At 36.8% G+C, this 131,473-nt stretch overlaps 2 protein-coding genes across 2 annotated transcripts; both read right to left on the bottom strand.

Annotated features, from left to right (window-relative positions):
• Positions 1–23,577: 23,577 nt before the first annotated feature.
• Positions 23,578–43,547, bottom strand: LOC5577690 (protein takeout). The gene is made up of 6 exons (XM_001663422.2): positions 43,395–43,547; positions 28,618–28,868; positions 24,911–25,032; positions 24,324–24,579; positions 24,114–24,266; positions 23,578–24,048 (listed from the first exon to the last, which is right to left on the bottom strand). Exons 2-6 carry the CDS (start codon positions 28,706–28,708, stop codon positions 23,900–23,902), a joined length of 771 nt encoding a protein of 256 aa, XP_001663472.2. The 5' UTR covers positions 28,709–28,868; positions 43,395–43,547; the 3' UTR covers positions 23,578–23,899.
• Positions 43,548–66,200: 22,653 nt separating this feature from the next.
• Positions 66,201–113,683, bottom strand: LOC5577691. The gene is made up of 7 exons (XM_021850233.1): positions 113,490–113,683; positions 112,987–113,224; positions 87,901–88,013; positions 67,361–67,491; positions 67,157–67,290; positions 66,943–67,092; positions 66,201–66,884 (listed from the first exon to the last, which is right to left on the bottom strand). The coding sequence occupies exons 2-7, from the start codon at positions 113,045–113,047 to the stop codon at positions 66,733–66,735; spliced, it is 741 nt and encodes a 246-aa protein (XP_021705925.1). The 5' UTR covers positions 113,048–113,224; positions 113,490–113,683; the 3' UTR covers positions 66,201–66,732.
• Positions 113,684–131,473: the final 17,790 nt, after the last annotated feature.

Here is a 131,473-nt window from a genome sequence, read left to right as displayed (position 1 = left end):
AATGTCATTCAAATTTGCCAATAAATATCTAAGAACACCGAATTATTTTGTATGGAAAATCGAAAGAGTTACAAATGTGTTGTTTAATACTGTGGCAGTATGGAAAGATCTGCTAGGGGGTAGCATATAGAATGTCACACGCATCACACACAAACACAACACCTTCGCGTTGACTAACTGACGACTGGCTGGTTTGACTTGACGAGGAGCTGGCCGGTTGCACTCTTGGTAGACTAGGTGTCCGTCTCCGCACGGCGGTTGGTATCGTTTTCGCAAACGAAATCGAAAATATAAGTTGAACGAGAATTTAAAGAAAACGCAACTGTATGTTGTAATCTTTTGAACTTATGTACAACGGCAAGGGCAAAGTGGAAGTTCGAAAGACTTATGGAAGGAAGTAAGACGTTTAGGGAAAATTCGTGTACCGGTGGGGTTTGAACTTCACAGATCAAAGATAATTATTATTAACCATCCTTATTAGGATTTTTTTGCTTTAAACGAAAGGTATGAAATCCTGAACATTTTTTCAAATTTGCAAATCTCGACACAAGGGCACCTCTAAGATATTTCAGAAAAAAATCATTCACTTGTATTGTATGGTGGAATTTCGTAATTTTGATTTATATTCACAAGAATATCAAGTAAAGAACGTGTCGATTTCACCATTCCGGAATATTGCAAAATCGGTTCCGGTAGGACATTGTAAATATAGATATTGTCAGAATATTTTTTAAATCCCATCTTCCTCCATTGAGGTATTTCATCAGCCTGATGGTATCCTGCGCAGCTTAATATGCTGAAAGTGCTTGGGTTCGAACCTTAGTCGGTTCAGGAACGATTTTAGTCTAGGAACAAAATCAGGTTATATCCCAGTTGGGACGTTATACCAGGAATAAAAAGTATACCATCATCCGGAATCAAATAGACGCCACATTATTGACCAAATATAAATATGATTTTTTTGTTTTCCGGATATGTAAAACCGGTTCCAATGCTATCGGAACAATTCTATAATATTACACATAGATGTAATTCATCAAATTGGAATTCACTTTTTTTTTCTATCCCGAAGAAAACAGGCGTAAAATTGTCAAGCATTAAAAGCTTTGATCGGTACAGCATTCTTGAAATCCGTTAGAGCTTTAGGATTACCTCCAGGAATTCTTTCAAGAATTTCTACTAGCATAGGATAGAGTATTTCTCCAGGAATTCCATCCGGGTTTTCACAAGAAACAGCAATTCCAAAGGGCAATTTTTGTTCAATATTCTTTTGGAATCCAACAGTAATCCGGCTAGAGTCTAACCAGAGATTTCTTCAATGATTCCACCAGTAAATTTTAAATTATTTTCGCAGATTTATCCAAGATTGGTGAAGAAGGTGAAGAAGGTGCTGGAAATGCTTCGGAAAGCATAACCTTTGAAAATCATGAAGTTTAATGCCCATATTGATATGGTTCCAGATATGTTCCTAATTGATAACTTCCCCCAGGGCACCTGGAACCTTCTATAGAGTGGTCTATATATCTAATGGTTCTGAATATGCTGCTGGACACATTATTTTTAAGGTTGATGCTCACTTGGGTATAGTTCTGGTTAATATTTACATATTTGGAAATACACACATGACTGACCATGTTTTCCGGAACCATTTTACGGAAATGGTCATATTTCTGAAGATTTACAACCAATCATGATGCGTCCAGCGGCATTCAACTTCTTATTAGTTCTAGTTTCTAGGAAAATAGTAAACATCTATCCAACATTACACCGCACAAAAATACAAGCGACGGAAAAAATGACAATTAGACATGACCTCGGAAAATCCGGAACATCTCCGGTGTCCAGTGGCCAATATGCATGGCCAAGCAAGTTCCTGAAACTAGACCAAATTTGCCGTCGACTGCTTTCAGATGCATCCAATTTCATCCATTTTTCATAAAGTTATGAGCATTTGAATTTAGGCCAAATTTTGCCTATCTCAATCATTTTGCCTATCCCCTGTACCTTATCTCTTATCCAACATTTTTCATCACAGAAATCGTTTTGAATGGTTCGACACTGAAAGTGTAGACTTATTTTATTATCACGTTGTCTGTAGTGACTAATAGGTGACTGTTTGAACTAAGGCTGCATGGATCGCACCACTTACCAAGGTGAATCCTGATTCCCGAGCAGAAGAAAATAACTAATGAATACCAAATTGAGGTATTCCATACCAGATAATTTCCAATACTTACAACCTGAATGAGGTATGAATGAGCCCTGCATAAGAGGTAAAATACCTCAAATAATACCTTCTGCATATTCTACAAATACCAAGCTGATACTTAGATCAGGTATTGTAATACCTTAATAATACTTGATGGATTTTCATATAAAAGTGAAATTTTTCAATACTAGTTCAATACCTCCAGCAGTCCTCAATAGCTGTCGAATACCAAAATGAAGTATTTTTAATTGTTTTAAACATTTTTTTCAAATACCATTATAATACCAAAATGAGGTATTGATAACTGAACAATACTTAATTCTGGTATGATACCAAAATATGGTATGCATAAGTTATTGGCGAGTTATTCTTTCCTCCTCGGGTTATGTAGCTTTTGAACCCTCCCCACTAAAAAATTCCTCCCTGTGACAACCATGGAGATGCAGAGGTGATCTCGGTCTCTAGTAACAATGGATGTCACACTCATAATCTCACCTTTCCCCGATGACCGATGACCGATGGCCGGTGCCGTTATTGACTTTATAATGTTTGGAGTTCTCGAAAGTGTACATTGAAGATGGAAAGCTATTCCCAGGCTACATCTGTTGGTTCCTTGTGCAACATCGATTATTCTGGTCAATCACGGAGTAGCAACTACGAATTGTACCTACGGTCATCAATGCTTATGCTTATGCTTAATCGGAATCGCGAAATAATTCGATTATCGCATTTTACGCCGAACAAGTGTTCATCACTCGCCCACGCAGGAGCAAGCGACGCGATCAATAGAACAAACACTACTAATGATCCGTGGAGCTTTTTCATTTCACTACGCGAACAAGGCGCGACATGTTTGATCCTGCCCTCATTGCCCGTCCCCGAAGGAGCAAGCGTCAAGGTCGAAGAATCCAACACAACTCATTTGCGATCTCACCAAAGACTTCTGTAGAAATTCTAAAAAGGATTCCTTCTGGAATTCCAATAGAGATTTCTTTAAGTGGTCCACCAGAGATAACTCCTGTTTTTCACCAGATATATCTAGGATTCCTTTAGGAATTTCTCCGGAAAGTATTTTGTCAGGATTTTCTCAGATTATTCACCCTTGTATTCCTCAAGGGATGTTTCCGGAGATTTCTTAAGAATTTGCTTAAGAATTCCTCAAGTAATTTGCAAAAAAGTAACGTCCCTACTAGGACAGAGCCTGTTTCTCAGCTTAGTGTTCTTTTGAACACTTCCACAGTTATGAACTGAGAGCTTTCTTTGCCATTTGGCCATTTTTGCATCTGTCTATCGTGTGGTACGATGATATTACATGCACAGGGAAGACCAGCAGGAATCAAACCTATGACCCTCAGCTTGATCTTGCTAAATAGCTGTGCGTTCACCGCTACGACTCTCGAGCTTGATTTTTCAAGCTATTCCTCCTATAACCTCTAGCATTTCTTTCTTATATTTTTCTGGCAATTCTTTTTGGGATTCCTCCAAAACCTCCTCCGATAATTACTATAAGGATTTCAAAAATTCTTTCAGGGGTTCCATAATTTATTATTCCAAAAACACTTCTTGGGATTTTCGATGGGCATATTCCTTCAATTGCTACATGCATTTTTAGATATTCCTCAAGAGATTCGCCCAGAAATTCTGCAAGGATTGCCTCCAAAAAATACTCCAGTAAATTCCCTTTTGATTCCTTCTTAGACCTTTTACGAAGATGCTTCAAGGTATTTTACCAGGAATTCTTACAATTATTTCTCCTGAAATAATCCAAAATTTCTTGCCGCTATTCATCTAACAATTTCATTTGGGTTTCTTCCAGAATTGCACCCAGTTATTTTTCGAGAAATTCATACATGATTTTTTTGTGTGTTTCTCTACCTATGAGAACATTCGATTTTACAGAAAATACTCTTTAAATTATTTCAGTCATACTTGTAGGTATGTTTTCAGATATAACTCCAGAAGTTCCTTCAGAAGCTTGTTCATATATTTCACAGAAATAGTCTACAAAGAATTTATTGAAAGAATTCATGGAGCAATACACAATCAGGTATGAATTGCCTGTTGAGACTGGCCACATCTGGTACATTAAAGACCGGACTCGAAATAAATAAGACACACAAAAATGATCACCAAAAATTCATTTTAAATCGGATACTTCTCAAGCGTTTAAATTTTAAAGGATTAAATAATTATATATGAGCAATAATTTGGCATAATTTATTTATTGAATTTCCACTGCACCCCCCTCAGCAAGCTGAATGCTCGTACATTTCTCATAACACTGCTCATAAGATCTTGGGCGAGGCTTTGCCCATTTTTCTTCAAGAATTTGTCCCAGTTTTTCTTCAAAGCTTCGTCGGTTTTGAATGTTCTTCCGCTTTTCTTCAACTTCTTCTTCATTTTCGCCCAAAACTTTCACCCAAAGTGAAGGAAGAGCAGCAAGCGCTTCTGCAAGCATTCCTCTCGATAAATCTGCCCGTTTATCGTGCCGGTTGTAACGAACGTACCGTCCTCACTCGCAGATCGCCTGCCACAACAGGTACTTCTACGCGAATTTTTAAATCTTTCTTTTCCGGAACCTCTATGCGGGACGTCCCGACAAAAAACTCGAGGCCGGGGATTCGTTTGGTGTCCGCCTTGATGTATATCTCGTCGTCCATAACGAAACAGCCTGGCTTGATCAGCCACTCACGGTACAGCTTCCGCGCACGCAATTTGGCCACCGTGTTTGGCTTATCAGTCCGGTTTTACGCCTTCCTGACATTAAAAACACGTAGCCCAGCCCGCTTCATGATCTGCTGGACGAATCACATCGACGAATTGACTTTTTTGGCCACGTTTTGGAATGAAAGGTTCAGGTAATTCTTAAAATACTGCCTTATCTTCCGTGCCTTCTCTGGAAATTCTGTTTTCGGGTTTCGGCCGCTTCCAGCGCGCCGCTCGATGGTTTTCGTCTCCTGGATCTTCACAACGCGGAACACGGAGAAATGGTGGATTACAAGCCTTTTGCCGACCCATCTGTGCAACTGACCAGGATTATTGATCACCGTGCCCAAGATTTGCTGGCGTAGCCTTTTTCTTGTTTCGAATGCATCTTGAAAACTAATTGACAGAACGCGATAAAATTTTGCACACGTAAACATAACACTCTAAACTAGTATTACCCAAAATTTAATTATTTACGCGATAAAATTTATACTAAAAAAAAGTTTCGCATTTTTTTTTTTTCGATTCCAATCTTTATTCTTTCTCTGACTTTTCCAGTAGATTCTTCAAAGATTCTAACAGGAGTTCTTCTAAAAAACTCACAAAGGTATATTCTTGAGTTCTTAAAGAATGCCATGCGGTTACCCAATATTAATTCAATCTGGTCAGTTTTTAGCTAAAAACGACGTAAACTAATCATAAAAAATCGTTGTAGGATTTTTCGAACAAACCCTACGAGAATTCCTAAGACAACAACATTTCTCGTATTATTCCAGGCATTTTGATTTGATTTCTACGAGAATTCATCCACAGTTTCTCCCAAGGATTATTCCAAAAACATCTTCTTCGTGAATTATTCGAATAAATCTATTAAAAACTCTTCTAGGAATTTCCCAAAAAAATTGATCTGGGATTTCTCATGAATTTCTTCCAGACATTTCTCTCGGAATTTCTCTAGTATTTTATTTAGGATTACTATTCATAATTTTCCAAGATTGAGTGACAAAACGTCGAAAGACAAAATGCTGAATGCCAAAATGTCGAATGCCAAACTTGGAATGCCAAAATGTTGAATGGAAAAACATCGAACATCGCGATCGCATCGAAAACAAAAAAAAATCTCACAAAACGTTGACTTGTTCGATTAATAAGGAATACGAAGAAAATCGATACATATGTAATGTCAAATAAAAATACTTAACAATAATTTGAACTTTACATACAAAGGTATCGACCGTGATAATTATATTTTGAATTTGTTTATCGGCATATCGGTCTATTTTGCTCGAAGTAAGAGGGAGCATGGAGAAGAAAGCAATGAATACTAGATGGATAGGTACCGTAAGGGAACGGCGAGAGAAATTGGATTAGATGTTGAAGAGGGCATACCATATGAAACAGTATTACTTGAAACGTCACTTCCTTGTGGCTAACGTCCCCTATGGGAACGGCTTGGGTGTGTTTTGAGAATGACACTACCAAGACAGCCTTAGGCTGTATAATACAAGTTTCTTCCTGCCCCCTGTATGACTTACTTCGCCGGGCACTTATTTTCCCTATGGAAAACCTTCGTTCTTCTTCACTGAAGGATTTCATTCTAATCACACGTCGTAAAACTTCTATTATTCACAAAAATTTAAGAAATTTCCTCAACGACCGCGTATAATTGAGAATGTAAACAAAGTTCAATCCGTCGAACTGAGAAAAAAAAGCTTGTGCGCATCAATGTGTGCGCGATGCTCGGTATAGAAAAACGATTCCTTTGATTGTGTTGTTTTCACTATACTATGTTGTTCGGTCAAAAGGAATTGTGTTTACATGTTTGAGCTGGATTTAATGGCGAACAATGAATTTTATAGGAAATTAATATATTTCATTATGCTGCAGGAATGCAGGGAGATGCTCGTAGATCTATATATTCTAGAAAAACATGTTTTTGTGTTGTATTTTGACCACTCACTATATTACAGTGAGCCGTAAGTTGTGAGACGAATCTGGAAACTGATTGCGACAGAAATGAAAACGATACGACGAACTCAGACTAAAAAGACGATCAAGATTTATCAAAATCTTATTGTACAATGCGAAATCCGTTTTGGGAAAGAATTGTTTGGCATCGGTTTGTATCAACATCATTCACTGCAATACTGGGAAAACTGTAGGTTTTCACTGATCAAAGCTTAATACGATGGACACAATACACCCTAAGTAAATCTGAAATGAACAATTTTTGTTCATATTGAAAATACATGAAAAGCTATGATTTCGTGAAGTTTCTCTATGTATACAGGGAAACTAGCGAGTTTTTTTTTCAATTTTACCATTTTGTCAAATGTTTTCTAGCAAAGCAAAATTTATTTTTGCAATTCTGTTGTATATCAGCCTAATTTCAACAATAAATAGATCAACATAATGGCCTACCTTTCCTAACAGAAGAAACTGTGCTGAAAAGTGCTACTTTTCAGCACTTTTATCGGTATCAAAAAGTAGAAGTTTTCAGCTCTGTTTTGGGAGTTGTCAAATTGATATTTGGTTGCCTCTTCATTTTTAATTTTTTTAATTACTCTGAATATCTAAATAACCTAGTCAAGTAGGTTCGGGTTCTACATCCGTTTGAAGAACCAAATTGAGATGAATTCAGATCGTCCATCGTATATAGAGTGAGGAGCAAGTTGACTGTGATGGGTTCTGAGTTTAAATGGAATTGTCTTGTGAGCGTAGAGTTTGTTTGTTCACTCTCAAAAAAGACGATAGGTTTATGCGGTGGTTCGTGCAGACAATTCAGCACAAAATAATAATTTCGATATTGGGGGAAAATTGTATGCAGTGTCTTACCTGATCAGTAATTGGAAATGGAATCAACAATGGAAGTGTGAAATTATGTGACAATCATTCCACAGCTTAAGGAAAACTGAGCTGTTGTTCATGTGGATTTTCTTGAAAAATGTTTATGCTCCAACTACAATTCAACTATAAGTGCATTTTTCGTAATTGCAAAAAATATTGTATGCAACTCGTATCAAAACTCGATTTTATTAGCACGATTCGTATTTATCCAACTGGGCAAGCCTCGTTGGATAAATGTACGACTCGTGCTGGAAAAATCATCATATTGCAACTTATAGCATAAATAATTATTTCAACAAACACTCTTGTGGGACATCTTAGATACAATGCACTTTGACTCACTACATCGAAGGATTTTGATAAAACATTCATTGTTACTTAAGTTCCAACAAAACACTTAAATAGAGTCTGTGCTGGCTAGATAAGAATTGATTCTTTAGACTAAACAATTTCAATGTTTGAGATTATTTTATGAAACAAAATGTTCACAGGTAGCATTTAAAATACCCCAAGGTAAAACACAAAAATATAAAAATATTTATTTTTTGCAGCATTTCTCATGTAAAATAATTGAAGCCTTCCATCATCAGAATTAGAATCTCTAGCACTGCTGAGTAGTTCGCAACTTTCTTAAGTCGACATCCAACTTGCCATATTTTCTCGTCCCCAGATATTTAAGGACGTATACAGGGTAGCTCTCGACTGCTGGAGGAGTCTTGCCTATGAGCCACAGACTATTCACAAACGTATGTCTTAGACGAGCGGACGAGAAAAAGACAACCCCTTATACAATGTTACTAGTACTGTGCAACCCATGAAATTATGTGACTTTCTCTATGTTAACTTGTGTAAAGATAGCTCATCAAATTGTTCGTTCTAATAAAAGTTGAAGTTTTTTCAGCTTAACTTAATCTGTGTTTTTCCACAAATTATTTTATCCAGTTCCAATGAATACAACAGATTAAAATCATCAATATGTAGAACAATAATTGTGGAAGTTTCCAACCATCTCTGCGTCATCTACATACCTCCTGCAGTTCAGCAGTGCCGGCCATCGACGATCAGACAGGACTGGATAAAATTTAAATTTCTAAACATCCCGTCGCAGAAAACCACTCGCTATCGATTAATTCCTCTCGAGGATTGCAACCTTACATAAGCACAAACACTGATCGGGCAGCCCGGCATACAGTGGTTCAGATTCAAAAACTCATATGTAGCTTAAAATCTTATTTTCAATGTTTTACTCTTTAGTTATGGAAAAGTGTTTTGGGACAAGATTTCGGCATCAGTTGAATAGCATTCAGATTTGTTGGAATGAATTAAATTTGTTACACGTAAAAGTTGATGACTGGTCGAAAGTTCATGTCGGAATCCGAAATGTCCATTGGTGAAAATTGAATTTTAATTAATGTGAACCATCATTCTGTTCAAAATGACCTTATTAAAAAGTTTACTGATGGAGGAAAGCAAGCTTATTGGACGATATCTAGAAGCTCCTGCAAGATTTTTGTCCGGTTTAAAAATTGGTACAACCTTGGCATTTTTCCATTTGTCAGGAAAACATGCCAACTGAAAACATTTATTAGATATATCAACCAAGAATGATTTCCAGAGAGTATGGAAGCCAGACCTCAATTGAGGATGTTTTTTCATAATTGTTGTTTCTTAACTGAGACAAATGTTTTTATATCTGAATGTTTAAATATGATATTCGACTTCAAACTACGTTAGTAAACTGTGTTTTTGCCAACTTTTCAGAAACCGAACCTCTGGGCGGGCAGTTAGACGACCAAACGGGTCCGGAACTCGGTGAAGGTTAATGGCGGCACGATGCATGTTGCTGGTGTTGGCGATAATTAATGGCTAAATTGCATTACGGTGAATGTTTGCAAGAGATTAAACATAGTTCGTCATACGTACAAATCTAACCGTTAGAGTGTCATCGGTATCTGAGTCTGCGATCGGTATTTGGGATGATCTGTGTGAATCGTTTAATCGCTTGCGACGTGACATATCCAATACATGATCATTTACAAAGATGTTCTATAAGGCTGTTATTCTAGAAATGCTAAAAAGATTGAACCTTGATGTCAGCCAATTTATATGTAATATATATATTGAAAATCATCATAGAAATCTTCTAGAATGCTGAGAAGCAGCAGACCAGCTAATATTAAATGGCAGCAGAAGAGCAGGAACTCCCGTCATGGTCAAACGAGGTTATTTTGCTTTACAAATCAATTCTCACATATTCAAAATATAAGAACTGCAGCAACCATCTCCTGACGACACTAACCGGAGCACCATTATCATCCGCTCCATTGACCTTCACCGTAGGCATCCGATAAAACGTGCGATGACCTTTTCCGGTGATATCACACTAGCCTGAGTTCGTTTCACACCTAGCTGATTATAATCTGTGCGATTGATTGTCACCAAAAACGTGAAGTAGTCAGTCTAGAAGACTTCTAAGGTGTCCGGTTTACGCGAGGAATATCCCTATTATAAACGTGATACGTACGAAATGGTCACTTTATTCAAAATAGTTATGAGCCAGTATAATAATATGTAAAGCAGCAAAACTGTCTTATCAATAAGCATTTCTAGCTCGAAACGCAAATCACAAAGATGCTGCTTTTTTTAATTTAAAATAATTTTCAAAAACTATGTTTTGAAAAAGGAGTCATCAAACAAAATCACTACAAGCATAAGGACTGTTCATTTTATAAAGTGGACACCTTGTTTATGCTATATCTTTTTTATTTATTGATGAAATCGTAAACGGTTTTCTGTGTATCGTTCAACTATTATTCTACAATGTTATGAAAATACAGAAACTTACAAAATGCTTTCGGTCGAAGAACTAAATAGTTTTTGCAAAAACTCCTAAGAAAAACTGTTCGTCAAGTTTAAGCATTATTTTTCGCATGAAAAAAATCCTAAATTTAATGAACAAATTGTATGTTGGTATCCTTTACTATTCAACTTAAGGTAGAGCTTTTAAAAACATCAATAATATTCCATCAGTTCCTGACGCTGAGTCACTTTAGTGATCTATTCCTTATGGTCAAATTTGCTGATACACCATCTTTTTACTACCAGCAAAAAAGTAAAGTAATAAGCGTATTCAAAACTGGTTTAGATTACTAAGGAAACTATACATGTATAAAAAAAAAAGCAAAATCTTGAGTTTTAACCGCATTCTTGGGTACCAAATTTACTCTTTATGGTCGTTTTATTGAAAAATCCCATACTTTTAAAATTACATACGCATGTTTATCGATCTAGAGCAAACTGTAAGCGTTTTTCTCAAAATATTTTGATAGGTAGTCTCAGAATAACACATTCTGAAAATAATACATGCAAAATAAATTTGATTAAATTCAAGCAGTGTTCCCAATCTTGATGATTGTCATTGTGCTTTGAGTGGTCTTCTGAAAATAAATTATTTGGTTTTCTATTGTGCTTAAAATATGACGTGGGGACTAAATCAGCAACTCTATGAAGGCGTAAGTTATTTTTATTATAAATACTATATTATTACTTCCGTCTGGACGTACTTTAAACCTTAAAATTCTACTCATATCAGTTCCATTTAAATTTAAGATTTTTTTCTTTAAAAAAAATTGATAAAAAATGATTTTATGATATCTGCAAAATTGCTTCTCCAAAAATAACTTGATATTTTTAGCAAGCTTCTAATTGATGATGCTTTCTAAGTACAACCATTTTTTGAAAATAAAAAATATAAATTGTCGAATTTTCCTGCCGATTTTTAATAATCCTTGATTTTGATAACCTCCAAAAATCGACCGTTCTAAACGTTGTGCCTTCTTAGTGTGAAATCATATTATTTTGTTAACTTTTTTATTACCACAGCATTGTATAATATTAGTCGAACGATGTACAGAAAACCGATTTCGATTTCATTGATAAATTAAAAAGATATTGCATGTCCAAAGTGTCCACTTTATAAAATGCACAGTCCTTAGCAGAAAGCTAAGAAGTAATTTTTACAGTCACAATTCTCACTTTGATTACTTCAGGAATTTTGCAACACATTTTTTATAATATTCCATAGGATTTTCACTAAGAACTGTTCATTTCATAAACATCTCGTGCAAACTGTAGTTTTTTGATTTATCAATGAAATCACAATTGGTTTTATGTACATCGCTCAACTAATACTGTACACTGTATTGTGATAATAAAAAAGTCATCAAAACAATCAAATTTTGCATGATTAAGGAAAACTTCAAGGTTTATTTTTTAACGTTATCAAGATCACTGTTTACAAGACATTGGCTCAAAAACTCATCAATCAATATTATTTCCTAAAATCGGCATGGTCACCAAGAGCATCATCAATGAGATGTCTCCTAAAAATATTTACCAAAAACGATGTGAAGGAAAGCCGAAAATGTATGCAGGATGACAGTCGTGTCAGTCCTCTGGTTGCTACTCCGTTATTGCAAGAACAGCAATTCTTACACAGTAAACCAATAGACGCTACAGCACCAGAAGCATCCTCAATGTGTAAGTACTGGTGCTTCATTATTATAACGAACAATAACGGCGCCGGCTGCGTCCGAATGTAAGTCGATTTTGGGATGCGAGGAAAATTTTGACGTGTAACTTTTGTTACTTTAGTGAAGTCAATGAGTTTTCTGCACTTCCACAAGAAAGCACGATCCTCATTAAGTCGCTTGCTCTACAGATGCATGCATCAAACTCAACGAGTCAAACGTTACTTGGTGGAGTGTCTGCTTAATTGGTGAAACTGATTTAGCATTAGCTCACGAGAATATACGCCAGCTCCAGTTCTGTCTCCTAGTAGAGAGCCATCAGCGTAAAACACAATATTGTTTGATGTAAATCTCTCCAAATAGCCAAACGTCTACTCTTCCCAATTCATCATAATTGGGCACAATGAACAGTGTGTAGACCTTTGATTCACAGGATAATCCAGTACTGAATAAATAAGCAATATTACACAGCACTTTAGTAATAAGACTCCAACTTGGGGACATTCGCAAATAATCTTGATTTGAAAGGAGCAAAGCTTTGAAGTGCCTAAATCCCCCTCTTGTAGTCATCATAGGCCGCAAAAGAAAAGGTTTTTCAAAAGCCTCCATATACATTGTACTTTTCATGTTCGCATAGCCGACGCCTAGCCACTGTAGCTTTCAGTAATTTTTAGCTGTTGGAACAGCTGAAAACAAGTACTATACAAAAGAAATGTCAGCCAACATAATTTTCGACTTTGTAATAAGAATTGGAAAGCAGTGAGTTCAATCACAGCCATTGATTCGATAGGAGAAAATGCTAAGAAACCCATGCGTTTATAGCAATAGGTTTAATTCAGCACGAATCTGGCGACGAGTGTAAGTTTCAGTGAAAACAATAGTAATGTGTGTGGTATATGGTCGGTTGCAATCACGTGGTGAGTGAATAACCTATCCTCAATATAACGGAGAGCGAAGAACTAAGTGTTGTGGCGCAAACTGCAGTGAAAAGAGAAGCAGTAGGTGCCACGCACGAAGTCGTACGTGCATCTTGTTGATCTCCTTAAAAAGCACCTCGATCCAACCACGAGTAATGTCACGGAAAGGTTTCCAAATTTCGTCCACGTGAGCAAATGTCGTCACAGAGTGTTACCAAGTTTATAATTAGTCTCAAAGCTACTGCGCAGTCCTGCAAGTTAGGTGACTTTTTATCCGACGCGTTTGGAGATCAATTTGTCGCGGGAATTAAGAATCAAAGTTTATAGAAGAATCTACTTATGGAACCAGAGTTGACGTTCGAAAAGGGGTGTTCAATTGTCCGTTGCTGGAAGGCAGCGCTCAGCCAGAATAAGTAAATGTCGTCTCAATCAAACCACATGTAAAGTTATCGTGAAGGTGTTTTGTTTTTTATTCAAACGGCTGCACGATCCAGCTACCTGCTCGGCTCGTACTTAGATGTGCTATTCGTATGGCAAAGAAGGCCACGTGTCAACGTTGCAGCACGTTGAGTGAAGTCCAGTTCGTCGAAAAAGTCTTATGGAAAGCATCAACGTGTCGCAGAAATGGTAGAAGTAGTGAAAGTTCTTCGATTTAATCTTCTAAACGGAGTCTGAGAAGCCTACGTAATCGTCTTCAGTACCAAACGCTGTTCCAAAACCGAAGGATAATTGCAGGTTGTCGATCTCTCAACAAAGCAGATTCTCCAGAGCTCGTGACATTAGATTATCAAGGTTGTCGTGTGGATTTTTTTGACGTTGGATAACGTCTTACGGCAACATACTAGGGTACAATTTTGAAAAACGAAAAATCGTTGGCGTCACGAAAAGTGGTTAGATTTTGATTGTTAATAACTTACTAACGCCCGGATAGATTTTAAAGATTCTTGCATCAATCGATTGGAAATCTTTCAACGAATCAACTCCAACAATGAAAACTATTGATTTTCATGACTAAACTATTGAAAAATTTTGAAATATCGAAGTATGTCTTATTTTTCATTGAAAAGCACATTTTTCTTTCTGTTATAAGGTTTTGACGTTTTGGAGTTTACATGTACCGTTTCGGGTGAAATTGATAATTTTTCATGGTTTTTTTGTTTGTTTGTTTTCAATAATGTTGAAAATGCCAAACAACTGAATGCAGGGAAACAAGTACGACGGTCAGCCTCTTTGGCTCATGTGTCAAAATTTTCTAACAAATGTGTTTTTAGTGCTAAAAATCATCCCTTTAATAGAAAATCGGGGTGAAATTGACAACTTATCAATGTGATTATTGTTATTTCTTGAAACGACTCTGCGTAAAGAATATGAGCTCCCTGAATCCGAATAATGCAATATTTAAAGAAATAATTAACAGTTAATTTCAAGAATTGCAATGGAAACGCTTAAATGTAGGCAATTTCCTAAGGAAATCCCTGAAGTTTAATTATTTCAACCGTATGAGCTAATTGGTACGAGTTTAGAAGATGAAATCGGTGCGGAACTTCTTCTAGTATCAAAAGGAGATCATGCCAATCATCGTGACTGGCAACTTTAACATCGATTTGAGCAAAGAGGAGAACATGGAGTTCACGGACTTCTGGGAAAATTACCTCAACCTCAAACTGGCTTCGGAACCCACTAAAGCAACCAATCTTAGTGGATCATGCGTGGACTTAACGTTCAACCGGAATATTTGTGTGGGGAGCAAGAATTACCGCTCATGCTTCTTCTTCCATCGACCGATTCTATCGGTGTTCAAGTGTTAACCGAACCAACCAAATAATAACACACAATGTCCATAATAGGTCAGAATTGACATGCAACAAATAGTATGAAAATTGATTGGATTTTTATCAGTAGAAATCTTTCACAAGTTCGTGACAGTCTCAGGCCAGGAAATAGAAGAAGCTAACGTTATCCAACGTCAACTTGGCGGTTGTATCTCGGAAACAACCTCTTACTTTTTGTACTGTGGAGCCTGTCGAAGTGTAATATCCACTGATATGTATCGAACACATTTTCTTGATTGTAAGTTGATTCTCTTAGAAGCGCATTATGCACAAAGGGAACCGTTGGCATTCAAGTCTCTGCACCATCAGGAATTCAGGGTCAACAGGAGTTGTTTGTGATACCAACTAATCGTGCAATGCATCCGTTATAAGATCGTGATGGTATTGACCTTATTTTCCTTGATTGGAAGACGGCTTTCTCCATTAAGTTGGTTGATAAATCAGAACAATTCTTTGATACTGAGCTTAGAACAAAATTTCCAAACGTATATGGATTAAAGGGACAATAAAGATTAAAATACTCTAAATAATTTTGACCATTGTTCAAAACAGACTAGTGATAAAACTCACAAATAGCTGGAACCATATTATTGTCAAACTTCAGTGAATTTATTTCTTTTCTTCACAAGGTTTTAGTTTATGGTCTAAACTTCCAGAAAATTTATGGTTCAAAATATTATATCGGTGAAAATTTGAAAAAATCATGTTTGAAGAATTTCCAAGTCAGTGTAGGACGATCTACTTGATGGATATAATTTTCCTTCAGTATTGAGTATCAGACTTAAAACATAATTTTATAAAGGGCTCATGAGCCACTTGGCATTACGGAGCCGACTGTATTTCAAAATTATTTATAATTTCTTTATAACTTAGCAACGTATATTTTTTTTGTTCGTGTATCTGACGTTAACACTTAACTTAACTTAACAACTGCGTTAGGTAAGTGACGAGCTCGCTCAGAATAAAATTCCACTTTAATAATACACCCTAGTAATAAAAACCGGATAAGGCAGCAATTAGGTTATCTCTTATTTACCATTAAGGCAGCATTCTGTTAATGTGGTTGCATTCCTGGAAGAAGGCATCGAGCAAATTGTTGCAAAATCGAGCGCAAGCTTAAAGTGGCCAAGTTTATTCAATAGTTTTTTGGCATCTTTTTAACTTTCCTTGGGCTCTTAGGCTCTTAGTGCATTAAATATGTGTAGGAAAACGTGAATGATCTCTTGAAAGACTCCACTGTTGCGGAGTTTTTTCTATGTAAGCATGGATAGGAACGATCACTGCTTCAAGCATGGAATCGTATTACAACGCTTCATATTGAATATTGCAGCACCCGACAAAAATCACTCGAAAAAGAAAAAATCTACAGATAATAAGTCACAACTTAATCGTTAATTATCTCTGGAAATAGTCTTCCGTATTCTAGACAGATTTTTTTTGCACAAAAAAGCTTAAAAAACCCTTTAAATAGATGGTTCTAATCTACTCAAGTATTACGACGTTTCCACATTATTCACGTGTGTTTAGATGCTGTAAACTGACTCACGTTAAGCCATTTTATCATGACATGATGCATACATAACTTATGGGTTTTGAACACATTCTAAATTTTGCCAAACAATGTTTAAGTTGCACATGAACATGAACCTTAGCCACGAGATGCGTTGAATGTATAGAGATGCGGGACAATAATCAAATCTGGAAGATCAAGCCAGGTGCTCACACCTTGGAAAGTTTTTCTTGTTACAAAAGCTACAATTTGCCTAAATGACATATGAAATACGCATAATCGCAAAACTGTCCCAAGCGTCAATTCCATGAGAAACCTTGCGAGTCGTACTTAAAGTGCTCATAATGGTGTAAGAAGTTATTTGCAAATATGTCTATGCTTTCTCGTAGCTGCAAAAATGACTTATACGCCTTTATGCAAAAAAAATCATATTATTTTAGTTATTCAGTTTTAAATATAAAATTTGGATAAAATCTTGGGAACTATATTGAAAATATATGAACACTATATAAGAAATCACTCCGTTACTAGGAAAATAATAAACAAACAAACTTCATTTCGAGTTTCCAAATATTTTTGAATCACTTTAATCTGGTCTAGTAACCTTTGATAGTGTTAATATCGACATATGGAGCGAAAGATGAGTATCAAAATCAGCAGAAACACATCAAGATATGGAGATACAGGTTGTTCCGTTTCTATCAACACGATTGGCAATTTTCAGTTGACAAAAACGGAACCGTGACAAAAACGGAATAATTTTCTTAGACAAAATATTTTACAAATTTGAAATGAAAATTGCTGTTTTGTCAGGATAATACACATTTTCATCATATAAATGCACAGTATTGATGTTTAGGAGCATTTAGACTGTTCATTCTTATAGGTTCGTAATGAAAGTTAATTGCAGACTTTTATCAATCAATATGATTTTGTAATAAATCATTAATAGCTTTAGATTTATTGGTTAGAATCAATATAATAAAATAGCAAATGTAATATAGATTATTGAAATTATAATCGCATAAATGTCCTTTGCATCACAAAGTACGTCATATTTGAAAACATAACTACAAAAAAGTGGGGCAAGGTGATCATTGTTTTTTTTGTTACGAAAGATTAAACAACAAATAACTTTTTTTCTACTGTTCATCCTCATCCTTCTGTCCTGTACTCAGATTTGACGGACATTTTTTTTCATAACGGTCTGTCGGGGCACCGTCACTTCTTCATCTTCTTTATGGCATTACATCCCAACTGAGAAAGAGCCTTTCTCAGCTTAGTGTTCTTATAGAAACTTCCGCAGTTATCAATTATTTTGCAAAAGTACATTTATTGCATTTTTGGCCACATACGATTGATGATTAAATAAAGAGTTATGTTGCGAAAGTTTGAAATGAATATTTATGGTTTTCTGTGCTTTGAATTGCCAAATTTAACAGAAAAATGATTGTGGTGATCTTTCTTCTGAAATTATTACTACCAATTTCGACAAGAATGACTAATATTTAATACTAGTGGCCCGTCAAGCTTTTTTTTGCCATGCTGAAAAATAGCATCCAATCTCCCATACAAAACGAAAGATTAGTTTTCAGGTGTTTTTCCAGTTATTCCAGATAATTTTCCAAATCGTTTCCATCACTTAAACTTAAACGTCGGAACACTTGACCAATGCAACAGTGAAATAATCATGTAAGTCCTTCAGGCCGTTTTAAGGCATTGCGTGGCGTACAAATACCATTCCATTTTTATTTATATAGAAGTTCACTGCCCTTCTACGCCTACTTGTCCCATGTTCTATGTAAACCTTATAAACTGCGGGACAAATATGCGTAGTACGGCAATTCATCAAAAACACAAAAGTGTACAAACTCTAGAACATGTACACCAAATATGAACTTTTTGGTAAGAAACTCTTTTGTAAAGTTTTCTGAATAAGCGAATGGCTGTTGGTATAAGACTCCTAATTAACCTTTTAGTCTCCATTTGGAGAAGGGGTTTATGTCTGCTCAAAGATCAAGATTTCAGCAAATTTGGGATGGCAACAAAATCTTCTACAGATTGCTTAGTTTTGCTGGACCTCTTCCCCTAGCCCTTGAAACAGGATCTAATCAATTGCTGTTCAATATAATTTGTGCAATGATATCGAGTTGGAGAGATAGAAGATAATGTGCAAAATATGACATATTCGACAGTCTTATCAAAAATAAAATAAACTCGATTATGCCTCCTGCCGTTGCCCAAACATTATTGAGTTCATTCCCAAGCATATATGAGATCGTCCTTTGATCATGTAAGCGTTTATGGGATGAGGCAGGGGGATTTGAGATATCTTAAGTGCCATACAAATTATTTTTCATTTCCGTACAAAAATCATACCATAGGAGGAGGAGGCTATATATGTCTATCAAATGTACAAAGAAAATTCTTTTATGCCGTGTTATACAAGAAAAAGGTGAGGTCTCTGCAACTCTCTCAAATACGTTTTCAACTAATCACAAATTCCAGTTGTTGCTAGGACGTGGCCAGAGCAACTCTCTATTATTGAAGGATGGGCCAATCTTGTGCAACAGACCATGCTAAGTTTGAAAACTCCAATTGCATGCATCGTAGAGGCTCAATGTGAACATAGTGTCGAAAATTCAACTATGAGGCTATTAAAAATCATTTCAATTGCTTCAAAATAAGTATTTAGTTCATATTCTAAACATTTTGAAAATTTGAAAAAATCCATTTTTGTGTGTTGATAAAAACGGAATAATTTGTTGACGAAATCGGAACGTGACGAAATCGCAACGTGATAAAAACGGAACATACCTGTATCGAGATAAGGAGGATATCGAGATGTGGAGAGGGAAATCGTATGCAGAATGAAGCGACCGAAGCAATCATCGACATAGGGAGCTCAGTCAACCAGAAGTCGCATGAATATTCACGTAATAACTCGTTTATTCATAAAAACTACATCAATACCACAAAGCACGGAAGATAAAATCGTCAGATTGATGAGTTTCCTCGCATAATACGCTTTTTTATGAGTTCATTTGTACAATTTGTTTCGTACCGTAAACTCCTACAAAGTAATCAATCCGTATCAGCTTTCAAACCAACATTTGTTATCATAAGTTAAGTCGCATAAGATCATAGGCTAGTTAGGTAGAAAATTTACACTACATCACACCTCCACTTTTGTACGTAGAAGGCCTTTTCGCGACATCTTATAAGTGAAATTTTGCACATATAAAGCCTCCAGCTGATTTTGTTATACGTGGGGGAACCTGGTCCAATTCGGACCTAGTAACAGTTTTTTTGCCATATCTTTTCAGCACGATGAACTGCATGAAAAGTTCTATGTTTTCGTGGAAGCCTGATTCAGCGCGCACAGTTTTTGCTTAGAGAGTTTTGTGATAACTCCTACTAGGACATGCCTAGACACGTTTGAACAAAATTCTGGAGAAGGTCTGAATTGGACCAACCCTGTTCCAATTCGGACCCCCATGTTCTATTTCGGACCACCCTATATCTTATCGCTTTTGCTATGGTAGTAATAAAATATAACTCCGATTTATTTGATATCAGAGCTTAGTTTACTTCTTCTGTAACAGCAAATATAAAAAATAAACTCAATGTGTGACAAACTTCAATTTAATTCGAATCAGAACTAGCTCAAGTAAAATGTGAATTTAATTTAAAAAAATGGGTGAAATCCGAAGCTGGTTCAATATTGGGTATTGTCCACTCTCCTTAATTTGATTTTGAACTGCCATAGTGTATGGAAGATCGAAGTAAAGAACACAGCTTTTTTAAAATTTCAAGCTTAATGTTATTTTGACAAAACACATTCGAAAACGTAATTTTAACTTTGAGTGAAGAAAAATTTCAACACATTGAAAGTTTCCGTAAAAATATCGAGTTAAATAGGTGAACTTGTATGGAACACTGAAACAGATAGCATCGAGTTTCAGGACATCAAGTTGCAGAAGTCTGGACTTAGATATAGAGGTCAAACTACGCTATATTGAAGGGATTGCTCATTCTGTCAAGCTAGGGAACAAAAACACAGCATACCGAGTAAGGGAAAGTTGACTAGACTGTTCTTAGCACTCGGACACGTTTTTATATCGTACTGTCAATCTATTTTGGAAGCAGTTTGGCTGTAGTATTGATGGAGATGCTTTTCAAGTAGCTGATTTATTGATTCCTTTAGTTTTTGGTGATTTACCGTACTTCTTGAATATTTTCGAAGTATTTTTCTTGATCGCAACACAAACAAAGTCACCACCGATCAATATTACAACTTCTGTGATTGTCTTCCAAGACGAGAAGACTTTCACGGGGTGGAGCTCTTGAAATAGACTGAGTGCACGTTGAAAATCAAGAGGTCCGTATTAAACCACATCAAAAGGTCCGGATTGGACCAATACACATTTTGTGATATTCGAACTAGTCGAGCACAAACAGTGCATAGACATGTCAAAACCATATGGTCAGATGAAAGCTTAGGCTTTGGGGATTCCATTATAAAATAACACAGAAAGATTTGAGAATTATTGACGCTTACAGAATCTTGGAAATAATGCTAACAGACAGTACACTAGAGCACTTCAAAACAACAAACTAATTAAAAATCAAACGAAATATCTGAAAGGCGTCAAATTTACTGTGTTAGATACAAGCCGCAAGGTCTGTAGAAAACCGGTACACACGATCTCTACAGTAGCGCCAGTGTTGAGAAATGGTTGATGGTCCGAATTAGAACAGGGTCCGAATTGAACCAGGTTCCCCTACGTTTTGGTTGTTTGGGAGAAAAATCGAGATGTAGATCGAGATGTGGAGAGTCGACTGTACATATTTCATAAGTTTGATTTCATAACCAACTCAACGTACCGATTCATCATATTCAAAGTTGAAACAGATATTCTTATCCCATCAAATATACTTTACCAATCTCTAGCCATGTTTTCCTTTAAATTTTGATTGAATAGATTTTATTACTTGAAAAGAATGCTGAAAACATGCGACAAAATTCAGTGTTTTTGTTACTCTGACAACTATCACTTTCGACACTTCTTGTAGTAGTTTTGATGCTCATATAGCTTAGAAATACTCAGTTTAATGGTGGATGCTATCTGTAAACATTTCTGCATACTTATTATCGTCGAATGAAATAACTTTAAATTTCATTTTTGTCTATGAAGCAACGCGCTGTGTGAGATCGCTGTGAATTAAACCCCCTACAAATTACGTAACACTTCAAGGGAGATGCTACGTTTTAGTCACGCCATGATAGAAATATGAATCAGATAGAGAATTTCCATAAGCAAACGCATTACTCTATATACCAGAACAAGATGTCTAAGATTAGGCACCCCATGCTATCAAGGGTGCTATCTTTTACTACTCTACTAAAGATAGACCTTTGAAAAAATCAATAATATTCCACCATTCTCTGACACTAGGCCACTCTAGTGATTAATACTTAATGGCCAAACATGCTGATACACCATGCTTTTACTCCAAGTAAAAAAGTAAAGTAGAAAGTAAAAAAGTAAAGTAGTAAGTAAAGTGTTAAAATTTGGTTTAGTTCCCAATTTTGAAGATTGTCATTGTGCTCGAAAAGGTCTTCTGCAAATAAAGCACGTGCTTTTCTATTGTGCTTTAAATGTGACGTGGAGACTAAATAAGCAACTCTATGAAGGCGTAGTTTATTTTACACATTGATACTATATTAGTACTTCAATCAACACGTACTTTAAAACTAAAAATTCTACTTATAAAAATCCCATTAAATTTCAACCATTTTTCTCTAAGACAAATCGATGGGAAATTATTTCATGACATCTGGAAAAATGTTGCTTCAAAACTAACTTGATAATTTTCAGCAGGCTTTTGATTAATAATGTTTTCAAAGAACAAGCCTTTTTGAAAATAAAGAATATAGCTTGTCGAATTTTCTAGCAAATTTCTGATAATCATTGGTTTTGATAACCTCCAAAAATCGATTGTTCGAAACGCTGTGCCTTGTTAGTATGAAATTTAATTATTTTGGGGGCTTTATTATAATCACAACATTGTACAACATTATTCGAACGATGTACAGAAACCCGATTGCGATTTATAACTTTGAAAAATATCGCATGTACAAATTGTCCACCTAAAATATGAATAGTGCTTATCCATGCAATTGAAAATTGAAACGTGATTTTTTCAAGTTTTCATCGATAAAATATGTTGAGCCAATGTTTTTCTGAAAGTTGTACTGAAAACCTGCGAAGGAAAATTTTAGGTTCATTCAAGTTAGATAATAATATGGTTTCAGGTATGCGTGAAACTGTACTGTATGTAATAGATTGTTAAATTTGTTAAGCCAAGAGAGATTGGAATGCATATCTAGAAAACTATTATAGCAATAGACGAATTGACTATAGCACGAAGCTTTATCGATGGAACACTTCTGAAATTGTCAATGGCGCTTACGTTGACTATGCGAATATTGGCAGCGTAGTATCAACGTCATAATTCAAATCTCTTGCATTTTCAATGGACGGAGAGCACTTTTGAGTGTCGAAAGTATTACATATGTGCTTTGATGAAAAGGATTATTTATATACATGAAGTTTGAATTCCGTGAATAATTAAGCAAATAAATTGTCATACAAGCTGGAAAACTTGTTTGCAAGTTGTCGAAAATAGTCAAGCTTTGCATTTTTAACAGCTAATATCTCAGAAACTAGACGTGCTATGATATTTTTGGAAATAGCAATGGATTCAGTAACCCTTAATTAAGTAAATAGCAGTTTTTTGGTGCTTGAGACAAAAACGTGTTCCGCAGTGTAATCGAAGAGCAAAGCAGCCTGCTCACCACAAATGTTAAACAATATAAATTCCTTCCGAATTCAATCCACCTGCACCGATTTGACATTTCGGTTATCTTTCCATTAAGACTTCACTTTTTCAATGTGCGTACATTAAATTCAATGAGATATGAGACAGGAAGTAGGTGATATCAAAGAATACTCTGAACTGGTTCGACTGGAACTATGATCCCATATTTAATTACTCGCACAGTGGACGAAAAGTGCGTTCGCATTTTCATCTATCTTATACGGCGTTGTTTGCGTCCACTAAAATACAAACAGTGTTTGTCAAGTAAAGATGTGAAAACATGACAACGCACATTTTACTTCACAGTTGGACGCAACTCTACACACTTAATACTTAATGCAAAAATCTGAATGATTGATGAATCGAGATAAATAAACAAAAATAAACATAAATCCTAAACCTAATTTTGATGAGAGGTGAGTGAGTAAGTTTGAAATTCGCACCGCTGCCAGCTAGCGTTTCCTTCACTCGAGCCAGTACTCGAACGGTATTCTGTCGAACAGCCGCTGCATGAAGTCATGCAAATGCTCGGTCAGCTTTGATCGCAGCTGAGGCTTCATCTCTTTGAGCAGCTCTTGGGCGTTTGTATTGATGAAGAGATTCATTGCGGCGTCTGAAAAATAACAAGTGGTTAGAACCGGGCAGAAGAACCTCTTCAGGTCTCAGAAGAGCACTTACGAATGATTGCGTTCTGGTTGGAAACGTTCTCAACACCCATCTTGATGTCCTTGACGCTGAAGTCCATCTTGGTTTGGTCCACTGTGAGGTAGGTTAGCCCATCGTCACCTTGATAAGGTGATGCTTTGATGTAGATCTTCGATTTGACGCCATCTATCCAAACAGAAGCATGATTTAGAGTCAGTTAAAAACAGAAGCAATCGAAGTTACCATATTCTCCCCAGTAATCGCCGGCCCCGGAAGCCTGCAGCAGCAGAAGAACTCCGGAAGATTTGTACTGAGCTCTCGCCTTGATCTTCGGAATATCGATCGTCATCTGGAATTGGAGCGAGTCGATGTCGGATCGTACGTTGACGAACGTCAAATTGCTAACTCCAAAAGCTTCTATGTTCTTGAAGGTGGCTCTGTAACCATCGGGTCCACTGCCAAGGGCGATGCTGATCTCGTCCACTACCACTGGTTCGACCTATAAATAAACGCATACAATTCCTGAACTTTTACCTAAGTTCGAACACCTCACTGACCCACAAATGCCAAACAATTCATAATGAAGCACATGTTGCCTCATTGGTATTCACTTGTCGCTTTGAGCTCAAAACCCAACGAAGCACTTCTTCCCGGTTCGTGACGTGAATGGCCAACAAAGTCAAGTGTTACCGAGTGAGTTGATTCAGTCAGAAAGTGTGTCAAACCTTACACCCGAAAGAAGTGCTGAGTAATTATTATTCAACCAATTGAGTAGTGTTTTCCCATCCATCAGAAAAGTAATCAATAACGTTCAAGGAGCTCATACTCACGTCAACAATGCCGATCTCCGGAATGCCGCCATCCCGCAAATGGTGCGTCAGCTTATTTGCAGCAAATCGAAGACAGTCGTTCACTTGGGGATCATCTCGTTCGCAGCGGTGCATGTAGTAAGCTGAGGGAAGAGCATGAAAAAGTAAAAATCAATCATCAGAATGCCGCAAAGATTCGTGCTCGCCGAGGTGACAGGTTTATGGGTGCGTGTATCCGAAATCTAGACACCTTGTTCAGGAATGACTTCCACCAGCTGCTCGTGTTTAAAAGTCTGCAATAAAACTTGTCACGACAAGGTTAGCATGATTCTTCGCAGCCTCTCTCGAGCTATCGTTGCCCCTCCTGCTAATGCAGTTGATATCCGTAGATTGTAAGAAATTGGGGATGATCAATTTGAAGAGTATAAAAGCAACTTATCTCGCATCTGATTTATCTGTAGCCAATCTCAGTCTTAATCCTAATCTCAATCTCAATTCCCAATTCTCAATTCTCAATTCTCAATTCAAAATTCTCAATTCTCAATTCTCAATTTTCAATTTTTAATTTTCAATTTTCAATTCTCAATTCTCAATTCTTAATTTTCAATTTTCAATTCTAAATTCTCAATTCTCAATTCTCAATTCTCAATTCTCAATTCTCAATTCTCAATTCTCAATTCTCAATTCTCAATTCTCAATTCTCAATTCTCAATTCTCAATTCTCAATTCTCAATTCTCAATTCTCAATTCTCAATTCTCAATTCTCAATTCTCAATTCTCAATTCTCAATTCTCAATTTTCAATTCTCAATTCTCAATTCTCAATTCTCAATTCTCAATTCTCAATTCTCAATTCTCAATTCTCAATTTTCAATTCTCAATTCTCAATTCTCTATTCTCAATTCTCAATTCTCAACTCTCAATTCTCAATTCTCAATTCTCAATTCTCAATTCTCAATTCACAATTCACAATTCACAATTCTCAATTCTCAATTCTCAATTCTCAATTTTCAATTCTCAATTCTCAATTCTTAATTCTTAAAATCTCAGGAATCTCGGGAATCTTGGGAATCTCGGGAATCTCGGGAATTTTGGGAATCTCGTGAATCTCGGGAATTTCAGGAATCTCGGAAATCTCGGGAATTTCTGGAATCTCGAGAATCTAGAGAATCTCGGGAACCTCGGAAATTTTGGGAATCTTGGAAATATCGGCAATTTCAGGAATCTCGGGAATCTCGGAGTTTCGGGAATATCAGGAGTCTCAGGAATCTCGAAAATTCTGAATCTCTGCATGTTTTAATCCTTGAATCTCTGAATCTCTAAATCTCTGACTATCTGAAACTCTGAATCTCTGAATCTTTAAATATTTGAATATTTGATTATTTGAATCACTGTATCTCTGTATCTTTGAATATCTGAATATCTGAATTTTTTAATCTCTGAATTTCTGAATCTCTGAATATCTGATTCTCTGAATCTCCAAATCTCTGAATTTTTGAATCTCTGAATCTCTGAATCTCTGAATCTCTGGATCTCTGAATCTCTGAAATTATGAAATTCTGAAATTCTGAAAGTCTGAAACTCTTAATATCTAAATATCTGAATATTTTAATCTCTGAACTTCTGACTATCTGCAACTCGGAATCTCTGAATCTCTTAATCTCTGAATCTTATAATATTTGTGTTAGAGTTGTGTAGATTCCTTTGAGAAGTCCTTTGTCAATACCTGTGTATTGACTTTGTGAAGACTTTTGCGAATACTCCTATGATCTCTATGAAGAATCCTTTTGAGAATTCTGAAGCGACCACTGTTTTTACTTCTGTGAAGACTTTAGAAGTTTTCTGAAGACACTTCTGTCAATAGCTCTGAGATGACCTATATGAATATGCATTTGCGATAGTTGTGAAGTGTCCTGTGGACACCTCTGTAAAGACTTCTGTATTGACTTTTTGAAGACTTGACACCTTTGTGTAAACCTCCAAGAAGACCTATGTGAAGACTTCTGTATAGACTGAACGGAAAAGTTGCTTAACGACTGGATATTATAGCTGGTAAACAAGATGTTTTCGGCCGTTTCAGTCTTAGAGAGCAGCGAGAACAGTATTGCTTCACTAAGACTGAAACGGCCGAAAACATCTTGTTTACCATCTGTATAGACTGTTAGAAAGACTTTTGCGAGTACTTGTGTGAAAACTTATGAGAAGACCTCTGTGGAGAAATCTTTTGAGAATTCAGAAGAGAACACCGTTAAGCCTTCTGTAGAGAAAAAAAACTTCTGTAGAGGCTTTTTTCATAATAGATAGTTCTATAGATTCCTCTGCGATGACTTATGTTAAGACTTCTGTATTGGCTTTTGTGAAGACTTTTGCGAAAACTTCTAAAGACTTCTGAAGACAATTTAGTGAATAGCTCTGAGAAGACCTTTGGTAAGACTTTTACGACCGTTGTGAAATATCCTGTTGGACTTTTGAGAAGACTTTTGCGAATACTTCTGTGGAAACTTCCGAGGACACCTCTGTGGAGAAATATTTTGAGTATTTTGAAGAGAACACTGTTTAGATTTCGGTAGAGGCTTTCACAGAATACTTCTGTATTGACTTTTGCGATTACTTCTGTGAAAACTTGTGACGCGACCACTATGAAGAAGTCTTTTCACAATTCTGAAGCAACCACTGTTTTTATATCTGTGGAGGCTTCTAAAGTGTTCTGACGAAACTTCTGTCAATAACTCTGAGATGACCTTTATAAAGACTTTTGCGACCGTTGAGAAGTATCCTGTTGGTACCTTTGTGTAGACTTATGAGAAAACCTATGTGGAGATTTCTTTATGAACTGTTTGGAAGACTTTTGCCAGTACTTCTGTTGAAACTTTTGTGGAAACCTCTGTGGGGAAATCTTTTGAGTTTTTTTTTTAAGAAAACACTGTCAAGACTCCTGTTGGTAGACTGTTGCAGTTACATCATATTGAAGATGAAAATTAATTCACCAAATGTACATCCCCGTCAGATTCAAAAAACCTCCTTTCCGTGGAAACAATAGTAACAACGGTGCTGTCGCCAGCAAATACTATTATTGGGTCCGATTTCCCGCCCCACCATAACATAAATGCGCGGGCCACAAAAAATGCAACGGTGCTGGCAGCACCATCGGCGAAAAATCTCGTGCAAGAATGATCTTGGCGTCTGTAGTAGTGTAATATAGTAAGCAGCAGGTAAGATTGCAACAAATCTTCACGGAGAACCAGATTGGAAGGCATGCTGGGGCTTCAACGTGCAACCAACCTGTCACCAAGTACTGCTGCTGCTGCTGCTGATGATGATGATATTTTCTCTTACGGCAAACTTCAACCAACCACCCAACCCACCAATCATCCAATCCAATAAACCGAGTGGAAGTGTATCTCGTTGGGTACATAATGACACAGAACGCCTCATGATCAAATAATGCAATCACTCCGCAGCTAATGTGGAAGTTTCCCAGGCAGGGGTTCCCTACATAGAAAAACACGTTCCATTGGTTTACCATTTGTCTTAAAATTCCCGACCAGTAGTTTACAACAGAATTGTAACATATTATTGATGAACTTGAAGAGGCCCCGTTTGACACCCCCTGGTCTAATTAGAGAAGTGCAGCATATTAGATCTCGTTATCGTCCGGTGGTAATCAATGCAACAGCAGCAGCCTTAGCGAGGTTTGAGCTATCGACAGAACCACCGAGAGATACTTACGCACTTGTTGGGCCAGCGCCAGGTGCCATAGGCTCGCAAAGAGCGCAAGCACCGCGACTGGAAAGACAGGGGTCATCGAACGCACTCTCATTGCCAATCCTTGGCACTGTTCGGTGGCGATTGGTCACTCTTTCTTCTCCGCCGCTGGGCAGGTCGTCGTCGTCGCGTCGTCTCAAGTGCGGACTTAGATGAGCTGCGATGCGGTGATTAGCATTCGACTTCTCACCGGTATGGTCACGTAATTCGGTGGTCTGAAATTGTTTGAAAGGAATTAGATGTAGTATGAACGCACGAGAGAAAGGCATTAGATATTGTATTCCAAAAGGGTATTGCATAATTCCGTAATTGTGTCAATTAGACAGCCACTAGCATTTGAAAAAAGCATGCTTGTAATTCTCCATTTACAAACGCATACGTCAAAGAATATTGTTTTAAGATTCCCAAAACAATCTTCTCGCACAGTTATGGGCTTAGACTGACCGAAGTCAGTAATGATTCACAATATATCAAACCTTCTTCAGTGTAATAAGTTCGGCATATTCATTTACACATGCAACTTTTGCTTTTTTGGAAACCATGTTTACCTCTGCATTTCTACAAATGTGACTGGAAGATTTTTTTTTTGTGCAAGCAATTAAACCATGATAAACAAACATTCCCAATGATAACCGAACTAGTAAACAGCTCGGCAATTTACTATCAAAAAATTCAAAATTTTTACATTGGAGCCAATATACACAGACAAACAGAAGTAACATTCTCAATTATTTTAATCGCACAAAAGAATAGCGCCTACTTCTAATATTTGATAGTTGGCCGAGGGGTCACTCATGGCACTCGCATCGCTTTTCAAGTAACCAATGTGCAATACAGTAGTCCTATCTCTGTTGCAAACCTTAACCGAAGAAAGTGTAGTTTATGTAAAACTGTTTTTGAGATATAGTCGTTCAAAGTTTTCAAATTTCACGTACTTTTTTTTCACTCAAACCCATTCCCGCCAAGAACCCCCCCCCCTTTTTAGTTTTGTTATATTTTTAGGCAAAACTGAATTAAATGTTATTTTCAAAACAGCAGAAAAATCGATAATCGATTGAAATTCCATAAAGTAATTGCGATTTGAAATTTAGGGTCTAATTTACCCGCCGCGCAGACAGAGGGTTATGTGATTACATTTAGAACTTCTGAGAGGAGTTTCTTAAGAAAATTTACCAAGAATTTCGACAGAGTTCAAATACATATTTTTACTTTTTGGTAAGTTTTTTTTACCTTCTAAAACATCCATACCTTTTTATATACCTTCCAAAACATATTTATCTCAGAACTTACAGAGAATACGACTAAAAAATCCTTTAATAATACCTCTCAAGATTTTTTCATTGATTCGCGCAACTAGAACTCTTCCAAAAGTTGCAGAATGTTTTCGAATCAGGCATTGCATTTCATTCTATTTTTCGATCATCTGAGCATGATATGGATTGAACTGTGCGGTATCAATATAGAGCTCTGAGATCGATTTTGCATCAATATATTATGCTCAGATGAATGATCTCGAAAACAGCAACCCACGCGTTCGATTTATAAGGATTTTCTTTACGCAAACACACACACACATTTGACAAGGAACTGGTAGTGAAATGGTTAACCGTGAAATGCCCAACTTAAATCAAACTCATCAATCACAAATAAGGTTGGTAAACAATACTCATTGAAATGAGATCTCGTTTTTATTTTTATTATATTTGTTTGGGTTCTGAAGGAAAGTCGGAAGTAAAACTTTAGCTCACGTCACGTATATTGAATAACCGTGGCATATGCGATTTCGGAAAAATAATTCCAAAATGGTTTCTAGTGGCATCAATTTCAATGCGTCCACCCCATCTTTTGGTAAAACGAAATTTATATTTGATAGCCGTTTAGTTGAAATACTGTAAGCTACGAATCCTCGTTAACGTGGTTCGCCGCCTTACGTAGAATGCGCTATGCATGAGGAGATAAACAAGCTGTTCGTGGAACAAATGGTCATACAAATCATAGTAAATGATTTCCCTGATTACTGAACAGCTGAATACTTAGCCCAAGATATTTATGAAGGACTGATTCCTTCACTTTCCCTTAAGCCATAAACAACGTTTGCTAATAAGGTTAAACTAGATTTAAGGCCTAAGCGTTGGTGAAGAAAACGCTCATAAATGGACATTCATTATTCCAATGAAATCAATGAAAAGTATTGAAGATACATGAGTGTTCTGAAATGATAGGCAAGTTTCTTTTTAAAAAGTTTAGCTTTTTTTTGCGCAGGGCCACTGCATTAGTAGTTTGACAAATTTACGATATCTGAGTATGTAGCTAATGTTTACGATGCAGTTTGGGCTCACTAGAACTTACTTTAAATACGAAAATTCCGTACAATTTTCTACCAATCATGTACGCATCATTATTTACGTTTAAATAAGCTTCAAGGTGGAGATAAATCAAAGCCAAACTTCAAATTTTCAAGAGCATGGATCTAGAGAACCAAACATCCGTTTGAGCTGAAAACCTAATCGATTGGTCACCACCAGCTAGTGATCAATTGATTAGGTTTTCAGCTTAAACGGATATTTGGTTCTCCAGATCCGTGCTCTTGAAAATTTGAAGTTTGGCTTCGATTCATCTTCACCTTAAGCAATTAAAATTGTTTGAAAATGGCAGAATTATTGACAAAAATACAAACTCTTACACAATGATCTCAAAAACTGTTCTATTGGTTTTGAATAGTTTCCAGATTTTTTTGCCACGATTTTGCGAGTGCTCTTCAAATAATATAAGATTAGGTCTCTAATGACGCACTGATTTTGAATTTTGGTTGATCCAATACTGAGAAAATAAGCTATGTTTTTTTTTCAGTGTATTCTTCGAAAAGTGTCCAAACTTTAAATGAAAATTTTGTAAACAAAATTAAAAATGATTTTCATGTCAAATTACCCACGAAGTAAGCATAACTCATTGCCTTTTGAATGTGCTCTAGAGTCAGAAGTATACCAATTATAACTATCATTAGAATACACAAACAATGTTTGTCTAACTTCTTGATGTTTCTTTAACCTTTTGTGTTTATTGTGGAAGTTGATCCGCTGATCTGTTTAGAGAAAGTTATCAAATTCTTTCAAGACATTTGTTTTTCCATACAGTACTGACCCGATTTTGTCTGCCCCTGAATTTGTCTACCCCCGTTTTTGTCAGCCTATTTTTAGTTTATCAAAAAATTGTTCTCTTCATGTTTTACTACGTTTACATTAAAACTGATGTTGATGTTTGATGTCATGCACGCATGGGTGCTGCCAGATAGGGCAATGTCAATTCCTTTTACTACGGGAATTAGTGTTTGAATTCTTCAAACATTGTCTTCAGCGCTGGTATTTATACAGAAATAACATCTGATAGATTGAAAAACTTATGGAGTCCACCAAACAATCAGCGTTTTGAAAAACATTTTGCCAGAAATTATTCGAAGGTTTTTTTTAAATCTGTTAGGAAACTCAATCAGTTTCTGCAAACATATAGTCAGCAGAATATTATCATTGAGGTAATTAGAGAAAGCTCCTCGTTTTCCCCAGGAATTCCTCTCGGTATTTCATTTATATTCCTCTAGATATTTCTTGAACGTGTTTCTCCAATCATACCTGAAATTATTTTATAAATCGTTCCTGGAAGTACTTCGAAGTTCTTCAGAGATTCCTTAACAATATTTAGAGGTGTTTTGAAGATGCTTCTTAGAATTCTTCCATAAAAAAATAATATAACATGCCAAATCTTGGCTTCTATTAAACGAGCGAATTTCATGAGATCTCGAGTATAATAAAATTGTTCGTTACTTAGCAACCTGACAATTTGCTTGTTAAAAATGCTTAATATTGAAAAAATCGGGATGCACAAAGCAGTTCATGACAAAAAAAAACTAGGTGTGTAGGTTCATTCATGAATTTATCCGAGAATTCCTCTTAATACGATTTTAAAAATAAATCTATGGAATTCTGTTGAATCTCTTTTAAAAAAAATTCAAAGCATAATTTTATAAATTGTTCCAGAAAATTTCATGGTTTTCAGACCACAACGAATCGAATCTTCAGAATTTTTTCAATAGGTGAATCTCCAAGACTTTAAATAGACCCGTCACTCAACATTGAAACAAGACGCGTTTAACACTTCACTTTGCTTACTATAAAAAAGTAGGGTGGATATCTTGCATAGTTTTATGTTTCATGCAAAAAGGATGCAGAGGTAGTGTATAGTGATAATTTTGGCGTGAAATTGTGAATGAAGTGGTAAGAATCGATATTGTCAATATGAGGGAGGAGCCCCTGATAAAAACAAACCTGGCTACGCCCATGTCCATCGCCTTCTTAAAAGTCCATGTAACCATGTAACACGTCAAAATTTGAAAAACATGAACAAAATAAATGATCCGTTTTTTCCAGGTTCCCCATTTTGTCAGCCTAAAATTCATCGAGGGGCTGAAAAATCGGGTCCTCACTGTATCAGAAATGGGATAAAAATACGCGAAACTCCGACATCAATTGGTCGGCGTTTAGTCAGATTGGACCAAGTGTTTACAGGAAAACGTACCCAAAGCACACGAAATAATAAAATATTTGCATTGTTTGCTAGAACATTGAAGCTTATCGATTCGATGAATCATTCGTCTTTACAAAGCCGAAAAATCGTATAGTCCGGTTTGTCTGAAAACCAACCACCGCAATTTGCTGTTATCCAATTCTTTGCTTTCAAGTATGAGTATGAGCATTGATAACCTACAATCAGGGATGGGAAATGTACTGTAGCAAACATTTACCACCTCGACATTCACGACCATCAAAATCCAAAGCAAACCATGAGCGTTCAAAACAAAAAAATGTCATGGCTCTTCAAAACTGTAATCTTCTTCTTCCTAACGTTTTTTCAAACCCGAATGCGAAATGACTCGAGCACAGTGGTGACACGATTTTTCCGGTTTTCGGTGTTTTGCATTTTTGCTCGATAAAGGTTGCATGAAATTGAATTTGTTTATATGTATCGCAACGGAATGGTTGTGCTCTTGCTATTGACGCTAATAGATTTCTAAACACACGCGAAATATTAGCGATTGAATTATTTAACATTTTTTCAATCATTCACGTCGAGATGGCTGCCCGAAAACGATCATAGTGGAGAGACAAAAACGGTCAAGCAGTGTGTGAACCGTTGGCAGCGCCACGCCTGATGGTATTGATGATGCTGCTGCTTTGTGTTTTGGTTGACTGGCAGAATCGATGAACTGTTGTAAATAGTGGTCACAGCTCCCAAGCCTGCCTACAATTCGTAGTTGACCAGAACAATAGAAGCTGCACAGAGATTCAATGAATTAAGATTTACCCTCTTATATCCGTTTTTTTTTTCTATCTAAGTATCATATTTCGTTATCTAAAATCGATCTAAACACGTTTTGGCCAATGATTTTTATTCGCAAATTTATGTATTGTTTTTTGATTTTGAGTTTTTGCAGTACTTTTAAAGATATAAAATCTCTTATTTTTATCAAAAACATATTTTATTTTCCGTTTAACTAACGGAAAAATCGATTTGAAATTGTTTCAATTTCACCAGGCTCTTCTGTGATGTGTTGATTGTAGAAAAATATAAAATGTGAAAATTTCACATTACACGCTAAATTTGACTCAGGTATTTGGTGGCTTTGTAAATTGTATTATTTTAGAAACATATTTCAAAAATACAAAACTGTTTCAAAAGTCGTATAAAACTTTTCTAACATGCGTGCTATGGCCCAAAGGTTTAAGCCAAAAATAAAATCATTTTGATTTCCAAGTTAAGAAAAAGTACACCAACTTCCAAAAAATATCTTGTCTTAAGGTGTGGTTGGGTATTTAGGAATTATGGCTTATGATTAGCTAACCATTCTCAAGTATTGCAAATCAAGAGCTCAACAAAGTCAATAACGTCGCCGGCCACGTCCTCATAGTCGTCGGAGAAGAGAAATAATGTTAGTTAAACAACCATTGTTGCTAGAAACCTAGTAAACCTCTGAATCTCTACAATTGTCATGAAAAGCATATTTGATTATTGGTATAAGCGTATGATCTGGTAGTCTGCTACAAAAATCTTTAATTACACCCAAATTTAGTATTTCGACCCGCAGACGCTACTGTGAAAGTTTGAGCGAAATTCGTCAACAATAAGAAGGGCTTAACGAGCTTGAAGTTTGTATGGAGATTAGTAATTAAATGCGGGTTTTCCATACAAAATGCCCAAATTTGGAGCTCTGTATCTCAGCTTCTGGTAGTCCGAATTGATTGAAATTTGAGTAACGAACTACAAATAACCTGAAGTTCTGCCTATACAGAATTCATTGCAGACATTTTTCAAAGATTTTCAGAGTTTTTCCAAGATAAAAGTAAGTAATTACCAGATAATTTGTGTTACTTCTGGAAGTGAACAACTTTGCTGAACAAATGAACCATCCAAAACTAACCGTTCTTGAATTTTATTAAAATATCTGTTGGTTACTTACTTTTGTCTTTGAATTCTTTGGAAAATGACTGCAATGTAATGAATTTATAAAAGACAAAACTCAAGTTATTTGTAGTTTTTTACCCATTTCACCTTATTCGGACTACCAAACGCAGTGATGCAGATACCTGAACTTGTGCATTTTGTATGGGAAAATTATATTTAATTACTAACGATTGTAACTGACTGTAAATTGGCAAAACTATTCCTACTACATGTTCGGCCAGTGTGGCTGTTGTAGACAAAATTATTTCATTAGTGACTTGAAGATTCTCTTTTCAAAAGAGAATAGATTGCAATAAACTGGAAATATTTCCGCTAAGAAGCAAGAAAAATTACGCCGAAGAAAACTGATAATAGATTTTCTAGGGTGAAAACGGCTGCTCCGCATTTTTTTAATTTCTATTTTGTTAAAATTTTTTGAGCCCTACCATTTTTTTAAATATTATACCCGTGATTATTATTATGGCATGAAGGTGTCTTTGTTTAAGTTAGGGTGGTCTATAAACTTATTTTTTCTGTCCGTTTACTCAGGGGAATCATCGAATATCAGTTTTCCTAAGTGATACTTGTTTGTTTCGTAACGAAAAGACTTCCGGTTTGCTATAGTCACATATCTATTAATCATTAAGATCTTCAAGCCACTTATGAAAGAACTTCATCGACTACAGTGCACCTAATGATCAGTAATGTAGTTGGAGCAGTTATACTAAATGAACAAATTTGGGGGTGTAACTTAAAGTTTTTGGAAGAATGATCCATGAAAAGGAAATGTAGGGTAATAAACCAACTATTTTTTTTTTTTTTTTTTCAATTTTGAGGTTACCATCCCACACAAATTCGCAACGGTCATCAAATTCGACAATCAACCAAAGGCCTCATCCGGTCACATCGCATAAGTCCACATCACCACCAAAGTCCAACCACAGGCGGAGCCATGGCAGGTGCACCAAACGACAACGTAGCAAATTGACGTAGCAACAGATGGATCCCGGACGACGGAAGTATGCAGAGTATGCAAACTCGACTATAAACGTAGGTCAGCAAAGTAGGCGAAGTATACGTTTCACGATAGCATTAATTAGCTAATAAATACAATCTGTATCCATTCGTGGAAGTGTAAAGATAAATTCTTTTTAAAAACTGATCTTCGATAGCCCAATATTTACCTTACATTTTGAAGAATTCAGTTCGGTTAGTATCCGTTATATTCTCTTAATGAGCGGATTTTTTTTTGAGCTAACTATCGTCTTGTTTAACTCAAAATAGTACATTTAACAACTTCATTATTGAAAAAATAAGGGTAACTTTTAGAAATATGGTTCATAATAATACACTATATTATTATTTCAAACTTTTCCTCTTAAAACTGTCAATCGGAAATACTTATAATGTCCAATTAATAACTTACATTATGCAAACTATATGCAGAAATCCCCGGTGCCTTCATTATTATAATAAGTGGGATCCCAATTGGTGCGTTATGCAAAATTTGAGATTTTCAGCACACATTGGTTTCTTTGCCATACGCAACTTCAAGAGAGACTTCAACGCTTCAGAAGCAAGAAATCCCCGATTTCCTTTTTCATATTGTTTATGCAGTCAGCCAAGTTTATCGGCTGCAGAAACGTAGCTTAGCTCATTTGTAGGTGATCGAATATTGTACTCAAAATTAGCTTCTCTAGACGAAATTTTCGTCGCCCAGCGCCGTTTGGCTTCAACCGGTCAGTTTTTGTTGTAAAACCCGAATTTCCTATATTGCTCAGCTGGAGTCGAACTGCGTTCTCAATTAGTTGCAGAAGACTTGTTTTGGGTTTGCATAATTGCCCCCAAAGAGTGCACATTAGGGCGGTTCGAAACATAAAAATGTTTGAGAATCCAATCTTGCATAAGTTCCTTACCATCCTTACCATATAAATAGTGTTCTGTGAAATTTTTAGCTTTCTAGGTGGTGATTTAAAGGTGGCCCAAGGACAAGGTAGGGTTATATGTAAGGGTATGCGATATGGATTTTTTCCATGTCGATACGAAACGAAACGATACGCGGAATATCTTGCGCTGATAATGACGAAACGAAACGAAATTTAAAAATGTTTCGTGTAACTCGATACGAAATCAAATATCTCACGGAATTTTTCGAAACGAAACGAAATTTTTGAGTTTGTTTCGCGGAATACACGTTTAAGTTTTTTTTTTCTTGTCAAAAGCTGGAAATTTGACAAAAGGCTTAAAAAACGTATTTATAAATCCTCTACCATATGGAAACCTTAGTGTTGCTCAGCGGAATCCTTTGATGTTTTGGTAAAACTCTTGTTTGTTTGAAATCTTCTCAATAACTTTATAAGGTTTCATTTCTACATATCAGACATTCACACAAGGGAATGAGTGGGTTAAATGCAGGGTGGGTGTACGGCTGTCAACTACAAACAAAGCTCGCCTAACAATCATCTCTCTCGCGGGCCGACCCAAACAACACAGGACGAAAACGCGGGCCATGCCAGGCAGCAAATGCTGATGCTTTTCAACACTTAAACAGCGGAATGTCTAGCAGCGTTGTGAGCCACAAAGCATGAACGGTAAGCGCACCTCGTTGAGTAAACCCCCTTTAGTTAAATGTACTAAGAAGTGGATCGAAAAGCAATTACAAACATTTAACACAATCTCAAAAATATTGAGTGGAGCCCAAAATTAATTTAATTTTTAGAAATGCCTTACAATTTTGTGATGTGATGTTATACCAGTATATACCATAAAACATGGAATAATGATTTTCATTTCTTTTTGCTGTACTGTATGCTTTGTGGCTTGAATGAATGTGATTGGGGACACAAGTCGATAAGTGCCCATGAAAACAATAAACTGAGAAGCAGACTCTGTCGCAGTTGGAATATAACGCCAGAAAGAAGAAGAAGAATAAGTAGAACAGAGGAATCACTGGTATATTTGCTTTAGTCTTTACTGGAGTATTGAATTAAATTAAATTTTAAAGAATCCATCAACACATACCTAAGAAATCAATCAAGGTGAATTTAAAAGAACTGCAAGAGTAATAAATTCCAAGAGATATTGCGGCAGCAACTTAACCAGGATTGCCTGTTGGGGTTAATTTAGAAGTTCCTAATAAATTTTCTAGAAAAGCCTTGCATAACCTGTGAATTAATTCTTGGAGAGATCACTCTGGATGATCAAATCTGGATGAATGCAAACTTTTAGAGTAAACCTTGTAAAAATATGAATTTAAAAATGATCCTATTCCAAAATCTGTGAAGGAATTTCTGGACGATTTCTGGAAGAATTATGCATTGTTGATATTATCTCTTTTTCAGATTCTTTGTTTAAAATTGACTACAAAACCACATTTTCACTAAATTTTGAGCCTCGAGAGTATTTTGAAAAATATTTGATAATTTCGGAAAAAAAAGTTTTGAACCTGGACTACACAGCATAGAGGAACCGCAAATAAAATTGACAAGTTCACCCATTTTCGTTCAGACAATCCGTCTTTCAATGAGCTAAATTTAATGTTTGGCTTTTTTTTCTCGAGATTTAGATTTGCAAAATCGAAAAAAAAAATTGTTGCGCATTTCCATTGTGAAATATCCTAGGTACCCCAACAAATTTGAATCTAAATCCGGAACCAATTTTGATGATGCATGCAATGCATGAATGAAATTTATAACTGATTTGTGATTTTTCCTTTAAAAATTCATCAAAATCGATCGAAAGATGGCGAAACTAGAGAATTTTGAAACTTTGATGTTGGTATTGAAAAGGTTAAGACCTTTGCCGCAAGGGGCAATTGGCTTCCAATACTTGTGAAGATATATTATCAATATTAAACAATCCGAAAAAATCGCATATTTTTTTTAATTGGGGGTCGTGAGGAAATTATGTCACGATATAAGAGGAGAGAGGTACAGCGTGAATAAACCTAGATTCATTTTACGATATAACATATTGTACGCATCTTCCTTGTTTAAGGTGTTATGAATCGAAGGCATGCCTCAGAATTTCAAGAGCACAAATCTAACGAACCCGACAGCCAACGAGTAACCAATCGATAGAGTTTTCAGCTTGAATGGACGTCTGGTTCTTTAGATGTGTGCTCTTGAAGATTTGAGGTGTGGCTTTGGATCACCCAAATCAACGCGATTTTTTCGACGACAGCGACAAACAATCGCTGCTATTTCGCTGCTACATGTAGAGTTTTATGACACAACAACGAACTCGCGGCGATTCGTCGCCGTCGCGGAAAAAATCGCGTTGTTTTGGGAGAGCCTTTACTCATGTGGCGCGAATAATTGATGCGTTCTATTAGTTCTCTCTTCTATTCTCCTGCTGTTCTTATGCAAAGTTAAAAGTCACGTCACAGCGGGAAAGCAAGAGAGAGAACTAATGCGCGCCTCAATAATCTGCACCACCTGAGCAAATCCAGAACATCAGGGACTCACGCTCCGCAGCTTTTTTTGACATTTGTGTATAAACAATTTTTGAGATATATTAACGGATTTGCTCAAAAGGACACGCGATGTTCCCCGGAGGAAACGAACAACCGTGGTTTTGCTTTCTTCATTCTTATGGAAGATTGCGGTAGTTCATCAAACGCAGTTGTTCCTTTCCTGGGCTATTCGCCGCGAGGAATTTAGGGCAAATGGGCGTTTTTGAAAACTTTACAACAGCAGTGCAGTTTATCATATCCTGCGGACCAGTCAACACTACAGTCACCCCACAGTTATGGATAGCACACAGATATGGAGTAAAGTTGGATTAAACGGAGAATATCTCATCAAATAGAGTTGCAAATATGCAGAACCCATTTTACCTACGCGAACCATAAATCTATACAGCATCGTAATCAACAATAACATGCTTAAACACATTTGTTCCGTTCGTAGGAAATAAAATGTCATATTTCATACATATTGATTCATATCTGTGGGCCATTGAAACCCATATCACAGTTATGAATCTAACAAGGGAAGGTCACGATGGTGTTACACGGGGTTTTCAACCGGACTATTTTTGTAAGATTCTACATGTCGAAATATGAAAAACCACAAAGCCTTTCGGGTGATGGACCAGTGGGGTAGTCAGGAAGGGCTCTGAAAGGGGCAATTTTGTACGTATGTTATATTATTGAGCTAATTGGAAATTTGACAAAAATATTTATTTTAGTAATTATTGTGATGATAGTGAACAGAATTGACATTGATGTTTGTTTAAAATGAATTTTTTCCATGCCATAGGCGTAATCAGGATGGGTTCCTTGTTGGTATACTATTTCAATAAAACCAAATTTGTTTTGGTATCCATATTCCATGTTAGTTACGCCAATGGCATAAAAATACATTACAAACATACAATAATGACAATTTTGTTCATTACTATCGTTATAATTACTGAGATAAATCTTTTTGACAAATTTTCAATTGACTCAATAATATTATATTCGTACAAAATCGACCCTTTCTGAGCCCCTCCTGGCTACACCACTGGTCCATCACCCGAAAGGCTTTGGGGTTTTTCATATTTCGACATGTAGAATCTAAAAAAAATAGTCCGGTTGAAAACCCCGTGTAACACCATCGTGACCTTCCCTTGTAAGATAAGACGATTCCTAAAGAAACGCCAAAACGTATGCTTTCACTAGCACACCATTCGTTTGCCTCGCAGATAATTTGCTGTTATAGTGTTCTGATCCATGATTCGATTTGATCCATAATACAGACCAATTTTTGACTGTAGCTTGAACTAGAAGCGAGCGCTTTGCCTTTTTTTTTTTTGTTCGAAATTAAACTCGAATTTCGCGAAATTCCGTTTTATTCCGTTTGTTTTCAATTTTCCGTGGATATATTTTAACAATTTGGCGAAACGAAACGAAATAGAAAAATAAAAATTTCGCCTGTATGAGTTCCGTGGAATTCCGCGGAATTTCGTTTCGAAGCGTATTTGACGGAATCATTCGGTATTTCGCATACCCTTAGTTATATGCAAGGTACTGTGGAGAAATTTTTAGATATGTTCCAAATACGCTAGTACTGTAATGTAAGTACAAACTTATTATCCCATAGTAAAAACACATTCTTCAAACCATAATAAAGAAATTTACTAAAAAGAGAAATTCAATCCGATGGATAGCAGAAGAAATATTCATGAGTGTGTTTGCTATTATTTAGTTCAATATGGGATTATGGCCCTTCAAACGTGTACAAAAATCCCAGACAAAATTAGCTCAAAAGGGATTTCTTTCTTGAGCAACATCCTTCATTAAGGTTTGAATAATGATTTTTCAATATGGGATGATAAGTATCCACTAACATTACAGTACTAGCGTGTTTGAAACATTTCTCAAAATTTCTCCATAGTAATTTCCATAAAAACCAACATTGTCTTTGGATCATCTTTAAATCACCACCTACAAAGCTGAAAAATCTACAGAACACTATTTTTATGATACGGATGGTAAGGAGCACATGGGAGATTGGATTTTCAAGCATTTTTCAAATTTATATTGCCCTAGTGCACATGCATGTTTGATTTGTTTATCTGGACCCTCAGAAGCTGCTGAGAAAGTTTAAACAGAATTCATCAAGTTCAAGTGGGAAAGAGTCAACGAGCTTGAAGTTTGTTTTGAGAAAATTTATTTTCGATTACAGATGATCATGAATTGAGTATACTTCAATAAATTCTTCTCCATTGGACTGCAATATACTGGAAACATTTTAATTTAGAAACAAAAAAAAATGTACCTTCTCCAGGATGAAGCGGACAGCTCTTTAGAAAAAAGTTATTTTCTAACTTTCTATTTCATGGACTCTCATCTTTATTGATGTTGTAAGCTAACGGATTATACCAAGTTAAAACGAAGCTATTACAAAATTATTGTTTGGTGCTTTTGATAGCGTTAAAAAATGTATTGCTTGAAAGAACAATAGGAAAGCATTTTCCTCGTTAACCATAGTGGAACAGGTAGGTTGGTTTCTTAACTGTTTAAAATTAGTCCAATTGCATTTACTGAAAGTTACAATCTGTATCATGAATAATATTCAAAAGCGTTAGAATTACTTTAATTAAATTCCAACAATATCCTAACATTTTCATTTAAAGGAACAGTCTAATTTTCAAGAGTTCAATGAAAGCTCATCCTCAGAAATATCTGAAAACTATATAATATAATTGATATCGAAATCATCAACGTAATTCTATCTCTCTATCGCTTCATCTGATATCAACAACTCAAATGTTTATACAATTTATATTTCTCCGAACATTACATCATTTATCACTCTCACTTCCTAACTGCAAAAGTCATGCATCTACTGATGTTTGGCACTACACGTGTACGAATCTATTCAGGCGGCTTCAAGGAAGCCATCGCCCATTTCTTTCAATATTTCCACCAATCATTCCCCATCAATGGAATCGAATGCTTTCAGCAAACAACACACAACACAATCTGCCCGTTTCAAACCACCCATTTCTTCCTGATGGCTTCCAATCACGCCTCGATAGTGGTCCCGCTACTGCCTATCTATCTGCACACCACATTCACCGGTCAATTAGCACGCCTTCACTTTCCATTCCTGAGCGTGCCCACGAAGCTTCCTTTACCGCTCGCTGCATCTTCTTCTTTCTGGTTTTACGTCCCAACTGGGACAAAACCTGCTTTTTAGCTTAGAGTTCTTATGAGCACTTCCACAGAAGAAAGAAGTTCCACAGTTATTATATGAGAGCTTCCTTCGCCAATTGACCTTTTTTGCATGCGCATTTCATGTGGCAAGCACGAAGATACTCTATGGCCTGAGAAGTCGAGAAAATTTCCTTTGCGAAGAGATCCTCGACCGGTGGAATTCGAACCCACGATCAACAGCTTTACCGTTACGGCTATATTGGCCACCGAAACGGCCACGTTCCACATCACCATTATCAAACTGTCATGCCCTGTCAATAGTCAATCACTACTTGTGCAAAAAATCAATCACCACTTTTCACTTTTTTGATGATCCGTTGTAGACTTGTGCCGCCCCCCGTCGCCGCTGGAAATGATCAACGGACGGGAAGTCGAACCGCAATGCATCCAGCCAGCAGCCGTTATTAAAACGGTACATACACATTTTTTTTTTTTTGCAATCTGCTGTATCGCAAATTTATTCGCACTAGCACATCATTTTTTTTTTTCGTTCAAAGCTTCGAACAACAGATGGATGATGATTACCGGTTGATAGCACACTTACGTTTCCTGGAGTTGTTCTGGATGATAATTGCGTACGCCCGAAGGAATAACTTTAGTATTCAATAAAACTAATGGGACTTGGATTGGAGAGGATCGAACCGAACCGTAGCCGGGGTAGTTCACGAATGCCGAAGAAATGACCGGCTCGCAATGGATTTATAACTTTCTTCGACGACGGAAGATTCACCTACCGGGAGTTCGGCAGCGCGAAAGACTTTCTCGCGGTTACTGCGGTTCATTGGCTGAAACGGCGGATGAAGAAGAAGCTATGCCGTGATGGTTACCGTTTGTTTCGCTTACTCCTGAAGGTATGCTTCAGCGATGACTAGTGGATGCGTGGTAATTTGTCACGAACAGAAGTATGAATGCTTTCATACGCTTGGTTAGTACAGAATGCGAAGATCAAGCTTTCAGGCTCTGTTCCATTCGAATTCCTATATTCAATGGGAAAATGTGTTCATGAAGGTATTTACAAAGTTGACCGGCTTAATTGATTTTCGGATCGTTTTACGATGATGTATGGTGAAGAACGATGACTACTTTCTACATGAATAAAAATAGCAGTCCGGCCAAGTAGTTTGCAAAAGAAAAATATATGAATCGATTTCTCGATCACTGATCACCATGATTTACTTTGGCATGCCAAAAATAAGGGAATTGTATAAGAAATCCAGAAGATAATTTTATATATAATGTTCATGAATAAACTTATTTTCAATTTTAAAACTATATTTAGGGTCTGTCTCAATTGGGCTATTAAAATTAGTCCGAACTTAAATTTGACAGTTTGGAAATTATCCCTCCTCTGATTTCGATCTGTCAAAAATAAGTCTGCTTCCGAGTAGACTTATTTTTGACAGATCGCGAATTATTCGCTCGTTCGTGTTTGTTGTCTAGCTTTTTTGCTCCCGCTTCGGTGTTTATAAAACCGTATACGGTGTTACGATATAATCATCGGTCGGACCTTCCAGCTGGCTTCTGGATGTGATCGAAACTAAAACCACGACAAGTAAGTAAAGTACGGAAAAAGATTCTGGTCAGAATATGACTGTTTATAGCAGCGATTCTTCCTCTTACAGTAACGGCACAGCAAAGCAAGTTAGATTGCTGCTCGGTCGACACGGAAGCGGTGACGAAACGATAGGTACCAGATATTTTTTCCTGCTAAGTGTGCTCACCTCCTACCATGAACTCCGGTCTCAGAAATAATTTAATTCCGATTTTTTCAATTACAGCATGACGGCAAGGCGTCCAGTATGCTCTAAAATCAAGTTTGCCCTGGACGCAAGTCTGGACAGAATACCAGAGGTCCTAATGAAACCGAGTACGACACTACACTTTGACTCTTGGAGAATACGTCGTTATTGATCTCTGAAGTAAATCGAAGCATGAGATGCATGGTAACATCCATTCTGACTGAAATTACCGACTGTGGAAAAAGCCTGTGTGTTTTAAAATATGTAACAAATAAATAAATAATAAATAACGTCCTTCCAGGATGAAGACAACCTTTGTTGTAAATTAGTGTACATTTGCTAGGATGGAAGGAGCATACCAATTAAGAATTAACATCGTACTATGCTCACAGGGCTGACAGCGAGTCACTTTTTAGTGACTTAGTAAATTTTCAGACCTGGCCACTAAAAAGTCATTAGTAACTTTTCTCATTAAAAAAATGGTAACTAGTCACAATTTTCGTGGTATGATAATGAATAAACGATCATTTGGATCCGCTTCTTAAACTTTTTGTTATTCTAATGCAAACATTCTTTGCTAACTATCTGCTAGATTCAGGTGAATGTTGCGCAGACATTTTTGACATAATATCTGAAATTTATTTGTTGGGTTTTGTAAAAAAAGTTAAGTGTCATAATTTCTGACCGCCCTACTGAGCTTATTTAGTGGTAATAACTGATGGAATCAACGGAGAATAGCCCGAAGGGATTTTGAGATACTTTTTGAAGGAAACTCAACAAAAAGTAATTCATGAAAGAAGCCGTAAACTTCTCTGAAATTGAAACCAAAAAATATTAATCAAATTTGTCGGAAACTTGTTCAGGAATTATGTCTATTATAATAGTAGTTCACCGGAAAGTAAGTTCAGATATTTATTAAGAATTGGATTCAAGAATTTTACTAGAAATTTTAACAAATGTGTCAGACATTAATTAGCACAAGTAATTAAAGTTTCAATAAATCTTGGCATTCGCGAATATCGTTAATCAAATTTTTTTTTTGTTTAAATTTTTTAATATCGATTCCAATTTATAATGTGAACTACCTTTACTGTACAAAGAGCGCAGGCTACAAATACAGCTAAACCTCCATGAGTCGATGTTCCATTACTCGATATCGACTCATGGAACCATATGAAAAATCGAATTTCATGGTTACTATGATGGTCCCCTCAAACGGCTGTCCATAGCATTGCTGTTCCATGACTCGATATTTCCATGAGTCGATGGTCCCTTCAATATCGACTCATGGAGGGTTGACTGTATATACGAGATTAACACATACCAATGTCAATGTAATATATAAGACTATACTTAACACATATATGTATAATATATATATCTTTATTTCATACTAGTGGTCCCGGAAAACTTCGTCTTGCCATCAAGTAGGCTGTTGAAAAACGCTTCGGATCGTCCCATACAAAATGACAGTTCCGTGCACTCTCGTTTTCCCTACTTTTCCGGTAAATATCCTGGGATTTTTATACATGCAAACACGTCGGAACCCTTGAGGAACCAAACGGAGAAATTATCATTCAAATACGTTGACCCGTTCGTGAGCCATTTCGTGACATACAAACACCACTCCATTTTTATTTATATAGATGATCTTCAAAAAATAGGGAATAAATTGCCATCAAAATTATTGTGAAATAAGATGATCGGAATTTTTTTTACCAATAAGCAGTTTGATTAGGGGCTGTCCATAAACCACGTGATTATTTTTTACGGAAACCTCCCCTTCCCTCTCGTGGTTTATTGCACACCAGAATTTTAAAATTTATAAGTACCGTGGTCTTTGGTTATTCATAAAGCTTTTTTTTATGTAATACTCATTTTTGATTAGCCATTTGAAATGTTTTGTTTCTTAACTGCGCTGAATTGTGGTACTTCACGTTAGTTCGTTGTCCATAGGTTAAAATAGCTTACTAGAATCATTGATGCGTTGGAAAACAACAAATCTTTACCATCCCAAGAATTCTACGACCACGCAGTAGTGCAGTATAAAACGTGGAGAAATAGACCCGACCAACCAGTCTTCATAATTCTTTATAGATCTTTGACCAACGATGGCGATCGCTAACGGTTCAAAACGAATCTATATCGATCGCTATCGAAAATCACTGACTGGTTGACCGGGGAGATACACTAATTTTAACTCTATTCGTGGATAGCTCCACTTCACGGTCTTTTTTTTAGTTACATGGCATTCCGGAAACCTTTCTTAGCCGAGTGGTTAAAGCCCGCGGCTACAAAGCTTAGCCTGAAGGTGTCTGGGTTCGATTCCCGGTCGGCCCACGATAATTTCGTAACGGAAATTTGGCTTCCCTGGGCAAAAAGTATCATCGTACCTGCCACACGATATACGAATGCGAAAATGGCAAATTTGACAAAGAAAGCTCTCAGTTAATAACTGTGGAACTGCTCATTGAACACTAAGCGAAGAAGCAGGCCCTTTCCCAGTTGAGACGTAATACCAACAAGAAGAAGAAAAAGAAGACATTGTGGAAAATCTTTATGGATACGTGCAGGTTTTCTTGAATGCTAGATATATATTCATGTTTGCACAATATGCGTCCAGGATATCAGTCATAATTATTATCCAACAGTGGAGCAACAGCACTCACAAGAGAAGAAATTGAAGAATGAGAAACTCTTATTCGAATAACTTTTTTGATGGTATTTTGTGTTAACTCGCACTTAATGGGTTGATTTTTTTGAATAGGCAACGTTTGCGAATTGGACCACACAAAAATTAAATTTGACAGTTCATTGATTTATTGGAAGGGGACTAATTTCCGAACTGTCAAATTTAAGTGTGAATTAATTTTAATAGCCCAATTGAGACTGACCCTTAGTCGAATAAGTATTATCTGATATCATCAATAACAATACCACCGTATTCAGCAGTCCAAAACGCTTAGCTCTCGAAAGTGTTTTGAGCCAATGCCGAGAAAAAACTTTAAATCTCAAAGCCTGTTTTTTTATTTCTTGTTAAAAAAAATCAATCGACGTAAATTCAGTTTCATGCTTGAAAATTGTATTAAAGAATTTATGAACGTTTTGTATCCCTTTAATGATAATGGAAATGGAAGTTTCACTAGAAGTTTTAAAATAAATTCAATTACATACTAAAATTGTAAAATTTATATTTTAAAATTAAATTTTTAAATCGAGGTTGAATGCTCTTTTTATTTGAACCTTTAAAATTGATGCGATTTTAGCAGTTTGAAATGCTTACAAACAATCTGCTCTACGATCACTATTTGATTAAGTTATAATTAGTTCATCACTAATTATTGATGGCCTAGTTATACTACATTATGAAATTGGTGTCAAATTTCTCAACGAAAAGCAGTTTTTTCGACCATTTTTGGATTCAAAGATTGATATTTCCATATAACGTTAAACGCCAAACGCCTTATATATGTACTTCACGTTCCACATTCGAGTTTGTTTGAAATATACTTATTTATATTCTAAAAACAATTGGTTTATGATTTATTGATAAATATTTATAAATATAATTTTATACTAATTATTATCTTTAATCATTAATGGCGTTTGTCGTGCTTGTTTTGACTGACACCAATTTGTAGGTGATTTTTCCCACAAATTCTGTATTTAATTTAATAAAATCGAATTCACATTCGTCATTACTATTCTTCAATCAAGTTATAACTGCAATAATGTCAAACTGTAGTGTAGATTTTCATATTTTTTTCTAACTATTATCAAAGTTACCCGAATACTAAAACCGACTTCAGATTATATGAAAAAATATGGGTGCATTTTAAACAAGTCGTTATGCAATATTTTAACTGCCATTGATTACTAAGATACGACTACTTGTTTTAAAAATATAAAATAAAAATCCTGGCATCATAGTGCAGAACTATTCAGATTTTCTTTCAAAAAATTATCGAAGTTACTCCGTTTTACAAAGTACAGTACAGTCATCATATCCCCGGTCGTGACGGGTGTTCAATGAAAAACGAGAAAATTTTCAACTATTTCAACCTATTTTTCATTAAAAACATAATGTTTATTCTTCAACAAAAAAAAAAACGCAACGAATTTTGGAGAAGGGACTCTGGTCAGCCATGCGACGCAACTTAGTCCGTAGTTCCATCTTCCGAATACAATTCCGGATCCTTGTGGTCAACTTTTTCGTATTCTTGGATCAACTAAATGAGATCTATCCGCCTAAAACCTTATTAGTTCGGAGAACAATCACAAGATGGTGACCACTAGCGCCTAAAGTTTTATTTTTTTTATATCTCGGCCCAGTGATGAGATATAAAATTTGTCACGGTGCTGCCCTGACCGATATTATCAGAAAAAATATTCATCAAATCTGTGCTTACCAGTCGTTTTATATAGCTGAGCCACAGTCAAACAGACATCACACTCTCACCGATGTTCATCAACCATATTTTCAACGGCCGATTCAGATATATGGAAGGTGGCCAATCCACCACTCGCAGCGCTCGCATCGGTTTTGTTCTTGTTTGACGTTTACACACTACCGCCACCTGTTGGCCTATCGGCCAAAACCAGCAATTTTAGCATTGGGCGTACATTTGCTCGTGACTATGATTTTGATCGTGATTTGTTCTAAGTATTACGTCTGTATGTCCGTGGCTAATCTGCCAGGGCAAAACAAAAAAATAAATCATAGGGCCCGTTTTGAAGTAACGCTCTTTTGAATGTGTAAGTCCACTAATTCAAAGGAAATCTGAGATATTTGAACGAGTTTTCATTGGCCGTGTTTATCAAAATAAATGTAGTATTAAAACTTGAATAAAAAAAATTAAAAGTGGATGGAGTGCCGTGTACCTTTTAATTCCGCTCCTAAATGCTTATCTTTGACAGATACGCGTATTTCGACTAACACTTGCAGTCTTATTCAGTGTCAATTACTCGTATCCAGTATTAGTATATTATTGAAATGCATAAGTATCTATTTAATTTTGTTATAAAGTTGTTAAAAATGAACAAGAAAATATCTTAAAGGGAAATAAAACACACTATGTTATAATGTTGTTTAAATATGTTCTGTGTTAGGCTCCGTAACAAAGTTATATCATAATATGATATGCATATCATATTCTGATAAAATTTTATTATATTTTTGTTACAAGCCTCTAGTCGGGTTTCCTTTGAATTAGTGGACTCACCCATTCAAAAGGGCGTAACTTCAAAATGGGCCCTACGATTCTTTTTAAATTTTGCCCAGGCATGCAGCTTAGCTATAAAAAACGCCTGGTGAGCACAGATTCGATGGAGATTTCTTTTCTGGTAATAACGGTCAGGGGAGCACCGTGTTGGTGTCTTCGTCAAAAGAGTTCAGCTAAATGAGATTTATTCGCCTAGAAACATGATAGTTTGGAAAACACTCCTAAGGTGACGCTGGTAGGCAAACATATTTCTTGCCTATATCCAGAGTTGCTTAATATCAATCATATCAGCTGATGGCTGATGGTCTAAAACTATCAATATCACTTGCGAGCTATCAATATCACTTTGATTTGACAACCAACAGCAGTGATGCGACATCGCACTCTAGATCAAAATCACTGCAGAATGAGTGATCACGTGGTCATTATCCATGCTATTGATGTTTTTCAGTGACCAACACATAGTTTCAATCTATCCGCAACACTGTCGAAAATATCGTACTGATAAATTGCCATTTTATCTGCTCATTTTAAAGCTAAACTTAACCCATCAGTGATATCCATAGTCTATCGCCATCAATGCACTGGTGATGGAGTAGACAGCATGATGTTGATGTGATATGGAATGATCCGATTTGTATCGCAGTCGGCCTGTACAAATCAGCAAATTTTAAGCATTGATGGTGACATCGAGCAACTCTGCCTATATCTCAAACTGATTGGATGCAAAGTTGGTGTCTTCAACTAAGTCGGTCAGCTTATTCGCCCGAAAATTCTTAGGTCAGGAATCACTCTCAATATAGCGATATTGGAAAAAACATTTCTTTTGTTTAAATGTCAATCCAGTGGTTAGATACAAAGTTGATGTCTTCGACAAAGTTGAACAACTAAATGAGATTTATTCGCCTGAAACCTTAACAGTTCGGAAAACAGCAAAATAGCACTTGTTGGCAAACATTTCATTCGCTTTTATATCAGGCCAGTGATTGAGTCGAAAGAAATCTTTTTGCCTAAAATCGTTTTAGTTCGGAAATAGTCGGCAAATATTTTGCTCGCCTCTAATGTAGTCCAGTGATGAAAAATAAATATAATGTCTTCGATAAAGTTGATCAACTAAATGAGACAATTTCACAAAAAATAAAAGCTGGTCAATTATGTGCAAAACCGAGTGAATTCTGTTCATCGGTGGATAAGACGATATGCATCAGAGATACAGGAACTGTATCTTGATAGAACAGAATTTATCCGTAGAGACATTGTTGCGATCAAAGTAGAGGTGCCAACTATCCGTGGGAAAACGGAGGTATGTATTGCTTCTGCTTACTTTCCTGGAGATGTTGAAGATGTGCCTCCATGCTCTGTCGTTCATTTTGTCAACTACTGTAAGAAAATTAATGCCCAATTTATAATAGGGTGCGATGCAAATGCCCATCATACAATTTGGAGCAGCACCGATATTAATAAAAGAGGAGAAGATCTTTTAAACTACATGTCGTCTAACAACATAGACATATGTAATAGAGGTGATTCTCCTACTTTTGTAAACTCTATCCGACAAGAGGTTCTTGATCTCACGATCTGTAGCGACTTGTTATCGGAGAAGATTGTGAACTGGCATGTTTCTGATGATGAATCATTGTCAGATCATAAACAAATCCGGTTCGATTTTAAAGCTGGATCAGAAATAACAGAAAGCTATAGAAACCCGAAGAAAACCAATTGGGATCTCTATCGTTTTCATTTAACGAATAAGAATTCGTATAACGGTGAACAGTTCACGACTGTTTCACAACTGGAAAATGCCTCTGATGGGATCATTGACCAACTGGTCTCATCTTATCATGCTAGCTGTCCTATTCAACAAAGGTCATCTAACAGGGATGTGCCTTGGTGGAATGACAAGCTGGCAGGATTGAGGAAGAAATCCAGGCGGTTGTTCAATAGAGCAAAGATCACTTTAGATTGGGTTGAATACAAAAAAGCCCTAACAGAATACAACAGAGAACTAAGGCACGCCAAACGTAAGGACTGGAGACGGGTATGTGAAACCATCAACAACGCTCCTGCAGCTGCAAGGCTGCACAAAGTCCTTTCAAAAGACCATTCAAATGGTCTAGGTTGCCTTAAAAAAGAAAACGGCAGTTATACTGTCGACTCTTCTGAAACACTGGAAGTAATGATGAGAACTCATTTCCCTGAATCGATCCCATATTCGGATGAAGAACAGGTCTCAGATGAGGCAAGACATGTATGGTCGATAAATGCCTATCAGAAAGCTTGTGAAATCTTCACGCCTTCGAGGGTCGAATGGGCATTGAGCTCTTTTCAGCCTTTCAAATCTGCCGGGAAAGATGATATTTTCCCAGCCTTACTGCAACAAGGAAAAGAGACGCTTTGTCCGCTCTTAACCGAAATATTCAAAGCAAGTGTTGCGCTTTCATATATTCCAAAAGCGTGGCAAAAGGTTCGAGTTGTCTTCATTCCAAAAGCTGGAAGAAAGGATAAAACAACTCCCAAAGCCTTTAGACCTATAAGCCTTTCCTCTGTTCTTTTAAAGACAATGGAAAAAATAATTGATGACTTCATCAAGTCAACAAGTTTAATAGAAATGCCTCTTTGTAAATACCAATTTGCGTATCAATCAGGTAAATCTACCATTACGGCGCTGCAGTCGCTGGTAAATAAAATCGAGAAATCTCTTGAAGCCAAAGAAATAGCCGTGGTTGCTTTTCTCGATATTGAAGGAGCATTCGATAATGCATCCTATAGCTCTATGAGTTCAGCCATGGAAGCAAGGGGCTTGGATAAAAGTGTTATCGAATGGGTTATGACCATGCTCAAGGGTCGCACAATTTCTGCTGATCTAGGAGGTGCGCAAATATCTATAAGATCTACGAAGGGATGTCCTCAAGGAGGAGTGTTATCGCCCTTACTGTGGTCTCTTGTAGTAGACGAACTCCTCAGAAATTTAATAGATCAAGGTTTTGAGGTAATTGGATATGCCGACGATGTGGCCATCTTAGTTCGTGGAAAGTTTGATAACACGATTTCCGATCGGTTGCAAACTGCGTTAAACATTACTCTCAAATGGTGTAGGAAAGAGGGGTTAAACGTAAACCCTTCAAAAACTACTATCGTGCCTTTTACCAGAAGGAAAAAGGTAAAGCTTATACAGCCTTCTTTGAATGGAGTTCAAATTCAATTTTCGGAAGAAGTTAAACACCTTGGTGTTACTTTGGATAAGAAATTGAACTGGAACTCTCATCTGAGCAAGGTCATAAGTAAGGGTACTAATGCCCTATGGGTCTGCAATAAAGCCCTAGGAAAAACTTGGGGACTGCGACCTAATATGGTAAACTGGATTTATTCAGCAATAGTCCGACCAAAAATTAGTTATGCTTCACTGGTATGGTGGCCCAAGACAAATGAGGTAACCGCTCAGAAGAAGCTGGCTAAGTTGCAGAGACTTGCTTGTATATCAATGACAGGGGCAATGAAAAGTACACCATCGGTTGCCTTGGATGCCCTTCTTAATATACTGCCTTTGCATCAATTCATTAAACTGCAAGCTGCAAAAAATGCCTTGCAGTTTATTCGTTATAATAAAATACTAGATGGTGATTTGATTGGTCACATGAAAATCATCAAGGAATTCGATTTGAATTCAGATAACAAAACAATAGAAGATTGGATGACAACGAAGACCAACTATGATGTTCCCTTTAAAGTGGTTAAACCAAGCCGCTATACTTGGGATTCTGGTGGGCCAAGTTTACGTGCAGGTTCTATTGTGTTTTATACCGACGGGTCAAAGATGGGCGACAATACCGGAGCTGGAGTTTTCGGCCCTGGTATCAGCAAGGTAATCGCTATGGGGCGCAGTCCCACTGTGTTCCAAGCTGAAATACAAGCCATCATTGACTGTACAAATGTTTGTCTCAAAAGAAACTATAGGTTTGCAAAGATCTGTATTTTCTCAGACAGTCAAGCAGCTTTGAATGCTCTAAAGGCATTCACATGTAGATCAAAGTTAGTGTGGGAATGCATTCTTTCTTTGAAGCAATTGGCCAGTAGGAACGAAGTTACATTGTACTGGGTGCCCGGCCATTGTGGAATTGAGGGGAATGAAATCGCCGACAATCTAGCAAGACAGGGTGCAGCTTCGAGCTTTGTCGGCCCTGAACCGTTCTGTGGTATTCCTGAGTGCACTCTCAGGATGAAACTGAAAAATTGGGAAATGTCCATGGTAGAATCCAATTGGAACGCCACGGATACGTCCAAGCAAGCGAAAAGATTCATAAAACCCAGTCTAGCTAAAGCCCGGGCTATACTGAATCTTAATAAAGGAAATCTTAGGGTAATAACTGGCCTGATGACCGGTCACTGCCCAAGTAGGTATCATCTTAAAAATATAGGAAAAATACAATCCTCTGAGTGTCGTTTTTGTCAAGCTGAAGACGAAACTGCTGAGCATTTACTCTGCAACTGCGGAGCATTGCTTAATCAAAGAACGTTAACATTTGGAAAAGGGTTATTGGAGCCCTTGGAAATTTGGCAAGGTAGTCCTAATAGGGTAATAGACTTTATAAAACGAGTTGTGCCCAGTTGGGACAGTGTGACACATCAACCAATGTCTATCACATCTCAATTGTGAAAGGATATTTGATGAGCACCAAATAAAATATGGGTCATACCACAATATTCCTAAATAATGGAAGCAGTGGTTAAAAGGCTCTACAGATGAGGAAAAAAAAAAAAAAATCTTGATAGACGAATAATAGAGTAAAGTGGGGCAAAAGTTCGAGTGGGGCAAGAGTTTTTTTTAAGATTTCTAGCTCAATTCAAAACAAAACTTATAAATGTCATGGTGGTTCGAATTCTATTCAAGTCAGCGACTTTGACTCCAAATATCATAAAAAATGATTGATATTTAGAAAAGTTATGGCTATTTGTTGTTTTTCAACGTGAATATTGTAATTTTCGGTCAAACTTTCGTTGCATGGAATCAAATGAAGATAAAATCTATTTCAATATTTTATGCAAGGGCGTTTCTAGGCCTATCATAGGAATGCTTTGAGGAGTATAAGTTTTTGCATAAATGCTTGGAAACAATTGTTGGCCCATAGTGGGGCAAAAGTTCGAATCAGCGGGGCAAAAGTTCGACCCATGCATAAACTCACGGAAAAATTTGCAAATTGCCTAAAATCCACACATTATCTTCAAATTCAGCTAAATTTGCCTGATCGTGTGAAAAATGTTACCAACATTTAACATTTCAACTTAGTTTTGCGAAAAACTGCTTTTTTTTGATGAAAATTTAGTGTGTATTTTTCGGCAAACTTAAGTTTACGGTTAGTATAAAGTATGCCTGTCATGCCCCACTCTAGATTCGAACTTTTGCCCCACCGGTGGGGCAAAAGTTCGTTTAAGACAATCAATTTTGAAACTGTTATAACTGAAAATGGGTATATATTTTGACACAAGATTGTTCAGCAAAATTATAGCCAATATGTTGAAGGTTCACTGTATGGTATTTATTTTATTTCAGCTGCTATTGTTTTCCTGGAAACTTTGATTATACCACTAAGGTCGAACTTTTGTCCCACCTTACTCTATTGACTTCAAATATCCAAGTATGTAAAGCATGCAATAGTTGGAGTCCAATATTTGACTGTTATTGGGCTGACGGACAAACTTTTGATGGCACGGTAAATAGCTGGGCATGGCGTACCATTGGTACCTCGCGTACCTACAGGAATAAAATAGTCCCCATTGTGTGGTCATTAGCCTCTTGCCCAGCAATCCTATTCCTACCTCCTCGTGGTACTGGCCGGGGTACGAGTAACCTTAGGGAAGATCGGGTAATGAACCCCGGTGGGTGCTTTGGTCGCATGCTGACAGGGAAATGGGGGGTTTGCTTCTGTAAACCTGGAGCGTCTGTACTCCATAGTAGAAGCGGCTCACAACAGCGTCTGTTCCCCATGTCAGGGGCGGCTGATCATCGTCCGACTGCCAGAGAAGGATTCTAAACTAAACTGCGCACTATGGTCCTCCGACAGGGGAATAGTCCTCCGGAAATCTAGGGGGTTGGTGTCAGGCCCTGCAAGCCAACCGTAAAAACACATCAGCACAGGATCGTCAATGAGAGAATATGGACCGGAACAATCGGCAAAGACCACAGCGACGGAAATGGACTAGCGATTGGAAACTCGGTACGTGGAACTGCAAATCTCTCTACTTGATCGGAAGCACTCGCATACTCTCGCATACTATGGCCTCCACATGGAGCTGTGGTCAAAAAAGATTCACCCCCGCACCAAATGTACCATCTTCAAAACGCTCATAAGGCCGGTAGTCCTCTATGGGCATGAAACGTGGACAATGCTCGATAAGGGCCTGCAAGTTCTTGGAGTGTTCGAACGTCGGGTGCTTAGGACGATCTTTGGCAGTGTGCAGGAATACGGTGTGTGGCGGCGAGGGATGAACCACGAGCTCACACATCTCTACGGCGAATCCAGTATCCAGAAGTGGACAAAGCTGGAAGGATATGATAGGCAGGGGATGTTGCCACAATGCCGGACAGCAACCTTGTAAAGATGGTGTTCGCTTTGGATGGAAAGATACGGCCAAGGACTGAGTATTGTAAATGTTCCATTAGTGGAGGTACAAAGCATGATTCTACATCATATATTCCCTCAAAGTTCAAGTAGCGCAATGAATGTTTATATTATCGTTACAACGAAAAGTAACGAGCATTCACTTAATGAGAAAATTTATTTCATAGTAGTAACCATCGGCATGTCAGTGATAAATAATACCTCCACTATTGGTACACTGTTCCTTTAGTTGAGGTAAATTTTTAATTCGTGTTCCTATAGTTGCGGTATTCGTTGTTTTCTTATGGGATCCTCCATTATAAGAACACTTTACCGCAACTATTGGTACAAGTAAGAAAAGTTTAAGCAGTTTTGGTAATATTTCATCAATTTTGAAGCAATTTGAACAATGTTTTGAGTTATTTCGTGTTTCAATAAGCCAATACGTCGATTGGCGGTGTCGGATCTGCAGCTAATTCAAATAATACTCACAACTAATGCACCACTTACCCTACTGTGATGTGCAATTGTTGTTTCAGTGTTATCTGTTTGGATGTTAACTAAATAAATGAAATGATGATTGACACATTTCGATCCTTGTTATATGGTGAAGAAATTTTCTCATTTGCGTTTCAAACCTGCGACACGCGTTTTGTAGGATTTTTGAAGTCCTGCTCCTTTACTCCATCGGCCACAGAAGATGAATATTATTGCCGAGAAAAGATACCAATTTTAACCATGACTTTTCTCACTCAAATAAAATGAGATTGTGGCAGTGAGAAATTTTATATTTTGCTTTCTCTTACCAATACATGCAATACAAAGCACATGGTATATCTGTCAGAACACTTTATAGCATTGAAACATGTTCCTTTATGCGAATATAGAGCCAATGTAGTGCTTATTCAATACCTGTATGCATTAGGCTTAGAAGTATAAATGATGCAGTAAAAGGGTTGCTATGCATTAGAAGTGTTGTTATTAGGCCTGTAAGCGTTTGTAATGCTATTATAATGCCTGTATGCATCTATGAGACACATTCCACGCACATTTACGCCAATATTTAAAAATTGAAACTCTGAATAGAGTTTTCTCTTTGGAGATAAAGCAATACAGAACATGAAAAACAATATGTTGCATTGTATAAAAACATAAATTTGATTGAAAATACCGTTAAAACATACCTGAAAAGTTATATAAAGTTTATATAATTCATTCGTGAGAATTTGCTGGCGCGGTAAATGGCTGGGCATGGCGTACCATTGGTACCTCGCGTACCTGCAGGAATAAAATAGACCCCTTTGTACGGTCCTTAGCCTCTTGCCCAGCAACTCCTATCCCTACCTCCTCGTGGTACTGGCCGGGGTACTAGTAACCTTGGGAAAGATCGGGTAACCAACCCCCGGTGGGAACTTTGGTCGTATGCTGACAGGAAAGGGGGGGTTTGCTTTTGCAAACCTGGAGCGTCTGTACTCCACGTTAGGAGCGGCTCACAACAGCGTCTGTTCCCCAATGTCAGGGGCGGCTGATCATCGTCCGAGTGCCAGAGAAGGACTCTAAGCTAAACTGCGCAATATGGCCCTCCGAACATTTAGGGGGAATGGTCCTCCGAAAATCTAGGGGGTTGGTGTCAGGCCCTGCAAGCCAACCGTAAAAACATATCAGCACAGGAACGTCAATGAGAGAATACGGACCGGAACAATCGGCAAAGACCACAGCGACGAAAATGGACTAGCGATTGGAAACTCGGTACGTGAAACTGCAAATCTCTCAACTTCATTGGAAGTACTCGCATACTCTCCGATGTACTGAAGACCCGCGGTTTCGACATCGTATCGCTGCAGGAGGTGTGCTGGACAGGAGCATTGGTGCGAACGTTTAGAGGTAATCATACCATCTACCAGAGCTGCGGCAACACACGCGAGCTGGGAACAGCTTTCATAGTGATGGGTGATATGCAAAGGTGCGTGATCGGGTGGTGGCCGATCAATGAACGAATGTGCAAGTTAAGAATCAAAGGCCGATGCTTTAACTTCAGCATAATCAACGTGCATAGCCCTCACTCCGGAAGCACTGATGATGACAAGGACGCATTTTACGCGCAGCTCGAACGCGAGTACGACCGCTGGCCAAGCCACGACGTCAAGATCATCATAGGAGATTTGAACGCTCAGGTTGGCCAGGAGGAGGAGTTCAGACCGACGATTGGAAAGTTCAGCGCCCACCGGCTGACCAACGAGAACGGCCTACGACTGATAGATTTTGCCGCCTCCAAGAACATGGCCATTCGTAGCACCTATTTCCAACACAGCCTCCCGTATCGGTACACCTGGAGATCACCTCAGCAGACAGAATCGCAAATCGACCACGTTTTAATCGATGGACGGCACTTCTCCGACATAACCAACGTCAAAACCTATCGTGGCGCTAACATTAACTCCGACCACTACCTGGTGATGGTGAAACTGCGCCCAAAACTATCCGTCATCAATGATGTACGGTACCGACGCCCGCCCCGGTATAATCTCGAGCGGCTAAAACAACCGGATGTCGCCAATGCGTACGCGCAGCATCTTGAGGCAGCGTTTCCAGATGAGGACGAGCTCAATAGGGCCCCTCTTGCGGACTGCTGGAGGACAGTCAAAGCAGCCATTAACGACGCTGCCGAAAGCGTTGTCGGATATGTGGAACGGAGCTCAAGAAACGATTCCCAGAAAACCAGAAGTCGCATAACAGTTATCGAATAAAGTCGTTTAATTAAACAAATTTCATCACACCCGCACAACATGGTGGATGATATCGTTCGACCGATGAGTTTCCTCGCATAAAACGCTATTTTATGAGTTCATACGTACATTTCGTTTCGTCCCGTATACTCGTACAAAGTAAGTCGGATCAATCCGTAGCAGCTGTCAAATCACCTTTGTTATCATAAAATAAGTCGCATAAGAGTACAGACTAGTTCGCAATAAAATGTACACACTCGCATTGCATGTTATTTTTCATCATATAACATATGCACGTATATCGCCTCCACTTTTGTACGCATAAGGCCTTTTTGCAACATCTTATGCGTGAAACTTTGCGCATATAAACATCGCATAACACAAAAGGTGATTTCATTATGTGTACATTCTGGTTGTCTGGGATTGGTTCGACGAGGAGTGCCAGGAGGTTTTAGAGGAGAAGAATGCAGCGCGGGATGCAATGCTGCAGCATGGTACGCGGCAAAACGTGGAACGATACAGACTGAAGCGGAATCAGCAAACCCGCCTATTCCGGGACAAAAAGCGCCGCCTGGAAGAGGTGGAATGCCAAGAGATGGAGTTGCTGTACCGTTCTCAAGAAACGCGGAAGTTCTATCAGAGGCTCAACACATCCCGCAAAGGCTTCGTGCCGCGAGCTGAGATGTGCCGGGATAAGGATGGGAGCATCTTGAGGGACGGACGCGAGGTGATCGAAAGGTGGAAGCAGCACTACGATAAACACCTGAATGGCGCAGAGAACACAGGCACAGAAGGTCAGGACAGCGAAGCGATGGCTACGTCAGCCCAGCAGACAGCGGAAATCAACCAGCTCCTACGATGGGGGAAGTTAAGGATGCCATTCAACAGCTCAAGAACAACAAAGCCGCTGGCAAGGATGGTATCGGAGCCGAACTCATCAAGATGGGCCCGGACAGGTTGGCCGCTTGTCTGCATCGGCTGATAGTCAGAATCTGGGAAACGGAACAGCTACCGGAGGAGTGAAAGCAAGGCGTTATATGCCCTATCTACAAAAAGGGCGACAAACTGGAGTGTGAAAATTATCGTGCAATCACCATCCTAAACGCCGCCTATAAAGTGCTATCCCAGATTCTCTTCCGTCGTCTATCACCTATAGCAAACGAGTTCGTGGGAAGTTATCAAGCAGGTTTCATCGACGGCCGCTCGACAACGGACCAGATCTTTTCCGTGCGGCAAATCCTCCAGAAATCCTACGCACCATTTGTTCATCGATTTCAAGGCGGCATACGATAGTATCGACCGCATAGAGCTATGGAAAATCATGGACGAGAACAGCTTGCCCGGGAAGCTCACAAGATTGATCAGAGCAACGATGGACGGTGTGCAAAACTGCGTGAAGATCTCGGGCGAACACTCCAGTTCGTTCGAGTCTCGGCGGGGACTACGACAGGGCGACAGACTTTCGTGCCTGTTGTTCAATATTGCGCTTGAAGGTGTCATGCGGAGAGCCGGACTTAACAGTCGAGGCACGATTTTCACGAGATCCGGACAATTTGTTTGCTTCGCGGACGACATGGATATTATTGGGAGAAAATTTGAAACGGTGGCAGATTTGTTCACCCGCCTGAAACGCGAAGCAGCAAGAGTCGGGCTGATGGTGAATGCGTCGAAAACAAAGTACATGCTGGTTGGCGGAACTGAACGCGAGAGGACCCGCCTAGGAAGCAGTGTTACGATAGACAGGGATACCTTCGAGGTGGTGGACGAGTTCGTCTACCTCGGATCCTTGTTGACGGCTGACAACAATGTTAGTCGGGAAATACGAAGGCGCATCATCAGCGGAAGTCGTGCCTACTATGGGCTCCAGAAGAAACTGCGGTCAAGAAAGATTCACCCCCGCACCAAATGCACGATGTACAAAACGCTCATAAGACCGGTAGTCCTCTATGGGCATGAGGCGTGGACAATGCTCGAGGAGGGCCTGCAAGCTCTTGGGGTTTTCGAACGCCGAGTGCTAAGGACGATCTTCGGCGGCGTGCAGGAGAACGGCGTGTGGCGGCGAAGGATGAACCACGAGCTCGCTCAACTCTACGGCGAACCCAGTATCGTGAAGGTAGCTAAAGCTGGAAGGATACGCTGGGCAGGGCATGTTGCAAGAATGCCGGACAACAACCCTGTAAATATGGTGTTCGCCACGAATCCGGTCGGAACAAGAAGGCGTGGGGCGCAACGAGCTAGATGGATTGACCAGGTACACCAGGACCTGGAGAGCGTGGGTCACAGACGAGGATGGAGAAAAGCGGGCATGAACCGAGGGAATTGGCGAAATATTGTTGGCGATGCTTTATCAAGATAATTGATGTAAAGCCAAATAAGTAAGTAAGTAAGTCGTGAGAATTTGAGACATTTAACATTATTTTTATAAAAGCCCTGTATCATAGTTTATCAAGTGTAATATGTCTTATCCGTTAACTAGAAGGGTATTTAATGACATTATTTTGTGCGGGTTTAATTTTTTCAAACGAATTATTAGTTCTTTGAGAACGTATTTTTTCAAATAGTCACATTATTATTGTGTCGCGTTACGAAAACCGCCTAATTTTTGACATTGTAAAATAAATAGTTCTTATAGAACACTTATATTTTGGATTCTCTTCCTACTTATCAAGATACGTGTTTCCAGAAAAAAAATTGGAATCAGACCATTCTTCGAAAAGTTACACTAGGTGCAAAATTATGGTGTCGCGTTACGTTAATTTTAACCGTAAATTTTCAGGATGAAACTACAAATTTCAACATGCTCATTCTCAGCAATGCTACAAACGATTTTCGAAATTTTTGGCTTTTAGAAGAAGGAAATAGTTATACTGGTTTAGGGACAAAACGTCGAAAGACAAAATGTCGAAACCCAAAACGTCGAATGTCAAAACGTTGAATCCCAAAACGTCGAAAGGGACAAAACGTCGAAAGGACAAAACGTCGAAAGCAGTCATTTTTCTAGCGATTGTTATTGGCAACCGTTTCTAAGGAAAAAATGGTTGCGATGCGATCGGCGCGGCCTGAGAAAGCAAAACTTTACAATTTTCATCAAAGTAATCGTGGTAAGTAATTTTTCAGAAAAATGTTATTTCTGGCGAGTAAAGGGAAGCAGGGAAGCACTTTGAGAAGGAAACTGAAATGGAGGCCTGAGATGATGTTCGATAATGAAGATATGTTCAAGGAGGTAAGGTGACATTCTTATGGCTATACTTAATTGCTGAGGTAATGAGAAGGCAATTACAAGACAAAACAAGCCTGTTAAAGAATAAGACCGATTGAAGATGAAAAAGATGATAAGCTTTCTTTCGCCGCACCTTATGACTCGCTCTTTTTTCAACAAATCAGTAACATTAATTTCATCACTGAATGACTGAATTTTCGACATTTAGTGATTTCTTTATTTTTCAAAAAAATACTCATTCTTTTGTCGGATAAATACTATTGAATCGAATTATTGATTTGCTTTTCGGAAATAGATATATTTCATTAGGATATTCAGCACATTTTTATATGAACTTTTGAAATGACTTCTGTGCATCGATTTTTTTTGTATAGAGAATCTCAAAATGAGCACTTTAATCAGAGACACCAATAATTGTTTAATCGTTTCAAAAATTGAAAAAAAAAAATACTTAAACAATTCTGACAAGACTTGGCTATTTATTTTTTTACTTTCCTTTCTAAGACCATCAATAAATTATGGTATCTCGTAGATATCTTTGGAAAACAATGTATTTGCACTGATCCGATTTTTCCGGGGAAAAATTTCTTTTGACGACATTTTGTTTTAGTCAATATAAAAAAATATTGAAATGTGGGCTATACAATACCAAGAGCTTCTCTTAATAAATCATACAAATCGGTTGAGGTGTCTTCAAGAAATCTTAAATAAAAAAATATTAGTTTTTACTATTTTTCCATAACAGACTTCCATCAAATTATAGTTTCAAAAAGTGAATAACCAAACTGGAAAAAAATCTGTAGCCTGAGATTTAGGAAAATTTCGAAGACATTCGGGTCAGACATTCGGGTACTTTTGTTCTTTTCGACGTTGTGGCATTCAACGTTTTGTCCTTTCGACGTTTTGTCCCTCCGACATTTTAGCTTTCGACATTTTGGCATTCGACGTTTTGTCTTTCGATGTTTTGTCCTTTCGACGTTTTGTCCCTTCGACGTTTTGTCCTTTCAACATTTTGTCATTCGACGTTTTGGCATTCGACATTTTGTCTTTCGACGTTTTGTCACCCAACCAGTTTTCCTAGCTTTCAGCGTTGGTGCCACTCCGCTAAAACCCTCCCCGTTTTTGTGAGATGTAAGAATGTCGGTTTTTGTCTTGTCTATCACTAAAATCTTATCGAGTAGCTCTGGTTTTTGAATGAAATCGTTGGCTAGTGACCCAAATCTTATAAGACAGGTGCCGTTTAGTGCAGGTATAGTCTCTTACATGCTGTGGAATACTTGGCTTCGATGGTAAACAACGTGGTTGTCCAGCGAATAATCCGGAATATCCGATAAAAAGGGCAATTCACGAAAATAATCCAAGACATCTGCGTTTTTTTTTGCAAACTCATCAGAATTCCTTATTATAGAACGCAATAGATAATTTGAATTGTCCATGGACCTAGGTGGTCACAATAAGGTCATTTAGTGAAATTCATCCCAGATCACTGCGGTTTTTCCCAAACATATCAGAAATCAATTACTAAATAAAATGGATGATTGGATGATTGGTGGCAACTATAAAGCTCTTAAGAGAATCTGGAGCAATTGTAAAAATGGTCATCTCCTAAAAATCCACTTAGACGCAGATAGTTTTTTCTCATATATTCCGGATGTTTGGTCATGACGGTTGTCTATGTTGGCATTCATCATTTACGTTGTATAATAATGAACTCGATGAATTTTGCAATAAACTTCGGTGATCAAGATGGTCTTTTATTTCAATGCAAATTATACGTGAACTACAAATTTTGTATGTTCTATGTTTTGTTTTTTGATGAGTTTGAAAAAAAAAATCCACGGTGATCTTGGATGATTTTTACGACAAATTTTGCGGATCTTCCAAAGAGATATGTAGTGGTCTATGGGTAGTTACGATAAGATTATTTTATAAATTGATAATTTTTATGAATATTGCGGATTTTCCAGTGAACCAGGTTGTTTACCTCTGAAGCCAAGCAGTTGATTAGCTTTGTGCAAAAAAGAAAAAAAAACATGTTTACCTCTTGCAAAATGGGGAAGGTTTCAGAAGAATGGTGCCAACGCTTGAATCGGGTATAATTTTTTTGCTTTCAATGAAAGCTCAATCGGGATAATTGAAGTATTGAATTTTATGAGTTAAAATGTATTCACAGTTTCTCCTAATAATCTGATCTAATAACTCCTCTGTGCGGCAGAATTCCATGATATTCAGATCACAATTTTGAGACCATAAACGTTCTTTACAATTTTGCTAAAACATAATCCTCAAAATACTACATGGATACGTTGAAATATTATTGGCCAATTACACCCCTGGGCGGCAAAATTCTGTATACTTCAGACCACCATTAGTAAATTCTAAAAACCTACACACCTACTATGTCTAAATCGAGTGTACATCGGATATTTACATCATCTCCAAAAAAAGATCAATGGGACGGTTAAAAAATCAAACCCAAAAAAGAGAAAATACCCCACTGTACAGCAACACTACACATTTGTCGTCCCATCTTTAGGAAATTATTATGTTCTTCTAAAAATTCCTGAAACATTATTCTTAAAATACTTTATTAAACCTTTTAAATAATATTACCCATTTATCAGATCTATTAACTCCACTGTGTTATTGAATTTCGGCTAGTTCCGACAATCATAAACGTCCGCTTGTCGACTTTGCTGAAAGCCTAATTTTTAAAGAACATCGTTAAAAGGTTTACATTATATTTACAATCAAATTAAATCATTCTACCATGTGTCAAGGTTCAAGATTATTCGCTCCGCCATCCGAAGGCCGGTAAAGTGCTTTTCCTAAACTTTCTTAAAAAATCACAGAAATATCTAAATAATGTTGCATAGAATTTAGTCAAATTTATGTGGTGCCCCCAAGCGCTATCTACGCTTTTACTAAGCACGACATCTTCAAAAGGTTTCACAGAAACATTAAATTAATTTTAACCAGTGTCGGATGAAATTACTCTGCTGTGAGGCAGAATGTCGAATGTATTAAACAAATAACAATACTAGATATACATTTTTTCCGAAACCTGAAAGCAACATTACCGATTTTAGCAATAAAAATATTTTTTTTGCGTAACGTGACACCATTTGCAGAACACTGTTGGAAGATAAACGTAATGCGATGCTCATAAAATGAAACCAATGAAATTGTACAATTATTCAATATATCCTTCTAGTTTAAAGTCACACTCTGATTTAAATCAATACATAGAAGGATTGTCTAGAACAAACTCGGGTTCTAAAATTATAGCAGAGCAGATATAGGCGATTTTCAAAATGAATGTCACAACATCAAGTATATTTAATATGCATAATATATAACCTGTTTAATCATATGGTCACAAGGCATATTTCAGAGAACAGTCGTCATTTGATAATGAAAGTCGGTTCCTCGTGGTGTCGCGTTACGCTGGAATGTGTCATGATGCTGATTTAGGGTTTATTATTAATGATTATGGTTACATAGGAATGCATTATTTAAGTACTTATATTGAATTTTCATTCCTGGCCATTCCTGAGTTAGTGGTCTATTTTATAAGTCGAATCGATCAAAATGACTCGACTGGAATCACTGTCGACCGAAAAATTCGCTCGACTCGGCCCTGTCACATGAATCAGCTCGATTTGCAAAACAGACCCCTTAATTTATTTACCGTAAATAGCAAGGTAACAATCAACTCAAGGACATTCGTTGACGAACAATTCACACGGAACATTCTAAAAATTTCTCCAGGGATATCATTAAGTACCCAACCATAGATGCTTTCAAATTTGTTTTTCGTAGTGTCATCAATTCATTACAAAAAATATTTAGAGAAAATTCGTTCATTTTTATTTGACCATACCTTACTATATAATAATTTGTACAATAAGAAACAATAAATTGCAGCATTTGCTCTCCACGAATCAGCACAGCTGATTATTCCCTATACTATTAACGGCAATAGCACCTGATTTATAAAACAAATGATTATTGTTTTAATTAGGTACCGTTCCTACGGAATCCCTTCGGGACCGTAGCATGACAAAGGATGTGAGAGGCAAGATTATACATGATTGATTGATTCAATTATGAGGTGTGTGTTAACCGACTAATGCAATGGTGTACCTTAGATAATTGTACAAGAAGAGGTGTTGAGAAAATAGGTAGTGATTGCCCAAGTAACCAGCAAGCTTTTAACGCTCTAAATCGGTGATATAGTACTAACGCAGTCGTACAATAGTTTTAGATTTGCACTATATCTCCGATTCGGCGAACTCCGTGTGCTTTTTGGCTACAATAATGGGTGTGGAAGGGTTGAAATCATATCACATCTTCCTCAATTCTCCAAGGAAGCGTCTTCAATCGATGATAAAGTTGTTCAGAGGGACATTGTCCAGCAGCTGGTTCGAGATGCCAGCGAATTCGGCTGACAGTTTCTTCTGCAGTTGTGGCTGAAGGGCCTTCAACACTTCACCACCGTTCTCCTTCAGGAACAAATTGGTGGCTTCCGCTGAAAATGGTCGAAAATGTTAGAAAAATACTAAGCAGATCTAGAGATAAGTTCTTACTCAGAATTCGGTTATTATTGAAGATCTTGGAAACGCTCAGTCGTGGCTTTTTGATGGCCAGGTTCAGGTCTAGATTTTCCACGCGCATATGAGTACCGGTCGGCTTCTCGCTGAATGACACTCGACCACGGACGTTGGCAATAACGCCATCTAAAATTTAAACCATTTGATAGATTATTGGCTATTAAATATCAATATCAGGATAATGCCCCACCGAAAACGGCATCGAAATCACCGGCTCCGCTAGCGGGAATGATGATCAGCACTCCACTGGAGGTATATTTGGCGTGGATTAGCAGCTTGGGGATTGTCAGTCTGGCTTCGAAAGGTTCGTTTCCTTCACTCAACCTATGTGTGGTGGGGGATGATGATGAGTTAGATTAGAAATTCTGAACACGGTCCAAGAATGTGCACTCACTTGAGGGTCTTGACGGTGAAGTTGCTGGCGCCAAACACTTGCATGTTTTTCAGATTGATCCTGTATCCCTGTGGTCCTCCGGTAAGCTGCAGCGACAGTTGGTCCATGACGAAGGGTTCTACTGAGGGCATCTGTAATGGTAAGATGCAGAAAATGTACGGTTAGTACAAACTACGTATAATGCATCGTAGAAACTCCTCGAAATCTTCTACACAATTCAAGTATACAATCCGATTTTTAACAACATTTTCCAAAAAGGGTTTCAAATGCACCTGAATCGAAAGCTAACATGATCACTGTAAAATCTTGTTTTTTGATAAACTGGGTTGCTAGGAAGGAGGTGATCAGAATCATTTTCAAATTTTCTTTTTGAATTCTCTGCTCTTTCTTCCTGGTATAACAACAGCTAGTCCATATTGGTACAGCATACAACATGGCTGGCCTGAAAATTTGTTTGAATATCAAAAGCTTGTTCATAAGACATAGTTTTGATTTTCTATTAATAAGGGGATAGAGACATTTTACATAATTCGTAGCTGCGCTCTTCTGCAAACTTTTGAAAAATGGTTTTTAACCAACTTTGTCGAAGACTTTTTTTATTTAACTCTTCATTTGAGCTGAGTAAATTAATACCGAAAGTTTTAACTAAGGGTTAAACCAAAATATCAGTTATTTTTTTAACTTTTTTGTTTTCAGTTTTACATGAATGTGACCTTCAGAAGAGTTGTAGAGGAAGTAATAATACAAATTTTTGCTGAACACCAAAGCAAACAAAAAGCAAATTAAAGTGAAAAACTATGAAATCTCTAGATGCCTATAACTCATGGAGTTGGTTCGATAATTTTTTTCTTTGAGCAGCATTCGAAAAGTCATACATTAGGCAAAAACTGTGTGAACGTCATTTTTGTAAATTGAGAAAATTCACTTCAAAAATACACATAGAAACTCGAAATACGCCTGTAAATTACATAATTTTAAAATTAACGGCGAGCTGCCCTCAGCAAAATTGTAAGTTTGAACTAGATCTACAACTTTTCAATACACGACTTTTTGGAGAAATGTGAAACAAAATAAATAGGCAAATAGACAAATGTGTTTCAACAGAAACACCTAAAGTTTCAAAAACTTTAGTTTCAAATGACGAAAACAGTTGATGTTTTATACGCCTATGAATGATGATAGCAACTCCCCCACATGCCCCATCAAGTCGATCATTACGATAAACAAAAAAAGTAAGGATCTCTTTTTAATTTGGATCCAGGTTTCAAATATGTTTCAGTAATAACTGCTACACGATATTAGCTGTAAGAAAATTAAAAAGCTCTTCCTCTTTAGCATTCAAAAAACGAGCATTCCAATTTAGAATATTCAAACTGTTATTTGGATCCATTAGAAAAGCGTAATCCAATAACAATTTGATTTGTAAATATTACACCAACTTGGAATGCTTCAGTCATAGAAGTGGCTTTGAACATTGCATGAATCATTAGATTCAATTGTTCAGTTAGAAAATTAAAATCAGAGGCAGACATATCACTTGAAGTGGGTACATTATCTGATGATTTTCCGTTAGAATTTTTGGTAGATGAAGACGCGCAGTGAAGTTTTCTGTGGTGGCAGTGTTTTTTTTTCCATTTGATTTGAAATAATTGGAATGGATACTCCTAGTATGAAAAAGGGAGGAGTTCAAATTACCTGCTACGATATCGGCAAAGGATTTTCCTTGGGTTGATACATTCGAACGGCTACCCGACGGATTAAAATTAGTTTTTGAATGAGCATGTTTATTATCTTCCTGGTGGGTATGATTCCTAATCAAGCGATCGTTAACTGAAAAATGAGCATTGTTCGAAACTCTACCAGGGAAATTCCGGAAACGACCGTTATCGTAACGGATATTATCTTTCATCTGCCTAACACGAGCGTCGACGATTCGCCTACGCGAAGGGCAAGCCCAAAAATTCGACTGGCGCATATGAACTTATTGATATATTCCGGCACTGGACAGACGTTCTTAGCGTGAGAAGAACCTCCACAAATCATGCATTTAGCATCCATGCCACAATTTTTTGTACCATGACCCATTTTGGGAACCGACGGCACTGAGTTGGGTTCTGGTAATATCCTCCAAGTTTCTGGAAATGTTCTCTTGTCACACGGACATCGAATATAAGTCTAGCTTTTTCTAAAGCTTTAAAAATTTTTAGATCTTTTTTGTTGAAGTGAACTGAATCATATTCTTGAGAAAACCCTTTCCGAACAATGCAAGATTGGATTCTCTTTTTCATAATGGTAACTTGGACTGGGGAAAATCCAAGGAACTCGTTTATTCCATTTTTGATCTCTTCGGGTGACTTATAGTCACTTGAGAGACCTTCAAGACGACTTCGAACAAACGTTCAGTTTTGTCGACATAAGTGGAAATGATGTTTGAGAAGAAGTTCGCGATCTTTAAAAGTTTTCAGCAAAACGCAGCAGTCTCTTTTCTTTGCGATTTGGAAGGAGACCTTGATTCCTCTAATGGAGTTCAAGATTTCCTGCCTAAATCCCCCAAATTCGGAACAACTGACCACGATAGGCGGCACTTTTTGCTTCCTCACTTGAATTAAAAAGCCTGGGCTAGAGACTGCTTCGATTTGGTGCTCGGAAAATTTGTCTAGATCATCGAACTGATTGCTCATTTCGATACAATTATTAACATAATTTATTTAACCCTTGGAAAAAGGTTCGCATTCCGGAGAAACGTCATTTCTTGCATTCTAGCCACGTTTAGTGACAGTTTTAAATCCCACTTTTTTGGAAGGAAGTTGTGAAATTAAGAGATTCACCCTTCCTTTTGTTTGTTGTTGAGTGTTTAGTGTTTAGTGAATAAACGAAAGAAGACGAGACCTCCAAGAGGTTTTTTCCCAAGACGGTGTCCAAGAAGGATTACCACCGCTAGCTTTCGCCAACGGGTCCAACGAAAAATCGAAGGCACGGGTCAAAAAAGGATCGTAAAGGGATCAATAGTAGAAACAATAGTACTGAAAAGTACTGTTGTAGTAGCACTGAAAAGTACCGTTTTGAATTTTAGCTCTGTAAAGTACTGTTTTATTGCTTTAGGTAGCTTTAAAAAAATTACAAGAGCAGAGAGAATTTGTGTTAGCACAGCACGAAGGTACGATTCGCACTGCAAAGAAGTAGGTTGTTAATTTTATGTTGTTCAGTTGGTCCATTATACGCAAAGGGTCCGTAATCGGCATCGTCTCCCAGAATCAGTTAGTTGCAAGCCATGTAACCAATAATGAGCATTCGATGTTACGCTCAAAACACGCAGAGATGAAATGACTGTCAAACAAGTAACATTTAATAATAATTCACATCACGTTGTTGTATAACGTGCATCAAACTTTCGAAAGTCGATATCTTACAGGAATATCAAGAGCTAAGCTCAACCATAAGTACACAATGAGGAAACCTTGCGCCTCTCGAAGGAGAGAAGACATCACTCTTATACTAGAAATTGGCTGCATTCGATTGTCAATACAATGCAACAGGCTCCTCAACGTTATGTCATTAAAAACCAGAATACTTTCGAATTATTGCGGATCAGAAATACTGGTGATTGTCTTCAATCGTCTTGATGTATATTTTCCGTCCCATAATCAATAGTAGAATACTGTAATCGGAGTTTATTGATTGCATATTGTGCAATGTGTCAACGAACGTACGTAACATCTGATAAATTGCAAGTCATCGTTTTAGCATCAAACAAGCACGTGAACCATTGATCAATCCGGAACGAGTCTCCACAACAATTGACATTTGTTGACTGGGACCAGTTCCGTACTCCTTTCCCAAAAAAAAACCTCTTCATCCTCACGCCATCACATCACTCTAAGTACCCGTACTCGATACAAGGTCACGGTCACGTCGCACATCCCCAACGTCGAACTCGTCCAACGAAGAATAAAAACCACTTTTCAACTTTCAGGCTCAAGGTCATTGATCAGAAGACCTGCTGGCGCTGAAACATGGAAATGCAGTTTTACTTCTGGCGTCAACCGGTTACCTACTAGCTACCTCATTGTTCCAATCACTCTCTGCCTCGCCCGATTTCTCGTCGCGAGTCAATCACATCGGTTTCTCTCGTTTTCGGCTTATCCGAAATAAGAACCCTCAGTGAATTAATATACAGTGCTGCTCGGGATAATAGCAACGCATGTCGATTTCCATACAAAATTCGTAAATTTTGTTGCCTTTCTATCGATCGAGATGAAATTTATTTCACAGAATAATGAATAAACTCAATTTTGTTCCCACAAAATTTCAAATTCTTATGAGCCCTGATAATAACAGCAGTAAAAATTGGAATTTATTTTTGACATTGAGTTCTTAAATTTTATATCAATCAATATTTAAAACTGCTGTTATGTCACCTAGTATCTCACTATTCGGCAGGGATTGAAATAACTTTAAATTTTATGGTCACAAAATTGAACATATTTGTACATCTTTTGAAAAAGTTTCAGCTCGATTGCTTGAAAGGGACGAAAACTCAAGTATGCATAAGTTAGCCATCTTGTTAGGCTGACCATAAGCCAACCAGATAAAAACGGGACAAATGAAAAACAAAAACGGGACAATTTTTAAAGACATAGATTATGCGATCGTGTTACCTTTCCTCGAATTCCAAAAAAGTGCAATAATAATCTTTACCCGAGCAGACGAAAAAAGCTAAGTAATAGCAAATTTTGATATGGACATACAAAAGTGATATTAACTTGAAAGATATAAGAGATACAAGATCCGAAAATAATATCTAAAATTTACTCCTGGAATACTATTAGCATATTTAATTTAGCTTTTATAAGATCTCACCAATATCAGCTAGCTATTCCTTAGATCTTCCAACATCAAATTTAGCTATGGCTTAGAAGTTCAAGGAATAAAATTTTTATATTACTTTCAGATCCTTTATCTCTTATGTCAATCAAATTAATATCTCTAAATAGATACGGATATTTAATGGTCAAAACTTTGCTTCTGCTCTGGTAGTGAGATAGTGTTGAATTAGAAAGATCAATAAGCTACCAAAGAAGGAGATATTTGATCATTCTCGACTAAATACATATTGCCAAAAATACATATTGTTCACCACCTTGAAATGCAAAAGGTTATGACAATTATTCTCGAAGAACTGAGCTATTCGGGGAAACTGGGTTTTCGGGGAATTAGCATTCTGAGAACAGGCGTTGGGAGAACGACATTAGGGAAACCGCCATTCGAAGGAAACTAGCAGCACCAGATTATGCAATCCCAAGCTACATGTCTGTATGATTCAATAAAAATCACTTAAGATCCTTGAAGCCCATTGTTTGATTTCCAAGAAGCAGCGTTTTTAAGAATTTCTTAAAAAAAATCGTTACACTTTTCAATTTTTCAAATTCAAACGTAATTTTTTCTAATATTTCATTATTTTATTGAAATATCCACTTTTTAAACAGTTAATCCAATCAATTGCGTATCAGAAGTAAACACGTAGTTGTTCTTTTTCATTTAAGGTATTATATGAATAATTATCTTATGAAGATCCGTAAGGAGAAGCATGTAGATATCAAGTTTAACTCTGTTTGAGAAACTAATAATTGCTTGCACACTCAATCACGATTTGCTTGTTCGGTAATTTTTATACCGGGTACGAATTGTAAATCACGAAAAATACCAAACTTTCAGCTTTTTGATTGAAAACTTCTGAGGTTCAGTAATAATTTTTACTTTCTACTGAACTACGGTAGCTGTCAGACCCAATTTTGCAACATTACCGAACAGGCCGTAAAAGTCAGTAGAAACAGTTACCGACTATTCAGTAATTGATGTTTTTTACTGACTTGTCGTCAAAATCAAAACAAAACAAACTGATGCGCATGCGGTTATGTGTCAAGTGAGAATCTCCTGATGCTGTAGAATCATTCGGCGCCAGGAGACACGTATTTTGCAACCAAACTTTTCTTGCACCTATTTTGCGCTTTCTCGTGGTAAGTAGTCAAAATTTAGTGACAAACTCAACTATTTTAAGCAACCAAAAAGGCTCAGCACGATTTTTTTAACAGCTAACGTAAATTCGGTTGGTTTCCATACAAAACGTTAATTTATCTGCGTCATTGAATTTGCCTCTTGTATGCAAACCAAATAATAATGATCTTGTCACACATTTTTCGATAACTTCCATTGAAATATGAGCATTAGAGTGATGCAAGTTTTAAAACTTTGGCTCCCCTATGCCTAAACGGTTTTTAATGTGGTAAATAGCATCCTCCCAAAGTTTGAAGTGATTCGGAACAAATTTGTCTGTGCACACGGCATTTGAAGTTTATATGGAGATTACTATGGAAAACGAAAACCTTATGTGTTCAGCCCTCTATCTCGTCATCATAATATTTTATGGAAAAGTGAACACACTCTTCTCGTGCGAAATTCTTTCAGCTACAACTTTGCCGAAGACCACATTTCGATTGGACGTCCGGACAAATTGCTATTCATGATCATAAAGTGAGTTTGCATTTTGCATGCTTAACCAACTGCTCGGCAGGTACACGGAAAAAAATCCGTTGCCTGATTCATGAACAAAAAGTCATGATTTCATATAATTTTATGTTTCACGATATCATGACTAAAAGTCATGAAATCGTGACTATTATGCAAGAATTCGTATGCTCAGGGCGTTACACAAATCTAACTGTCACTTTCTTCACCTTAGTCAACGTGTCTCGTGGCGATTGGTGATCATTTCTAGTGAAATTATAACAAAAAAGTAAGAGGTTGTTTCCGAGATACGACCGCCAAGTTGACGTTGGATAACGTTAGCTTCTTCTATTTGCTGGCTTGAGACAGTCACAAACTTATGAAACATTTCTTTTGCTAAAAATCCAATTAATTTTCACACTATTTGTTGCATGTCAATTCTGATTTATTATAGACATTGTGTGTTATTATTTTGTGTTAATACAAAATAATCACTTTACATGTATTCAGAAGCTTGGGAGATTATATTGAAGAATTGTTTTTCAAATGTATTAATTCAAAATAACTCTTTTCATTGATTTTGTGGCCCTGAAAAGGGGAAATTAGGGAATATTACACAATCAACTCTTTAAAACACATTTGTTGGCTCTCAAAAGGGCCGATTGATGAATTGTTGAATTTGCGTAACACGGACACATTTTGACGGCGCACTGGTTTCAATCCTCGCCCGATGAGATTTGCGGTGCGGATGACGATGTGCGCTTCAACAAGCGGCTTTGGTCGATTTTCTTCAGCCATCTCGTACAACAGCTTGCCTCTGGTGGCGAGGAGCTGAGCAGGTTTGGAGGAGCTCTTACCAGCTCGAAAGCGAAAACAGAATGAAACCAGATTCAACGAAGGAGGAATGCTTTATACCCTTAGAATAGCAGATGATGCTCCTCCTTTCATATTCTTCGTTTTCTTATCTGGGAAATAGGCTATATGAAACTGATGTCTGGGTAAGGGATGTACAGATTAGCATTATGCTGTTATTGCAACCCGACGGCACTGCAGCAGCATCCTCGGAAACAGCTTCAAATTGCCGTATTGTCAATTATTCGTAATAAATCAATTATTGTATGATGCTATGAGATGAATTAAGAGATTATAGCAAGTATGTGGTAAACACATTAGGGAATATTATACAAATAACTCTTTAAAACACATTTGTTGGCTCTTAAAAGGGCCGATTGAGTTGTTGAATTTGCGTAACACGGACATATTTTGACGGTGCACTGGTTTCAATCCTTCTCGCCCGATGAGATTAGCGGTGCGGATGACGATGTGCGCTTCAACAAGCGGCTTTGGTCGATTTTCTTCAGCCATCTCGAACGAATTAGGGAATATTACACAATCAACTCTTTAAAACACATTTGTTGGCTCTCAAAAGGGCCGATTGAATTGTTGAATTTGCGTAACACGGACACATTTTGACGGCGCACTGGTTTCAATCCTCCTCGCCCGATGAGATTTGCGGTGCGGATGACGATGTGCGCTTCAACAAGCGGCTTTGGTCGATTTTCTTCAGCCATCTCGTACAACAGCTTGCCTCTGGTGGCGAGGAGCTGAGCAGGTTTGGAGGAGCTCTTACCAGCTCGAAAGCGAAAACAGAATGAAACCAGATTCAACGAAGGAGGAATGCTTTATACCCTTAGAATAGCAGATGATGCTCCTCCTTTCATATTCTTCGTTTTCTTATCTGGGAAATAGGCTATATGAAACTGATGTCTGGGTAAGGGATGTACAGATTAGCATTATGCTGTTATTGCAACCCGACGGCACTGCAGCAGCATCCTCGGAAACAGCTTCAAATTGCCGTATTGTCAATTATTCGTAATAAATCAATTATTGTATGATGCTATGAGATGAATTAAGAGATTATAGCAAGTATGTGGTAAACACATTAGGGAATATTATACAAATAACTCTTTAAAACACATTTGTTGGCTCTTAAAAGGGCCGATTGAGTTGTTGAATTTGCGTAACACGGACATATTTTGACGGTGCACTGGTTTCAATCCTTCTCGCCCGATGAGATTAGCGGTGCGGATGACGATGTGCGCTTCAACAAGCGGCTTTGGTCGATTTTCTTCAGCCATCTCGAACGAATTAGGGAATATTACACAATCAACTCTTTAAAACACATTTGTTGGCTCTCAAAAGGGCCGATTGAATTGTTGAATTTGCGTAACACGGACACATTTTGACGGCGCACTGGTTTCAATCCTCCTCGCCCGATGAGATTTGCGGTGCGGATGACGATGTGCGCTTCAACAAGCGGCTTTGGTCGATTTTCTTCAGCCATCTCGTACAACAGCTTGCCTCTGGTGGCGAGGAGCTGAGCAGGTTTGGAGGAGCTCTTACCAGCTCGAAAGCGAAAACAGAATGAAACCAGATTCAACGAAGGAGGAATGCTTTATACCCTTAGAATAGCAGATGATGCTCCTCCTTTCATATTCTTCGTTTTCTTATCTGGGAAATAGGCTATATGAAACTGATGTCTGGGTAAGGGATGTACAGATTAGCATTATGCTGTTATTGCAACCCGACGGCACTGCAGCAGCATCCTCGGAAACAGCTTCAAATTGCCGTATTGTCAATTATTCGTAATAAATCAATTATTGTATGATGCTATGAGATGAATTAAGAGATTATAGCAAGTATGTGGTAAACACATTAGGGAATATTATACAAATAACTCTTTAAAACACATTTGTTGGCTCCGGAAAGGGCCGATTGAGTTGTTGAATTTGCGTAACACGGACATATTTTGACGGTGCACTGGTTTCAATCCTCCTCGCCCGATGAGATTAGCGGTGCGGATGACGATGTGCGCTTCAACAAGCGGCTTTGGTCGATTTTCTTCAGCCATCTCGAACAAATTAGGGAATATTACACGGACGGTGACGGCTGTGCCGCTCGATCTAATGAACCAGAATGACCGCGCTAGCCTCCCGCATGGCAATGACAGCGGAGCACTGGCTGGTAGCGACGATTTCTGGCCGAAAACGATTATGCTGGCTGGTGCACTCAAATGAGCGGCTTCAGTTGCTGCGGCTCCGAAATGCGTGGTTCTTCGGTTCTAATGCGTGTTGTATTCGCGTCCTATTGAAAACTGAACTGAGGACGCGAATGACTCTCGAAATTTGCTCGCCGACCGTGTTCACAGTCTGACGGCAAAAAGAAGAATGAGGGAAGAAGCAGGGTGCGGTGCGCTTTTATAGTGGGAAGCGGAACCGAAAAATGTGCTTGAACGTGATTGGTTAGATAAGAAAGGGGTCAACGTTTTACGATATTTCAATAGTTTGTTGCTAATAATCAATAGTGTCCTCCATTTGGATCGACGCGTAGATAAATTTCCAATCGATTCATGGATAAATATTGAAAATCTATCGATAAATGACTGAGTTATTAGCGGTCAAAACCTGACCATTTTTCGTTACATGCTCAATTTTTCGTTTTTCTGAATTGTACCCCCATATGTTGCCGTAAGACGTTATCCAACGTCAAAAAATGTTTTGAAAAAGTTTAAATTCTTCGGAACCTTGTCATCATATCGATGACATTCTTGGTGAAATTCTCGTGAGTTCCAACATTGTTTCACGACACAATCTATGTACTTACTTAATCGTGACTTTGCAGAACCGGGCAATGTTTCACTTTGAGCGAAGATTTTGCTTGACAAGCTCATCGGCGATTTTAACTGTTCGGAAGTGATGCATACCCCACGTCCTATAACAGAGCAGGTCACAAAAGGCCTTCGGCAGCCGGATGATCCAGTTCCACTTTCCACATCCGCAGAGTTGTTAAGGAGTGTTCCATGACTCATGCAATCCACCAGCCCAGGGACCATTTACCAATTCAATTGATGCTCGAAACAACATTTTGCGTACAAACCTAACCACCGAATGTTCGCGTTCCTGCTAAATATGTCACACTCGTTAGGTTGACATTTGTGGAATGTTTTCACGGTTTATTACAATACTATCGGCACAAAAGCAGTAAAACTTTGTTTTATTTGTTTACCAATGGCAAATATAAACTGGGATCTAAATTGACGTATAATGTTACGTTTTCATGAACTGAGTTCATGATTCAGGGATCCTGCTTCATGATTTCATGACTCAAGTTGCCACTTTTCAGCACCAAAATTGGAATCATAAATGACAGGCATCTGAATACATGAAAAGTGCTTATGTTTTCATGACCTGTGTTCATGATATCAGATCCTGCTTCATGATTTCATGACCGAAATTGCCACTTTTCGTATCAAAAATAGGAATCATAAATGACAGATGACTATATCCATGAATTTTATTCATGGTTCCAGCATACATGCTTCATGATTTGAGAATTTTAATTGCCATTTTTCTTCGCTAAAAATTGACGTAACGTACAGCCGGCGTTACGGTAAAATGCTTCATGATTTCATGACTTTTGGTCATGGTGTATTTTCATAACATGAAAACACACTTTCCTCCCGAAATCATGACTCTTTCTCCTGTTTTAGAGTGCCGCATTTTTACCCGTGTAACAGTGGTGCTCCTGGGCGGGAAGAATAGATCAAAGTAATCCAGGCTACTATATTCTACAGCAAAAAAGCAGTGTTGCTCTGAAAGTAATTGAATGATCATCTCAGCATTATTTGGACTTTGTTATCAATGATAACAAATAATCCTTACGTCCAATCAAAATGTGGTCTTCGGCAACATTGTAGCTGGGAAAAATTCACATATGAAGAGTGTGTTCACTTTTCCATAAATTATTATTACGAGCAGTTAGAGGACTGAACACAAAAGGTTTGTCTTTTCCATAGTAATTTCCATATAAACTTCAAATGGCGTGTGCACAACAAAATTTCTTCCAAATCACTTCAAATTTTGGGAGAATGATTTTTATCATAATTGACATTGTTTAAGCATAGGGGAACAGAAACATCAAAATTTGCATCAGTCTAATGAGCATACTGTAGATATTTATTCACGAAAAATGCTTAAAAAGGGACCTTTCCATGTCGGTTGGGTTTTTATTTGTATTGATTAAAAAAAAAAAATAAACAGAATCCGGTGGAGCAAAGCGTGAAGCATAGGAAGCAGGAAAGCCAGTGAAAACGCCCTACAATTTTACTGACTAAATCAGTAATATCCATCAATCAAAACTGATTTTAATTTACTGAGTTTTTTCGGCAATCGTAGAAATTACCGAAAAATTCGTAGTTCCAAAACCCAGTAAAAAATTACTGGGGTCGGTAATCTGAATTGGCTGTGTGGAAAATAGATGAGTAAGACAATAAACTCTGAAATATTTCTAAAAGCTTTTTGATATGTTGTTATTTTTATTTTTTTATGTATTGGTGTTGAAAATTATGTGCCAATTCTCCATTTCCTAAAATACGGGACAATTCGAGCATTTTCCATAAAACGACGGGACATTCCGTCGAGTGGATAAAAACGGTACTGTCCCGTTAAATACGGTACGTATGGTCAGCCTACATCTTGTAAGAAAATTGACATCCACCGCTGTTATTCTGAACAGCACTGTATGTTGTAAGAAGCATGATCACGGCCAAATCAATAACTAACATGAACCAATCCTCCTCTGACTATGCTAATCGACATATCTCAGAAAAACGCTGCGCTGGCCCAAAGAGGTTACACCGCCAGCCGTGCGATTCGTGCTGGTGTCCGAAAATCTTGTGAAGTTCAATGTCAATGCCATCGGTGCAGAGCATTTGGAGAACCAAAACCGAACACACATGATCGCGTTGCGTCTGCGAGAGCCGATTGACCGGTTCGTTGCTCGGTGTAAGGGTATGCGATATTTCGAATGATTCCGTCATCGATGTTTCGGAACAAAACTGCATAACTTCACGGAAACTAATGAGATGAAATGGTCTTGGTGAGCCTCGTTGGATACATGTACGACTCGTGCTGAAAACATCATCATTTTGAAACTTGTTGCATAAATAACTATTTCTTTTTATCAAAATACCACACAAAAACGTCCGTGAATAACAAACGTTGTCTTTTTTGTTTAAGGGCAATAATGCTTCATCAACTGCCATTTTCTTCTACCGATAAGATAAAACTCAATTACAATTTCTTATATTCCAATGTCAGTACTTTAGGTGAAATTGTATATCAAAAAACATAAACAGTTGATGACACTGAATGGTGCATGTGTTGTACTCATTTTTTTTCGTCGCATTCGCTCTCAAAGTGCTAGCTGAGTTTTTGTTTGTTTTCGTACTGATCGAGAATTATTCGGCTGCATTTGTATAACATTCATAGCAGACACTCTTCCGTACCTTAAGATAGAACATAACTTTCATTTTTACTAGGGATGTCGCAAAAACTCTATTAATCGTTATCGATAATCGATTACAGTCCAAGAATGCCGATTATCGATAACGATTAGTCAACCAGTATTAATGGATTAATCAAATTATTGACATTTTTTAATTGATATTAGTTTTAACTGATATATGCATCACAATAATCACTGCTTCATCCTTGATCAGCTCGAAATTTACTAAGATTCAATAGAAAAATAGTTTTAAAATTGTTCACAATAAATAAGTCCTTGCTAATACTGATATACATGCACGATAAAATTCCTCTCACACGATAGGGTTTGTAAAAACTACATTTAAGCCATAAAGATGAGGTGATGTTAAATTAATACCCGCATAACTTATGATCTCGCCCTTAAATCCATTAATAATCGAGAAAAAGTCGGAGGAAGAATTAGCAAAACAATATCTGGAGCAAAGCTTTTAAAAAAATTTTCAGGATATTGTATTTGAAAAATGCTGAAAATAGTAGCGTTGCACTGCTCAATAATTTCCTGTTAAGTACAACAGAAATTTATTTAAGTATTCTTGGAAAATGCATCCCAATTATTTGGAGCAATATGATTGGGAAATGTCTAGCAAAATTTCTGGGAGAATCTCTAGTAAAGTGCCTGAAAGACTTCCATTAGAAATCTCTGGAAGCAATAAATAGTATTTGATTTTTCCTAAGCCTGCAGAGGATTTTTTCACTAGAATTTACTGCAAACAGAATAAGAACAAATGAAACTTTAGAGACTATTTTCAATTGAAATAGAGACTTTAGCGATCTTCCATTTAAAACAGAGACTTTTTAGAGACTCTTATTGATATATAGCGACCAAGTTTCTAAAAAAACTGCTACGAACGTTGCGTGACATACAAATACCATTCCATTTTTATTTATTTAGATATAGATATGCGAGAAAACTAAGTTAAGTTCTGTTCCTAGAATCGGGAGAATTGTACAGGAATGTTTGAAAAATCATTTGGAAAAAAATTGCTGTCGTGATACTCATAAAAATTAATTACGTGTACTAATTGTAATTAATAGTAAACATTGTTCTGTATCGACCAGGAATTTCAACTCACAACCCTTATATTTTAATCCAAAAAGACAAGAAATATTAATGGGAATTTTTTGTAGAACCTATCAAAGAATTCTTGGAGATTTTTTTTTTCTTCAGGATCTCCGAAAAATTTATTTTTTTATCATCCTTCGGGAATTTAATGCAATAGACAACAGTTTCATATTATAGGATACTGAGCATACTACTGAGGATCAAAATTGCCAAAAATCCATTTTGAGCCGATATCCATTCTTTTTTTTTAAAGACACTACACTTTAATGCTTCCAGCGAGCTATTTGCCCTTTGAAGGAAGCACCACACTAGACAACGGACTAGCATGCAACGCCCAGTGGCACAGTCGGAAAACATGCCTCTATAAAAGTTTTTCGGTCTGAGGCGGGAATCGAACCCACACTCCCTAGCACGATGCGGCTAAGTGCCTTGGTGACACTAACCGCACGGCTACGAAGCCCAATTAAGAGATATGGAGTCCTTCACACTTAGATTTTTTTTTCGCGAGCTCGGCTGTGCGAATCTCGGTTTTCCGATTTTAACCGAGACTCAGCTAAAAAATTGTCCGGTTGCCTAGCAACGAAGCACGATTTACTGATATTCGGCTTTTATTTGCTGAGATCCCAAGAAATTTCTATGCCGACTACTCGGCTGTGCGGATCTCGGTTAAAATTAGCCGAGATTCAGCATCCTAAATTAAGTGTGTTTAATGTTACCCTGGACAGGTTTTGTAAGTTTGGCCTTTTAGGACTCAACGGCCTTGTTTCTGGAGGAACTCGTACTGTAATCCGGGGACAAATTGATCACTGGGGCGAGTTTGATCAGGTCGGTACAAGAAAACATTTGCTTCCAAGGATTCTGAAGGTTTCGGTGGCACCACAGTTTTCTGTCAACACCATCACAGTATTCCGTGTTTTCTAGTTTATAGATGTCTAATGATGATTTTGAATTATTTTATTTTTTTTAGGGTCAGTTTTACATAGAAATATTCACACTTTTTCAAGGTGTAAGCAATACTGTTTTAAATGTCGGTGCTAAACAATCTACTGGTGCTATGCCTAAATGTCAACTTTGAGTGATTAAAATGTTATGTAAGCTTGAGTAAGAACTTCTGAACTCATTTTTGATATCATGCAGCATATCAAGTATAGTGTTTTGCTCATAAAACTGTTTATTCTCAAATAATGTGCTCATTTCAAGGGAAATTGCCAACATTAAGGCGTATGAGACAGATTTTCATAGTTTAATTTTGCAATATACTGATCAAATACTGGAGTTGTAAGAATTTTGACATCATTTTCAGATTCAGGAGACCCAATTTTAGTAGATAGGGAAATGTTTAATTGCTACACCTGATTTATTATATGGCGTGTCAATCTTATTTTTTGATATTAAAACTATTTTTAAGATATGTTAAATATTATTTCATGGAAAGTCGTTACATAAACTGATAAAGGCCAATGAAGTACTGGTTTTTACGAAATTTATTTGACAATATTTGAATTTCGAAGGATAACACAACAAAAAATTGTAAAATATTGATCAATTTGCCCGGATTACGGTACACACCATATTCAGAACTTCATACTCTTGTATGGCTCAAATTTTATATTTTTTTTTATATAGATTTAGATCGAGCATCAAATGATGGATGATTGGATCTGACCATTACTGAATATTTTGATACCAGTTTCGGTAGGGCGTGATGTGAGCGAGAATTTTATAGTATCATCATTCAACAGCTCAAATAATTTGATTATATATTTACATGTGAACGTCATGTTTCCCATCCTGTCAAATCAGGGCAATTTTATAATATACCTCATACAAATACCATTCAACACACCCAGATTCATGTTATATTATTCGAAAGTAAAGAGATAGTTTACCAATAGGCCGCTACTGGATTCTTGTAATCGGTTGAGAATGGGGTCTAGAAAAACCTTTGGGAGCTTCAACTGAGATTGCTCCAAGATTGTCTCCCAATAGACACATCAAGAATCACACCAGGGATTACTTAAGGAATTCCAACAGAGATTCTTCTGAAAATTCTACCAGCATTTCCACTAAAGATGGAATTACTGCAGGAATTCTACAAAACCGACTGCTTTTGAAATTCCACCAGGTACTCTACTTAATACTTCTCCATTAAAATATCAAAGGATTCCTGCTGTTATCCCTCCTGAAATGCCTGCATGAGTTCTTCAAATTATTCCTCTTGGAAACGATCCAGGGATTCCTCCAGCGATTTATCCAGAGTTTCCTTGCAGGGAGTCCTCGTGGAATTTTTTAAACGAAATTGGGATTTTCTCCGAAAGTCTTCCAAAGCTTCCGCCAGCATTTCTTCTGTCAGAGGGTTCTGAGGAATTCTGTTTGGAATTAAACAAATAGTATCTACTTTGACTTAACAGAATTTCGTTCTCAAATTTTTCTTCGAATTTCTTTTGGGATTATCAAAAACTTTCTGCACGAATGCTTCCTCCTCCAGGGACTCATTAAAAAATTTCTCCAGAAATACTTCAAAAGATGCTCCTTAGGGCGATTCAGAATATAAAAATATTTGAAAATCCATTCTCCCACATCTTCTTTACCATCCTTATCATAGAAGTAGTGTTCTGTGAAATTTTCCGCTTCTTCAATGATCATTTAAAGTTGACTCATTTAAAGGTGACAATGTAGGTTTATATGAAAATTACTATGGAGATGTTTTGAAAAATGTTCAAAACACGTTAGTTCGATAATGTGAGTACAAACATTTCATGGTAAAAACTCATTCTTCAAACCTCAATGAAGGATGTTACTGAAGAACCAATTCTTTGTGAGCTAATTTTGTCTGGATTTTTTGCAGAAGTTTATAAGGCTATAATCCCATATTGAGCTAAATGATAGCAAACAGATTTATGAATATTCCCTCCTTCTCCCTTCCGTCGGATTGAATTGCTCTCTTCAGCAATTTTCTATATTTGAAAAATGGTTTGAAAAATGAGTTTTCATAGTTGCTCCATAGTAATTTCCTTATAAACCTACATCATTTTTGAACCACCTTCAAATCACCCCTAGTGATCTGAAAATTCCACAAAACACTATTTTCATGGTAAGGATGGTAAATAAGATATAAGAGATTGGATTTTCAAACTCTTTTAAATTTTGAACCACCTTTAATACTCATGGATTTCCTTCTAAACATTTCTTCAGGGAAATATGTGGGTATACTGCCCAAAATTGAACCAGGAATTCTTTCGGAATTCCTTTTGTGATTCCTTTAAGAATTCCTCCAGGGATAGCTTAGGAAATATCGCCAGTAATTCCTTCAGACCTAACTGCAAAAATTGTTTTATATATGTGTCAAAGAATTCTGGTATAAAAAATTCCATTTATTTCTTCTAGAATCGTCCAGAATTTCCTAAGGTTTTAACAGGGTTTTTTGTTTCTATTAGTATTACAAGATTTCCATCAAGATTCAACCTGGTATTTTTTTAACGGGTTTTCAAGTATAAACAACAGGAATTATTCATCCGTTTCTTTTTGTCTTCCAGAGATCACTCTAGCAACTCGTACATAGATACATCTGAAAATTCATCCTGGGAATTATTGTTCCAGGGATTTGCCAGAGATCGTTTAAAGGATTTTTCCAAACATAACTCCAGAAATTTTCTTTGAATTCTTTCAAAAAATTATTCAGTAATTTCTTCAAAGGAAAAAATGTAAAACCAAATCAAGAGAAATCCGTGAAGAATTACTGGTGGAGTGAGGATTCTTGAGGCAAATACTTGAGCTTTGTGTTTGAATTCATGGGAAATTTTTGTATAATTTTCTAGAGGAATCTTTCGAAGAATTTGCTGGGGAATCATAAAGATTTATTCGACGGTATTTTTTTTTGTTTTTTGAAACCGCCTGGAAGAGCTCCTGAAGATGTAATGGAGAAATTCATGGAAACGGTATTTCTGTAGGATCTGCTGGAGGAATTTCTAAAAGATTGCTCGAAATGTTTTTTTTTTTTGTGTTTTTGGATTCATCTGTGGAGAAATTCAAGCAAGTATACTAATCTAGGAATTCCTGCATTTATTTCCAAATTCTTCTTGTAATCACTCGAAATATTGCTCATTCGTTATGTATGTTTTCCATAGGAAAAATTATGGAGGAATTTTTGTAGCCCTATCTGAACCAATACCAAGAATACAGTTTTTATTGGTTGAAGGATTTGCCTATTTTTATTTATGAATAAGATAAATTATGAATTGATCTATCTTTGTGATTTAGACATTTTAATTATAAACATTTTTTTTAGAAAGTTGAAGAATCTCATGTGGTTCTTTGGGACGCTAGAAGTTGCGATAGTAATCATGAAAAGTGAATAAAGAAAATTCTGCGAAACATTCTACACTCGTCACTGTGGAACGCAAAACGTAGTATCGGTAATATGTATATAAGCGTGAGAAAGGGAGCATTGTTAAGATTAATTGAATTGAGCTAAATAACCTCTAGAGTTTTATTTATGACTAAAAATTGCTGTAAATGGCTTTTAAAATCGTTCGAATATGACACGAGGAATCCACTTTGAATGAAAAATGAAATCAGTTAATAAAAGCCCCGCCGAAAATAAATATTTTACAATTAGTTAACCAAAAAACTTGCAAGAAAATTAATAACTACAAATTTTTCATATATTAAATGACTATTTGAAAAATAAAAGGACGACAGGTTGAGTGGGGATGGCTGGAATTCCATAATAAGTCAGCCAAATATTCCAACAAAAATCCTTTAAATGTCTAGTTATAACTTCAACAACGCTGGGATATATATTTTTACATCTAGCTAGAAAGAAAAATCGATTAGATTTCATTTTTAATTGGATACTAACCAAATTTTTAGGGATTGAATAACTATAAATTAGCTAGGTTTGGCATAATCAATTTATTCAATTTTCTCCCCAAGCTGAATGGTCGTACATTTCTCTTAACACTACTCATGAGATCTTGGGCGTGGCTTTACCCATCATTTTTATACAATTTCCAGTTTTACTTCAGAGCTTCACTTTTAGATCGAACGAAGTTCTGGTGAATTTGGAGGATTCGCCTCCTTCGGGACCACATTAACGCCCTTCGCTTCGTACCAATCCATTTCAAGCTATGCGTAATTGCACGAAACGAGATCCGTCCAGAACAGCGCGGGAACCCGGTGAAAGCAGAAGGAGGGCAGCAAGCGCTTCTGAAAGCATTCTTCTCGATTAATCTGTCCGTTTATGGTGCCGGTTGTTACAAACGGCTTGCTGTACCGTCTGCACTCGCAGATCGCCTGCCACAAAAGGTACATCTTTGCGAATTTGTCCCTCTTTCTCTTCCGGAACTTCCATGCGGGACGTACCGACAAAAAAATAGAGGCCGGGGATTTTTGTGGTGTCCGCCTTGATGTACGTCTCGTCGTCCATGACGAAACAGTCTGGCTTGACCAGCCACTCACGGTACAGCTTCCGTGCATGCAATTTGGCCACCGTGTTTTGCTTGTCAGTCCGATTCTCACTGAGAAGACGTGTAACTTTTTCGCAAAACTTCACATCAATTTGTCCATTTAATCCAATTGCAAAGTATATGTAATGTTTAGCTTTTCAGTAGTTGTTGTCAGTCCGGTCTAGCGCCTTCCTGACCTTAAAAACATGTAGCTTGTAGCCCAGCCCGCTTCAAATGCGTACCAAATTGGATTTTGTAGTTGTACGATACATTTACAACCTTCATTTCAATTCATTGTTAACAGTGCTGAAAATTCCGTGTATCGTATCGTTTTGTATCGCATTTGCAAAAATCGCATAACGCATACCCTCAATTCGGTGTGACTGCCTTTTTAGCGTCCTGCTTCAGAGACGCAAGTAACGGAGCCCATAGCCGCGATCGGACGCATTTGTTTTGAATGGCCGTTGCGGAGTTTACCGGTTGTAGCTAGCATAGTAATGAAGCTAATTGGGCTGTTTAGCTGACTATGACGACGGTGGATTAGGGTGATCATAGACTCTTAGCCCTTCAGTGTCGTCACAATGCCTATTGAAACGCAGTTTGATACAGAGATCCAAGTACAACTGGAGGGTGTAGTTTGTGATCGCAACTTCCGGTGCGATATGCCACACACGGTTGATTTTCTTCGGAATGATTAGGTGATTTAGTTAGAAAATAATAAGTTACCACCAAAATGAGCGTGCAGCGTGAATGGAGCTTGATTCCGATTTCCTTGAAGCAGGGTATATCGCACAGTTGCCACCCTGCTTGCCTGAATGAGGAAGCTAAAGCTCTAATTGGTATAATGGATAGTGACGAGGCCGATGACTTTGTTCTAGTTGTTAGGTATCGGTTTCCTAAATCACTATTACGGTTCAGAGATTGCGTTCATGCCTTTACACTGTGCAGTTTTGGATCTATAAAAAGGATCTGACCTGACCTAAACTAAATGATCTTTCGGAGAGTGTTTATTTACTCTTGCGTTACGTCAAATTCAATGACTGTTTGATTTTTAAGGTCCAAATAATGGAACCTAAACTTTTTGAATTTTGGTAAAGGAGAAGTGGTTTCACGAAGCAACGGCTATTTATAGAGTCTTACCTTGATTTCAGGGATGCCTTGAGCTAAATACGGTTTCAGATGATGAAGGGCACCCTTCAGACAGGCGTTGAGTTCCGGATCCGACCTTCGGCATTGCTGAATATATGGTGGAGCTGCAAACAAGAAAGAACACATTATTAAATTTGCAATCCTCGTTTTGGTTTACTTGAGAAAAAAAAGCTGGAATTATTTTCAAAAGCACAAGTCCGGAGAATAAAACGTTCGTCTGGTTACATAACGTTAGAATTGATCTACTCTTTTCACCCTGTTTTAATATTTTCGTGTAGAAAATCAAAATAAATAAATCATAACACTATGACAGACTACCTCACTTGCCTTGGCGTCACGTAATTTTCATTTCTAAGCGAACGTTATGTAATCCGGGGAAAGAACGTAATAGGAAACCAACTCATGATCAATCGAGCATCCGAAGATAAATTCCACTTTACTTAACACTTCACGAAACAAAACATGGCCATGAATTTCATTTAGCATCAACTAACTATTCAGATGTAAACGACCGAAAAACACTAACTGTTAGTAGTTTATAAATAATTGTATCTAGCTCTATCCATCTATTAGTGTTCAAAACACCAAATGGAATGTCCGCTTCAATGTATGAAATAAACATGATCATGAGCTGCGGCGTACCTAGGATTTTCGGAGCCTGAAGTGAAGTCAAATTTTTTAACAACATATTACATTTCATTTGGCGTAGCAGTTTAGAATTTTTACAGGTGTGTTAAATTAACCTGGTTATAAGAGTAAAAACGCTTTCAATTAACTTATACTAAATACATAACGCATTTATCGTGACTATAGAAGATTTCAACGATTTTTGTCTAAAATTGTTAATTATTTCATTTGACATTTGTTCAAATCATTAGTACTATACCATCATTTCCAAAATTTTGTTTTGAATCCTCTGCAGAGCTTCCTTCCTGCTATTACAACAGCTAGTCCATATTGGTACAGCATACAACATGGCTGGCCTAAACATTGGTTTGAAGATCAAAAGCATGTCTTAGGACAATTTACCTTTAATACACTATTAGCGATTGTCACTACAATTATTATGCATCTTCTAATAGGATACATGCACCGGTATCCGCCATAGTGCCAGTATTCACCAACGCAGATTATATACCGTGTTACGATTTAAATAGGCATAAATAATTGAGTATTCTGTAAGATACATATTGACAGTATTCAAAAATCACCTACCCCAAGCCAAACTGTTTCATCACAACTTTCTGTAAACCACTATCAATTCGTCTTTCGACCAATGGCCCACTCTTGCAGAGGTTATCAATAGCATTTCAAAAATAATAACAAATTGGCTACAAATCTAACAATTATGTATTAGTGATCGGGAATCGAAGACAGCTGTTTTTTAATCCTTCTCTCTTTCTTTCTGGCATTACGTCCCCACTGGGACAGAGCCTGCTTCTCAGCTTAGTGTTCTTATGAGCACTTCCACAGTTATTAACTGAGAGCTTACTGTGCCAATGACCATTTTTGCATGCGTATATCGTGTGGCAGGTACAAAGATACTCTATGCCCTGGGAAGTCGAGAAAATTTCCAACCGAAAAGATCCTCGACCTGTGGGATTCGAACCCACGACCCTCAGCTTGGTCTTGCTGAATAGTTGCGCGTTTACCGCTACGGCTATCTGGGCCCCTGGGTTTTTTAATATACAAAAGAAATCACAACCTGGTAGGGATACACCAATAGGAAATTTCTGGACTTGCAATTTTGGGCAATACTAGTTTAGAGTTTAGAGTTTACAAAACAGGTCAATAAACATGGAAAGCTCTCAGTTAATAACTGTGAAAATGGTCACTGAGCTGAGAGACTGGCCCTTTTCCAGAAAGAAGAAGATAGTTGCCATCAAGTTAATTGACATTTGGAAGAAGAGAAAATATGGTATGGAAATTTTGAGCACCATCACCAATTTACATTAGAGAGACATACATGAATGTTCAATCTCTTTTTATGGTTCTTACAAAACAAAATACAGCGCTATATCTCATACTACTCGGGATAATGGCACATTCGATATAATAACCAATTTTGGGTATTGGTTTTCAAGGTAGTGACCTATTCGGTTTAGTGACGGGGTAGTGATCAAATTAGACTATGGCATTATGTGTTCAGTTAAGAATTACCACGAATATCATTATTATATTTCTAGTATACCACCTTGTCATTAGAGATTGCCAAGGTTGTTCTTGCACCTCCTTGAACTGCACCACTTTCGGGGTAACGGGCGATTCGGGGAAATGGCAATCGGGGAAACGGTTCATTCAGAAAAATTGTATTTGGGGAAAAGTAGCACAACCACCGTACCAGACGCCCTAGTAATCGAAATAATGTTTAGTTGAAATATTTGCATACAAATACAAAGCATGGAATTAACTCACCAAAACTTGAACGCTGCCTTCCATTCCTTCTCCGAAATACCCACTTGGGTCTGCCTGTTGGTTGTAATACTTTTTCCCAAATGTCGTTTCCCCGAACGCCAGTTCCCCGAATACCCCGTTTCCCCGAATAGCCCATTTCCCCAAAAACTTTATGGCGCTCATAATTGTCATACATTTCTGAGTGGCGAATGAACCGGTCATCTGATATGCACCCTTTCAGGGAAAAGGGACATTTGGAGAACTGGCATTCGGAGAAATAACATTCGGGGAAACGCCATTTGGGGAGAAGTAGCACAATCCTGCCATTTTCAGATTCATCCAGACCAAAACGTACGTACAAAATGCAATAGCACGATACAGCATTGTTCGGAGCTGTTCTAAAAAAATACCAGCAAATTGCTAATTCGAAAAAGACTGCGTTTTAAACTTTTTTTTTTTAAAGCATACCTTAAACTTTCACGAAACATATGACGAATTTGAAGATACTGAAACAACTAAACACTAAGAAAAAACTAATATTCCGTATGACGTAGTTTTCATGGTACGAAATGAAATGACGTAAATTTGACGGTACATATTTGAAATTAAAAATACTTCATTGTTGTAAAATTACGACCAACATGACCGAATTGTTTTGTGATCCCAACAATATTCCCTTGAAATGACATTTTACTTGCTTATGTTTGTCGGGCACTTGTGACTTAAATTCAAATGATTTTTTATAAGTGTGTACACTATTTCAATTTATAAAAATATTTCCATACCTGACGATTTGCGATTCTCTCAGCCAGATTGAAGTTATACGCAGAGACTCAGGAAGAATCTCCTGATTTATATTCGTAGTATTATTTTTTTAACAAACAATTTTTTTTACATTTTTGTATTTTTAAGGGTATTTTAATTGTTATTGTGATAATTCGGTTTGATTTCAAAATCCTTTAAATTTAAAATGTTTATATAAAGAAAACTTTTATTAAAATATTCTTCAGTAGTGTTTTTAAGAAGAATGTCTCTAAGATATTTCACATTTTTTTAGTTTTAATTGGTATTGCCAGAGAACATTTCTCACCACATAAAACAACACAGAGAAATCATGAATTATCGAAAAATTTCATTAGAAAAAAATATAATGTTTTTCTTTTTTGCGGTTCCTCATCGTAACAGGATGTTTTTGTTACGCCTCTCTGTCACGATACGGTCTACTTTCTAACAATAAATTGTGCAGTGCCGTTACGCAATTGATTTCTGTTGTGTAATGACTCATTACGCAACATTTTAAAGTTGCGTTTGAGATAATCATCCAAGAAATATTGCAGATTGCACAATAGTGGTGAATGCATATTGATATTTTTTTATCGCCTCCTCACAAATTACCAAAAAAAAAAAATCCGTTGCTGATTCCGATTTTTACAACACTCATCGCAATTATCCAAATCGCCAACTTCTGCAACTTGTTGCGTAAACAGCTATTTCAAATTTTTATGTCACGTACCTTTTGACTCATTACAAATTCCGTATAACGTAGTCATTCAGAAATACTGCAACTTGTGCAATGTTTATAAGAGGTAGTTCGAAGAAATGTTACACCATCAAAAAATAGAAAGTTAAATTATCTCTCAAAATTTTAATCTACTCATGGTGTATGGTTGTATGACATTTGCCCGAAAACCATTTGCCAGAAAGACGTTTGCCAGAATCAATTTGCCAGAATGGACCATTTGCCAGAAAACCATTTGCCAGAATGGACCATTCCCCAGAAAGTCATTCCCCAGAAAGACCATTTCCCAGAAAAAAATATTATTTCATTTCATCACTTTTCTTTGCATAGCAATACTCAGGTGTTTAAAATCCTTCGAATTATTATGATTTTCAGCGGACGATATATAATTATATGGAAAATAATTGTTTCCTAAGTTTTTTAACTTTTAGTTTGATAAAATATTTTAAACTGATTGTGGTATTATAGACTTCTGGGGGCAGATAGCTGTAGGGCTAAACGTAGCTGCACGTTTTGCAAGACCAAGCTGACGGACGTATGTTCGAATCTCATCGGTTGAAGGGTTTTTCGGATGGTAAATTTTCTCGATTTCCCAGAGCATAGTGTATCTTCGTATCTGCAATACGTTATACACATGCAACAATTGGCAATAAAAGATTTCATTATTATTATTATTATCTTTCTTAACGAGATTTGAAGCCCGAGGCTAAAAGCTCTCAGTTTATAACTTTGGAGGTGCTCGTTAGAACACAAAGCTGAAAAGTAGGCTATGTCCCAGTTGGGATGTAATGCAAGATAAGGAGAAGAAGGTTTTCATAGTTTCTGAGAAATACCTGTTTTTTAATGTTATAATGATCATCTTCCCGATTATTTCATACAAGCTATTATGGGGTCGTCCATTAATCGCGTGATCATATATAGGGGAGGATGGAGGGGCTGGCCAATGACCACGGTCCACACAAATTTTAAAATTTTTGTGTGGACAAAATACCACGAGAGGCTATAAAAATCCGAAATAAATTACCACGTTTTTAATGTACAACCCCTTATAGGCAACTGCATTTTCAACATTCTATTAACGATTTTCCCTTCTTTGAATATTAAGCTGTTCTTCAGGGCTAACTAATACAAGGACTTATATGCATCATAGGAGATTTACCCTTCTTTTGGCTATTCTTTATAATTGTACTGAAAAGGTGTGTTACTGCTTGCAGTTAACAGAAACAATGGTAGTTATGTAAACAATATTATATCAGCCCAATTTTTAATAATTTTGGTTCAAAAAATTCAAAGAAAGACTGGTGGCAATAAGAATGTCTGTAAAAAGGACTAATGTAAAATAAAAATGCAAAACTCGGGGAGTGGACAATCAATACATGTCCCCAAATAAAGATACTATATTGAAAGTGAGTCAATCATGGGTTGTTAACCATGACCTTTATGTAATTTGTAATCTTCAATGAAACATAAATCTTTAGAATTGTTTTAGTTCGTATATCAAGTGACAGAATATGAGAAAAAAAACATATCTGTGAGTTTTTTGTTTTCCACCATTAATCATGGCCACGCAGCAGTCCTCCAAAGAATTTCTAAATATTTCCGGTACCAGATAGCTAAAACTAATAATCAGGGTGTATACTGAAGATTGGAGAATTTTTCGGCAGCCTGCCGTGGTTCAAATTATTTTTAAGAGTGAAACAGTTTAACATTCTTTTCAAAGACTGAAAGAACGTTGGACTGAGTCATCAGAGTTATATTGTTGAAATGGTTATTGGCGCTGAACTGATCATATTTCAAACATAATTTTCCCTTCTTTCATTAAAAGCCTGTTCTTTTGAGTTGTTTTGCGATGTTTTTCCGCAAGGATACACTATTCATATTACTGAATCTATTCAACTTAACTAATTCGTGCCAAACGTTTCAGCTTTTTTTTACAAGAATAGGTCATTACGTCAGTTCCACCACACATATTTCAAGTTGTGAAAATTGCATAAAATTGTATGCGAAGGATTTTAACTAAATAGACTAAAAAACATGGAACGATCAGTCGTGTTGCTTTATACTTTTTATAATATTACAATGATATAACAATTATGTGGCGCAACATTTACAATGCGAGTGATGTACTGTATAAGTGACATTAATTTTCAATTAATTTTGCGCTGTGCAGTGCTAGTAGTCCAAACCTCTTGGTGTAAAAAATCTGAAAATTGACTACACAATCTTTCATGCTATAAGTACAAATTATATGCGTATATTCAAGATAACGAAATGACAAGTATATACAAATTCGGTAGGCTTAAATTTTTCATAAGTTTGTCGATCAATTGATATCAAGGTTGAAAATTGATTACAAAAAAATGATTCTGGGGAATGGTTTTCTGGCAAATGGTCCATTCTGGGGAATGGCTTTCTGGCGAATGGTACATTCTGGGGAATGGTTTTCTGGCAAAAATCGTTCTGGCGAATTGATTCTGGCAAATAGTTTTCTGGCAAATGTCATACAATCATGGTGTATGCATGAATCATATGTGTAAATATTACATTTTTATTAGTACTAATCTTGAAATGGTATCGTGGTGAAGCTGTGTTCTTATTTAATGAGACACCCTGTAAGAAAATTATTAAAAGTATGGCCATGAAAAAAATCTTGAAAAACATTTTTGGGTTTGAAATAAAAGTCTAACATACTGTTCCATTGCGTTTCATAGAATGTTTTGGATGGTGGACCTTGGAATTAGTCCACGAAAAAACCTACAAATAGAATCGTTTTTGTATTTTTTTTTGTTCCAAGAGTATATATATTAAATAAATCTATTTCATTTCTTAACTTTTTTAATCGATATTCAAAATAAATGAAATTTCCTGAAAAGCTTTATGTATGAACTGTCTAAAACTTGTCATTACAGTTACTGAGTTATGATGATATTTTTTCCAAAAGACAACATTTTTAATGATAATAAATCTACGAGCTGTTCAGTGGAATTTCTATAAGTAAATGAAAAACCGAATTTGTACTATACCATTTAATTAGTCGAGTCTAGTACACGGCACTGAAGACAGCCTTACACTAGAGGTCGAAATACGCGTATCTGTCAAAGGATACAAACTCTAGTGTAATTAAATGGTATAGTACTTAATTCGGTTTTTCATTTACTAACATTTCCAAGCTAGTCACTGCGAAGCAATTCTGTCAATTAATAGAAATGCCGGGCAGCCGTTAATCAGCTGATTGTTGCCAGCACTTATCTCCAGTAAGGGGTTGGAACAATCGCTGGGTGGTTCCAACCCCAAGAAACTGCTGACCCAACCTTCGTTTACTAACTGACTGCGAGTGTAAACATCTTGAACGCTAGAAAATGTCATTAACTCGGGACAAACGATACGCACTTCACAAAACTCTCACACATGAATATTGAATCATCGTCATCGCACTTGTCACATCAAACGGCAAGCCAAGAGGTTTACAAAGATACGCTACGACAAACAAGCCTCAAGAGCAGCCGGTTTGCCTTTTTGAGAAGTTTTGTCCGACGATTTGCTTTCAATTCGATTCGATTTGATTTGTTACGCAATCATGTTCTGACAGCAATGATCGATGCAGTTTCGATTGATTGCGTAACTCAAAAGTCGAGTTAATTATAAAAAGAATAACAGTTGTTCGGATGGAGGTTTACGATCCAAGATAAGGGCAAGGTTTGATCCATTTCCGGTTGGGCGAATCGCATCACTCATTAGAGTCACATTAAAGTCACAGAGCGACGACAATCTGATGGTGACAAGAGAACGAACAGTTTTTTATGTTCTCGCAATGAAAATACCTTAGAAGTCTGAGACGATCATCCCAGAAGGTCAAACACAAAAACCGCAGGCAAATTAATAGTTAAGTCGACGACAGTTAAATCGTTTTCAAGCAGTTGCACAACAAAGCTATGGTTTTGCTAGAGTTGGGCGTAACTGCATTTTAATTTATTTGGTCTAATACACTGAAGCCTCTGTTTACGCAATGGGTCGGGATTATTTAAATATATTTGTTTTTGCAATTTCTCATCGTAATAGGCTGTTTTTCATCACTACTCTGTCACTAAACGGCCTAATTTCCTGCACTGAACTGTGCGAAAATGGCTAACTCAATGGTCTTTTGGAAAGCAGTTGCACTGATTTTTTGTTCTGTAACTCGATACCTCCCTAACTCGATGGTCCTTGCAATATCGAGTTATGTTCTGAAAATTCAAAACATTCATAATTATGTGCCGATCTTAAGCTACGTTACCTCCAATGCATTAAAATACCATTGCATAATGTTACGTTAATAAAATTCAAGCAAATTGAGCTTCCAATGTAAAACCCCTCGGCCTGTCATTCCGTAGAGAACAATTTGATGACAAAAGCTTTGTTTTTATCGCTGAAAATCATTTGTTCACACAAATGACCCAAGTAATCAGCAAATCACATCGCATTAGGCGCACGTGATTGCCTAATGATAAGTTAGGTGTCAAAAGTCGATGGTTATTTCAGTTTAGAAACGATCAACACTCATCGTGACAACGAGCACACTCATTCGAGCTCGAATGCGATTCTCGGTATTGACTCAGGTGTCTGAAAACCCCCCTAGATCAAACCGCAAAGCTACTGATCGATATGGAATCGATTGGCCACGTTTTTGATCTCATTACGAAAGATCCGTGCTGAGAAACGATTTAATGATATTTTACAAATCAGTTTAGGGGATTTCTCCAGGTTGTTAATGGTAGGTAGGTTGCCAGAGGATGTACTTAATAATTCATATGAACTTAATAGCATGATAGATTGTCTTGAAACAGCTGATGATTACAGAAGGCGGACATAAGGCAGTGGGAAGCTTGAGCGAGAAGTGTTCTACAGTCAATGTAACAATTGTGAGAAACGTTTTGTAAAAAGTGCATCTGACGCACCTTGTAATGTAAATTAATAATTCTTCTTCTGAATGCGTAGTCGCTATAATTAGATAAGTCGCAAGATAAGAAATGAATATTATGATTGAAGATAGGGGCGTTACGTATACTATTTGGTGCTTATAACAAAGTAATATTATGTTCTGATTCTTATTGTGCAATAACCAACGAAAACGAATTACATTTAAACGATCAAAGAAAAATGTTCAATGTACAGTTATGATTGTCGCTTGCCTCTTGAATGTAACTTCAAAAAAGGTTTGGTAACACTCCGAGACCAACTCTGAAGTAAGACTTCACACATAAAAATAAGAGTTGCAATAAACGAATGAACGATGTTTCCACATGTTGAGAACAGTTGATCTTTAATATATTCTTGAAAGGGGATACAATGAATATAAATTATTTAATACCAATTGTTTTTGTCAAAGAAACACCAAAACAAATTAAGAAATCTGAATTTCCTTGACATAACATTTTTAGAGACCAATACCAAACGAAAGAGCTTAACTGCTGTATCGCATTTCTAGCTTTGAATACACGTTCCCCCAGTAATCCACATAACCAATTTTAATTGTCATGACTTGTAAGGTGAGCACCAAAAAACGCTTTTCATTCTTGTCTTATACCACCAACATGAGGTCTGAGAACATGCAATTAGTAGAACAATCATGCGCATTTGTTCGAAATGTGCTCTTCCATTAGAGAAACTATCCTTGACCCGAGCAGTACGGCACACTACACTAAATCTAACCTTTCTGCAGCCCCCTTCTTTGTTGTTGTTTTAATGAACGCAGACCCGAATGAGGGGTTTGGTTTATGTTGCACCAATTAACATACGCTGTACGCAGCTTATTCGTAAATTACCGGCCAAACAATAAAACGATAGAAGACTGCGCGGTGCATTGCGGGCCACTGCACTGAGCACGATGTTATGCGATTGTTGGTGCTGTTGATGATGGCTGCTGATAAGATTTCTTGATATCGACTTGAACATGCTAAGGAATTGAATTTTTGAGTAAGCATCATCTAACAGAAGATGCATTCGAAAGGCAACTGCAAAAGCCACAAAAGTTGAAACTTAACATGTTGTTTCATTACTTTTGAATAAACAGGATTATTCTTGTTTGAAGATTTTTGTTTATATATCTGTGCAACTGTCGAAATAATTCGAGCAGACTAAATACATGACGCCGAACTCTCGCATGTGATTCTTAGGGAATATAAGATTACGGTTCTAATGATGCATTGATTTAAAATGTTGGTCGATTCAATGCTAAGGGAACTGGAGGAGCCATGTTTCTTCAGTGTCATTTTTGAGAAATGTCACCACTTTAAGGAGATTATAAAACGAAGCCAAACTTTGATTTCCCAAGTACCGTTTTGATTCATATTACGGACACTTAAGGCCTCTGGGAAGTATAGCACAGCATAGAGCATTCAAAATAAATCATTCTGTATGATTACTCAGCGTTATCGAGCGCCGGAAACCCTTTCCTTTCGAATCGTGGGTGAAGAATTCGCTTCTGCTATTTGAATAATTATAAATAAATCGAAATGTATAGCCTTTTGGTGATTCTTATTCTGGACGAGCCCTCACTTTTGCCTCATATTCCGGACACTTTGATTCGAATTTCGGACATCTCATGAAAATCATTAATAGAAAATTCAAATCATCAAATGAAATTGTTAAACCACTAAAGAGACGTCTAAGGCAGTTGTGCATTATAAATTTGCATAGATGTTTATCAAAATAGCTTATTGAAACGAACCTCCAAATTTTGAACTTTCGAACGGCAAAAATTGAAACATTTCGTGTGAAATGTTTCCCATACAAAGTAGAATGTCCGGAATTAAAATCTGTCCGTAATATGAATCAAAACGGTACACAAGCCTGAAGAATCTGAAAATAGTTTGCATTGAAAATCAACCAAATTGCTTGCTTGCTGGTGGTGACCTGGGAGGGAGAAATCGATATAGAATTTATGTACATCGTGGTGAGTCGAGATTTTGCTGTCACGAACTGTCACTGTGAACCCAGATCTTAAAGAGTGGACAAATATGGAAAAAGCGTGTAATTCAGCAAAACATATTTTTGCATTTCAACAAAGTTGACAACGATCGGTTGAAAATCAATTCCTGCAAACTCAAAAGCAATGTCACGATAGCACCTTTCAATCAGATTGAATATAAGGCATTGAAACACGCATATTTTTACTCTTTTCCAATAAAAAATTAAAATGAAATGCACAGAAAACTTTGGCCATTTTCACATGTTTGTCTGGAAAGATCGAAGTTGCACAACAAATAAAAATCAGCTATTTTCCTCAAGCCTGCCTTGATTGTCGTTGATGACCTGTTAACCTACTGGATTAGTGGCCAAGGGCTCTTTTCCGAAAAGCATGAAATGGTTCTCACGGCCTCCGAAGTAGAGGTTAATTCTGTGGTAAATTTATATGTGTCATCGTGAATTGTGTATGACAATATTGTCCGCTCAGGTTTCCATAGCAGATTCTGGAGGTCCCGGTATGGTGGCCATCATACGTTTGATGGAATGGCAAATCAAACGTTTCGGAATTTAATTGAGAATGTATTCAGTTATCTAAGGTAACATTGGCCACCTTGCGATTCCGTAATAGGTAGTCAGTTTCATAGAACTGAGCCGTGTGGCACATCAAAACTTGTAGAGTTCTAAAGAGAATTTTGCAAGCATATCTACATCTTTCTGAAATAATTTTGGCCATTTAGTGGTTTTGTGGCAAGGTCCAGAATGTCCCGAACATGTGACATTTGGTCCAAACATTCAATAAAAATGAGCCGCGCGGCACAATTTTTTTTTGTAATTTTTATAGATGAATTATTAGAGATTTCTTCATTTATCTGCATTGTCAAAGTTTTCGGAAATTTTCAAAAGTGGTAAATTGTTACATACGGTCAAATCAAGGTCTCATAATGATTTATGGAATTGCTTATGGGAATTGGGGGTATAATGAACACTCTGAGCATTTTATAGTTTTCACTCTTATGGAGGTATCAGATTCTTTCTTGATTTCTCAGAAATGAAGAAGGATGTAAATATCATGTAATAACTTGGAAATATAATGTTATGATTATTATTATAATGTGTATTAAACGATAACGTAACGGGGATAATATGAACGTATACTGTAAGTAAACGAACATTAATGAGGGCAAAGTGAAAGGATGCTAAAAACTAAAATGTAAACAATATTCAAATTGATCCGTTTGCGATGTATAGTTCTGCTCGACCAACTCATAAGCTAACTTCTTAATATCTTCCATAGTAATCCCTAAGAAGCGTGGTCTAAATTTCTAGGGTGTGCATCATCAGTTCGTTTTTCTGTTCCACTGAAAATACGGTTTAATTTAAACTCCAGCCTTGTTTCTTCATTAGCGATTTAATCCACCTGGCCAGAGTGAATCCTGAAATCTGGTACATGGTCGGTGCAGACCACTGAGTCTGAGAATTTAGGATGGTGCTATATTTTTCATAGATTTTAAATATAATTACCAAAAACACAAATTTGTTCGTTCTATCCCCCACCTGTTCATTTTACCAACAATTTCCCTAGATAATGGATTTGAGATCTTTTCATTTTTAAGGCAACATTGATAAACAATTGCAGGGGTTTTCAGGCTGTTTGGCTCGCGGAGCACTTTTAAGATTTAAATTATTGCAAGGAGCATCTTTTCGTCATCGCGACTCCGACTTCGATTCTTGATTCCAAAATTTTCGACAGGCGTAATCGATCCTTAACGTAAAACGCAAGATGATGTTAGTTACATTATTATTTTTTTTTCGCTGAAAATAATAATCAAAATTTCAACACCATGCAAAGGTCATAATGTTAATATTCAAAACTTAATCACACGGTGTTCAAATTTCGATTATCTCAGATTGTATTTGGCGAGGTTAAACAAATTTACGAAATGTCCACATCCTGAAAGATTGTTAATATTCAGTCGGAGGAACATCCTTTTTTTTAATTCAGGTTTTATTTTTAATATGAATTTGTGACATGCCAATCGTTGAGCTAAATCCGTCCCATAGAATGGGAAAATATTCACGACGAATTATTTGAAGTTTAACCATTAAAGCTAAGTATGTATACTGTTCCGCTCAAGAAAAGTAAATTACATTTCTTTTCAACCGCGTACTGCGTTCAAAGAAACAAAGTTTTAACCAAGTGTAGAAAGCTTCCAAAAAAAACAGGGGTTCACGTACCTTCGATAATAATCGAGATTTTGACACTGCAAGCTGCTGCATTTCAAGATTTAATTGGGAGCATTTGGCATTAGAATGGAATTGTATTTAGTTTCCCACCCCAGACAACCAGAAGTTGCATAACAGTTTACGAACAAAGTCATTTATTTACACAAATTACATCACACCCGGACTACATGGTGGATGATATCGTTTGATCGATGAGTTTCCTCGCATAAAATGCTGTTTTCTGAGTTCATTTGTATATTTCGTTTCGTCCCGTATACTTATACAAAGTAGGTCGGATCAATCCGTAGCAGCTGTCAAATCAATTTTGATATAATGAATTAAGTCGCATAAGAGTACAGACTAGTTCGCAAGAAAATTTACACACTCGTATTGCATGTTATTTTTCATCGTATAAAATATGCACGTATATCGCCTCCACTTTTGTACGTATAAGGCCTTTTCGCAACATCTTATAAGTGAATCTTTGCGCATATAAGCATCGCATAACGCAAAAGGTGATTTCGTTATACGTACATTCTGGTTGTCTGGGACCAAATATAATAAAATAAGATAATTGTGAACGATAAGATAAAATTTTGAAATTTTCTATCTTTTGTTTTCAGTTTGAATCAATTGATGACAAACAACGTATTTTGACTTAATTTACAGCATATTTTCAAGCAAAAAGTTGAGATATTAATGAGCCCTAGTAGAAATTTGAAATGTGCCATGGAGCACTTGTAAAGGCTTCACGGAGTACTTAATGCTCAGGGGAGCATGATCTAAATACCATGGAACTAGTGCTTCGATAGCGGATTCTGGGAATCTTGGAAATAAAGCTAACGCATTCATTACATATCATGGCACATATCCAGGTTTATTTCCGCGTTTAGTATTTTTTGTTGTACAGGCGTATTTGTAGTGATCGATTTATATTCGTCGATTTTTTCTTTAAATTAGTAGACGAAATTGAACCGACTATATTAAAATTTTACTTTAGAGCTTGAATGAGTAGTTTCTATTCTACAAAAAAGAGCAATAGGGGCCCAGATAGCCGTAGCAGTAAACGCGCAGCTATTCAGCAAGACCAAGCTGAGGGTCGTGGGTTCGAATCCCACCGGTCGAGGATCTTTTCGGGTTGGAAATTTTCTCGACTTCCCAGGGCATAGAGTATCTTCGTACCTGCCACACGATATACACATACAAAAATGGTCATTGGCATAGTAAGCTCTCAGTTAACAACTGTGGAAGTGCTCATAAGAACACTAAGCTGAGAAGCAGGCTCTGTCCCAGTGGGGATGTAACGCCAGAAAGAAGAAGAAGAAGCAATCAAAAAAAGTCAAGTTATGATATGCATAAAATCGTGCAGAATATAATGGAAAATTAAGCAGAAATCAGTGATAAGCGATTTTCTTGTTTTTCATGGTACATCCGACACATGTGCCCTGATGAGAGTTAAGTTAGCAATAATGTACAATTGTTAATAATTAACAATAATGTACAATTTTACAGAATAATAGTAACCGATTTTCATACCAAGTGCTCGACTTTGGCATGCTGTAACTGTCGCAATAAAGTTTGGATAGAGAACAGTATATACGGTCTATTGAATTTTAACAAAATTTAAAGTTTTAGAAGCATCTGTAATCGCTCAAAGTCTCAAGTTTTTGCTATAGCTCGTGAAAGTTGTATAAAATTCCGAAGTTTGACTATGATTTATGAGTTTTTTGGTAAATCAATCGAAGTTGAGGGGAAACAGCCATGGACCGAGTAAATTGGCGTAACATCGCTAGAGTGTCCATCCCGGGACATTCCGGGACAAAAAATCTCGGGATTTTTCGGGATTTCCCCTTTTCCGGGATTTTAGTTCTGACTTCCCGGGAATCCAGAAATATACGTAGAATTTGATGCAAACAACTAATCTTCAATGAAAAACAATGGCATTTTTCCTCACTATCAAGCTTTATTTGGTAAAATAGAAAAGCATCATGGTGAGCTTCGTGACCTTGTGGCTAGCGGCGTCAGTCGTGTAGGCGTATTGTGCCACGAAGCGTGGGTTCGATTCCCCGCTCCAGTCGGTGAAAACTTTTCGTCAAACGAAAAATTCATCACTGGGCTACTGGGAATTCTATGTTGTCCGTTGCCTATGTTCGTGATTGTTCAGTTTGTGCAGCCTTTGGCTGAAGACGGTGTAAATTAAACGAATAAACAAGTAATTATTTTCATGAAAAGACCAATTTATCAAGTAAGCATAGCATAGCCTAGCATAGCATAGCATAGACTGATGAAAAGACCAATTTATCAAGTAAGAGTCATTTATATTTATTTGTCTAGCTGCAAAGTTTCAATACCTTTCGTTTTCAACATTAAACGGTTTTATAAGCTTAGGTTTTGAAAGCAAATTTGAATGTACCTGGTATTTCCGTTGCTTTGATCGCTCTAAAATGAACATTTTTTTATTGGATCACCGCTAATTTTCACATCGTTCAAATAAAAAAATATTCATACGTCATTTAGCTCATGGAACGCAATGACATGAAATGAAACTTTGTGAGACGGGTCGCTGAATCAAAACAAAATAGCCAATAAGATGACCAGATTTAACACGTGTTTTTGTTGTGCGTAGAGTAACTAGAAGTTTAAAATGAACCCCAATGTTAATGTTTTTAATAGTTTTTCAAAAAAAAAATAGTCATGATGTTAAAGCAATTTGTTTCAAACATTTGAAGTTATCAAAACTTCAGAACAAAGAGTTTTGATAACTTCAAATGTTTGAAGCAAATTGCTTTAACATTATGACTAAAAATTTTACCATACTTTCATTCAGAAATGTTATATTTGAAAAATCCCTAGCAAACCCGTATTGATTTTAGTTAAGTTTAGATTTTTGTTAAGTTACTTCATCTGAATAAGATATTCATACATGAAATGTGATTTGTTATATTTAAAATATTATCTTGGAAAGTTACATTATCTTTTACTTCAATTGAAAAAACATTGTATTGTCGAATTTGTACTTTTATTTCAACTAAAATTCTATTGAAAATTTGAGAAATCCCGGGATCCCGGCATAAGTTTAGATTTTTGTCCCAAATCCCAGGACGAGTAAAATGGCCGGGAAATGGACACTCTAGATCCACTAAATGTTTGATTTGGCCACTTTTCCGAAAATTTCTAAGTCTGTTGCAGAAACATCAAGCGGCCAAAGGTACTTTAGGAAAATGTCAGATGAATAAACTATCCGAACGTCCATAGATCATATCTCAAAAAAAAAAAAATACAATTTTCAAACCGCCACGCCCACCTCGCACTTTTTGTAATGAAACTTTATACATGAGATAGTTACGTCTTCCGAAAACCTCCTTCTCTTTATGAGTTTGAAATAAATTATTGATGATCCTTGTGCAATTTTGCAAATTTAGACTTGTCACATGGTTCATCTCTTTCTTCATCTTACACAATTACTTTCTACCGATGCTAAGCGGCCAAATCCGACCAAATCTAAATTTTTAGAATTTGGATTCATCTAATACAGTGATTCCCAAAGTGCAGTGATAGTGATAGTACAGTGATTCTCAACGGGGCGAAAATTTGTAAGACAGAATTTGAGGGGTGAAAAATCAAGAAAGGGGACGAAAAAGCTAATACCGGAGCATTTGTAAATAATAATTTATAACCACATCTGAAGGATAATCAATTCCAAACTTATCTAATTTCAGGACTTATATATCTTATTACAATCATTTTAAAGTTAAAACAGAAAACACTTGATGATTTTCAAACACAAAATATTAGTGTTATGTATTCAGGTTTTTCGATATTATATGAGTTTTAAGAATAGTCGGTATTTGAGATTTTCACAAGGTCGGACTGATTAGTCACAGTCAGTGAATCAAATTGTCATCAAAACAGACGAAAAATTAACAACAAAGCAAGCTCGCTCATAAACGTTTGTCCCAACTTTTGCGGATAGGGATACAATCAAAAGCAAAATTGTCATGACAAACAAAGAGCATTACATTGTTGCAACCTGTTCAACTCGCGATCATCAGTTATTTTGAGCACAAAATCAAATTTTTTTTATGGATGCTATTCAATAATTTGTCAATGTTTACCAACATGGAGAAAGTTCTCGAAAATTACAATGCGAAGACCAGAAAGTCGTTGCGCACGTGGTGATGGATTATTGTCATATTCTGTTCAAGTGGTAATAAACTGATGTTGCGGAATAAAATTGTTGCAACAATAATTTGAGATGACAATGTCTTTGTTGCTGCGTGTTGGGTGACAATTGATTCACTGGTCACAGTAACATTAGTAACAATTAAAACACACAGCATATTTTAGATGTACAAAACACGTATCTGAAATTTTTTAGAAATTTTTGCAAATGTCTAATATTTTATATGACGATTGTTTTTGGTATGGGATCTTTGAGGTTTAGAAGTTAATACATTTTTTATTGGCATCCAGCCTTTTACGGAAAAAAATCTGCAGTACCCTTTTTGAAGTTTCGGTTGCACCCATTCTTATAATTTCTTATGGAACAAATTATGTTGAAAACAATTTTGCACAATTTAGCAGGCAAAAATCGGGTTCCACCAATAGACCCGCTTGATGCCGAAGACGAAAAATATTTTATTTAATAACAGATTTGAAGAAATATCAGAGATGCATCGGATTTGGACCTTATGAACGTTGAGAAAAATTTGTGTTTTTCTTGGTGTTAGAAAAAAAATAAATCTTCATTAACGTATGAAATCACAAATAACGAATCACATTACAAATACGCGCCAAATGGTAACGTATTTGGGAGGGTGAGACTTTTCAATTGCACAATTTATTTATTTTATTTTCGTCAATCAATAGTAGACTATATGGTTGCATAAATCTATGTTGTATTATATGATCAATTTCTGTGCAATGCTGATTACAAGGAGACACCATTCGATTCTTTGCGTCTGAATTTTTTATAGTTAGTTTGATGATTATTTGATGCAAACAAATTCCGATTTTTTAAATGTTTAGCGGGCATGTAGAAATTTGAACATGATAAAAGATTGGTGGAATCAATACAATGCACCATAGCGGTGTGAAGTGTCGTAAAAAAAAACTAATGCGATACAATATCAACTAGTAACTCAAATCTGGGTGAATATGACCCAAAGGTACAGGGTCATTAGGATAAAGTACGTCAGGCCAAATGAATCATTTCATTAGACCGAATGAGTTAAAAAAGATAGTACCTATCTTTAAAATTGATTTTTCAATTTAATAATTTGTATACAGTTATCTAGAAATAAGAGAAGATTTTAAGATAAAGCTTTGCTGAATAAAAAAAAATCATGTTTGTAGTTTGAGCAACGCCAACAATATATGCACAGTATATTTTTAAAAGAAGGAAACGTTTCGGATAAAATAACAGTATCTTTGATGTCAAAAACTATTCATTAAAGCAAAACTATTAGAAAAAAAAAACAATGTTTATAAGAAGATAAAACCTCCCATAAAATCGTAGGTAGCCATATCTCCAACAATAAGAACGAACTTATAATGAAAAGACAATGTCTATTCTTTAGAAAGAAGGAAAAATTACTATCAAATATAGTATATAGTGAATTACTATCAAATACTGGGTGCCGCCATCGGAGTTTCAAAATTTTGTAATTTCGCAATCGTTCGGTCGATTATGATGAAATTTCCAGGAAAAATCTTAAATGAGTTATAATTTTGATTCATGCATTGAACATTTCGAATTCGGTGATGGTTTTGGACCTAGGTCCAAATTTGTTGGGATACCTAGGGTATTTGATAATGAAAATTATGGGGAAATGCCAGAAATTTTGTCGAAAATGAAACAAGAAATCTATGTTAAATTGATTTGATTGACATAAAGACATAATCATTGCAATAGAGCCTTCATCTAAACTTGGTGATTTAGAAGTTCTTTCTTATTTATGAACTTGGAGCTTTAAATGCAAATTCATCATTTGTCGTATATGTTTACAATATTCTCCAAATTAAAACAGCTGATGAGATTAGACTTTAGTCAAAAACCATCACCGGATTTGAAATTTTCAATGCATCCAACATAAAACTCATTGGATTTTTTGACGTTGGATAACGTCTTACGGCAACATATGGGGGTACAATTCAGAAAAACGAAAAATTGAGCATGTAACGAAAAATGGTCAGGTTTTGACCGCTAATAACTCAGTCATTTATCGATAGATTTTCAATATTTATCCATGAATCGATTGGAAATTTATCTACGCGTCGATCCAAATGGAGGACACTATTGATTATTAGCAACAAACTATTGAAATATCGTAAAACGTTGACCCCTTTCTTATCTAACCAATCACGTTCAAGCACATTTTTCGGTTCCGCTTCCCACTATAAAAGCGCACCGCACCCTGCTTCTTCCCTCATTCTTCTTTTTGCCGTCAGACTGTGAACACGGTCGGCGAGCAAATTTCGAGAGTCATTCGCGTCCTCAGTTCAGTTTTCAATAGGACGCGAATACAACACGCATTAGAACCGAAGAACCACGCATTTCGGAGCCGCAGCAACTGAAGCCGCTCATTTGAGTGCACCAGCCAGCATAATCGTTTTCGGCCAGAAATCGTCGCTACCAGCCAGTGCTCCGCTGTCATTGCCATGCGGGAGGCTAGCGCGGTCATTCTGGTTCATTAGATCGAGCGGCACAGCCGTCACCGTCCGTGTAATATTCCCTAATTTGTTCGAGATGGCTGAAGAAAATCGACCAAAGCCGCTTGTTGAAGCGCACATCGTCATCCGCACCGCTAATCTCATCGGGCGAGGAGGATTGAAACCAGTGCACCGTCAAAATATGTCCGTGTTACGCAAATTCAACAACTCAATCGGCCCTTTCCGGAGCCAACAAATGTGTTTTAAAGAGTTATTTGTATAATATTCCCTAATGTGTTTACCACATACTTGCTATAATCTCTTAATTCATCTCATAGCATCATACAATAATTGATTTATTACGAATAATTGACAATACGGCAATTTGGAGCTGTTTCCGAGGATGCTGCTGCAGTGCCGTCGGGTTGCAATAACAGCATAATGCTAATCTGTACATCCCTTACCCAGACATCAGTTTCATATAGCCTATTTCCCAGATAAGAAAACGAAGAATATGAAAGGAGGAGCATCATCTGCTATTCTAAGGGTATAAAGCATTCCTCCTTCGTTGAATCTGGTTTCATTCTGTTTTCGCTTTCGAGCTGGTAAGAGCTCCTCCAAACCTGCTCAGCTCCTCGCCACCAGAGGCAAGCTGTTGTACGAGATGGCTGAAGAAAATCGACCAAAGCCGCTTGTTGAAGCGCACATCGTCATCCGCACCGCAAATCTCATCGGGCGAGGAGGATTGAAACCAGTGCGCCGTCAAAATGTGTCCGTGTTACGCAAATTCAACAATTCAATCGGCCCTTTTGAGAGCCAACAAATGTGTTTTAAAGAGTTGATTGTGTAATATTCCCTAATTCGTTCGAGATGGCTGAAGAAAATCGACCAAAGCCGCTTGTTGAAGCGCACATCGTCATCCGCACCGCTAATCTCATCGGGCGAGAAGGATTGAAACCAGTGCACCGTCAAAATATGTCCGTGTTACGCAAATTCAACAACTCAATCGGCCCTTTTAAGAGCCAACAAATGTGTTTTAAAGAGTTATTTGTATAATATTCCCTAATGTGTTTACCACATACTTGCTATAATCTCTTAATTCATCTCATAGCATCATACAATAATTGATTTATTACGAATAATTGACAATACGGCAATTTGAAGCTGTTTCCGAGGATGCTGCTGCAGTGCCGTCGGGTTGCAATAACAGCATAATGCTAATCTGTACATCCCTTACCCAGACATCAGTTTCATATAGCCTATTTCCCAGATAAGAAAACGAAGAATATGAAAGGAGGAGCATCATCTGCTATTCTAAGGGTATAAAGCATTCCTCCTTCGTTGAATCTGGTTTCATTCTGTTTTCGCTTTCGAGCTGGTAAGAGCTCCTCCAAACCTGCTCAGCTCCTCGCCACCAGAGGCAAGCTGTTGTACGAGATGGCTGAAGAAAATCGACCAAAGCCGCTTGTTGAAGCGCACATCGTCATCCGCACCGCAAATCTCATCGGGCGAGGATTGAAACCAGTGCGCCGTCAAAATGTGTCCGTGTTACGCAAATTCAACAATTCATCAATCGGCCCTTTTGAGAGCCAACAAATGTGTTTTAAAGAGTTGATTGTGTAATATTCCCTAATTTCCCCTTTTCAGGGCCACAAAATCAATGAAAAGAGTTATTTTGAATTAATACATTTGAAAAACAATTCTTCAATATAATCTCCCAAGCTTCTGAATACATGTAAAGTGATTATTTTGTATTAACACAAAATAATAACACACAATGTCTATAATAAATCAGAATTGACATGCAACAAATAGTGTGAAAATTAATTGGATTTTTAGCAAAAGAAATGTTTCATAAGTTTGTGACTGTCTCAAGCCAGCAAATAGAAGAAGCTAACGTTATCCAACGTCAACTTGGCGGTCGTATCTCGGAAACAACCTCTTACTTTTTTTTGAAAATTTCATCAACATCAATTAAACGATTACGAAGTTACAGCATTTTGAAATTTTGATGTCAGCATTCAGTACTGTTAAGGCTAAAGGTTCTATGATAGTAAACCTTGAAATAACCTTGTTAATAGAAGAATAAATCACTATGTCACATGACGATACCTGACTACAAGGACAAAGATTATTACAACAGTGTAAATTGAAGGCCCTTCCTAGAGTGTTCATTTCCCGGCCAATTTGCTCGTCCCGGGATTCGGGACAAAAATCTGTGCTTGTCCCGGGAAATCCCGGGATCCCGGGATTTATCAAATCTTCAATAAAACTAGCATTTCGGTTGAAATGAAATGGAAGTACAAATTCAACAATACAATTAAACAAACAGATAATGTAACTTTTCAAAATAATATGTTAATTAAAGCAAATCACATTTCAGATAAGACTTTCTTATTCTGATGAAGTAACCTAACAAAAATCAAAACTTAGCTGGACTAATTACGGGCACAGACAAACAGACGTCACACTCTCATCATTGTCCATCGACCACCTTTTTAACGGTCGATTCAAAAATATGGTAGGTGGCCAATCCGCCACCCGCAGCGCTCGCATCGTTTTTGTTCGCGTTTTACGTTTACACACTACCGCCATCTATTGGCCCGTCGGCCAAATACACTAATTCTAGCATTGGGCGTACATGTCCTCGTGACTATGATTTGGATCGAGATTTGTTCTAAGTGTTACGTCTGTTTATCTGTGTTACGGGTTTGCTACGGATTTTTTTCAAATTCTCTATAACACTTATGAACGAAAGTATGTGAAAAACTTAAGTAATAATTAAAAAAAAAAATGCTTCAAACATTTGAAAAGCCATAAAAACTTTAGACCAAAGAAACAATTAAAGATCATTGAAGATAATGTAGATCATGTAGATCAAAAGTTAATTACTGAAAATTATTAACTGAAGTATCGTGAATCGCAAGTCAGCCCCATCTGCATTTTGTTCAAAATTGAGTTGATATTAGTTCTTATTATATCTTCCAAAGATCTTTCAGCTGTACTAACGAGAAATCACTTTTTGTTCAGTAAAATTAGGGAAAACACCAAGTCGAATTGTCCCATAATGAAAAGTAAACGCATGTCAGTCCCACTGTAGATTTTCGCATCGTTTAACACAAAATAGTTTATATTGTAATTAAGTTTTTTTTCTTGGAAAGGTAACGGAGTGAAAAGCAAATTATAAAATTTCATTGAGATCGAAATATGTTCCAAACTTCTGGAATTTTTTGAAAATTTGTATGGAAAACGAGATTAAACTTCTCAGTCAATTTTCTAAATGCCTACTTTTTACAGATGGTACTGACTTGCGATTTGCGGCAGTGTACTTTTAAATTGTTATCTCAGCATAGGCTTATAAAACGGCTAATGTTGAAAAGAAAAGCATTAAAACTTTGCAACTAGACAAAAAAAATGTATTGTTTACTTGATAAATTGATCTTTTGATGAAAATAATTACTCGTTTATTCTCTTTTTCATTATGCTTTTCTACTTTATCGAATAAGGTTGATAGTGAGGAAAAATGTAATTGTTTTTCATTGAAATTTAGTGGATTTCATCAGATTCTACGTACATTTCGGGGATCCCGCATCGTTTAACACAAAATAGTTTATATTGTAATTAAGTTTTTTTTTCTTGGAAAGGTAACGGAGTGAAAAGCAAATTATAAAATTTCATTGAGATCGAAATATGTTCCAAACTTCTGGAATTTTTTGAAAATTTGTATGGAAAACGAGATTAAACTTCTCAGTCAATTTTCTAAATGCCTACTTTTTACAGATGGTACTGACTTGCGATTTGCGGCAGTGTACTTTTAAATTGTTATCTCAGCATAGGCTTATAAAACGGCTAATGTTGAAAAGAAAAGCATTAAAACTTTGCAACTAGACAAAAAAAAATGTATTGTTTACTTGATAAATTGATCTTTTGATGAAAATAATTACTCGTTTATTCTCTTTTTCATTATGCTTTTCTACTTTATCGAATAAGGTTGATAGTGAGGAAAAATGTAATTGTTTTTCATTGAAATTTAGTGGATTTCATCAGATTCTACGTACATTTCGGGGATCCCGCATCGTTTAACACAAAATAGTTTATATTGTAATTAAGTTTTTTTTTCTTGGAAAGGTAACGGAGTGAAAAGCAAATTATAAAATTTCATTGAGATCGAAATATGTTCCAAACTTCTGGAATTTTTTGAAAATTTGTATGGAAAACGAGATTAAACTTCTCAGTCAATTTTCTAAATGCCTACTTTTTACAGATGGTACTGACTTGCGATTTGCGGCAGTGTACTTTTAAATTGTTATCTCAGCATAGGCTTATAAAACGGCTAATGTTGAAAAGAAAAGCATTAAAACTTTGCAACTAGACAAAAAAAAATGTATTGTTTACTTGATAAATTGATCTTTTGATGAAAATAATTACTCGTTTATTCTCTTTTTCATTATGCTTTTCTACTTTATCAAATAAGGTTGATAGTGAGGAAAAATGTAATTGTTTTTCATTGAAATTTAGTGGATTTCATCAGATTCTACGTACATTTCGGGGATCCCGGGATTCCCGGGATGTTAGAAATAAAATCCCGGGAAACGGGAAATCCCGAAATTTGACGAATCCCGGGATTTTTTGTCCCGGGATGTCCCGGGATGGACACTCTAGCCCTTCCAATTTCAACAGGAAAACGCAGAATCACCGATGAAAACATTAACGCTCATATACGCGCTTGATTTTCAGTATTTCGTTCTTCGTACTGAACTGCATTAAAGATAATATTTCTTCTAGAGTAATTAAGGACCACCTATATTCAAACGAATCCTTTTCAAAAATAAATTAAAATTATTCTAGATACCTAGTTTCCCAAAATGCAAAAATTGCTCTAATTAAGTTTTGAAGGTTTCGGCCTAATGACCGGATACCTGGCCCAAGCACCTTAGAAGTATCTTTGTTTTTGTCTAACCCACCACAATTGACCTACAAATTTTATTGAAATGTAGAGTTTTAACTGTCCATGTTAGATTGAATGTCAGCAAATTTCAGTACAATAGAAAGTAACAAACGAAAGTTATGACGCTTTGAAAGTGAGTTTGGGATCATATGGATACGAGCACCATAGCACGGTTAAACATTTAGTTAAACAATTTATGCACTTCAGCAAGGGTCAATTTCGTCGGAGAATAATCAAACAATTTTATAGAAAAGAACTTAAAATCCTTCACCGTTGAACTAGACCTTCACAAAAATCCCTCCCCGATCCATTCTCCGCCTTCCCCTGGTTGCATTCCCTCTCGAAAAACAAGTTCCCATCAATAATGTCCGAAAAAGGGAGTCAAGTTTACACTTACGAGTTTGCGCCGCGATCATCGTCGTCAGCAGCATCAGCACACTAGCAATGGACTTCCACATGTTTGGGGCTATTACAGGTCCTCGTGTTCGCTCACTTTCAAAACTCACAGCTTGCAACAGTCACTACACACTTCTGAGTTGACAAGTAACTTCCACAAAACGACACACGATCGATAGCTGACCGTTATCACGTACTAGATACTCGGGGCACGTACAATCCACTCGGTTTGCCAAAAACTACAAATTGAATGCACCGTAATCGTAATTCCGTACTTGGTTTTGAACACCCAATCTCCAGAACAGAACTTGACGTGAGTGAATTCTGACTCAATTAACACTCGGTACACCACCAGGAAACAAACAACGAGCACGAAATTCACGCTGGACACAGGACTGTCAATTCTAACACTTTTGCTTTTTCGAAGGCCACACCCTCAGCCAGTTGTGATTTCGCTGCTAGTTGCTGCTAATTCGTTTGCTTTTACCGACTCGTCGCACTCACTTTCGTTCACGTTGATTGGATCTTCCGGTATTTTTTTTTTTCGGCGGGGAAGGGAGATTCTACTCTATGTATCAACGCGGAACACTGCTTAACTGACCACAGGTCTTCGAGATAGCGGAGAGGGGACGAAGAGGGGCGGCTTATATCTGTTGGCTACCAGCTCGTATTAACGTCTGGTTGAGGATCGTGGCGCGTTGGCTCTTTTAATGAATTCTCATCGCATTGCCTGGGCTGCTGGGTGCGTTGCTCGATACGATTCGATCGTTGTCGAGTTGTTGTGCGGCGATTTTTTGTACGTTGGCTAGAGAAACACGCGCGCGCCTGGCTGGAGAACATAGCGATTTCAAGAGTTCTGAACGGTGTTCGCGTGATGCGCAACACGGTTCTAGGTGATGTCGCGCAACGTCGGGGTTTATGTTGCATTAGTTATCAGCGTGATTCTTATTCCACATGGATTAATATTATTCATAACCGTCAAAATTTACATTTCGGTCTCGCTAATGATGTTTCCAAGATTTTTAGGATTAATCAATCAAATTCATATCATGAGTTCCTTTACAAGTATTTATTATTTCTGAGTGATTTTACCTAGGAAATCTCTTCAGAATTTGTTTGGGACCTGATTGTACTGCTTATTATAATGATAAAAATTAAGTATGGAACATCTTATATCTAGTTATGGTTAAGTATTGCGAATATAAGCTTACCTTCGCGTCCATGATCTATTTTTACCACAACAAAGATATCAATTTTGGCTCTAATTTCCATAATTTATTTATTTATTTTTTTATTTCGTCAATCATTTGTAGGCTACATAGTTACATAGTTTCTTATATTCTTATAAAATATGATTTTAATCTGGTCCGGGGCATACTTTGATCAATCATTTCACAGTGCTCATTGTAAACAGACATCATTTGGTTTAGAGGACTAAATTTAGCGTAGTTTGTACGATAACGATCTAAAGTAAACAAATTTCTGTGACGCAATTGTCGATTAGGAGCATAAAAGTTTAATTTGGATAATAGCTCAGTTGAGTCAATACGTTGTGAAACGATATCGCTAACAAATGCGACCATGGCATATTCCCGTCGCTGTTTTAATGTCTGAATGTTTATCAACGTGCATCGTGCTTTATATGACGGAAGAGGAAATACAGTCCATCCTAATTTGCGGAGTGCGTATGGTAAAAACTGCTTTTGAATCGACTCTATTCGTTTTTCATGTGATTTCAAATATGGAGACCAGACAACACTACAATACTCTAATATGGATCTCACATAAGCAACGTAAAGGGTTTTGATCGTATAAGGATCTTGAAAATGATATCCGAAACGATTTATGAAGTTAAGCATATTGCCAGCTCTACGAGTTATTGTGTTGTAATGTTCAACGAACGTTAATTTGGAATCAAAAATTATTTCTAGATCTCTAATTTTCTCACATTTTTTAACATGTTGGTTTCCTAACCTTATTGTTAAATTCGGAGTGTTTCGTTTTCTGTTATAAGTTATTAAATTACATTTTTCAACATTCAACTTCAATAAACTTTAAAAACACCAGGTATTAAATAGAAGTATTTCATTATGAAATATTTCATAATCGTCATCTTTCATGATTTCTAAAAATAATTTCATGTCATTTGCATATATAAGAATCCGTAGTTTTTTTTTAAGAATAAAAGATACGTCGTTAACATTTATATAAATAAAAATGGAGTGGTGTTTGTATGTCACGAAATGGCTCGAGAACGGGTCAACAAATGGTCGCAAGTTTTTCACTGTTGCCCTCTACAAGTGATGCGACGTGTTCGTGCGAGGAAAAAGTTCAGGAAATTCTCCGGAATAATCGGGAAAACGGGAGAAGACTGATGTGTCATTTTGTATGGGGGATTTCTTGACGTTTTTCAACAGCCTACTTGATGGCAAGACGAAGTTTGCCGGGCTCACTAGTATAAAATAAAAAGGAGAAGTCCTAAGTGGGAGCCTTGAGGAACACCTGATGTGACTTGAATTGGTTTGGATTTTTTGTCATGAAATCTTACTATTTGCTGCCGGTCAGTAAGATATGATTCAATCCATTTGAGAAGCTTTTTCTCGATACCTATTTTACTCAGTTTGAAAATTAGCATTGAAATGTCAAGTCTATCAAATGCTTTACTGAAAACAGTGCAGAGAGCCTCTACCTGGTTATCTTTATCTATTTCCATTAGGGAATAATCAACAAACTCCAGGAGGTTTGTAGTAGTTGAACGGCCTTTAATGAAGCCATGTTGTGAATTAATTATTTTGTGTTTAATTTGACCAAAAATACATTTGTTAATAATTGATTCGAACTGTTTTGGAATGCACTAAATGATGGCAATCCCACGTTAGTTCCTGATATCAAATTTTTTGCCTGATTTGTAAATAGGTACCAAGAAAGACTTTTTCCATTCCTTTGGAAATTCACCAGATTCAAGTGACATATTGAAGAGCCAGAATATTGGAGTTGTAAGTTCTACCGCTAAATTTTTTATAAATACTGGTGGGATTCCATCTGGTCCTGATCCTTTTGTAGCATCTAAATCATTCAGACCTGTCGTAATGTCTTGAACATGAATTTGATTTACTCCAACATCCCTTGAAATCTCTGGAAGGCATGAAAAATATCCAAAATCACGATCATTATCAGAGAAGCTCGTGTAAGTTTTTTGAAAAAAAAAGATGCAAAAAGGGTACAAATGTCTTCTGAGTTATTTCCTTCTTTGTCGTCTTATGTCATTTTTGATGGGACATTGTTTGAATTAATCTTTGATTTGACATAGTTGAAGAAATTCTTTGGACATGACTTGACTTCATTTTCGGTTTTTATGTTATAATCTGTAAGTGCATTAGAAATAGTTAAATTTAGTTGATCACAAATACGCAGATACTTTTCTAAATTTGCTTGACTATTATGTGCTTTGTAGGTTTTGTGTGCTTTTTGTTTCCGATTTTTCAAATTAATGATTTGCTTATTGAACCAGACTGAATTTTTTGAGCCAAAACCTCGTCTTTTACGTTTGAGTGGAATTTCCTCCTGAATTACTTCCGACAATATTTTGTAGAAGTTTTGCACGGCACTTTCAATATTTACTTCTTCTTTCAGATTGGATTGCCAGTTTACTCTATTTATTTTATATCTGATATTATCATAATTAGCCATATTGTATTCAAAAACACACTCATAACTACAGTCGTTGGGATTAAGGTTACTGTGTACAAATATGGAATATTCGATCGTTGTGTGGAACGCTTCATTTTTCCATAACGGAGAAACAGATTCCACAACACAAAAATCCTCACATATATTCATTAGAAGTGAATCTAAGAAACAATTCTGTTGGTTTTTGACATGAATAATTTGGTTGAGTCCTAGGAATGCAATTTTCTCAAATATAAATTGTAATGTTTCGTTTTCACCAACCACTGGAAGAAGAATGCTCTTATTATCATAATCTACATTTACATTTCGTTAATTGAAGTCTCCATAAATATGAATTTTATATTCAGGAGGAAAGTATGAAACGATTTCTTCGGCTGCTTTAAAGAACACTTCATACGTCGACTTAGTAGCTCGATCAGGAGAAAAGTAAACTGATGCGAATATATGAGTCTCTCCAATGATCTCTGTTTTTACCCAAACGTGCTCAAAATCCTTAAATTTTTGTGAAGCAATGAGCTCAGAATTGAATTTTGAGGAAATTGCGACTAGAACTCCACCGCCTGACTTCATTTGGGTTAAAACTAAATCCCGATCATTCCTAAATACATTATAGTTGCTACCAAAAATGTCTTCCTTTTGAATGCTATCGTTCCAACTTGTTTCAGTGCCCAAAATACCTGAAAACGAGGAGCTTAATATATTTTTACTAATTATACTCATTTTTGATGCGCTCCTCATGCGATTGAAATTCTGGCAATTCTGAAGAAATTGATGGTAGTTCGTCATTCTTAAAACTATGTTCTATATCTATTGAAACGTTACCAGTTTCGTCATGGTCTGCCTCTGTAGAGTGCGTCAGGTCGGACGAAAACACGAACGTTCACAGGAACACGACGAACAATGCTGAGAAAAAGAGTTTCTCAGAGCGGGCCCGAGAGTCCAATTTGGGGAAGAAGAGGAGCTTGTTTGAGGAAACTGGTGATCCACCGGGTACGGGTTTAGTGTTTCTCCTCGTTGAAACTTGATACCTCGTTGATTTGCAGTAGAGTGACCAGAAAATTTCACCTTCGCTGCTGCCAAAAGATCCTTATCCGGGGGAAGATAGATTGTTGCTGCTTGTTGACTATTGCATTTGTTGTTATTGTTGTAGTTGTAATAGCTACATGTGGGTTTGCTGCCTATGTTGGTTTTATTGAAGACCGTTTCATTGTTGTTGAGTATCCCTTTATATTTGTTCCGGGATCTGTCGTCATTGTTGTTTCTGTTGTTGTTGTTGTTGTTGCGGACTGAGTTGTATGAATTGCTCTTTGACATCCGATTTAAAAAAAAATAGACAAAACTCTAAACCACTATTCAAATATCGTGATCTGTACCGGGAAACTCAGTTGGACGACTTGTTTTGAATTTATAAGGATGTTTAATTTGTTTACCGGCATATTGGTCTATTTTGCTCGAAGTAAGAGGGAGCATGGAGAAGAAAGCAATGAATACTAGATGGGCAGGTACCGTAAGGGAACGGCGAGAGAAATTGGATTAGCTGTTGAAGAGGGAATACCATATGAAACAGTATTACTTGAAACGTCCTTCCTTCTGGTCTTAGACAGTAAAACGACAGCAAAGACAAATAAGTCCTTCCTTTTGGTTAACGTCCCATTTTGGAACGGCTTGGCGTGTTTATTAAATAACACTACCAAGACAGTCTTGGCGACACATCAATCTTCAAGACTTTTTGCTGGGAGTATGATATGATGCAAACTGAATAATTTATTGTACATAGGGTCAATTATATGTACTTTCAGGATGTTCTGGAGCTGATGCCTGATCCTGGAGAAGGATATATTTCCGACGATTGCAATCTGTATCATGCGACACATCAAACTGTTTGAAGAAATTACTCAATTTGCAAACTATATCACAGTTACTCATTGTCACTATCAACGCTGAAAATCTGTTGATTTGTACAGGTCAACAATGATACAATTCGGATGATTCTATATCACATCAACATCATGCTGTCTACTCCATCACCAGTGCATTGATGGCGATAAACTATGGATATCACTGATGAGTTAAGTTTAAGGCTAAATTAAGCAATTTGAATGGATATTTATCGATACAATATTTTTGGCAGTGCTGCAGATGGATTAAAAATATTGAAACATTTAAATCTGGGATAATTACCACGTGATCACTCATTTTGCAGTAATTGTGATCTAGAGTGCCCAGCAAACATATTTGTTCACATAATTAAGATTCAATTCAGCAAAGTGAACGCTAGAACGGAAATAAAAGATTGTTTAAAATGCATAGACTCCCTATATGTGAACAAATGTGGAGGCCATATACGTACATTCCAAAAAATGCAGTGTGGTAAATACAACTTCAGACGAGTTCGTTTGAACCTTTCTACAATTTCGTATATAATAGTATTTTGCACTTTATATGACTTTGTTTTAACAAACAAACAAAAAATAAAAAAGGTAAAACAAGTTAGCTGCAAGCCTTCACGCAATGATCTTCAGATCGCTAATCATATTGGCTACCACTGTTCCGTTCAGTCACACGGAACGACACGGAAATCTGGCAAATATAAATCCAACAGTATAACTCATCTGCACGTACGTCTACCACATCCATACTCTGCCACCCAGGTTCAAAAGAATTTGTCGTCGGTACATTTCGTAAATGCATCAGAAAGCTCCAATAATTGTCACAGCTTCAACATGTTCTTAATAATTAACTTTTTTCTCATTTGATAATGATACATTAGCCATTGTTTCCTAGTCAAAAATGTTGTTCACATAACAGATATCGCATATGCGGTAAAAACAAATGATTGAAAATGCACGAGTTTTCTCTATTCTATTGGAAGCCATATTGGGCAATTCATTGTAGTGAATAAGACGCATCAAACCAATTGGGCTTATAAATGTGGTGATATACCGACACTCCTCCTTAAGCTCGACTTGGTGAAAAGCTTGTTTTATATCTAACTTTGTAAATATAGTATTTCCTCCAATTTTCCTTGTCATTTGTTCTAAGGTAGGAAGTGGATGAACCTCTCTAATTACAGCCCTATTAGCTTCGCGAAGGTCTACAATTATCCTCACTTCGTTAATGCTCTTGCGCTTTACTAACATAGGGGACACCCATTCAGATGCTTCAGTCACTCGTTCTATAATATCCTGCTTTTCTAATTCTCTTAACTTAAGCAAAGTCATCTCTTCCAATGGGAAAGGAATGCGTCTGAGACTTTGACGAACAGGAGGGATGGTCTTATCTATTTTTATGTTTGCTTGTATTCCTGTATTATCGAAACAATAAACACTGTTATACAGATGATACAGGAAAGTTTATTATGAATTATAAATATGTTTCAAGGCTTACCGGTTATACGCGGGAATGGTTCCGATTCAACAACGTCCAGGAACTTAATGATGCCAAGTTTCACAGCTGTGTCTGCTGACAGCAAAGAACATTTTCCTCCTTGAATCACATACAGTGTAGTATCCACGTTTCGTCCTTCAAAGCTGATGTCTGTGTTAACTTCACCCAAAACCGTCAACGGAGCCTTGGATCCGTATGCATGGAATACTTTGTTGCTTCCCTTCTTGATACCGTATGCCTCAAAACCTGTCGCTTTCAACATTTTCCAGTCGTTTTCGCTGAGAATGTCTTCTTCCGCACCTGTGTCAATAATCATCTTCAAGATAACACCACCTACTTTAGCAGATACAAATCGTTTTGCCGCTCCCAGATGAAACAAATCGAATATTTGGTTATCGTCTTGCTTAACACTGTTCTCTTCAGCTACCTCTCGTACATACCTCTTTTGTTTCTGCATTGGATTTTCTTGACGGTTTTGTTTCAATGGTCTCTTACCTTTCAAGCAACACCGAGCGAAGTGGCCAAGTTTGCTGCAAATCTTGCATCTACGAGATATAGCTGGGCATGTTGGATCGCTTGAAGTGTGTCGGCCATCGCACCGAAAACATCTATTCGCATGCAACGTATTGGTCTGATCTGTCCGGCGGTTCCTTCTATCACGAAAAGCATTATTAGATTTTTCAGCTTGTACCACATTAACAAAGTCCTTGGCTGCGTTGCTGGCTGCTCCATCCTCCCAAGCGTGTAATTGGAATTTCACAGATTCTTCAGCTCGAGCCATGGCAAGAACCTCGTCCAACGTATAATCCTTTCCTAACCATTTCCGCTTCAGCTTGTCATCTTTGGTGGTCGATACGATCTGATCGACGATCATATTCTCGGTTTGATTTTCAAATTCACAGACTGTTGCTTGCTTCTTCAAACGAATCACGTACTTGTCCAATTTTTGGTTTGGTGCTGGTACCATTTGCCGGAATCGTTGCCTTTCGAATGTTTTCGACACACGTGGAATGAAATATTCGTCCAACTGCTGAAGAGCGGTACGGTAACGGTTGTCCATGGGGTGTGATCCATCTGCTTCTATTTTCGAAATTACTCGGCGTACATCGGAGCCACCAAATAACATCAGCGTTTTATACTTTTCATCATGGTCAACCACATTTTTCCATTCTAGATACGCCTCGAAGTGCTCTCTCCATTTTTCCCAGCGGATGGCCGGTGAGCCTTCATCACTTTCAACAAATGGAGGCACTATTTGGTTGATCTGAATCAAAATACATTAGAAAATTAGTTCCATCGACTCTACCATCAATCCTAGTAACGGTTGTCTTGGCAACTGGTACACAAATTGAAAATTGATTACAAACTTAATTTTTCGTTCAACCAATTTAGTACATTCCTACGAACCATTAATTCGAGCTTTCCAGAGATTCATCCTGATTACTACAGGTTTCTCCATTTACTTGAGGGCCATCCCGAATTCGGGCCTCATTTTTCCTGAACACTTTCCAAGAGAGCCATCCCGATATCACGGGTCTCTGGAAAATATTGAGGGCCATCCCGATAATCGGGCCTCAACACGCGGTACTTTGAGAATCATCCCGGATTTTCCGGGTCTCGCTAGAGGATCATCCCGTCAAGCGGGCCTCTTGTTCAGTTTATTTTTATGTGAGGCGCATCCCGGCGTTCCGGGTCTCACTTTCTACATGGAGGCTCATCCCGACTACGTCGGGTCTCCGTTTGCAAGAATTAATGGCTGTAGACTTCAAAAACTCTCGACTAGAACGTTTTTCCTGGAGACATTTCCACACACTTTATCATTTCGTTCACTCGTTTGATACATACCATGGAAAAAGCCATTTGGGGTTTTGAAATCTTGATAATTTCACCTTTTTCCTCTGGTCTTTCAATTCTTCTTTGAACAAGTTGATGTTGGTTGAAATCTCTTCTCAATTTTTAGAATCTTCCTTCCGTTTTCTCCGGTCGTCGCCAAATGTAGTGAATAAGACGAGGGTTGAGTACAGAATGTCATTTATTTCCATATCTTTAAATGCTATGCTTACTAGATTATATATCCTTAATATCTATGTTCACTAGATGCTACATTCATCATGGCCAATACAACTCTAGACAAGTTGTTTTGGCGCTTACTATGACTAACGAGTATGACAGAGTATTGCACTTTATGTGATTTAATTTTTACAAACATATCAATGGAACAAAAATACAAAATCGTGAGACAGGCTGAAAATTAGTGATCATCAGTGATAACATTAAGTGTTCTAATGATTAGCAAGAATTCGGAAGCATTTTTCTTTTGTGATTTCAATGAAGTGCAGCTGAAACAGCACCGTAAGTTTGGGGATTGAATACAGCCCGACTTGCCCCAGAGTCGCTCACCTAGTAAGGTAAAAAGGTATAATACATATTCAATAGTTTTTGATGCCAAAGTGTTAGTTATTTATTTGTTTCCGAAGTTGAGCTTGTATGTTATTAATCAACCATATTTTTAAAACCATTGTGAACTTGCCAGATCTCGCTATCTCAGTATCTTGCTTAGGATTCATATAGGAATTGACATCTGTCCATGAGCTCGCTAGGAATTTTGGGGGCATTCTAAGCTTCTGCTGCGATGTTGTTGAAAATTATCAAGCCTCCAATTGAAATTCTCCAAAGTATGATAGTTTTTTCAAATTCCTCTGGAAACTTATTTAGAATCGTCAATATTTTGCCAGAACTACTCGAAATACCACTAGAAATCCACAGTACTCCGCTAGAATTTTACAGGACGACTTTGAAAGCTTAGCAGTTTACTGAGAAGCGCCAGATTTTGCGCAGGATTCGCAATAACTAACTATACATTCTCACGAACCAGCAAGAAATATATTATGTCCGATAGGAATATCTAGATTTCCATCAGTATCCTCAAGAAAGCAGTATACTCTAGCATAAGCACCCCTGGTATAGAATTCTGGATCGTCTCTCAATTTACACGGCTAGTCACTTCACTCTAGGCAAGAATTGTCACCTCGCTTTACGATACCGGCAATTCTCACCTCACGCCACTCGTAGATTAAACCCAAATGTTCAACCCAGGGAGAAAATCGAATTATGGTTTCCAAAGGTAAAACTGTTATGTTTCTATACGGAAAGACTTTCGAGAGTCTGCAACAAGGCTCTTCTATATTGATTGGAGTATTTTTGAATTCAAATTCTTCAACGACAGCGCCATCAGTAGTTGGAACCGTTTCTCCCATATATGTGTCGATTATCTCCATACAAACTTGGAGCTAGTTTAGCCCTCTTGGAGAAGACGCTCAAATTTTCACAGCATCTTCTGAAGGTTCAAATGAACAAATTTGTGAGGTGTATCTTAAAACTTGTGTAGTTTGATCAACAAGGGCCATCGTAATCAACATACACACCCATACAACAGACAAACAGCTTGAACACTCTCAATCATACTCATCGAACAAATGACCTTATTGAGAAAAAATGTAGTTTTTTTTATTGTGATGCTACGCAACGGTGTATAAAAGGAGTCGGTGGGTCATTAATTTCTCTATTTGCTGTCAAAGTTTTGGATTATATTTCACCATGATAGAAATTTATTTGAATAACGCAATTTATTTAAATAAAATTTCTATAAACAGTTAGGAGACAATACTGTTTAAATCATATACTCTCTTGTTACTCTTGTGTAAAAACTTGTGGTTTGTTCAAACGAGTTGCTCCAAATCTGAAAAAAAATATGTTTATTGAGTGTGTCACTTACCGGCATACTCATGTGGGCTGGTCACAAAGTGTGAATTCCTGACAAAAGTTGCAGCTACTTGAGATACCTATAGAGCTTAATGACTTCATGAAACGTTGCGAACATATGAACATCTCGAATTAAATAAGCACGCACGGGAGCCCTATCATTTGGTGAGATTAAGGGTAATATCGACGAGGATGGAGCTCTGGAATGCGGTAACAGTTAAGCTGATCTGCTTTTTAAATGAGTAAAATAAAATCCACACTCAAATAGAGCAAAAATGGAGCATGCCAAAAACGGAATCCCACTGTATCATCACTAACACACAAATAATTTGCTCATTAGGGTTAGTTTAAGAAACAGTCTTCAGTACTGATCGAAGAACATCCTAAATGTTAGCAATTATTCACTTCTCTGCTAGTGGTAACACAGCGCAACAAAAATGACATTTTTGCGTGTCTCAAAGATCAAATTATGTGTCTCTAGAAGATTTGGGGTTACTGAATGCCGTTCTCAGAAATTTCCCAGCACGTTACAATTTTCAGCTACAGGCCGCCAAAGTTGTAGAAAACATTGGTTTTATTGAAGTATTAATTTGAAGTATATTTTATCAAACTTTTTTGTGATCTTATCGATGAAGCATGCAAAAGAGGACTTGAACTTTCGTTATAGATACATTTTAATTAAAATTTCACGATTAAATTTAGAATAAACCGATTTTTTCAACATGCTTGCAGTCTCCATACAAAATTCTTCATTTCTCTTATATGGCAAAATACAATACTTGTCTAAACCATCAAAAAATAACTTTTGCGCATCAAAAGTACTATAAAGTTTGATGATAAGTATTGTTATACACATGAAGTTTGAGTTCTGTGGCAAATTGAGCAAATAAAATGCCTTACAAGTTGGTAAACTTGCATGCAAGTTGGCTAAAATAGTCAATTTTTACCTTTTCAACAACCAATATCTCAAAAACTAGATGTGCTATGATATTTCTGTAAACGGCAAGGGATTCAGTAACCCCTTATTAAGTAAATAGATGTATTTTTATGCTAGAGACAAAAACGTGTTCCGCAGTGTAATTGCTGCTAGCAAGATTTCCGCATTGTAGTCAGCTTTTGACAGTAACTAAAATGGTCTACGACTTATTTAATGTATTTCATAGTTCCAGCAACCAGAAGGTTTGGTTTCTTTTCACACAGGAGAATGACATCTTACCTAAGCTAATAAGACTCTCTATGAACCTATTGTAAGCCTTAATTCCAATAAATATAGAAATACTTTTCTCTTGGAAGAACAGCCTATGATTAAAGAAGAAAAAATCTCTGAGATTAATACAAAGTTTAATACAAATTATCATTATATCAATTTAATCATAAAAAAACGTTATAACTTCAATTAAAATATTAGCTAAATTATTGCCAACAGTAATGAAACCAGTAAAACTCGCAAGAATCCCGACGAGTGTTGTACAGATAAAAACAGAGTTGTAACAGATTTTGTTTCTCACTGTGCATTTTTTCTAACAAAATATGTTGTAATGTTGGCAGGTTAGCCGTTAAAATAACAAACATGATAAAACAATATGCTCTACGCTAAACAAAATTGAAACAAAATATGTTGTACTTTAAACAAAAATGTATCTCATTATGTTTCAAATCAATCAATAATATAACTCGTTTAGTTATTTTCCATAACTGAATTAAAAAAAAATTATTGTAGGCAGCAAAATTGGAACAAATTTGAAACAGTCTTAGTTATTATAACTGATTTTGTTATAATTTGCTCCATCAACTCAACGGGATACCCGACCAGTGGAGTACAACAAAATTGTAGCACAATTATATCGATATTTGTTACAAACAACGAATTTTGTTTTATTTTTGTTAGAAGCACTCTGAGAGAGACGGAGAAAATTATAACATAATTTAAACAAATTAAAAATATAATTATAACAAAACTTGTTATACAAATTTAAGAGTAGCTGCTTATAACAAATTTTGTTATTAAATTATGCTAAATAACAAAACGAGGTTTATTTTTGTTTGATTTGAAATATAATGAGTAACATTTTGTTTAAATTATAAAATATTTTGTTATAATTTTGTTTAGCGTTGAAGAAATTGTGTTATGATTTTTGTTATTAACCAGCAAAAATTATATCATATTTTGTAAGAAAAAGCGCGCTAATTAAGTAACACAATTGGTAATCCTCGGCTGGTTTTCAAGTGTTATACTAGTGCGCAGTATACGTTCATGGTGATAAAAATCATACCAAATGTCAGCAAAATGGAATAGAAAATAGGTCAAAAACAAATCTTTGCGGTATCGACAAAATGGACAATATTGTGGAATTTATGAAAAAATTTTATCAATTATTGTCAATCACTCTAATATGTAAGAAAGGTCCTTCCCAATCAGACTTGCTAGAATAAAATCTACCTGGTTGCGTTACTCTGCTGAACAATTAGATTCTTTCACCGCCTTGTTTTCATAGCAAATTTAAAGTCAAATTTCAAAAGACAATTGAAGCATAAAATAATTTTATAAAACGCCAAACAGGCCATGTACAATATTCATTACATACAGCGTGTACAACTTTCATTAAACATACATAAAATAAAGGGCGTTCATTTCCCCAAGCAAGTTTGATTGCTTTAAGCAGTTTACCATTACTGATGCATGCATTACTGATCTTGGATTCTGAATTCTACAGGGCACCTAGTGGACTTTAAACAAGTATGTCACAGGGGCGAGTACCCGATCAGAAAGGCATAACAAAATTATAACAACCTTAGATATTTTTATCAAAAATTATTTTATAACACAGGTTGATAAAAAGTATACCTCGTTAGATGATAAAATATCAAAAATTATAACAAAAAAACCTCTAATACAAACAAAATTATATCAAGCGTTGATATAATTTTATCAAATTTAAAACATATTGAGATAAAATAAAACTTGGTAATTCTCGACATGCATGTTCGGTTCAAAAATGGTTTATGTTGTATCGCAATATCTTCTTTCGCTTGAAATGGTGATCCATAAATGACCCACCACCCCCTTACCCTTCTCTCTTTTAAGTATAAAATAATTTATGCACGACCCCATACTCATTAAATTCAAATAAAAAGCAATTTAAACTTGTTAAAATTTTAATATAAAGCAATTCCAAATATATTTCAAAAATATAACTCATTTTGATATAATTTTGATACGACTCAAAACTTTTTTCACATCACATTTTAAAAAAATATCTAAATATAACATACTTTGATAAAAATATCAAACCTTGTTATAATTTTGTTAACTTTTTGATATGCCTTTCTGATCGGGTAGGCCACCCTTTTATAAAAACGATAAAATGTTTTTTTCTCTTGGAGATTAACAATATACTCCTATATAGGGGCTGTCCATTAATTATGTAAGGGTTTATGGGGAAAGGGGGGGTTATTTTGAATTTTCATACAAAAAATCTTACCATGGGGGGAAGGGGGGTTAAAAAACCCCGAAAATTGTCTTACATAATTAATGGATCGCCCCATAGTTCTGAATACAATGTGCAAAATATAACTAAAATCTCAATTTTTCGCGCATTTTAATACATGTTTGAATAAACAATCAAACTTCGATAGATTTTCATAAGTGACAAACCTTATTATAAAGCATTCCTTAACCTTTCTACCGGCAGCTTCATTTTTTAGCGCTGGAAAAATATTCAAATCGCGATAACTTTTTTTGTTTCTTGATATTTTTACACCATTTCTTCACAAGTTTTATAAAACTCTCCATGTTTGAGAATTCGTGTTGGTATTAATCATTGGTGATCTAGTTTTGAATATATTCCGGTGTTCCTTCGGGGACCGGCATTCTTTATATAAAATGTCTTTGGCAATAAATTTGTTTTGGACAATTAATCAAAAAAAAATAAATTGTGTACTATACAATGCCAGGTAATAAGGAGCTACTCTGAAAAAAAAATATACAAATCGGTTCAGTATTCTTGGAGAAATCTGAAAATTACGAGATGAGATTTTTAGAGATTTCAAGATCTTCATTTGTTCAGCGTGGTACCAGTAACATAAATGCTCATTACTCAAAGACGGCTGCACCAAATTGATTCATTTTTTACAACACACTCGCATCAATCAATCATTCCGAGGAGTGAATATCTGAATACGATAAAAATTCTGTAGCCTGAAAAATTTAAGCGAGTTATGGCTACGCGTTGGTCCCCCAAGGAGTTTTGGAATATCTCCGGATCCAGATGACCAATAATCAATATCGACACATATTCTGAATCTAGAAGAGTTTTTGAGAGCTTGTGAAAAAATGGTGCAAACATATAGAGAAACAATAAATTTATCGCGATTTGCATATATTTTAGCGGTTAAAAATGAAGCTGCCGGTAGAGGGGTTAAACATGAAACTTTGGACCATGATTAAAATTAACAATTATCATTTGCTTTGTATATAATAAAATTTTTCCCCATACGGGTGGCACAGGATTTATCTAGGTGAGCTTGATTTTTCTATACATTTTCATTGTTCTAGGAATTATGTTCTGACTTTTCAATACAATATAATTAAAGAAACTTACCAAGAAGTTTTTCAAAATATTTCCACATGGACAATTATATAAAAATTCTATAAGGGTTCACTGTAAGAATTCAATAATCTTTCATCAATAATTTCTCAGAAATGTCTTCAAAATTCCATCCAAGAGAGTAATTTTTTGGTCTGTCTTGGATGACATGGATATTTCAATAGAATGAGAAATGTGTTAAGCAGTGCGCATCGTACCTTCGTGCTGTGCGTACACGAATTCTCTCTGCTCTTGGAAGTTTTCTTAAAAACTACCTAAAGCAATAAAACAGTACTTTTCAGTGCTACAAAAACAGTACTTTTCAGTGCTAAAATTAAAAACGGTACTTTTCAGTGCTACTAAAACAGTACTTTTCAGTACTATTTTTTCTACTATTGATCCCTTTACGATCCTTGTTTGGACCCGTGCCTTCGATTTTTCGTTGGACCCGTTGGCGAAAGCTAGCGGTGGTAATCCTACTTGGACACCGTCTTGGGAAAAAACCTTTCGAAGGTCACGTCTTCTTTCGTTTATTAATTAAACATGGTATCAACAACAAACAAAAGGAAGGGTGAATCTCTGAATTCACTACTTCCTTCCAAAAAAGTGGGTTTTAAAACTGTCACTACACGTGGCAAGAATGGAAGAAAGGACGCTTCCCCGGAATGCGAACTTTCTTCCAAGGGTGAAATGAATAATTGTATCGAAATGAGCAATCAGTTCGATGCTCTAGACAAATTTTCCGAACACCAAATCGAAGCAGCCTCTAGCCCAGGCTCTTTGATTCAAGTGAGGAAGCAAAGAGTGCCGCCTATCGTGGTCAGTTGTTCCGAATTTGGGGGATTTAGGCAGGAGATCTTGAACTCCATTAGGGGAATCAAGGTTTCCTTCCAAATCGCAAAGAAAGGAGACTGTCGCGTTTTGCCGGAAACTCTTAAAGATCGTGAGCTTCTTCTCAAACATCTTGAAGAGAAGAAGCACAAATTTTTTACTTATGACGACAAAACTGAACGTTTGTTCAAAGTTGTCTTGAAAGGTCTCTCAAGTGACTATAAATCACCTGAAGAGATCAAAAATGGAATAAATGATTTACTTGGATTTTCCCCAGTCCAAGTAATCATTATGAAAAAGAGAACCCAATCTGGCATTGTTCGGAAAGGGCTTTCTCAAGAATTTTATTTAGTTCACTTTAACAAAAAAGAACTAAATAATATTAAAGCTTTAGAAAAAGCAAAACTTTTGTTTGATGTCCGTGTGACATGGGAACATTTCCAGAAACCTGGAGGAAATTACCAGAATCCCACTCAGTGCCGTCGGTGCCAAAAGTGGGGTCATGGTACAAAAAATTGTCGCATGGATGCTAAATGCATGATTTGCGGAGGTTCTTCTCACGCCAAAGACGTCTGTCCAGTGAAGGAAGATACCACCAAATTCATATGTTGTAATTGCGGGGCTAACCATAAGTCCAATTTTTGGAATTGTCCTTCACGCAAAAAGGTCATTGAGGCTCGTGCCAGGCAGATGAAAGATAATATCCGTTACGATAACGGTCGTTTCCGGAATTTGCCTGGTAGAGTATCGAACAATGCTCATTTTTCAGTTAACGATCGCTTGATCATGAATCATACCCATCAGGAAGATAATAATCATGCTCATTCACAAACTAATTTTAATCCGTCGGGTAGCCGTTCGAATCTTTCTATTTCGAATGTATCTACCCACGGTAAATCCTTTGCCGATATCGTAGCAGGAAATTCGAACTCCTCCCCTGTTCGATCCATGGGTACCCATTCTACTTGTTTCAAATCAAATGGAAAAAAACCCTACCGCCACAGGTAACTCCGCTTCTTCGTCTACCGGAAATTCCAATGGGAAATCACATGACATGTCTGCCTCTGATTTTAATTTTCTAACTGAACAATTGAATCTAATGATTGATGCAATGTTCAAAGCCACCACTATGACTGAAGCAGTCCAAGTAGGTGTACAATTTACAAATCAAATTGTTATTGGATTACGTTTTTCTAATGGATCCAAATAATAATTTAAATATTTTAAATTGGAATGCTCGTTCTCTGAATGGTAAAGAGGACGAGCTGTTTAATTTTCTTACGGTTAATAACGTGCATATAGCAGTTATTACCGAAACGTATTTAAAACCTGGATCTAAACTCAAAAGAGATCCTAATTTTTTTGTTTATCGTAATGATCGACTTGATGGGGCATGTGGGGGAGTTGCAATCATCATTCATAGGCGTATAAAACATCAACTGTTTTCATCATTTGAAACTAAAGTTTTTGAAACTTAAGGTGTTTCTGTTGAAACACAGTTTGGTAAATATACTTTCATAGCTGCCTATTTGCCTTTTCAATGCTCTGGGCAGCAAGTTAATTTGCTCCAAACTGACTTGCGTAAATTGACTCGCAATAAGTCAAAATTTTTTGTCATTGGTGACTTTAATGCCAAACATCGGTCATGGAATAATTCTCAAAGTAATTCCAACGGCAGAATTTTATTTGATGAGTGCTCTTCAGGATATTTCTCAATTCAATACCCTGATAGCCCCACATGTTTTTCCTCTTCTAGAAATCCATCTACGATTGACTTGGTCTTAACCGACTCTAGTCATCTTTGTAGCCAACTGATTACTCATGCTGATTTTGATTCTGATCATGTCCCTGTTACATTACAAATACCCCAAGAAGCGATTCTCAATCCTATCAGCTCCACTTTCAATTATTTACGAGCCGACTGGAATATATATAAAACATATGTTGACTCCAATCTTGATGTTAACATTTCTTTAGAAACTAAACTTGATATTGACAATGCTCTTGAAACTTTAACAAATTCCATTGTTGAAGCCCGGAGCATTGCAATTCCAAAATGTGAAGTAAAATTTGAATCCGTGATTATAGACGATGATCTTAAACTCTTGATCCGTCTTAAAAACGTGAGGAGAAGGCAATTTCAACGCACTCGCGATCCTGCTATGAAAATTATATGGCAGGATTTGCAGAAAGAAATCAAGAAACGTTTTGCTCAATTAAGAAACAAAAATT

Source organism: Aedes aegypti, chromosome 3 (genome assembly GCF_002204515.2).
Source record: "Aedes aegypti strain LVP_AGWG chromosome 3, AaegL5.0 Primary Assembly, whole genome shotgun sequence".
Classification (NCBI taxonomy): Eukaryota; Metazoa; Arthropoda; class Insecta; order Diptera; family Culicidae; genus Aedes; species Aedes aegypti.
This window is presented reverse-complemented; position numbering and strand designations above follow the sequence as displayed.

What these genes read in the sequence shown, in the direction of transcription:
- LOC5577690 (XM_001663422.2), bottom strand. Translation starts at nt 28,708, where the DNA reads ATGAGAGTGCGTTCGATGACCCCTGTCTTTCCAGTCGCGGTGCTTGCG. An exon ending in GGCGCTGGCCCAACAAGTGC is followed by an intron (nt 25,033 to 28,617) that starts GTAAGTATCTCT and finishes CTCTTCCCTCAG; the next exon opens with CTTACTACATGCACCGCTGC. An exon ending in CGATTACTGGGGAGAATATG is followed by an intron (nt 24,267 to 24,323) that starts GTAACTTCGATT and finishes CTGTTTGGATAG; the next exon opens with ATGGCGTCAAATCGAAGATC.
- LOC5577691 (XM_021850233.1), bottom strand. Translation starts at nt 113,047, where the DNA reads ATGTGGAAGTCCATTGCTAGTGTGCTGATGCTGCTGACGACGATGATC. An exon ending in GATGATCGCGGCGCAAACTC is followed by an intron (nt 88,014 to 112,986) that starts GTAAGTGTAAAC and finishes TCTTGTTTGCAG; the next exon opens with CTCCACCATATATTCAGCAA. An exon ending in TTCACCGTCAAGACCCTCAA is followed by an intron (nt 67,291 to 67,360) that starts GTGAGTGCACAT and finishes CACCACACATAG; the next exon opens with GTTGAGTGAAGGAAACGAAC.